General features: G+C 33.3%; 1 protein-coding gene and 3 pseudogenes across 1 annotated transcript; 2 read left to right on the top strand and 2 right to left on the bottom strand.

Annotated features, from left to right (window-relative positions):
• Positions 1-58,266: 58,266 nt before the first annotated feature.
• On the top strand, positions 58,267-80,586 carry LOC120149373 (annotated as a pseudogene).
• Positions 80,587-81,448: 862 nt separating this feature from the next.
• LOC120149372 lies at positions 81,449-82,362 on the top strand (annotated as a pseudogene).
• Positions 82,361-83,484, bottom strand: LOC120149371 (sm-like protein LSM1B). The gene is made up of 3 exons (XM_039162171.1): positions 83,350-83,484; positions 83,174-83,236; positions 82,361-82,934 (listed from the first exon to the last, which is right to left on the bottom strand). The coding sequence occupies exons 1-3, from the start codon at positions 83,482-83,484 to the stop codon at positions 82,857-82,859; spliced, it is 276 nt and encodes a 91-aa protein (XP_039018102.1). The 3' UTR covers positions 82,361-82,856.
• Positions 83,485-92,695: 9,211 nt separating this feature from the next.
• LOC120149346 lies at positions 92,696-96,626 on the bottom strand (annotated as a pseudogene).
• Between the last annotated feature and the right edge of the window lie 47,553 nt (positions 96,627-144,179).

Raw genomic sequence — 144,179 nt, 5'->3', positions numbered from 1 at the left:
CATAAATTCCTTGTTTCTGAATCATCCATTTGAAAAATAAATAAAGGTTAAAACTAGATAATTCAATAACAAAATAAATGGAAATATCAAACTATGGAGGATGTTTGATAATCCTAATGGGCACTTGTTGCTTGATGATGGAAAACCTCCTTGAAACATCTTATGGAAAATTTTCACCAATGGTATCATTGACACACGAAGGATACTGAATTATTTTCATGATTGGAAATGCATTTGGCTTGCCTTTGGAAACCTTTTCAATATACTACATTAATGAAAAATCAAGAATAGGAAGAAAAGAAAGGTTAATGTACGATGAAATTTCTTTCTTCTTTTCTCTTACACATTCTTTTTTCTCACTCTCATCTTCTTTTTTAATCTCTTTTTCTCTCGGAAAGATGTTGGTTTTCTTTCCCCCCTCTTTGTCTTTTTTTGAAACTCTCTCTCACAATTTCTTCAATGGAATTTTCATTTATGTTCCTTTTTTTCTTATCACTTTCTGAATTTCTTTCACCCTCGCTCTTACTTTTCCACTCTTTTTCTTCCATGCAAATGCCATGTCTTTGATTTGTTCATTGGTGTAGTAAGTAGTTTCAAGAACTGCTCTTGAGACTTCTTCACCTTTGTTTTTGGGTACACAACAAACATTCTTATCAATGTCATTATAAATGGTCATGGATTGACTCCGTCCTTCAATATAATACACCACCTTGCTTGCCTCTTTGCCTTTGGATTCTTCCTCGGATGTAAACTCATTTCCATATATGGTTGAACAAGGATTAATTTCAACATCATTGGTGCAAAGTAAAGGAATATCAGACTTACACATTTCCAAAGCGATCTCGTTTCTCAAATCTACGCCAGTTACAACTTTTCTCTCAACTTGTCTCGAATTAACTTGTTCATTCGCCTCTACTTTAATTTATTCTCTAGGTTTACGGTTGGCAACAACTTTAGAAATACCTTTAGGCTTTGTAGCACTTCAATTAGGACATTGGCTAGGTGCGTGTCATTTTCCCAAGCAACTGTAGCATTCTGGATGTAAGTTGCATTTAGTTGGAGTAGTCTTCTCTTTTGACATGTACTTCCTCGATTGAGAAACTACATCATCGCTTTTTAGAATTTGACTCGATTTAGAGATTGAAACCAAATAGTGCTTCACAACATTCTTTTCTCTTGAAATAATTCTCAGTTATTCTCGCAACATTATGGGCAATTCTTGAACCATCTCTCATATTTGTAGATTAGGTACACCCCCATCATTTTGGTTGTCACCTTGCCCTGAAACATGAGAATTGACTCTCGATTGTTGAGACATAGTAAACAAAAAAGTATAAATGCTCACCAACACAAATTCCTCACCAATCACACCAAGGAAAAATCACTCCCACTATTGTTCCTCTCGAGATTGTTTTTACCCTTAATGTCTAGTATTGTCCTTTTTCGCTCTTGCTTTCTTTTAAAGTTCCTGTGGAACTCCCTCGAGGCTTACAAAGAACCTTCTATTCTTCAGCTGAAATAATTATGGTTTGGTTAGAGAATGATGTTAGTAAAGAAAGAAATAGTTACAAGAAAGAAAAAAGGTAAAAATAGCCAATGAAATCGTAAAGAGGCAAATAAAAGAAGAGTATTTATATATTTTTAAGAAGAATAGAGTTCTCTTTCCCTCTTTAAGGGCTTTTATTTTAAGTTTTTGAATTTTTAAAACTAACACAGGAGAGAGAAAGTCACACTCTTATTAATTTGGTTGGATCTGAAGCCAAATGATATGATCCTGGTTGTGATGTCTGAGTTATATAATATTGCCCGATTGTGATTCAGGTAAGAAACCAGAAGTGCTTTACCGGGACTATGAAATTACCCTGGCAATGTTGTAAGAAAGAAATTGAAATATATGAAAATAAAATAAAATCATTGAAAGTGTTGTTGTAATGATTTGTAGGTATTGGAAGAGTGTTGAGTGTTATAGAATAATGAGGATGAAAAGAAAGTGGTGAAGGATGAAGGATGTAGGCGTGATCGAAGGTGATTTTCAAGGAATGGATTGTGACCCTTTAACTATATAGAGTTAGGAACAAACAATATAATGAGGTGGAAACAAAGTGGTAGGGTATAGAACGTGACCCATTAACTTTATGGAGCTAGGAACCAACGTTAAAACAAGATGGAATAGAATAAGGCTTCCACACGGATAAAATATCAATAAAGTTCTAATCAATAACTAAAATGAAAGAAAACTTTTAAATTGTTATGAAAAAAGTTCTACTTACAAATACCATGGAGGTGTCTATTTGTAGTGTTGATAGGAACCATATGAAGGGTTTTATAATTGAATTAAAACAATCATCTAAATGCACTTTAATTCATTTTAATGAGTTGTCCCTCTTCTTATCCTTTGATGGTCGGTCATGTAGACTAAAATTGGATAAATTTAGGCTAAAATTGGATAAATTTAGGCTAAATTTTAAATGTATCTACCCTTATTTTTATCCAAATGAAGAGATGACTCTTGATCTTCCATGGCTTGATTCATATAATTAGAATGAGTGAATGAATGTGGACTTGAATGTATGTAGACAACCTTTCCATCTATATCAGCCTTGTCTCTTCCTTTTCCTTGTTGATTTATACACTTGAATTTGATAAATCATGAAATAAATTATCCTTCATTGTTTTGCATGTTTGGACCGTTGGCGCAGCGGAAACAAAACTCGACGGTCCCACCAGTGATCCAAGTGTGAAAAACTGAAATCGAGAGGAAGGGATGTGAATACTTACAGTGAGTTCCTTGAAAAACAACAATAACAATAGCGATTAATGGTGGTGTCGATCGATTCGAATCGTAAGCCTCCACGAAATCATGTCTCGGCCTCTACTCAGTTTACCCGATTGAGAGCAATATTAGTTTTCCCCAAAATTGTTTTTGAGAGAAAACGACTGAAGATTATGTGTGTGTTAAAAATGGATGCTAGGCCTAACACATCTCTTTTATATCCATTACCCTAACATCTTAGGGTTTTTAGATTTATTTCGAATTAATAATAAAATATTATTTAATTAATTCAATTAAATATACATTAAAGACTTATAATCTAAATTATAATCTTTAACGTTTATTTAAAAGCTTATTTAATTATTCCAAATTATATATATACCAATTAAAAGAGTTGTAATCTAAATTACATTCTTTTAATGCTTACTTACTATATTAGGGATAATTAAAATAATATGTATATCAAAAATACATATTTTAATTCTAGATATATTTTAGTAACATACAACAAATTGTACATTTTTTTTGCTCATTTTTAATCCTAGGGTGTGGCCCTGTAGGTTCTTGTAACATTAGTAGTAATTATTAGAACAATTCTAATATTACATACAATGAGTGACATCTAGCAATATATCATTGTCACCTAAGTTACAAGAAATTATGATTCGACATATCATCTTCGTGATTAACTCTTTTATGTATTACATCTTTTTCGTCCTTTATGTCTAGAATAGGCACAAGTCTTAGAATAGTCACACTTGTATAGCCCATCTATTGTTTCTTGATATCTAGAGTAGACTATAATTAACGAATAATTTATGATATCACATATCAACTTAGTCAAGAATGACCATGCATTTCTAGTCTCACTCAATCAAGTGGCCTGTGATATATTTCCCATTATGTAGGAAGGGCAAATCCTATCTTAACCATATACACCCCACTGCATATATCGAGATATATTCAATAACAGTCTTTATAGTGCAACCAGTTACAGAGCTTGTTTAAGTGTAGCAAAACATATAACAATATATTTTGGGATGCATTGATCTCAAGTCTGAGGATCATACATATAGTTATCACCATGAGCAATGTTATGACTGTTACATAATAATCCAAGACATATGCTCATGATGGATCAATCTAATACATTGTTCTCTAACAATATAATCATGTATCAATTCTAACATCTCTATGTCAATGACAACTCCTTGTCATCAATCAATAACATGTTAGTCTTAAGCGTATTATTATTGTCCAATCCCATAATAATACTTGACTATGGATATTTTAATAATGTTATTATATGGACTTTATTATCTTTTAGTTTATGTTAAACACATACATATAACTGAAAATAATAGTGGCAATGCCTTTATTCAATAAAATGGGTAAATAAATGTATTATTACAATCATCATATGATTGGTCTTTGGGCATACTCTAACAATCTCCCACTAGAACTAAGACCAATCACTCACATATCTAATACCGATTGACTAAGTGCGACGATCATGCCTCTGCTGTGTAAGAGGGTTCGTCAAGGGATCCGCAATGTTGTCATCCGTGTGTACTCTACATATTTGTACATCTCCTCGATCTATGATCTCCCGAATTAGATGAAAGAACCTAATAATATGTTTGGATCGTTGATGAGATATGAGTTCTTTTGCTTGTGCAATGGCTTCATTATTGTCACAACAGAGTTCTACAACATCTGATATAATGGGAATAATCCCTAATTCCAATATGAACTTCTTGATCCAAACAACCTTTTTTGCTGCTTCACTGGCTGCAATATATTCAGCCTCTGTTGTAGAATCAGATATTGTGTATTGTTTCGAGCTTTTCCAGCTCACAACACCTCTATTAAGACAAAACATAAAACCCAATTACGATCGTGAGTCATCCTTGTCAATTTGGAAGCTGGGATCAATATAACCTTTTATACTAAGCTCTTCCTCCCCTTCATAGATAAGAAATTTATCCTTAGTTCTTCTTAAGTTCTTAAAGATATTTTTAACCGCAACCCAATGATTTTCACCAGGTTCGCTTGATACCGACTTGTCATGCTGAAAGCATACGATACATCTGGTCAAGTACATATCATGGCATATATAATAGAACCAATAGCTTAAGCATATAGAATCTTATTCATCCATTCTCTTTCTTGTGGAGTTAAAGGAAACATTTCCTTCGAAAGAGAAATGCCATGTCTCATAGGCAAAAATCCTTTCTTGGATTCTTCTATACTGAACATTTTTCAGTACTTTTTCTATATATGTACTTTGACACATACCTAGAAGTCGTCTTGATCTATCTCTATAGATATTAACTCCTAAGATATACGTTGCCTTACCTAAATCTTTCATAGAAAAACAATTACCTAACCAAGTCTTAACAGACTGTAAAGTAGGTATATCATTTCCTATGATGAGTATGTCGTCTACATACAAGATTAGGAAAGAAACAATGCTCCCACTAGCCTTCTTATAAACACAAGGCTTTTCTTTATTTATTATAAAACCAAACTCTTTGATTGCATTATTGAAACGAAGATTCCAGCTTTGAGAAGCTTGCTTTAGTCCATAAATAGACATTTGTAGCTTACAAACCTTTCCAACATTTCCTGGAATGATAAAACCTTCTGGTTGTGTCATATACACATCTTCTTCAAGTTTTCCATTAAGAAAAGCAGTTTTGACATCCATTTTCTAGATTTATAATCATGGAATGTAACTATTGCTAGCAAGATCCGGATGGACTTAAACATATCTACAGGGGAGAATGTTTTGTCATAGTCTACACCATGAACTTGTCAAAAACCTTTAGCGACTAATCGCCCCTTGTATGTTTGTACATTACCATCCATGTCAATTTTCTTCTTGAAAACCCATTTACACCCTATAGGTTTGACCCCTTCAAGTGGTTCAACCAAAGTCCATACTTGGTTTACTAACATGGAATCCATCTCAGATCTCATGGCTTCAAGCCATTTCTTAGAGTCTGGGCAAGACACTGCCTCTTGATAAGTCTTGGGCTCATCTTGATCCATAAAAAGAACATATCCATGTATCATAACGAGAAATCCAAATCTCTCAGTGCACGACATTCTCTTGTGGATCTGCGGAGTGGTTGTGTTTCTAAATCTGTTGAATGATCCTTAACAACTTGTGAAACATGCTCAACTTCAGGTTCATTGATCTATTGTTCTATAACTTCTCCAAGTTTAATATTTCTACCCTTCTCTTTCTTTGAGAGAAATTCTCTTTCGAGAAAAACTCTTGTTCGAGCAGCAAACACTTTTTTCTCATTAGGGTTGAAGAAATAGTATCCCTTAGTTTCTTTAGGATATCCACCAAATATATACTTATAAAATTTAGGTTCGAGATTTGTAGACATCTGATGTTGTACATAAGCTTCACAACGCTAAATCTTCATAAAAGATATACTAGGACGTTTCCCAGTCCATATCTTGTATGGTGTCTTTTGAACCGATTTAGATGGAACACAATTTAGTGTGAAAACAATTATTTCAAGTGCATGTCCCCAAAAAGAATTCAAAAGATAACTATGACTCATCATCGATCGAACCATATCTAACATTGTTCGATTCCTTATTTTAGAAATTCCATTCCAATGTGGTGTACCAGGTGGTGTAAGTTGTGAGACAATCCCACATTCTTTTAGGAGTTCATCAAACTTTATGCTTAAGTATTCTCCACCTCAATCTGATCTAAGTGCCTTAATACTCTTTCCTAGTTGATTTTTTACTTCATTTTTAAGTTCCTTAAACTTTTCAAGGGCTTCAGATTTATGGCGCATAAGATAAATATACCCATACCGACTGAAGTCATCAGTGAAAGTAATGCAGTAATGGAATCCACCTCTGGCTTGTGTATTCATTGGTCCACATTAACCCCAATAAATCACTTGCTCGCTCACCTTTACTATTAAAAGGATTTGTAGTCATTTTTCCCAACAAGCAAGATTCACATACATCATATTGTTCGAAAACAAATGAATCTAAGAATCCATCTTTATGAAGTTTTGATATGCGTTTCTCACTTATATGGCCTAAACGACAATGCCAAAGATAAGTTTGATTCGAGTCATTTGTTTTTGATCTCTTAGTATTTATGTTATAAATGGTGCTAATGTGATCCAATTCAGCATCATGTTTACAATGGCTATTCCAACCTTTCAAGGGAAGAAACTTTCTAACTTTATACATAAAGATAATTATTTCACATGTTATAATATATATATATATTATATCTATAGTTATTATGATAATAACTTATTCATTAATATGTGATATAAGTTATTATTATATATTATAGTTCACATTCTTATATTATACACATTATATAAGTTTATATACTTGGTTTATTTCCTTATGTTATGTATGTAGGCACATTCGGCTATAACTTGAGAGCTATATTGGAGCTAAATGGAGCATGCAACAAAAAGGAAACTTACATGGGAACGATTAGGAGAGCATAAGGAATAATTGTTGAAAGGTTGTCTGGAGGCCCGTGAGCTTATAGCTGGATTGAGCAGAAGTTTTGAGCTACAAGATGACCTTATTTTAGCTAGGGAGTTGCACCATCATCATCACCACTTAGTACACTTCAAATATGTCCTAAGTCAAAATTTGTGAAATCGTACCTTTTCGTGAATAGTTGCCACCTCAAGAGGTACCTTTTCATAAGGAGATGCCATAATGTTCACCATGCTACAACTTACCTATGGCTAGCTCACCTCCAGCTCATTCACCTCCAAACTAACTCAAACATGAAAGGTTACCTTTCCAAACATTGTGAAATGTCATGAATGATGCCGCCCATGAAGATGCCTTTTCATCTAGAAGTACGTTGGTGAAGAGATTGTAACCATTGGAGGTTTGAATCACCAAGAGACATTACATAGAGCTCCATGCGTATTCGGACATATCACATGCCTAGCACATGAGAGCTTTGGTGCCAAACATGAGGAGGCACATCACCATTCGGCCAAGGAGAGGAAATTGGCACCAAGATGAACAAGCATGCACATTCTGCCAAGGGAGATGTCTCCCCATCCTTTACCGAAACATTAATCCCCTTTATAAAGGGTTAGTCAAACCATCACCAAGCCAAGGGACTTATCCTTTCATCTTGAATCATCATGTACTTCCATAAAGACATGTACTTAACCGAATCCCTATGTAACCATTCAGCCAAGCCCTCTCATTTCCTATAAATTGAGAGGCTTGCCTTCATTTGTAATCATCTCATCTCATATATAAAACATACTCTTGGGAGTTAATTTCTCTTCAAAGTTCTTTGTGAACTTTATCGATTAAGCAAGTATAATTCTTATACTTGTGGCGTCTTACCTTTTATCCTGATTCCAAAATTCCTAGATTGATATCTAGTGGGTTAAAGAAACTATCACCACCCCTCAAGCAAGTTTGTGAAGATCGAGATTGTGCTTCCTAGCATTGTTTCCTCTCTGGCATGCTTGAGACACAACATCACCATCATCACCATTTCATCATCAACACCACAACATCATCCATCAAGACCATCAAATTCCGTAACCATCTCTATTCCTTTTATTTTATTTCATTACTTATATTATTATTTCTTTTATTATTCCATCATTAAATTTATTCCTTTCTTATCTTTGTTGCAGCCCAAGCTTATAATTCAAGGACATCAGTACTTGTTAATCCTAGATCAGGACACAATAAGGCTATCTACTTTCTTCCACCAAAGTGTGTAGTTCGCCTTACATCAAGCAGTAATGAGAGCATAGTTGGATTGACAACAAAAGTGATACAGTTCAACCTAGCCTTACTTGGATGGATGGTGAAGTCAAGGTTGTACCTTTGATTATTTCGATCTAGGAAAGCAACAAGGATACTACACAAACATGAAAACTTAAAAATATGGTTAAATGGAAGTAATGAAATGGAAGGATAAATATGGCAGCGGAATATATATATATAAGTTGGTGATAGGTTTAAAGGAAATGATGAAGTATGGTAATGGAAGTAGAATGAAAGTGATGGAGGTGAATATGAAAAGTAGTATCTCAAAGAAGACTCAAAGAAGAACCAATGTTAAAGAACAAAGACCCATACTTTATATTGCTTCTTTAAGGGGTGGTGATGCAAGCACGTTTTCAACTATAAAGGGAGTACTCTTGAACATCCTTTTAATGCATTTACTTTATAATAACCTTATAATATATACTATTATATTACATATCATGCTAAGGATATTAGTTATGAAGTTAAAGAATAACTTAGTATGAATACATCTTACACATTGTTATTTTAATATGTAAAGCATGTTAGGATAGCTATATAATTATATTATGCATGATTATAACATATACATCAAGGCAGCATACTTATAATGCATTTCATTAGTTCATTTGCATTCATATTAGCTCTTAGGCTTTATACCTTACCTTACACATATTAGGAGATGATATAATTATCTCATGACATTCAAACTTAGCTCACATTACCATAATCAAACATGACAGCAAGGTAATTAGCTCATATTAGCTCAATACCATGGAATTACCTTGTTTTCTTGCACATGTAGGTACATTGGAGCATAATAAACGTTGAGGTAGCTTGGTGAATGATTTGGACGTCATATGCAGCTCACAAACAGCTTACAAAGTACAAGGAAGCTCATAGAACACTAAGGGAAGCTCGATTCAGCTGGAGGAGCTTAAGGCTAGCTAAACTTAGCTAGTTGGACTATCTGGAGCTGAGTTGCCAAAAGTGATGTTAAAGGTAGCTGAATGTAGCTGAACATAATGTTGAGGAGCTCACAAGGACTTAGCTAGGAAGCTTGTTCTCAAACAACCCATGTTTGCTAGCTAGCTCCACAACTCAAGCTAGCTTGAAGGAGGCACATGTACGCCAAGAGAGAGAGCATGACCAGCCATCATTCCATGCACAAGGCTACACCACAAGGCTTCCTAGAACACCCATGTGCCTTGCATATGACCAGCCCCCATGTGCCTTGCATATGGATCATTTAGGCGCCAAGATGAAGAGTTCTCTCCCTATTCGGCCAAGCCATGTGTTTTGCATGTGATCAGCCCCCATGTGCCTTGCATATGGTTCATTTAGGCGCCAAGATGAATGACCATCTATCCATTTGGCCAATCACCATTACTTCTCCCATTTGGCGCCAATTTGAAGGGATACAAGTGTTATTCAGCTAAGGATCATTTCCATCCATCAAGGGCCGAACCATCATCTCTTTTAGCATTTAAATTATGTCTTTATAGGGAGATACATGGGCTGACCGAACCATTATGTCTCTATTCGGCTATGCCCCTCCATTTCCTATAAATAGGAAAGCATTCATCATTTGTAATCAGACCTTTTATTTTAATTGAAGTGAGATTATTCTCTTTCTTAAGTCCTGGTGACTTTTTATCGACTTATCAAGTATTTTATACTTGTGGCGTCAACCCTCTTCTTTCATCTTGATACTTATGGTTCCTAGTTCATATAACTAGTGGGTCAAAGTACTTAACACCACCCCTTGAAGAAACAATATAAAGATTGGGTCTTTGCTCTCTATAGTATTGGTTCTTCTTTGAGCGTTCTTCAAGATACTATCCTTGCAACCATCCTTTTGTTTCATCGCCATAACCATAACCATTTCAATCATCTTCCACTTCATCTCTCATTTATTTAATAGCCTACCTATTAAACCATACGTTTACCACCCTTATCCATTCTGTTTTGAGCCATTCACTTGTGTAGGTTGTTTTGCTTCCTTCCTAGATCCATAATCAAACGAGAAGGTAGAATTACCTTACATCAAGCGGTAATCAGAGCTTTGGTGGAAGAAAGCAACGTGCAACAACAACAAAAAATACAAAAAAGAAGTGCAAGTGAAGTGCAAAGTGAAAGAAATCAAGAAACATCCAGCAAAGAAAATCAAAGCACTCAAAAGAAGAAATTGAAAGCACTTGAAAAGAAGAAAAAGAAAGAAAGAAAAGTTGGAAGCACTCATCAACAATTCTCATCACCAAGCCATTCAAGTAAGCCTTTGATTGTGGTGATAGAAGGTTGTGAAGTGACTTTTGTAGTAACCCTTTTGTTTCTCTTCTTTCTATTTTTAAGCCACCCTTTCAATTATATTTTGCTTTCCATTCCTACTAACCCATTTGCAGCCGACGCCAAACAAGTAAAATTTACTCGATATAGTCTTGAGTAAAAGTTTTCTAGAACTTGAGACAAGAGAATCGAGAGGAAAAAGGCTGGAGCGTGTGTGAGATTAGAAGAGGACAAGTAAAAGCCATTAAAGTCCTAGAGTTCAAATACGAGCGGATTGAGTGACATCAAATTTTCTTGGAGTGACTCGTGAGGCTTTGTGAGAGTATATTATGGTAAGGTCTTTTACACATCTTATTCTTTTCTTATTTCATTAACCATGTCTCCGAGTTCAGGACGATCCCCAGAAAGAGAAAACCCTAACTTGCAGACACAAGCTATTATGCACGAAATGGAAAGATTGTTGAAATTAGAATTGGAGCCTTTGCAAGATCGTATGGATCAATTAGAAGCATCTTTAGGCAACCGGAGAGTAAACCGCCCTAGAATAGAAGAAGACTTAGAAGAGGAAGAGGCTGAAGTAACATCAGTAGCAAGGAGAGATGTTCATCGAAATCAAAATGACAACTTCAGCAACTTCAAAGTGTCTATTCCTCTATTTCAAGGACGAACTGATCCAGAAGCCTATCTTGATTGGGTAATCAAAATTGAACACATTTTTGAATGCCAAAACTATACGGAGCAAAAGAATGTTAGGCTTGTTGCTATGGAATTCGTGGACTATGCCTTAGTTTGGTGGGACCAATTGGTGAGTTCAAGAAGACGAAATGGTGAACACCCCATCACAACATGGGATGAAATGAAGGCCATTTGAGGAAAAGGTTTGTTCCTACTCACTATCACCGAGATCTTTATCATAAATTACAAAATTTGAAACAAGAAGCAAGAACGTTGAAGATTATTTCAAAGAAATGGAAATTGCCATGATCCGGGCCAATATGGATGAAGATAGAGAAGTAACAATGGTAAGATTCTTATTGGCCTAAATCTTGATACTGGTAACCTTGTTGAACTTCAGCATTATGTAGAGATTGAAGAAATGGTGCATGTGGCCATAAAAATTGAAAGACAACTCAAAAGGAAAACCTACACTAGGAGCAGTCCAAAATCGACCACCAAATGGAAGCAAGAACCTATTACTTTCCTAAAGCAAACTCCAGTCCAAACAAAGGATCGTGTAGAGGTACCTAAAACTACACAAGTGGGCGAATATAGCAAGGGTAAAGAAAAGCAAGTCAACACTTTTGAAAGATCAAGAGACATCAAATGTTTCAAGTGTTTTGGAAAAGGACATGTTGCTAGTCAATGTCCCAACCGAAATACCATGATGGTGCTTGACAATGGAGATATTGTATCAGATTCTGATGAGCTGATTTTTGATGAGGAACCTGAAATAATACAAGAAGAAGAAACGAAAGAAAATACAGATCATGGTGAGATGCTTGTTTCAAAGATGTGCCTACAATCACAAACAACCCAAGATGATATTCAGAGAAACAATATCTTTCATACAAGGTGCCATGTCAAGGATAAGGTTTGCACAATGATCATTGATGGAGGAAGTTGCACAAACGTAGCCAGCACTCTTATGGTTGAAAAACTTGGATTGGCAACGTCAAAACATCCTACTCCATATAAACTCCAATGGCTCAATGAAGGAGGTGAGTTAAATGTTACCAAACAGGTTCTAATTCTTTTCTCAGTTGGTAGGTACAAGGACGAGGTGCTTTGTGACATTGTCCCTATGCATGCTAGCCACATCTTACTTGGGAGACCATGGCAGTATGACAAAAGGGCCATTCATGATTGTTTTCACAATCAATACACTTTTAAGCATGATGGACGCAAGGTGACCTTGATGCCTTTAACGCCAAAAGAAGTACAACAAGATCAATTGCATATGCGAAAGAGTGTACAAGCATGGCGCAAAGACAAAACTCCGACGAAAAAAGAAGAGGAACTAAACAAGAAACCAAACTTCTTCATAGAAGTACATGATGGTTCAATGTTGGAAAATGAAGGGTCACCTACGAAAAGTGGTGATTTTTGGGAATTTAAGTCACAACTCTTCGAAAATGATTTTAATCTACAAAAGGTAAGTACCCCTTCATATGAAACCTTTTCTCTCCTCACTTTTAAGGACAAATCACGTGAAAGGTCACTTCCAAAAGGGATATCCCTAGATAAAGATCATTCCTAAAAGATACCTGTTGGTAAATCATATTCCAAAGAAAGGCCTAAAGGGAAATCTTACAAAAGGGTAACTAATGGAAGAACACAAACGTTCAAAGGATACTTTCTTTTACCAAAGAGGCGTGAAGCTATGCAAGGACAGAATGAACTCGATTTGAGGACAAATCGCCCTAAAGAAGAGGGGATGATGCAAGCACGTTTTCAACTATAAAGGGAGTACTCTTGAACATCCTTTTAATGCATTTACTTTATAATAACCTTATAATATATACTATTATATTACATATCATGCTAAGGATATTAGTTATGAAGTTAAAGAATAACTTAGTATGAATACATCTTACACATTGTTATTTTAATAAGTTAAGCATGTTAGGATAGCTATATAATTATATTATGCATGATTATAACATATACATCAAGGCATCATACTTATAATGCATTTCATTAGTTCATTTGCATTCATATTAGCTCTTAGGCTTTATACCTTACCTTACACATATTAGGAGATGATATTATTTAGGTCATGACATTCAAACTTAGCTCACATTACTATAATCAAACATGACAGCAAGGTAATTAGCTCATATTAGCTCAATACCATGGAATTACCTTGTTTCCTTGCACATGTAGGTACATTGGAGCATAATAAACGTTGAGGTAGCTTGGTGAATGATTTGGACGTCATATGCAGCTCACAAACAACTTACAAAGTACAAGGCAGCTTATGGAACACTAAGGGAAGCTCGATTCAGCTGGAGGAGCTTAAGGCTAGCTAAACTTAGCTAGTTGGACTATTTGGAGCTGAGTTGCCAAAAGTGATGTCAAAGGTAGCTGAATGTAGCTAAACATAATGTTGAGAGCTCATAAGGACTTAGCTAGGAAGCTTGTTCTCAAACAGCCCATGTTTGCTAGCTAGCTCCACAACTCAAGCTAGCTTGAAGGAGACACATGCACGCCCAAGAGAGAGAGCATGACCAGCCATCATTCCATGTACAAGGATGCACCACAAGGCTTCCTAGAACACCCATGTGCCTTGCATATGACCAGCCCCCATGTGCCTTGCATGTGGATCATTTAGGCGCCAAGATGAATAGTTTCTCCCTATTCGGCCAAGCCATTTGTTTTGCATGTGATCAGCCCCCATGTACCTTGCATATGGTTCATTTAAGCGCCAAGATGAATGGCCATCTATTCATTCGGCCAATCACCATTACTTCTCCCATTTGGTGCCAATTTAAAGGGATACAAGTGTTATTCGGCCAAGGATCATTTCCCTCCATCAAGGGCCGAACCATCATCTCTTTTAGCATTTAAATTATGTCTTTATAGGGAGATACATGGGCTGGCCGAACCATTATGTCTCTATTCAGCTATGACCCTCCATTTCCTATAAATAGGAAAGCATTCATCATTTGTAATCAGACCTTTTATTTTAATTGAAGTGAGATTATTCTCTTTCTTAAGTCCTGGTGACTTTTTATCGACTTATCAAGTATTTTATACTTGTGGTATCAACCCTCTTTTTTCATCTTGATACTTCTGGTTCCTAGTTCATATAACTAGTGGGTCAAAGTACTTAACACCACCCCTTGAAGAAACAATATAATGATTGGGTCTTTGCTCTCTATAGCATTGGTTCTTCTTTGAGCGTTCTTCAAGATACTATCCTCGCAACAATCCTTTTGTTTCATCGCTATAACCATAACCATTTCAATCATCTTCGCTTCCATCTCTCATTTATTAAATAGCCTACCTATTAAACTATACGTTTACCACCCTTATCCATTCTGTTTTGAGCCATTCACTTGTGCAGGTTGTTTTTCTTCCTTCCTAGATCCACAATCAAACGAGAAGGTAGAATTACCTTACATCAGGTGGTAAACAAGGAATTTGACCCACTATCTATAAAGAGATAGGAACCAAAGTATCAGGGTGAAATAGATATGGGTGACGTCAAAAGCATAAGCTTGATAAGTAGATAAAGTTCACTTAAGAACTAAAGAGAGAAACTCTCACAAATATTTGATTAAACAAAGTGAATTGCCTTTTTTACAAATGAAATGAAAAGATATTTATAGGCCTAAGAGTGCATGGTGTGAATACAAAACATTTAACAAGTGAACCTTCATGTATGAAAGTTCATCCTTAAGTAGATACAATGTAACGCCCCTATACAAGTTCATGGACTAATTAAATAAACGAATGTTCATCCGTTTAAGTGAATACATCTTCATAGCCAAATTCATCCTCTCTTGATTTGAACATGTTGGTTCATTTCCTTGCATGATTTGGAGGAATGTTTCATTGTATGTTCGGCCCCCCTTTGGAATGAATGCACCAAGTGTGAACGTGACTCATAGGCTCCCTTCATGCACTTGGATTTGGTGAATGAGTTTGAAAATAATGCATCCATATCCCTTGAATGTGAACAAGTCCTTTAACTCCTTGTATGATTGTACACGCTATAAATGGATTCATGAAGGTGGAAATGCATCAAGTGTGAACATGGCTCTTAATTTGGCTGTAAATCCCGTACTTATTTCCAGCCTGCACTGTCTTAATTAATCTGGCCATATCATGAGCTCCCAATATTGGATTGATATGATTCAAAGTGCGTTGGAAAGAAAAGAGATAGGGTAGTAAATGTTAAGAAGACTTTATCACCCAAATATGCTTGGAACATGTTCAAAAATGGAGATCTATATGAGTGACGTGAATCTGTCCATTGGATTGCCTTGAATGTACCTTGTACTAAATACAAAATGTATATAAGTTACAATGCTCGAGTTCATGAATAAATAATAAGTAGAAATCTAATTTAACACATGATTCCACGGCTAATATAATAATGCAATTTATATAATAACATAAATAAGGAATGTGCAACATATGCATGAAACAAACTAATTAAAGATGTGACATGCATGAATTTCATATAGAATACAAACATAGGACAATATATGAATATTTAGACATAGTTTAGAATGTAAAAGCATGCTTATAACAAATATAAAGAATAAATGAGTAAATAAGTAATAAAATATGGAAGAACTCCCATATAATCATCTTGGAAGAACTTCAAAGTTGTGAGAATGTTTTGTTTGAACTTGGTGGTCTGTAGGATCACATCATCCCCCCTTCTTTAAGGTGATTTGTCCCCAAATCGATGATTGGTACATAAGGGAACAACTTTGATCTTCGTTTGAATGGAAATTCTTTCATTCTCATCTTGCATCGTTTTCTTTGCTCAAAATGCTTCACATGTTCAAGTCTTTGCTTTTGAATCAACAATCTGAAAAATAGAACAAAGTTAGAAGCAGATAATTTAGAATCAAAGGAAAGGAAAGGATTAAATTCATGAATGAATGAGTTTGGACTCTTAATGGTCTCCATGGTTAGATTCATTGAATCTTCCCTTTTATAAGGTTCATTCGATCTTGAGTATGAGGTGAATGTACTTTGAAGGTTAATGAACATGCTCTTTATAATTTCAAGTGACACATCTTTTGGAATTTCAAAAGAAATGATGCTTGAATCATCTTGAATGTCCCTTGGAATAACCTGCAAATTTAAAGAACAAATAGAAGAAAAAAATTGATCAGTATAAAGCAAAACTTCATTCTCCTCATATTCTTTTCTCTCATGCTCATGTTTTTCAACACATTCATCTTCACTTTCATCTTCAATTACTCTAATGGATTTCTCACGAAAAATCACACTCTCATTTTCAACTCCAAATGTCTTGTTTTTCTCACAATGTTCTTCTTTGATTTGTGCATGTTCAACTCCACCATATGTTTTAACCATAACCTCACTTGGAATCTTTTCATTTTCACTTCCACACGTACTTCCCCCTTTGCTCCCAAATTCAATCTTTTCAACTCCAACGTTTCTCACATCAATTTTCTCATTTTCATTATTATCTCCCTCCACTGTTATTTATTTCTCACGTAAAACTTCTCTTTCAACTTTCTTCATGGCTTTAGTTTTATTCCATTCTTCTATACGTGATTTAATGATAACTTGGCATTCATGGACTTGATTTGGGCACATTGGAACCAACGTGATCTTTCTCCCTTGGTGTTTGAATGAATATTTGTTGGAGAACCCATCATACAATGCTCATTTATCAAACTGCCACGGACGTCCGAGGAGAAGATGGCTTGAATTCATGGAAACAACATCACACAAGACCTCAACTTCATATCTCCCAATTAAAATGACACAAGTACTTGCTCTATGACTTTTAACTTTTCATCTTCATTTAGTCCTTGCAAAACATATGGACTGGGATGTTTGAACATTATAAGCCCCAACTTCTCGACCATGTATGTGCTTGCAAGATTTGCACAACTTCCACTATCAATGGCTACAAGACATACTTTACCATCTTTACCATTTACATGGCAACGAGTATGAAATGCATTCTCTCTTTACTGAATGTTCTCCATTGCTTGGGAAGAAGAAAGATAAAATATCATTGTTAGTTAAAAAATTTGAAATGTGAAAATTAGGACCTTGCCAAATTTCACATAACAAAACCTCACGGTCACTCCAAAAAAATTTGTGATGTCACTCCACTCAAGCACTCGTGTTTCACTCGGGAATATGTCTTTGGATTTTGTAATTCCCCTTCTGATCTCACATACTCGATTAGCCTTTTTCCACTCGTTCCTCTCTTGTAAAGTTCTTAAAATAACTAACTCGAGACCTTTCAAGTGATATGGACGTCGGCTGAAAAGTTCGTTAGTGTAGAGGAAAAAATAGAAAGGTAGAAAGATTAAATAATGAATGGTGGTCCTATAAAAGGAAGAAAAATAAAAAAGATTCACTTACTATGCAAAGATACTCAACACCTTCCTAGAATAACAATCAAAGGTCTTGAAGACTTCCTTAGGATCGGTTGAAATAACGATGTTGCATGTCACCTTTGGCACTTCTTTGCATTTTGATTTCTTTATTTCCTTTCTTTAGTTTTTCTTCACTTGGAATCCTCTGTTGATGTTGGGATTAACTTGCTAATTTTTTTCTTTTGGCACTTCTCTTTTTGATTTTCTTTTTATTGAATGGTAGGATGTTGCTTTTGCTTGTTCTTGTTGCAATCACCTTAGCTCTGATTACCATTTGATATTTTTCAACCTATCCTCACTTGGATGGATGGTGAAGTCAAGGTTGTACCTTTGATTGTTTTGATCTAGGAAAGCAACAAGGATCTTGCACAAACAAGAAAACTCAAAAAAAATGGTTAAATGGAAGTAATGTAATGGAATGATAAATATGGAAGCGGAATATATATATAAGTTGGTGATAGGTTTAAAGGAAATGATGAAGTATGGTAATGGAAGTATAATGAAGGTGATGGAGGTGAATATGAAAAGTAGTATCTCAGAAGACTCAAAGAAGAACCAATGTTAAAGAACAAAGACCCAGACTTTATATTGCTTCTTTAAGGGGTGGTAAACAAGGACTTTGACCCACTATCTATAAAGAGATAGGAACCTGAAGTATCAGGGTGAAATAGATAGGGGTGACGCCACAAGCATCTGATTGATAAGTCGATAAAGTTCACTTAAGAACTAAAGAGAGAAACTCTCACAAATATTTGATTAAACAAAGTGAATTGCCTTTTTACAAATGAAATGGGAAGCTATTTATAGGCCTAAGAGTGCATGGTGTGAATACAAAACAATTAATAAGTGAACCTTCATTTATGAAAGTTCATCCTTAAGTAGATACAATGTACGACCCATATGCAAGTTCATGGACTAATTAAATAAATGAATGTTCATCCATTTAAGTGAATACATATTCACAGCCAAATTATCATCTCTTGATGTGAACATGTTGGTTCATTTCCTTGCATGAATGTGGAGGAATGTTTCATTGTATGTTCTGCCCCCCTTTGGAATGCATGCACCAAGTGTTAACGTGACTCATAGGCTCCCTTCATGCACTTGGATTTGGTGAATGAGTTTGAAAATAATGCATCCATATCCCTTGAATGTGAACAAGTCCTTTAACCTCCTTTTATGATTGTACACGCCATAAATGGATTCATGAAGGTCAAAATGCATCAAGTGTGAACATGGCTCTTTATTTGGCTGTAAATCCCGTACTTATTTCCAGCCTACACTGTCTTGATTAATCTGGGCATATCTTTAGCTCCCAATATCTTATTGATATGATTCAAAGTGCGTTGAAAACATAAGAGATAGGGGATTAAATGTTAAGAAGACTTCATCACCCAAAGATGCTTGGAACATGTTCAAAAATGGCGATCTATATGAGTGACGTGAATCTGTCCATTGGATTTCCTTGAATGTACCTTGTACTAAATACAAAATGTATATAAGTTACAATGCTCAAGTTCATGAATAAATAATAAGTAGGAATCTAATGTAAAACATGAATTCATGGCTAATATAATAATGCAATTTATATGATAACATAAGTAAGGAATGTGTAACTTATGCATGAAACAAACTAATTAAAGATGTGACATGCATGAATTTCATATAGAATGCAAACATAGGACAATATATGAATATTCAAACATAGTTTAGAATGTAAAAGCATGCTTATAATAGATATAAAGCATAAATGAGTAAATAAGTAATAAAATATGGAAGAACTCCAACTTCAAAGTTGTGAGCATGTATTGTTTGAACTTGGTGGTCGGTAGGATCACATCAAAAAGTGTCATTGGCGTGCAAAGAAAAAATAAAAAGAAATTTAAAAAGAAAGAAAGACAAAAAGAAGAAGAATTCAGAAAAGAAGAAAAGAAAAATAAGAAATTCAAAAAGAAAGCAGAGCCAAGGAAAGTGCTCTACCATTGCAAGTACATCAAAGAGGCATATCTACATTGAGAGAAAATAACCTTATTGTTTCTTGAGAAAGGTTACAGTAAGTGTTGTTTCTTGAATTGTAAGTCACCTCTTCCTTTTTCATCCTTTCATTCCTTTCATTTTCCTTGTCTTCAACCATTTCCTTTTTTTAATACCTTAAATCCTTTATTCTACCTTTCCATTTCTTCTATTCCTTTATACCCTAACCTATTTGCAGTCGACGCACACAAGGAAAGAATTAACTTGTTCTAATCTTGAGTAAGTTCTTTAAAGGACTTAGCAAGATAAATTGAGTGGAAAAAGGAAAATTGAGAGAGTGAGATCAGAAGGGGAATTGTTAAAAGCCAAGATATATTCCCAAGAGTAAACACGAGTGTTTAGTGGAGTGATCTTATCATTTCTTTGGAGTGAACTTGAGAGGCTTTGTGAGTGTACTGGTAAGGTTTAATTTAATTTAATTTTGTTTACTAACCATCTCTCAAAGTCCTAGAGAAAGTGCAGGTCAACTAAACTTACAAATGCAAGCTTTGATTGGAGAAATGATGAGAATGTTTCGTGCAGAGTTTGATGCTCTTCATGATAAACTAGACCAACGACAAGATCCACCACAAGCTCGGAACAATAATACTCCTCGGAGGTAACAACCTCTTCCAGAAGATGATGTCCTAGGGAATTATGATGAAGAAGGACTAACAATGTTACAAGGACCTAGGCGTACCAATGTTTATGATAATATGAGGAACATAAAAATCAACATTCCTCAATTCCAAGGGAAAATTGATCCTGAAGCCTATCTTGAATGGGAAAGCAAGGTGGAACATGTTTTAGTTGCCATAACTATTCTGAACTCAAGAAAGTGAGATTCGCAACCATGGAGTTTATCGATTATGCTTTGATATGGTGGGATCAACTTACTATTACTAGGAGGAGGAATGGAGAAAGACCAATCTCAACATGGCTTTAAATGAAAGGTATCATGTGTAAACGTTTCATTCCTACTCATTATCACCAGGACTTGTTTAAGAAATTACAGAACCTTAAACAAGGCCAACGAAGTGTAGAGGATTACTATAAGGAGATAGAAGTGGCAATGATATGAGTCAATATTGAGGAGTAAAGTGAAGCAATCATGGCTAGATTTCTTGTTGGACTCAATCTAGAAATTGCCAACACTTTGGAATTGTATCATTACATAGAGATCGATGAAATGGTGCAAATGGCTATGAAGATAGAAAGGCAATTATGAAGAAGATCTATCTCTCATATTTCCATGCCTACACCTTCAAGATGGAGTCCAAACAATTTAAAAAATTCTACCCCTACTCCTACCAAAGAGAAGGCCGAATCATCTAGTGCTCCACAACTCAACAAGGAAAGTCGAGTAAAAAGACCCCTGAACGATCAAGAGACATTCAATGCTTTAAATGTCTTGGGAGAGGGCATGTTTTTACACAATGTCCTAACTGAAATATCATGTTACTACTTGGAAATGGTGAAATTGAATCTGACCATGAAGAAGAAGAAGCACCACCAACAGAAGTTGAGGAAGAAGCAAAAATTATTGCTCTTGTGGAAGGTGAAACCTTACTGGTTAAAAGAAGTCTGAGTGCTCAAGTGGTAGAGGACAATGCACAACGGGAAAACATCTTTCATACCCGATGCCATGTGAATAAAAAGGTGTGTTTCATGATCATAGACGGTGAAAGTTGTACCAATGTTGAAAGTACCATCATGGTGGAGAAATTGGGATTAAAAACGTTGAAGCATCCAAATACCTACAAACTACAATGGCTTAATGAACGATTAGAACTTAATGTCAACAAACATGTGATGGTTCAATTTTCAATTGGGAAGTACAATGACGAGGTTATGTGCGATGTTGTTCCTATGAATGCTAGCCATTTACTCCTTGTAAGACCATGGAAATATGATAGAATGACCATCCATGATTGTTTTACCAAACTATATTTATTCAACCATGGAGGGAAAAAGATTATCCTTACAACTTAGACGCCTAAACAAGTCCAAATTGATCAAATCAAATGAAACTAAGTGTTGAGGCCATGAGGAAAGGAAAATCGAAGCCAAGCAAGGAGGAAACTAGTACCAAAAGAAGTGCTTATACATCTAAGTGCTTGTTACAGAAATGCTTACTGTCGAGACACAAGATTGATGATGATTTTTCTAACCTTTAGAAGGCAGAAATTTCCTTTGACTTGTAGGATGATCCAAGCAACACAATTCATCAATTTGGGATACTAAAGGACGTGACCTTTCAAGGGCCAAGAGGTGCGAATAATGAGAAGAAAAGGGAGGTGATTCTTCATCCAAGGGATGTGACTTATGAAGACTATAAGGACATCACCATTCCAAGAGTCATTACCTTTCATGAATCCATGCATACAACTATTGAAGAACAAAGGGACATGATTTTTGGAATGCAAAAGGTCACAAACATTCAAAGTAAAATGTCTTCAATAGACATGAGCTTTGAACATACATTTAACACAAAGTATTTCTTAACTTTAACTAAGTTTGATCACAAATTTTATGAAAGATTTCTCTCTTTTCAGGTCAAGAACTTTTAAAGCATTCTTTCAAAGGATATGAACCTTTTCATAAAGGTACTTATTGAATGTAAGGACACTAGGAAAAGAATACCTTTCGATTTGAGGACAAATCAATTAAAAGAAGGGGAGGTTGATGTGATCCAATTCAACATCATGTTTACAATGGCTATTCTAACCTTTCAAGGGAAGAAACTTTCTAACTTTATACATAAAGATAATTATTTCATATGTTATAATATATTTATTTTCATATATATATATATATATATATATTATCTATAGTTATTATGATAATAACTTATTCATTAATATGTGAGATATAAGTTATTATTATATACTATAGTTCACATTCTTATATCATACACATTATATAAGTTTATATACTTAGTTTATTTCCTTATGTTATGTATGTAGGCACATTCGGCTATAACTTAGGAGCTATATTGGAGCTAAATGGAGCATACAACAGCAAGGAAACTTACATGGGGATGATTAGGAGAGTATAAGAAATAATTGGTGAAAAGTTGTCCGGAGGCCCGTGAGCTCATAGCTGGATTGAGCTGAAGTTTTGAGCTAAAAGATGACCTCATTTCAGCTGGGGAGTTGTACCATCATCATCACCACTTAGGACACTTCAAATATGTCCTAAGTCAAAATTTGTGAAATTGTACCTTTTCTCGAATAGTTGCCACCTCAAGAGGTACTTTTTCATAAGGAGCTGTCATAATGTTTACCATGCTTCAACTCACATATGGCCAGTTCACCTCCAGCTCATTCACCTCCAAACTAACTCAAACATGAACGGTTACCTTTCCAAACATTGTGACCTTTCATGAATGATGCTGCCCATGAAGATACTTTTTCATCTAGAAGCACGTTGGTAAAGAGATTGCAACCATTGGAGGCTTGAATCACCAAGAGACATGACATAAAGCTCCATGCCTATTCGGACACATGAGAGCTTTAGCACCAAACATGAGGAGGCACATCACCATTTGGCCAATGAGAGGGAATTGGCACCAAGATGAACAAGCATGCACATTCAGCCAAGGGAGATGTCTCCCCATCCTTTGTCGAAACATCAAGCCCCTTCATAAAAGGTTAGCCGAACCATCACCAACCAAAGGGACTTCTCCTTTCATCATGAATCATCATGTACTTCCATAGAGACATGTACTTAACCGAATCCCTATGTAACCATTCAGCTAAGCCCTCTCATTTCCTATAAATTGAGAGGTTTGCCTTCATTTGTAATCATCTGATCTCATATATAAAACATACTCTTGTGAGTTAATTTCTCTTCAAAGTTCTTTGTGAACTTTATCGATTAAGCAAGTATAATTCCTATACTTGTGGCATCATACCTTCCATCCTGATTCTAAAATTCCTAGATTGATATCTAGTGGGTTGAAGACACTATCACCACCCCTCAAGCAAGTTTGTGAAGATCGGGATTGTGCTTCCTAGCATTGTTTCCTCTTTGGCGTGCTTGAGATACAACATCACCACCATCACCATTTCATCATCAACACCATCAACATCATCCATCAAGACCATCAAATTCCGTAGCCATCTTTATTCCTTTTATTTCATTTCATTATTTATCTTATTATTTATTTTATTATTCCATCATTAGATTTATTCCTTTCTTATTTTGTTGCAGCCCAAGCTTATAATTCAAGGAAATCAGTACTTGTCAATCCTAGATCGGGACACAATAAGGATATCTACTCTCTTTCACCAAAGCGTGTAGTTCACCTTACATCAGGTGTTTTCTTGATCCAAAATATAGAAACCATTAACCAATTGTACCAAACCAAAAAAAAACACTATCGAGATAAAAAGAACAACAATTATTCTTAATAATAATCTCAAAACCAATCTTATCTAAACAGGAAATAGAAATAATGTGCTTAATCAAACTAGGCATAAAATAACAATCCTCTAAATTTAAATCAAGTCCACTAGGCAAAGATAAAACGTATGTCTCTATAGCTAATGCAACAACTCTTGCTCTATTTCCCACTCGTAGGTCTACGTCTCATTTAGCCTTCTCTTTTACAGTCCCTATACAGAAGTACAAATATGAGAACCACAACCGGTATCTAATACCCAAAAAGTATATGTTGACAAATTAACATCAATAACATAAATACCTGAAACAAACATTCTGTTTCTTTTACCTTCTTTACCTCTTCAAGGTAAACAGGACAGTTTCTCTTCCAATCTCCGGTCTTATCGTAATGGAAACATTTTCATTCCTCGTTAACTCCCCCTTTGGGTTTCAATACATTTTCCGTTTTGGTTTGGCCTTATCATTGCCCTTAGGCTTTGCCACTATCTTTTTCTTTCCCTTTTCTTTATCCTTGTGAAACATCAGAATGGGCTTAGGTCCAACATTTTTTACTTTCAGCAGTTGTAACATGCCAAGTAACTATGGAAAAGTCTTGTTAGTTTCATTCATGTTGAAATTAAGGACAAATTGGCTAAATCTAGTTGGAAATGATTGCAGGATAACATTGGTAGCCAATTCATCTTTGAGAGGAAATCCCAACTTTTCCAACGTTTGGATGTAGCCCATCATCTTGATGACATGAGATCCTACAGGAGTTCCCTCTGCCATTTTGCATTGAAATAAAGCTTTAGAGGTCTCATATCTATCTTGACGTGCTTTCTCCTCATATATTTCTTTGAGATTTTGAATCATCTCATGTGCAAGCATGTCCTCACATTGCTTCTGAAGCTCAGGAGTCATGTGGCAAGCATTAGACATCTAACATCTAACATATCATCCATATATTTCTTGAATTTTCTTTGTCAGCTCTTGAAGCATTAGCTTCCGGTTCATCAGGAACAAGTTCCTCAATGACATATTCATTCCTTTCCTGTTTGAGAACAATTCTCAAATTACGAAACCAGTCAAGGAAGTTTATGCCATTAAGTTTATCCTTCTCAAGGAGTGATCGCAATGATAAAGTGTTGTTTGCCATTAAATTTACAACAATGGAAATATTAAAGTAAGTAAATTTACCGAATTAAAATTTATAAATAGGACTTTATTTACAAATTACTCCCACAATTTTATTCAAAATTAAAAACCCTCTCTTTTTAATTTCTGAAAAAATCAACAAAATTTTTCTAGTGGGTGAGAATCCATAATACATCAATTTCCTAAATCATCTTTGTCTTTTCTTTTAGGATAGTGATTATTTAAGTAAGTAACACTTTACTAGTTACATCTCATGTAACTCCTCATTTTGGTGAACAACTTTTGTTCAAGCCATCTCATGTCTTATCCAAATATTTAACCTCTAGGTTTCTAATCCTATAGAATAACCTAGCTAAGTTATTACCAATATCTCAACCAGTGAATATCACTTGCTTATTCTTTGAGTTTAACCAAGATAGATTTATGTGTCAATGCTTTGACAATGCCCACACAAAATCGATTGAAGCCTTAATGAGGGTAAATATTGGGCGGTTAAGTTAACTTAGATTATAAAGAGGGATTTACGTAATTATCTCATCATTGTTCGTTTTAATATTAGGTCCTTAGTGATCTCATCAATATTCATTCTTATTTTATCATTTGATACATTGCATACATAAAAAATATAGCAATAAATAAGATGCAATGGTTATAGCCCAAAATAATGACTAAGGTGGCCCATCCCAAGCTAATGGGAGAACCAAAAAGCCTAAAGCCTAAGATTGCTCTCTAGGTATCTTCTCTCCATTCTTCTGCTCCTTGTGAATCTTCATAGGATTGCAATTTTAAAAGAAACTCATTTTACATACGAGCGAGTAAGATGAGAAGATAAATACAACTGAGTTATAGAAAGGCGCGACTCGTAAATCGTATTTCAAATAAAACCATTGTAAATTGACAAGGGGCTATAACCATGCATGTCAAACATCGTGCAAAACAAACATATCATATATAAATATAGTTGTTACGCCTTTGTTAAAAAAATTTAATATGGACCTTCAATTTGTACTGCTGACGAGGGGTCAAGGGGCGATGCCCCGATTCGAACAATGATATCATGCATATTTGCCAAAAATGATAAACTAGAACATGCATCTCATACATATCGCATCAACCAAGAATTTAACCTGAATTCAGATCGTACAAGTGGCTCTGACACCACTATTGAGACCGTCGGCGTACCCCACGACACAGCGGAAATACAAAACTCGACAATCTCACCAGCGATCCAAGTGCGAAAAATCAAAATCGGGAGGAAGGGATGCAAATACTTATAGCGGGTTCCTTGAAAAACAGCAAGAGTAATAGCGATTAATGGTGGTTTTTTCGATTCGAATCGTAAGCCTCCACGAAATCACGTCTCGACCTCTACTCAGTTCACCCGATTGAGAGCAATATTTTTTTCCCCAAAACTATTTTTGAGAGAAAACGGTTGAAGATTATGTGTGTGTTAAAAATGGCTGATGGACCTAACACATCCCTTTTATATCCATTACCCTAACATCTTAGGGTTTTTAGAGTTATTTCGAATTAACAATAAAATATTATTTAATTAAGTCAATTAAATATACATTAAAGACTTATAATCTAAATTATAATCTTTAATGTTTATTTAAAAACTTATTTAATTATTCTGAATTATATATATATATCAATTAAAAGAGTTGTAATCTAAATTACATTCTTTTAATGCTTACTTACTATATTCGGGATAATTAAAATCATATGCATATCAAATATACATATCTTAACTCTAGATATATTTTAGTAACATACAACAAATTGTACATTTTTTTGCTCATTTTAAATCCTAGGGTATGACCCTGTAGGTTCTTGTAACGTTAGTAGTAATTATTAGAACAATTCTAATATTACATACAATGAGTGACATCTAGCAATATATCATTGTCACCTAAGTTACAAGAAATTATGGTTCAAAATATCATCTTTGTGATTAACTCTTTTATTATTACATCCATTTTTGTCCTTTATATCTAGAATAGGCACAAGTCTTAGAATAGTCACACTTGTATAGTCCATCTATTGTTTCTTGATATCTAGAGTAGACTATAATTAACGAATAATTTATGATATCACATATCAACTTATTTGAGCATGGCCATGCACTTCTAGTCTCACTCAATCAAGTGGCCTGTGATATATTTCCCATTATGTAGGAAGGACAAATCTTATCTTAACCATATACACCCCACTACATATATCGAGATATATTCAATAACAGTCTTTATAGTGCAACCAGTTACAGAGCTTGTTTAAGTGTAGCAAAACATATAACAATATATTTTGGGATGCATTGATCTCAAGTCTGAGGATCATACATATAGTCATCACCATGAGCAATGTTATGACTGTTACATAATAATTCAATACATATGCTCATGATGGGTCAATCCAATACGTTGTTCTCTAACAATATAATCATGTATCAATTCTGACATCTCTATGTCAATGACAACTCCTTGTCATCAATCAATAACACGTTAGTCTTAAGCATATTATTATTATCTATGCCCATAATAATACTTGACTATGCTTCTTTTAATAATGTTATTATATGGACTTTATTTTCTTTCAGTTTATGTTAAACACATACATATAGCTGAAAATAATAGTGGCAATGCCTTTATTCAATAAAATCGTTAAATAAATGTATTATTACAATCATCATATGATTGGTCTTTGGGCATTCTCTAACATTGCACATGAATAGTCTTAAAATGATGATAAATAAACCTTGAATAGACTAATTATGAAGGCTTGAATGCATTGTATCTCTAAGAATATGAATATCCTTGAAAAGATGAAAACAAATCAGCCTTGAATTGCTTTAAATAGGAGCATTAAGATAGCCTTCAATTGTTTGTCTCATAGTCGAAGATGAAAGGTCTCCCATTGGTTCAAACTTTCCTTCCACGTGAATGCACCTAGACACAAAGGTGAACTTTATTCAATCTTTAAATGTAAATATGCATGGAATAATTAAGAGTTATTTTGATTAATACACTAGTTTAATGAATGAACTAGTTTGATCAATGAACTAACTCTATTAATGAACTAAATGCATGAATGAAGTAGTTTATTAAATGAATAGATACATAAATTAACTATTTCCCTAAATGAACTAGACTTAAATGAAATGAATGTTTTAATAATCAACACACTTATTAAATGCAATAAAGTTTTATGAAACTTTAAATTCTCATGCAAATTCGAATTCATGCATAAGTAAAGTAAAGTATTCTTTTTGTTCCTCGTTCCTCAAGTACAATATTAGCATATACTAAGAGGTAAATGCATACACATGATAAGATGTAGTGCATAAATGAGCAAGTAGAGGATGAAATAAGGTAAAACTTCATTTGAATCAGCCTTGGTGAACTTCAATGATCTGTTCAAATCAAAACGAAAGTTGGGCTTGATTTGGATCACTTCATTTAATATCTCAAAAGGTAAAAATTATCAATAATGATATAAAATCATTTAATTAAAGTCATAATATTTTAAATAATAATAATAATATTATGTCCACTTTTAGGTAAATTTTATCTTGCAGATGTTGGATATGGCATCCGTACTAAAATTATTTCTTCATATTGTGGTGTTCGATATCATTTAAAAGAGTTTAGTGGTCATTGTGCATAAAATGCATAGGGACTTTCTAATTTGCGTCATTCATCATTGTAAACCACAGTTGAATGAGTCTTTGGGAATTTTAAAGAAAAGATTTTATGCGTTAGATGCTAAACCATTTTGGGATTTTCAAACACAAATTGGTGTAGTGTTAGCTTGTACTATAATTCATAATCATATGATGGAATTTGATCCTAATGATTTAATTAATGAAGAATTATATAAGGAGCCCGAGTCTAATTTGATAAAATCAATTCTAATGGCTCGAGAAAAGAGAGAAGAAGCTATAGAATGGACTGCTAAGAAAGATGAAATTGCACAAGATATGTAGAGTGATTATATGGCTAGAAAAGGTAATTTATTTCATAACATAGGTTGAGTACTTATTTGATATGTATGTTAAACAGTGAACTTGTAATGTTTTAACTTTGTTGGATGAAATTATTATGTTTTATGATTGTTGGATATTATTATTATGTTTTTAAGTTTGTTGTATATTAAAACTATTATGTTTTATGTTTATTGGGTATTGGAATAATTATGTTTTAAGTTTGTTGGATATTAGAATTGTTATATTTTAAGTTTGTTGAGTTTTGAAAGTGTTATGTTCTAAGTTTGATGCTTATAAAAATTGTTCTAATATTAGAGTTTTGCATTTTTAGTTATTACAAATTGTTATGAAATTTGAATTTTATAATGAAATTGTTAGAATTTTAACTATTTGAGATATGATATTGTTATTGCATTCGTTTAAAATTTTTGTTGCTCATATAATTATTTTTTATATGTTCATTAATGTAGATATGAATAATCTTAAATAAAGCAAAGAAAGATGTAGGTTAAAATAATTTAGAATGACAAAACCAATGGGATTTCTTTTCTTTGAAATTCTTACAGATGACGGACAAAAAGGGAATAAACCATCTAATAATTTTAGATTTGGTATAAATCGAATAGCCCCAATTATTTCTGAAAGATTTCAAGTTCAATTTGGTGAAAAAGTATATGAAAAATCATTTGAGGACCATAAAAATTCTTGGAAAATTATATGTCAAATTCAACGAGACGGTGGGATGACATTATGAAAATGATAACATATGATAGAGATAAATGAAAGTGTAGTTACGATAATTTTTACATACTTTTATTTTAATATATTTTAGCTATATTTTATTTGTTACTCTAATTGTGTATGATACTGATAACTGTCGTTTTTCTATCAAAATAATTACTGACTTCTTAATAAATAAAAAGGAAAAAATAGTATAGATAAGGAGGGTCGATCCACAGGGATTGTGGTGCTTCTGATTTAATAAAACTCTTTCTTGATTTTAGAAGAAGATAGAATTCCAGATGAAGTTGAAATGATATATTAAAATAAAATAAATAATAGAAAAATAATATAATAATAAATATTAAAAGTAAAAAATATAAAAGGGGGATTTTTAAAAGTTGTTTTTAAAATAAAAAATAAGAATTAAATAAAATAAAAATAATTAAATAAACAAATTAAATAGATTGAGATAAAGGGAAACTTATTGTGAAAGCAACCTCAGACTTCAGCTTTGTCTCAAATTCCTCAGATCTTCGAAACAGATTTTTACTTCAAGATTCACGTCAGCTTATAAGGACAATTCTTCGATGTCAACACGGATTGTGTCATTTCAATAACAACTGATTCCGATCTCAGTTTCCTCTTAGCAAACAATTTTGCTAAGTGTGTTCTCGGGAAGTTGAATATGCTTCAATAATCAAATCCTTCTTCAAACGTTAATCATTACAACATCTGGACCAATGTCGAAATCGTTTTGATTTGAAAAGTAAGCTCAGAAAACAGAGAGAAAATCTGAAGCGATTTAAGTACCTTACAATTCTCACGTTTGGATTTGAGCTTTCGCTTTAGACTTCGGCTTGAAAGAAAATTAGCTAAGCATAACCAAATTCATACTTAGCATAATAGAAAAGTATGCGAAAAATAGAGAGAAAGCTAGAGAGAAAAAGAAGATTTTATTCTCAAATGAGAGAGATGTGTTTCTAGGCTCACCCTCAGAGGGTATTTATAGCCTTCAAATTCCTAAAAACAAGCTAAAACATTTTAAATCCAAATTAAAACACTTAAAACTATTTAAACTAAAATACCTAAAAATAATATAATATTCTAAATCCTAATAAAATACTAAAACCTATTTAATTTAAAATACCTAAAATAAAGATAAAATATAAAAATAATATTCTAAAACTTAATTAAAATACTAAAACCTATTTAAAATAAAATAAAATGATAAAATATAATGTTTAAAATGTTATCCTAAACTTGAGTTTAATTCAAATCTGAATTCCAACCAGCTTTGATTCCGAAAATAAAAAATCTCAGAATTATGTCTTTTTTGTGCAATTTCCAGAATCTTACGTCCTGTACAGAAAATGAATTAAAATGAACAAATAAGCCACAAAAATCAATGATTAAGGAGTAATTTAAAAGTAAAATAGTAACTAAATTAAGCACTTATCAAATTCCCCCTCACTTATTCAATGCTTGTCCTCAAGCATTCCTCAATTAACATATCAAAATCATAAGTTGTCATCTTTGATTTTAATTTATTCATTAAACTTCCAATCGAACTAAGTCCATGATATTTGTCAAATTCAAGTTACAATCATGCAAAGATACAACCAAGAAAATTTAAAGTAAGCAAGATATCACAATTAATTGCCAATTTCAATGAAACATGACTGAATACCTCACAAAGATTCACACATATCTTCTCAAAGTGTTTAGGGTAAATGAAATCGCTCAAACCGAAACTAACCAAAATATTACCATAGGCTTGGAATCCAATCAAGTCTCCGCTACGAAAAATGAACATAATGCAATAATCAAGGGGTCTTTAAACAAGGTGTAACGGGGCTTAGGTTAGGGTAGGGAAAGGCCGAAAAGAAAGGTTTAAAATACTGAAACAAGAGATCAAAATAATTAAGAAAATCCATGAATTAACATGAAGCGCAATGAAGAACAAAATAAGGAAAAAGAATAGATGAAAGATAATTTAAGCGATCGATTTTTCCTTCTTTTTTTGTTTTTTTTTTCCGAACAAATGGTCTTTTTTTACTGTTCGAAACAGTGAACAACTTGTTTTTTTTTTGTTTTTTTCATGGAAAAGAATGATACAAGATCTCAAGTCTCGGCAAGGGTGTGAAAAGAGAGAAAAAATAAAAAAAATGTTTCGGGTTTAATTATGAGGTGTAAAATAAATAAAGGGAAACAAGCTCAAATGTGGTTCATTAGTGGATATATGAACGGTAGGCTTTTTGGGAAAAGTGGGTTTATCCTAGGTGCCCCAGTCACATTAAAACATTACGTTCAACATGTAGTCTCGATATGCATTGTGATTACAAGTTCTAGAATATCCTAATTAGTTCGGAACACACAAGTCAAACAATGAGCAAGAAAGAAAATGTATGCTCATTAGGCTCAAATCTCACAAGAAAAGTTTACATGCATTGAGGCAAGTTCCTCTCTATCGACAAAAGCATGAGATATCAATACTCAACAAAAATTCACTAGCTACATCAATCACCAATCATGCAAATTAAATTCGATCAAAAACATGGTCATAATCCAAAAAGAAGCAAGAGTATAAAGCGAAATTCAAGACTAGAAACCAACGACTCCAACATATCAACATCAAAATAACTCAATTTCAAATAATTAAACAAGTCAAGCAAAATTTTGATACATGCTTATCCTTCCCCCTCACTTATTTCGTTTTATCCCAAAACGTATATCAAATTTAAAATCAAAGAGAGTAAAAAGGAATACTCCCCAATCTAGTGGTGACTGCAGCCATGGTCATGTCAAGACGAGCCCGGGAGAAGGTAAGAAATATTTGATCGGAATTCGAATATGTTCAGATAAAGAAAAAAATAAAATAAAAATAAAATAAATGGAATGAAATAAATAAAATGAAACGAAATGGTTGCCTCCCATCAAGCACTTTTGTTTAACGTCGTTAGCTCGACGACCTAATTCAGACTACAGGTTCTAAAAGAAATACTTCTTCCACTTCATACACTTTTTCCAACTAAGAATTTCCTTATGTGAAATTCTATGATTTTTTATTTTCTCTTTGTAGAATTTGACATTCTTATAGGTTATTCTTCGAATCTTTTTTAGCTTTGACATTTTATCCGAGATAACCAGTTAAGTAGAATTTTCTCCTAAAAAGGCATTTTTTTATGTTTTTTGGCATTTGTTTCAGTTTTATCTCAGGTGCCTTCAAAATAGACGATAAAAGTTTAGTTTTAGAGGAAGGTAAAAATAAATCATAATTGATTGCATGAATATTTTCAAACTCTCTTTCTACCTCTTCGTGGCAAAGTTCAGGATCCATGGAAAAACTAGATTCAATATATTCATCAATTGAAGGATCTATAACATCAACATAATTAATTCTTTCAACATGATCAGGGTATTTCATTGTTTTGTAAACATCAAATTCAAAGATCTCACCATAAAATTCTATTGTCAGTATACCATTTTTAACATCGATCTTTGTATGTGTTGTGCTTAGGAAAGGTCGACCTAAGAGTACTTCGGAATAAGTATCCGACCTATCATGTTCCATGTCAATGACATAGAAATCTGCAAGAAAAAATAGTACATCGACCTTCACTAAAACATTTTTTATCATTCCCACTAGATAGATCACGGACCGATCAACCAATTGTATGGTTACTCCCATTTCCTTCAAAGGCTCGTTAGTAATCATTTTATAAATAGATAATGGCATAACGTTGATTGAAGCTCCTAAGTAACACATTGCACATTTAATTTTAAAATCACCTATTTTGCAAGGTATAACGAACATACCTTTATCCTTATTTTTGATGGGAGCTTTCGTTGAAAAATTGCAGACATATTCTCCCAAATTTACCTTTTCGTGTCCCATTAATTTCCTTTTTGTAGTGCAGAGTTCTTTTAAGAATCGAGCATACCTTGGTACCTGTCGAATTACTTCAAAAAGAGGAATGTTGACTTGAACTTTTTGGAACATCTCTAAGATCTCCTTTCCTTTAGTTTTTTATCATGCTTCATCAACCTTGATGGGAATGGTGGTGGCGTGATTTCATGAGAGGAAAGAGAAGGATATGAGTCAGATGTACCTTATATTTATGAAGGTGGCGTGTCCTCTTATTCTTCCACATGTACGACTTTTTCTATTGGAACATCGGGTGAGATAACTTTTCCACTTCTGAGTGTGATGGCACTAACATTCTCTCTCAGATTTAACTCCATTTGAGAAGGTAGTCTTCCTTGTGATTCCAATTTTCACATAGTTTGAGATAGTCGGCTTACTTGGTTATCTAACTCTTGAAGATGTGTCTCGGTTCGACTGTGGAACTTTTCCTGGGATGCAATCAACTTTTCTCGTGAAATTACTAACTTTCCTATGAGTTCCTCCAATGATGAGTTTTGTGTTTGCTGTTGAAGAGGAGGCCTTGGTTGATAAGTTGGTCTTTGATTTGTCACATAGCTAAAGTTTGGGTGGACTCACCATCCTCAATTGTAAGCATTACTGTATGGGTTGTATTGCCTTTGTGGAGGAACTGGAAACTTCCCTATGACATTGATTTCTGCATTGCCTCCTTCTTGTATCAGCGGGCAGTAATCCGTCGGATGGTCTAGCTTTGTGCATATCCCACATGATCTTGTTGCTCCAGATTTTACTGCAATAAGTGAATTAACTTTTTCAGTTAATTTGTCTAACTTATTGTCAAGGGAAAAAGTACTTATCTCGTGAACCTGTCGGCTGGGTTCACTTGAAAGCTGTTGAGAGTTGGCTGCCATGGTTGAAATATTTTCCCTTATTATTGTTGGGGTCATGTTGACTAATGCTCCTCCACTGGCAGCATCCACCATTTTCATTTCCATTGGCAAAAGGCCTTTATAAAAGTATTGAAGTAACGTTTGCTCACTTAATACGTGTTGTGGATAACATGCGCAAAGCTTTTTAAATCGCTCCCAATAGTCATAAAGACTTTCTTCTCTCTTTTGTTGAATGTAAAGAATGCTCCTTCGTAACTCGCTTGCTTTAGCCGCTGGAAATAACCTTTCAAGAAAGATTCGATTCATGCCAGCCCATCAATTAACTGAATTTGGAGGTAAATAAAATAACCAATCTTTAGCCAAGTCAGCTAAAGAGAAAGGGAAAGCTCTCAATTTAATTTGATATTCGGTAACTCCCTGTGGTTTCATGCTTGTGCAAACCACGTGGAATTCCAACAATTGTTTGTATGGATCTTCAGTGGGAAAGCCATGGAAAGTGGGAAGAAGATGAATGAGTCCCACCTTAATTGAAATGGAGTCCCGCCACTAGGAAAATTAATGCATAATGACATCTGAGTGACAGGAGCTGTGGCTAGCTCTCAGATTGTTTGTTCTGCCATCGGAATATTGTATACGTCTGTTCAGAGTCTAGATTTGATTCTGTTTCTAATTTCTTCTCTTCTTCTTCTTATCTTTTTCTTTTTTGTAGAAGCTTTTGTGCGTGGATTCTTCGTGCTCGTGCTTCGATCTCCGGATCTAGATCTACTGATTCACCTGGGTTTCTTCTGGTCAAAAATCAAAAACTAGAAAAATAAATTAGTACTTACCGTTAGTCCCCAGCAACGACGCCAATTTGATAACCGTCGTTTTGCTATCAAAATAATTCTTGACTTCTTAATAAATAAAAAGGAAAAGATAGTATAGAGAAGCAGGGTCAATCGAGAGGGACTGTGGTGTTTCTGGTTTATTAAAACTCTTTCTTGATTTTAGAAGAAGATAGAATTCCAAAATGAAGTTGAAAAGATATATTAAAATAAAATAAATAATAAAAAATGAAAAAATAATATAATAAAAAATATTAATAGTAATAAATATAAAAGGGAGATTTTTAAAAGTTTTTTTAAAATAAAAAATAATAATTAAATAAAAGAAAAATAATTAAATAAACAAATTAAAGAGATTGAGATAAAGGGAAACTGATTGAAAACCAGCCTCAGACTTCAGCTTTGTCTCAAATTCCTCGGATCAACAAAATAGATTTTTACTTCAAGATTCACGTCAGCTTACATGGGCAATTCTTCGCTGCCAACTCGGATTGTGTTGTTTCAATAACAACTTATTCTGATCTCAGTTTCCTCTTAGCAAACAATTTTGCTAAGTGTGTTCTCGGGAAGTTGAATATGCTTCAGTAAGCAAATCCTTCTTCAAACGTTAACCATAACAATATCCAGACCAATGTTGAAATCATTTTGATTTGAAAAGTAAGCTCATAAAACATAGAGAAAATATGAAGCGATTTAAGTACCTTACAATTCTAACGTTTGGAATTGAGCCTTCTCTTTAGTCTTCGGCTTGAAAGAAAATTAGCTAAGCATAACCAAAGTCATACTTAGCATAATAGAAAAGTATGCGAAAAATAGAGAGAAAGCTATAGAGAAAAAGAAGATTTTATTCTCAAATGAGAGAGATGTGTTTCTAGGCTCACCCTTTGAGAGTATTTATAGCCTTCAAATTCCTAAAAACAAGCTAAAACATCTTAAATCCTAATTAAAACACTTAAAACTATTTAAACTAAAATACCTAAAAAGTAATATAATATTCTAAATCCTAATTAAAATACTAAAACCTATTTAAACTAAAATACCTAAAACAAAGATAAAATATAAAAATAATATCCTAAAACATAATTAAAATACTAAAAACTATTTGAACTAAAATTAAAAGATAAAATATAATGTTTAAAATATTTCTAAACTTGAGTTTAATTCAAATCCGAATTCCAGCCAGCTTTGATTCTAAAAGTAAAAAATATACAGAATTGTGTCATTTTTGTGCAATTTCTAGAATCTTACGTCCTGTACAAAAAATGAATTAAAATAAATAAATATGCCACAAAAATCAATGATTAAGGAGTAATTTAAAAGTAAAATATTAACTAAATTAAGCACTTATCATATACCTAATAGACACAACCAAAATATTTATTATTTTTAAACAAAAAATTGATAACTATGATGAGACGGTTATGATTGTCAGTCAATATATGGGAACGAGGAGCTTTGCCAAAACATTTACCGATATAGACTTGTCCAATGATGAATATTTAATGTCAATTAACATTGAATCTAAAGATTTCGAGAAAAGATCAAAAAAAATCAAGTGGATCATCGAAAGGCAAAAAGAAATCATATACAGGAAAGTACTGATGATGATCACATTCAGTTTGTGGGTGAGAAACTTGGTGAGATTTCTAAAGCATTAAAAACTTTACAGAGGATAAGACTCACTTTTTTACAAAAAAGTGATGTCGATGGAGAAAGAAGAATTTGATGACGGATTTCTTTGTAATGTGTTCGATTTTTTAGCAAAAAAATGAGTCTGAGACAAGAACTCTCTTGACTAAGAAAACAAAACAAAGAAAACTTTGGCTTTAAAAGTTTACTCAAGGTTAAAAATATGTAGTTTTAGGGCCTATTTTTATTAAAAATTAGGCACTTAAAGATGAATTAATGTGTTGTAGTACTAACTATGTATTTTGAAAATATGGTTGTATTATAATGGTGTATGGATAATTATGTATTTGGATAATATAATTATTTTTAATATGGTGTAGTCTTAACAATGCACTTGAATAAAATATTATTAGTTTAACATTGTGTACTATTAATTTATATAGTTAAAGAATATATTTTAATATAATTAAATAATATTTTTTTTAACATTGTTTATTATTAATTATTTTTTATCGATCAAGCTAACATATTATAATTGTATTTTAAAATCTTGTTGGATATAATTGTATAGCAATCAATTAACTTAAAAAATAAGGTAATGAAAGAATAAAATCTATAATATATTTTATTTAAAAAACATAATTTGGAAATAATTTTAAGGAGAACTTATCAAACAATGAAAAATATTTTACACAACACCATCCAAACCATGGAAAATGATTTATGGAATTTTTCTAGAAAATGTAATTTATTTTTCATAATTAATTTTTCAAAATATATTTTTAGTCTGTCAAACAGACACTTAAACTGAAAAAACCCCAAATGGCTCGGTGCATCGATATAAAGCCTATTTGGTGGCCAAAAGGGTACTCAGAGATGCCTGGGTGCAGGACGGGCGTAGAATTTTATATTATGAGGGAGAACTTGAACTTATAGGATTTTAGGGGGCAAACTTGAAGTTATAAATTTTTAGGGGGAAAATAGATTTTTAACATAAAATACATAGAAAATTTCTAAAATACATGGTAATTTTAATTTTCTAGGGGGTGACAGCCCCTACCCGTCCTAGCCTAGTTCTATCCTTTATGGGTGTGACTTTAATGAAACCTTCAACCCAATAGTGAAGTTTTTTACACTTAACATTGTGTTAGCTTTGGGATCTAAGAAATGAAAACTAGGGTGGTTATATATTAATATCGCCTTCTTAAATGGTGATTTTCAAGAGGTATTCATGTAACAGCCACCAAACTTCGAGTAGCAGTTATCTGATGAAAGAAAGTTGGTGTATAAGCTTCATAAGCCTTTGTATGGATTACGTTAGGCCCCACAGAACTGGCATGTCAAACTAAAATAATGCATTGTTTGCATAAGTTTTGTGGAGCCTAAAGTTGATATAATGTGAGCACGCCAACACCAAATCCAAAGACCATGCCACAAGGACCAATCACGAAGTCTAAGGCTAAATAGTTCATGTAAGTTTTATCACTGAAGTGCACTCAAGCTTTTAATTCATTTAAAGAACTTTCTTCCTTATATGAAAAGTTTTATAATTGGTTGCATATAGTTTCATAAGCACTAATGCACCTATCCACATCATTACTTAGCTTATCTTATGCTCATTCTATGTTTATGCATTCATAGTTAACTCATTATTATCCTACCATAGGCACAACATCTATTCTTAAGTATTCTTAATGCTTCATTACTTATATTTTTTTTTCATGTCACACATAGGTGTTTTGGAAGCTAATAAAGGTTATTCCAACTCATGGACTAAGAATGCAACCTATGGCAGCTTGTGCTAGCTTAAATACATCAAGGGTAAGCTCATTCAAGGTCAAGGTATAAGGACACTAGCTCGAGAGAAGTTGAAAGAGCTGAATGGGAGCTTAAACTAGTTGGAGAGCAGTTGAGGAGCAAGTAGCTGAGTTGAGAACTTAAGGCAGCTGGAGGTAGCTAGAAGTGTTACTAGGTACTTAGCTAGCTAACTACACTAGCTAGCAACCTATGACTCCACCTTGGCACCAACCATCTTCCATGTGTGCATCCTACATCCTATGGTCATGTGAATCATACAAGCATGTACACTCGACATGATTCAAGTTACGCACCAACCTTCAAGATACATCACTATTTAGACAAGGAATATCCAACCACTCATTTTGGTGCCAATGATGAAGCATTGCAAACCTTTTCGGCCAAGCCATTGTAACCACACATTCAAACTTTCTTAAGGTCAAACCATGTTATCTATTCGGCCTAAAAAGAATCTTTAGGATAATTAAAGTATAGATGAACCATCACTATACTTATTAATCACCTAGGGATGTAATTAAACAACAAAGGGTCATGTAATTTCGTGGGAACTGCCTTAGCCGAACCAACATGTATCTATTGGGCCTTCCCCTTTCATTTATCATATAAAGACAATTCCTTGACTCTTGTAAGCTATCCACTTTTGTATATCAATATATTTGTGAGGTTTTCCTCTTTTCTAAGTTCTTTAAGAACTTTATCGACTTATCAAGCACCTTGTGTGTTTTTGCGTCAACCCCTATCTTTTAATTTGATACTTATGCTTCTTAGTTCGATATAAATAGAGGTGCCAAGTCCTTTGTTTCTCTCCCTTAATAAAATTATAAGGTTTGGTTTTAATGATACATGAATCACAAGGCTCACATCAAAGGAAGATGGACTAAAACTTCCAATGGACTCACACGACCAATCCTTGGAAAAGAAGAACAACAGATCAGCAGACTTACAACTTCTTTTTGAATTGGATTATGATATTATTTAGTCAAAACATCTTCTGGATATCTGATCATATGTCTATTATCTTTCCAAAGGTTCTTGAATTGCAGCAATTATATATCGGGAACTCAAGATATGATAATTTTAGTGAAGACAATGCATGCAGAAATCCCTATACCGGATTTTATAATTAATTATGAATTTTCCTTATTTTCATCTTATGAATAGTTTAAGTTAAGGTTATAAGGGTAATTTGCTTGTAATGACAAAACCCTATCAGCCCTTTCCAAAAGCTCAATCTGTATAATACCCCAAACATCAAGGAAGTGATTATAGTGAAATATTTAAAATTTAGTGGGTTAATTTGAATAAATTGAAAAGTACAAGGCTTTAATTTAGAGATTTTGTTTAAGACTTATTTGTAAGAATGGAAGAATGGAGGGGTATTATGGTCTTTTAGAAGAAAATAAATTTAATAATCATTTTATTTGGGATATTTATTAAGGGTTGAATAGTAGAAAAAGAGAAAGAAAACTGAAAATAACTTGGTTCTCTTCTTCTTCTTCTATCGTCATCGTGCCCTCCATATCCAAAGGTAAGATTCCTTAAATTTTGTTTTTCCTTTCGTTTATGGGTTGATTTTTGAAGCCTTAAGTGATATAGAAGCTTAAGGAAAGCTTAAAAGTGAATGAAATTAAGAGATTAGAGATTTATTAGAGATTTAATAAAATATATTTTTAAGTGATTTGATGAAATACGATCACTTATTGAGTTTAAAGGCATATTTGACTTGTTAAAAAAGTAAATAAGAGATTGGGAGTCTTAAAAGTGATTAAAAACATGTTTGGAATTTGAGTGTGATTCTTAGTTTTAAGTGTTTTTTTGGAGATTTTAGATGTTAAAAGGAGATTTATGGATGTAAGTTAGTTTGGATAAGTGATAATGAGTTTAATGGTATGATTGGAGAAAAGATTAAGAGATTTAGGTGGAATTTGTGTAAAATTTCGAAGTAAAAGAGGTAAAATATGGGTAAGGGTATCGGTATTAGAAGAACAGTACCGATACTATAAGGCTAAATTGGTGGATTAAGATGAACAGTATCGATACCGAGTTAAAGAAGTATCGATACTGAGATGTAGGTTTCAATACCAAGAAGAAGGTATCGATACTGTAATCAAAAATAAAATTCCAGAGTGTTAGAATGATATCGATACCGATGTGGGTATCAATACCATAGAAGAGAAGTATCGATACCATAGGAGGGGTATCGATACTATTCAGCTTAAAATGTTAATTTAGGGTGAACTTTAACAGAATTCGAAATTTATAGTGCTTTTGAGTATTATTACTTTGGAAAAATGTTAGTAATATATATGCTTGTGTATATCGTAATCAAGTTCTTGAGTCAAGCAAACTGAAAGGAAAGGATAAAGTCGTCGAATAATCAGACTACATTTTGGGCATAATAGTGAGGCAACCCATGTGAGTGCATTTATTATGTACTTATATTTTATGATAGTCATAGATGCATTTTGTTTAATGTATATGTTGCAATTACCGTATTGGCACTATGTGTGCAACCCACGAAATTCATAACGAGTTTATGAATTTCAGTATTGACACTATGTGTGCAACCCCAAGTAATTCATAGTGAGTTTATGAATTACCGTATTGGCACTATGTGTGCTACCCCATGTAATTCATAGTGAGTTTATGAATTTCCATATTGTCACTATGTGTGCAACCCACGAAATTCATAATGAGTTTATGAATTTTCATATTGCCACTATGTGTGCAACCCTACGTAATTTATAATGAGTTTATGAATTACCATATTGGCACTATGTATGCAACCCCACGTAATTCATAATGAGTATGAATTATCATATTGGAACTATATGTGCAACCCATGAAATTCATAATGAGTTTATACATTTCCGTATCGGCACTAAGTGTGCATCCCACAAAATTCATAATGAGTTTATGAATTTCCGTAAAGGCACTATGTGTGCAACCCCACATAATTCATAATGAGTTTATGAATTACTGTATTGGCACTGTGTGTGCAACCCACAGAATTCATAATGAGTTTATGAATGACCATGTCAACACTTAGGTGCAAAATTGACAAGTATGTTAGGCATACTAAATATGGTTTTGTAGGCAATGTGAAAGAAACTTGGTTTACCAATCCAATTTTATGATTTATACGAATAAATGGGTATTTTATGATATGTTTATATTTTGATATCACCTCATTATTATTATGCCTCACTAAGTTTATACTTAGCGGGTGATGATTTTCACATGTAGGTAAAAGCCAGAATTAGAAATAAAGAGTACAGAGCAACTCCAAGCATCAAGTAATATATTACAATATCAGTAAGACATCCTATGATGAAATTTTGACTCAGTTTAGTGGCATGTACTTATGAATGTCCTATTAGCTCTATTTAACTATTTTGGAAGTTGGTTTGTAATATATTAACTGAATCGTTTTATGAAAATTTAAATATGGATAATATGAACTAGTATTGCTGATTTGAGTAGATGTGTTTAATATATATAATTGAAGAATGTCTTATAAACTATATTATTAAATTGTTTTATCTAAAGAAACGAAATTTTAAGATTTTCAAGTACCAAAAATGTTTCAAAAGTCATGTGACATATGTGACTCGTGTACGGGAAAGTATATGGGAAATTAGTCTTAAATTTATTGGTATCAGAGTTACAAGTTTAGTCGTTTCTATACATGAAATGAGTATTAATGATGTTAGGAATTTATACATGCTACTAGGATGTCAAAAGTTTATTGATAGTTGTATATATATATATACTGAGAGGATGCTTATTAGGGAGTAAAGTTACTCTTCACAAATGAAAGATGATTTTGATTGTGTTTAGATGTCGGAAACTAAAGATAAAGGAAAGAAAGTTGATAATGTTGAAAAGAAGGTCGAGTTCGAAATAGACCAAAAAAATCGACATGACTTCAGTATCACGCCTAAGAAAGGTAGAAGTTGCTAGGGATCTTCCTCCATTTTGTGGAAGAAATGCCCAGTATTTAACGATGTTTTTGCATTTGAGGAATCCATTAAAAAGTTTGAATGGTTTACAAGAGAAGTTGATTCAGATGAGGATCCATAGGAGATTTCTAAATCTAGTGAGGACTCTGAGATTTCTTCAGGTAAGCTTAAATAATTGAGAAATATTTAAGTTAAGCATTAAATGGTTTAAAGTATTATTGAGTTGAGTAAGAGGAAATGAGTGAGCGGTAAATACGTTGTCCACCAAAAGCTTAAAACAGTTGAGTTATTAGTGGATCAAATGATTATGAGTTTGTATGAGAATAGATGTTAAGTTTTAGGGACTTGATAGAGTTACCTTTTGAAGGTAAAATTGCGAAAGTGGATTGTCTACCTATTCCATGCTTCAATGAATTAATGCTTAGATTGAGATTCATTCTCGAGGACTTGAAAAGTGTAAAGTTCGTAATGATAGGAAAAGGAGTAAATTTTTTTACTAGTGTAATTTTAGCATTTATTGCTATGAAGTTATTGCTACAAAGTTGTCAAGTCTTCTTATTAATGAAATGGATATTTAAACTTTCATAGTTGAGAGGGAAAATGTTTCAACTGCTCGAGAATGCTTTCAATGGATCCGGAAAAGTTACACGTATTACCTCTAGAAGTATATAAAAATTTTTAAAATAAAGGTATTCTATTCAAATTGATCATGAGTGAGATGATAGCGGTAAACCCTATGGGTCATGGAACAAGTGTGAGTTGGACATGTAGTAAATATCCGATAAAGATTCAAAGGGATATGTTCCCAATGAATCTGATGGAATTATCATTTGGCAAGTTTGATATCATATTTGGTATAGATTGGTGTCTCCGCCTTAAGGTTGGGTTGTTTGTCTTAAGAAGCGATAACTTCATAAAGATACGGAGGATTTGGAAATCAGAGTTTTTGGGAGAAAAGCAAAATCATCGCCCAATGTGATATCAGCAATGATTGCGAAAAAAATGATGTCAGAAAGATGAATGGGTTTTCTGGTCAGTGTGACAGATACGTAAGTATTTAAAGTAGGATTTTATGTTATTCCCACAACTAGGGAATTTATAGATATCTTTTCAGATGAATTACTTGGGTTACCTCCAGATCAGGAGATAGAATTCAAGATTGATGGATATCAAGGTATTGAGCATGTTTCTATGGGTTCATATTTAATGGTTTTGATTGAGTTAAGAGAACTAGAGGCTCAATTAAAAGAGTTTATTACTCAAGGCTTCATCAGACTGAGTGTTTCACCTTGGGGGTATTTGTGCTATTGGCTAAAAGAAAGATGAATCTATGTAGTTATGCATAGATTATCGACAGTTAAATGAGGTAACAATAAAAACAAGTACCCTCTTTCGATGATTGATGACATGTTTGATCAACAAAAAGGAAAAACAATGTTCTCTAAGATAGACCTTCGATCAGGATACCACCAATTAATGATTAGGAGGATTTTTCCAAAGACATTTTTTCAGACTTGGTATGGACATTACGAGTTATGGTGGTGCCATTCAGTTTGAATAATGCCCTTGCAACATTTATGGATTCGATGAACCAAGTATTTCAATCTTATCTAGATCAAAATATGATGGTATTTATTGATGATATTTTGGTGTATTTAAAGGCGAGAGAGGAGCATGATGCTCATCTTTGTATTGTTATTTAGATTCTTCAAGAGAATAAGTTATATGTTAAACTATTCAAATGTGAATTATGGTTAGAAGAGGTTACTTTCCTTAGCCCTATAGTCTTCGTAGAAGGCATAAGAGTATATCCCTAAAAGATTCAAGATATAGTGGATTGGAAAACCCCTAAAGAATATTTCTGAATTTAGGAGTTTCTTGGGGCTTGTTGGTTACTATCAAAGGTTCGTGAATAACTTTTCGATGTTAGCTTCACTGTTAACAAAGTTTTTAAGGAAGGATGTATCTTTTGGTTTAAACAGAGTAGTGCCAAGAGAGTTTCGAAATGCTAAAGAGGATTTTAATAGAGGCACCAGTGCTTGTATAGCTTGAGTTGGGTAAGGATTATGTGGTTTTTAGTGATGTATTTTACAATGGCTTGGGATGTGTGCTTATGCAAAAGGGTAAAGTTATGGCCTATGCCTTGATTAAGTTAAAGAATCATATGAAGAATTACCTTAAGCATTATTTCGAGTTTGTAGCAGTCAAGTTTGTTTTAAAGATTTGACGCCATTATTTGTATGGTGAGCGTTGCTATGATTATACAAATAACAAAAGCCTAGAGTATTTTGTTGACTCAAAAAGAGTTGAACTTAAGACCAAGAAGATGGTTAGAGCTTTTAAAGGATTATGACGAGATTAAGGACTTTTGAGGTTAGGACCGATAAATGTTTATACTATCGTGGGAGACTTTGTATTTTTGATGATGAAAATCTAAAGAAAGATATTCTTTTTGGAGCATTAAGTCAGTTGACTATGCTTTCAGGTGGAAATAATATGTACCAAGTTTTAAAGAGTTGGTTTGGTGGCTTGGTTTGAAAAGAGCCATCACAAAAATTGTGGCAAAGTGTCTGACGTACCAATAGAGGAAAACTGAACATCATGTATCTTTTGAATTGTTTCAATTGATCTCGATTCATGAATGGAAAGGGGAAATGAGTCACTGTGGGCTTTGTTACAAGGCTACCTTTGACACCTAGCAAGAAAGACTCAATATGAGTTATTGTTGATAAATTTACCAAGACAGCTCACTTCATTTTGGTACGAACATATTATTCGATGGATAAATATGATGTGTTATGCATATAAGAGATAGTTCGGCTGCAGTGCCAATATCGATCATATCCGAAAGAGATCCAAGATTTACTTCAAGATTTTGAATTTCTTGCATAATCTTTGGGTTCTTGATTTAATTTCAGTACAATCTTTCATCCACAGACGGATGGTCAGTTAGAGTGTACTATTTAGATATTGGAAGATATATTGAGGGCATGTGTGATTGATTTCAAGGGATCATGGGAAAAATAATTGCCTTTAGCAGAAATTGTCTACAACAACAATTATCAATTGAACATCAAGATGGCTCCATACGAAGATTTATATGGGAGAAAATGTCAAACCCCATTAAATTGGTTTGAGTTAAAAGATCGAAATATGGTTGGCCTTGATTTATTGAAAAATGTTGAGGATAAAGTGAAGATAATTCAAGACAATCTCAGGATGACATTTGATCAGCAGAAGTTTTATGCAGACTTGAAGCAAAAGGAGATTGAACTTCAAGAAAATGATAAAGTTGTTCTGAAAGTATAGCATTGGAAGAAAGTATTTCAATTTGGACGCAAAGGAAAAACTAAGTCCAAGAGTTATTATACCTTAAGAGATTTTAAAAGGGTTGGACCAGTAGCTTATCAGTTAGCTTTGCCTCCCGAATGGTCAAGACCCATAATGTTTTTCATGTGACATTTCTTAGGAAGTACCGATCAGATCAATCGTATGTTATTACATCGGAAGAAATAGAGATTCGACTAGATTTGAGTTATGAAGAAGAATAATATGGATCGTGGCTCGAGAAATCAAGACACTGCATATCAAGATGATTCCTCTAGTTAAAGTGCTTTGGCAAAAGCATAAAGTCTTAAAATTCGAGGATGAATTTTCTTAAGGGGGGAGAGAATTGTAATACCCCAAACATCAGGTTAGTGACTATAGTGAAAGAATTTAAAATTTAGTTGGTTAATTTGAATAAATTGAAAAGTGCAAGAATTTCATGTAGAGATTTTGTTTAACACTTATTAGTAAGAATGAAAGAATGGAGGGGCATTATGATCTTTTAGAAGGAAATAAATTTATATTCATTTTATTTGGGATATTTATTAAGGGTTAATAGTAGAAAAAGGGAAAGAAAATTGTAAATAACTTGGTTCTCTTCTTCTTCTTCGTCCCGTCATCCTTGTGCCCTCCATATCCAAAGAAAATATTCCTTCAAGTGGTTTTCCCTTTCGTTTATGGGTTGGTTTTTAAAGCCTTAAGTGATATAGAAGCTAAAGGAAAGCTTAAGAGTGAATAAAACTAGGAGATTAATGATTTATTAGAGATTTAATAAAATGGGTTTTTAAGTGATTTGATGAAATAGTTTCAGTTATTGGAGTTTAAAGGCATATTTGACTTGTTAAAGAAGTAAATAAGAGATTGGGAGTCTTAGAAGTGATTAAAAACATGTTTGGAATTTGAGTGTGATTCTTAGTTTTGAGTGTTCTTTGGAGATTTTGGATGTTAAAGGGAGATTTATGGATGTAAGTTAGTTTGGATAAGTGATAATGAGTTTAATGGTATTGTTGGAGAAAAGAGTAAGGGATTTAGGTGGAATTTTTGTAAAATTTTGAAGTAAAAGAGGTAAAATCTAGTAAGGGTATCGGTACTGAAGAAAAGTACCATACTATAAGGCTAAATTGGTGGATTCGGATGAACAATATCGATACCAAGTTGAACAAGTATCGATACTAAGATATAGGTATCAATACCAAGAGGAAGGTATTGATACCTTAATCAGAAATGAAATTTCAGAGTGCTAAAATGGTATCGATACCGAAGTGGGTATCAGTACCAAAGATGAGAAGTATCGATACCATAGGAGGGGCATCAATACTATTCATCTGAAATGTTAATTTAGGGTGAACTTTAACAAAATTTGAAATTCATAGTGCTTTTGAGTGTTATTACTTTGGATAAATGTTAGTAAGTATACTAACATCATATTTGAACGTGTGATTATGGATGCTTGCGCAGATCGTAATCAAGCTCCAAAGTCAAGCAAACCAAATGGCAAGGATAAAGTAGTCGAATAGTCGGACTAAATTTTGGGCATAATAGTGAGACAACCCAGATGAGTGAATTTATTATGTACTTATATTTAATGATAGTCATAGATGCATTTTGTTTAATGTATATGTTGCAATTATCGTATTGGCACTATGTATGCAACCCACAAAATTCATAATGAGTTTATGAATTTCTATATTAGCACTATGTGTGCAACCCACAAAATTAGTAACGAGTTTAAAAATTTTCGTATTGACAATATGTGTGCAACCCCACGTAATTTATAATTAGTTTATGAATTATTGTGTTGGCATTATGTGTGCAACCCCAGGTAATTCATAATGAGTTTATGAATTTTCATATGACACTATGTGTGCAACCCACGAAATTCATAATGAGTTTATGAATTTCTATATTAGCACTATGTGTGCAACCTTGCATAATTCATAATGAGTTTATGAATTATCGTAATGGCACTATGTGTGAAACCCCACCTAATTCATAATGAGTTTATGAATTACCATATTGGCATTATGTGTGCAACCCATGAAATTCTTAATGAGTTTATGAATTTTCGTATTGGCACTATGTTTGCAACCCACAAAATTCATAATCAGTTTATGAATTTTTGTATTGGCGCTATGTGTACAACCCCACGTAATTCATAATGAGTTTATGAATTACCATATTAGCACTGTGTGTGCAACCCACAAAATTCATAATAAGTTTATGAATGACTGTATCGACACTTAGGTGCAACATTTATGTATCATGCATTCTCATTCAACATATATTGGGCAAATAAAATAAGAATTTAAATAAATATTGATTGATAAGTATGTTGGGCATACTAAATATGGTTTTGTAGGTAATGTGAAAGAAACTTGGTTTACCAAGCCAATTTTATGATTTATACGAGTAAATTGATATTTTATTATATGCTTATGTTTTGATTTCACCTCATTATTATTATGCCTCACTATTATGTACTTAGCGGGTGAAGATTTTCACATGTAGGTAAAAAACAAGAGTATAAGTAAAGAGTACAGAGTAACTCCAAGCATCAATAATGTACTACAATATCAGTAAGATATCCTATGATGATATTTGGACTCAATTTAGTGGCATGTACTTATAAATTTTCTATTAGCTCTTTTAAATATTTTGAAAATGGTTTGTAATAGATTAACTGAATCGTTTTATGCAAATTTTGAATATGGATAATATGAACTAGTATTGATAATTTGAGTAGATGTGTTTAATATATATATATAATTGAAGAATATCTTATAAACTATATTATTAAATTGTTATATCTAAAGAAACGAAATTTTACTAATTTTCAAGTATCGAAAATGTTTTAAAATTCATGTGACATCTGTGACTCGTGTATGGAAATGTATACGGGAAATGGGTGTTACAATCTGGACCGTTCATCACATCCAACAGGTGAGGATCAAGTCATGCTTTCAACCCCTAGTTTCCATTTCCACCATTGGATCAAGAACTACCTTCAAGGTGCATTATTGATTTTTCCCACATCACGTTGATTAGGATAGTATTTTATTATTATTTTATTGTTATTTTATTCATCATTCATGTTCCCACAAGGACTCCTCAAACACTATATAAGGAGGCCCTCCCTCTCTATTGTAAATCATCAACTTTTCTTTTATTTTATACAATACAACAAGAGATCATTTTTTCAGGATTTGATTGCCTTGTTCCTTCAAAGCGTTTTCTTCTTTGGTTCTTCCATGTTCTTGAGAGTGAGAACTTCACAATCTGGTTTGCCTTTTCATTACGATTATAAGGGCTGGTTATAGTCGTATTATCGAGTTTGTCTTTTCATTATAACTATAAGGATTCTATAAGACATAACCCACTATATTATCATCATGTCAACTCTGTCATCAACATCATCTATCATTCACGCCACCTTCCACATCAAATATAGGGTTTGTGTTAACACACAAACCTACTTGGGTAAATTTTCAATTGTGTTTTTCTCACAATCCGACCATCCGATTTCAAATTCGTCTTCACCACCTTTCTCATCTTTTCATCCTCTTTCAAACGAGCCATCATCCCTCAAGATTAGAACATAAATTCCTTGGGTGCCTATTACAAGAGAGATAAGGACATCTTTCTTTTATTACATACTCTATTCTTGTCTTTAATTCTTTATAGTTTTTATTACCCTTATTTTATTGTCTTAATCTCACCTCTTTGTTTATTTTCCAACAACTAAAAGTCTCCCAAAACCCTAATCTTTCTCGCCACCTTCAAGTACCCATTCAAAACCATTCACTTCTTCATCGAGTCTAGAACTTTCTTAGGTTTTTTCTCAACGAGAGCAACATTCACATCACCCGCTACCGCTTCTCAATCAAAGAGTTTTTATTTGTTCTCCAAGCATCAATCGCTAAAGTACCCCAAGGGAGCTAGTTCCCAAAAAATCATCTTTTCAGGTTCTTTCTGCAATCTTTTAATTTAGTTTCGATTCATTCTTGTTAGTTTGTTGTTTTTATTCATCAAAAAATAAAAAACTCAAAAAATGCATAAAATCAAAAGGAGTTTGGAGTTTATTTTTTATAGGATCATACCTTATACAAAGAATGTTCATCAGCCTAAAATTCAGACAAATCGGAGTTCATTCAATCCCTCAATTTGTTCATTCAAGTTTATTCGACAAATTCGTACTGCTCGCACTGTCAGATTTTTACAAAATTTTCCAGAAGGGATTTCGTGCTGAAAATTTCCATATTACAACTAGAATCACTAAGGAGCATCCACAAAATTCAAAATTTTTGGAGATTGTAAACCTCTCAAAAACATTTCTCAAGTTGATCCAGCGTTTTAGTCTTTACTCCGAGTTTGGGATTTTCCATAAATTTTTCTTTGACTCCTTTATCTTCTAAGTTCTTTTGTTTTACCTTTTCTTGTTCATTTACACAATCTATCATATTATTTTCCATGTGTTAGTAGGATTTAAAGAGTTTGCATACTTCTTCTTCCTTGCATTCTTGATCACTTGGAGTCTATATTTCCTTGGCCTCTTATAACTCCTAAGTTTTCTTATCTTCTTTTGTTAGTGATAAAACTCTGATACGAACATCGAAAAACTCTTGGAGAGAGAAAAAAATTAAAGATTACAAGATCGGCTTTCTTACCTCTCGTTGTGTAGCTTCCATTGAGTGACTTGTGAGGTTTCTTGTTTTCTTTGATTTTATTTACATGTTGTTTTGATTGTTGTGATTTTCAAGTTGTTGACCCAAATATACTGAAATCAAGCATTCCACAATTTTATGGCATGGAAGACCCACACAACTACTATGAGTGGGAAACCGAGATGGAATTCATATTTCACTACTATAATTGCTCCGAATGAGACAAATTGTTCGTAGCTATACATGGACTCTGAAACAAGGCAATAGTTTGGAGTTACTCAGTTCTATAAGGAATCGATTTTTTCGAAACCTGAGATGAGCTCAAATTTGAGATGCAAGAACGATTTATTCCATATTCCTACACTGAGGAAATCCTACAAAAATTTCAAAGATTACAACAAGGTAAAAGATCTGTAAAGGATTATTATAAAGAGATAGAGTCTTTAATTCGACGATTGAGAATTCCAAACAAAGATTACCACTATTACTAATTCGTTGAAGGTCTCAATCGAGACATTCATGATGAACTTGTTGAACAAGACTTCGAAGATCTTTAAGGTATACTACAGAAGGCCATCACAATTGAAAAACAATGGAAAATTGTCTCAAAATCACTTGTCAAGGTACTTCACCTACTTCCACTTCATCTTATACTCCACTTCTTATCATAGATAATGAATTCTACGATGATAATGATGAATACGATGGTAGTAGCCTTGTAATAGAAGGTGTCGATATTCAATTATTTCGTCATACACCATTGGAACCAGAAGATGAACTTGAAAGTCATAAGATGAAAATTTGTGATGAGGTTGGGAAAACTGAAAAAATAAAAAATAATGAAATAGAGGCAAAAAAAGAGGTCGCAGCCCATAAAAGCCAAGAACAGACCCACGAGATGTGAGTGATCCTATTTGTGAGGAAAAAAACTGTGACTCAAAACATAGATGTAAGCAAAAAAGTATTGAGAGTGAAAATTCTTCACAAAAAGCCTTGCATCCTTGTTCGCTTTCAAGAATCGATTGTTTCAATTTCTAACATTAACAAGGACTTGCCTTTTTTTTATTTATCTCTTACAGTATTTTTAAGGAATGATATGTGATCTACCTGATGGATTATTATCAAAAATAGGGAAACAACACCAAATTGATCTAATTCAAAATTCTATCATACCCCATCGAACAAACAATCTTGAAGGAACCAAATAGTTAGTTTCACTGAGAAAAGGCTACATCTATGAAAGCTTTAGTCATCATACCATCCCAGTGATTAATCACAATTTTCAATAATCCAAAGGTAAGTATGTTTTTACTTATTTTAAAGATATTATAACATACTTGTTCTCTTTTGTTCAGGTTAAGGCACTTGAAGTTCTCATCGATGACAATAAAGAAAAGGTAAAAGCAATTCAAGAGTGGCCCACACTATCTTCTGTCACTACGGTAAGATCTTTCCATGGTGTAGCAAGATTCTACCACCGCTTTTTCAAGGATTCTTCCACTATTTCTACACCTTTGACGAAAATAATAAAGAAGTCGATTGAGTTTAAATGTGAACCACAACAACAAGATACATTCGAACTACCCAAAGGTAAGTTAAGTTCTATAGTAATTCTCCCACTTCTTAATTTTTCTAACACTTTCACACTAGAATATGATGATTCAACGATAGGCATAGGTGCAATACTCATGTAGGAAAAACAAACTATCACTAACTTTAGCGAGAAGTTAAAAACTACAAAATTGAATTATTCTTCCTATGACAAAGAATTTTTGGCATTAGTTCGTGCATTCAAAGTGTGGAAACTATATCGTCTTCCTAAATAGTTTGTCATACACCCACACCACGATTCATTAAAGTGGTTAAAAGATCAAGGAGACTTTATGGATTACTATCACGAACCCCTTGACATGGTTTTTACACACTCTTTCTCACCACACACGAGTGAAACCATGAAGGAAACATATGTTGATTTTCTCACCAAAAAAGATAATGGTGGTCGGTGCCTTATTGATTTTCGATTGAAACATCGGATTTCAAGAATTGTGTTCAAAAGTGTATTTCAAGACAACAAGGATTTGATTCCTACAAGAAGAAATCTCTACTCAAACGCATAAAAACACATCGCATAGACCCATGTAAGTTTTTTTCTAGTTTTCCTTCCCTCACACCTAATTCTCTTTCTCTTGAATTTTTAGATTCGTGGATGAATCCTTTCGAGGAGTGGGGAATGATACATATACTAGATTCTTATAACAATCACTACACACGCTTGTTTGGAATAATGTTCATACTCGAACCTATTAGAAGAACAAAGTCTTGAAGATTTAAAGCATATCTACTCGGTAAGTATAATGTGAATGAATCTTTTAAAGATCCTAATATTTCTCCCTTTGATGTTTTAGATTTGAGGTCGAAACCTTTTGAAGAGAGGTAGGATGATACATGCATCACAAGGCTCACATTAAAGGAAGATGGACTAAAACTTCCAATGGACTTACATGACCAAGCCTTGGAAAAGAATAATAGCAGATCAACAGACTTGAGAATGCTTTTTGAATGGGATCCTGATGTTATTTAGTCGACATGTCTTCTGAATATCTAAAATTTTATCTCTTATATTTCCAATGGTTCTTGAATTGCACAAATTCGATATCGAGAATTCAAGATATGACCATTTTTGTGAAGGCATGGAATGCAGAAATCCCTATACAAGATTATACGGGATTTTATAATTAATTACAAATTGTCCTTATTTTCATCTTAGAAATAGTTTAAGTTAAATGTTACAAGGGTAATTAACTTGTAATGATAAAACCCTAGAAACCCCCATCTTATTCTCCAAGCCTCCACCTTCTAGAAGATCAATCTAGACCTTTCATCATATCCAACAGCTGAGGATCAAGTCATTCATTCAAACTCCTAGTTTTCATATCCACCATCAGGTCAAGCACTACCTTCAAAGGCCCAGATTGATGTTGCCCACATCACATGGATTAGGATAGTTTTTTTATTATTTTATTGTTATTTTTTCATCATTCACATTCCCACAAGGATTCCTCAAACACTATATAAAGAGGTCATCCCCCTCATTGTAAATCATCAACTTTTCTATTTTATACAATAAATCGAGAGATCATTTTTATAATAGTTGATTGCCTTATGCCTTCAAATCATCTTCTTCTTTAGTTCTTTTGAGTTGTTGAGAGAGAGATCTTCATACTCCGGTTTACCTTTTCATTGTGATTAAGAGGGATGGTTAGAGTCGTGTTATCGAGTTTTCCTTCTCATTGTGAAAATGAGGGTTTAATTGGACATATCCAACTATATCATCATCATACCAACTCCATCATCAACATAATCCATCATTCATGCCACCTTCCGCATCAAATCTAGGGTTTACGTTAGCACACAAACCTACCGGGGTAAATTTTCAATTACGTTTTTCTTACAATTCGACCATCCAATTTCAAATCCGTCTTCACCACCATTCTCATATTTTTATCCTATTTCAAATGAACCATCATCCCTCAAGATTAGAACATACACATCTTGGGCTCCTATTACAGGGGATATATGAACATCTTTATTTTATTACATACTTTATTATTGTCTTTAATTCTTTTTAGTTTTTATTTCGCTTATTTTTATTGTCTTAATCTCACCTCTTTGTTTATTTTCCAAAAAGTCTCCCAAAACCCTAATTTTTTTCGCCACCTTCAAGTACCCATTCAAAGTCATCGAGTCTAGAACTTTCCTAGGTTTGTTCCCTTGAGGAGAGTAACATTCACATCACCCGTTTTTGCTTCACTATTAGTTAGGCTCTTTATTGCCTACGTTCTTCCTTACTTTCTTAAGATACTATCATAGCCGATCCATTGTTTCTTAACCACCATCACACCTAAAACAACCCATTTTATTGCATACTCTATCATCTTTTTAGCCCACCCTTATCACCATTACATTAACTACCAAGAGATTCTTGTGTGCCTATCTTACTGTATGTACTTACTCATTCACAAGACCTACAATGGAGGCAGGAGTACCTTACATCATGATACATCTTTTTTTGTAAGGAATCAATAAGGTGCTTTCATATACATGTTGGTTTATGTAAATGACATAGTGGTGATTGTAGAATCAAATGTCGCAATTGAAGAAGTTGTGAGACTATTGAGCACAGGTTTCTCGTTAAAAGACCTAGGTGAGCTTTGTTACTTCTTAGTTATTGAGGTTCATAGGGTTGATGACTCACTTGTTCTCTTTCAGCGTAAGTTTGTGCTCGAATTATTAATGAAGACTAAGATGGAAAGTGCAAACTCAGCTTCGACTCCATGGTTCTGTTCAAGTTTTCATAAAATGATGGTGAACAGCTTCAGGATTCTCGTGAATATCGTAGCTTAGTGGAAGTTTTTCTTTATGTTTGTCAAATAAGTCCATATATGGTCTTCAGTGTGAACAAGGTGGCACAATATATGCATGCTCCTCAGAGTGGCCACATGATGACTGTAAAGAGGATTCTTAGGTACCTTGCAAGAACCTTGGACTATAGTATTATTGTCTCTCCTACTTCAAAAGTGGTGAAGTTGACAACATTTTTTTATGTTGATTAGGGTTCTAAACTGAATTATAGAAGGTCAGTGTCAGGTCACTGTGTTTCTTTCAGTGGTAACTTTGTTTCATGGATATTAAAGACGTAGAGGTCGATGTTAAGGTCCACCATGGAAGTTGAGTATACGAGTGTGGAGATATTGCAACTGAGGTGGTCTGGTCAAGTGCTCTACTTTGAGACATGGGTGTTGAGCAGTGTGTTCCTGTGATATGGTGTAACATTAGTGGTACAATGTCCATGACTTCCAACCCAATGTATCATGCTAAGGCTAAGCATGTGGAGCTGGAAATGTGTTTCGTTCGGGAAAAGGTCACACCCAAGCAAGTGAACGTCAATTATGTTCCTACAAGCCATCAAATTGCAGATGGTTTCGCTAAACCCTTGTCGAGACCTACATCTGAAATGTTTCAAGTGAAGGTCTGTGTTGAGGCTTTTCAGGGGAGACAAAGAGTAAGGAGAATATTGGAGATGTATACGTGTGGTCGTTAGTACACTTCCTTGTAGCTGAGTTATTAGGGTAGTTAGTTTGTTGTTACAAGTTGTTATATTCAAGGCTATATAACTCTATACTCTTTGTTTACTAAGTAAGCAATGAAAATCATGTTATTGAAGTTTATCTACCTAGATAGTTAACACATTATGTTGACTCAAGAGTAAGTGTCGGTAAACCATTATGTTATATATGTGTGTGTGTGTGTCAAAGACATGAAGGATCAATTTTTTCAAGTTTTTTTCTAGTATTTAGTGGTTAATATATGCATCGATAATTATTAGATTGAACTATAGAACTACTCAAAGCTATACATATTCATTGTTGTTATTTTTTGAATTTGATTTATTTGATTTAAAGTTTAAATGATCTTTACATATTTTTTACCTACATCACGGACGCTAGTTTGCGAAGAAACTAATGCGTTAGCATGTGCATAACCATCTTCGTGTTCTCAGCCCAACAGAAAGGAAGATAACCAGGCTACAGTTTGGTACCAATGAGAGTAAAGAGAATTCTCTGTCCGATATTAGAACATGCTCAGATTATCGAAGGAAATCGTGAGGTAACTGGAGAGCAATGCATTATATAAGCAAAAGCAATGCCTCATCGATCAGGGACTTGATGCATATGCATATTTGGTTGCTTAGGTATATAGAGACACATATATATTTGTTTTAGATTGACATGTTAATATGAGGGCAACACTGAAATCTGTTGTTAGCTAAAGAATAAGGCCTATATAACCTTGATAGCAGTGCTCTAGCATTGTAATATAAACAATGTTTTTTTCTTGTTAAAATTTAAAAGTTTGAACTTACTACACATTAGATGGAAATAAAAAATTAGTCATTATTTCTTTCTCGATAATAAGCACAATGATAATTTGAAACCTAAAATAGTATATTTATAACACAACTAACATAATTTATTCATATTATCTAAAAATTTTAATTTGACATATTTATATAAGTAAAACATTGTACTTTATTCAAAAATTATAAAATATAATTTTCTGATAATAAAATTAACTTAATAAAACTAAAAAAAATCAAGAAATGCAATAAAATATGTATGATTGTTTACTAAAAACATATTTCGAAAATTGTTTTCAAAAAACTAACCAAACAATGGAAAAATATTTACATTGGAGCATCCAAACAATAGAAAATGTTTTATATTTCTAGAAATCTAATTAATTTTCCAAAAAACGTTTTCCAAAAAATATTTTTGAAAAAACAAAAAACCCTAATACAAAAATAATTATGTTGACCATAAATATGAATTAAATTAATTAAATTTATTTTACATACATCAAATATTATAAAATATAAAAAATATTTTTCAACAAATGATTTACATGAAATAAATAAAATCTTTTTAATTTTTCTGAATTACTTTTTACTTCATCTGATTTGAACATAATAAAATTTATTAGAATTAAGATCGACTAAAAATCAAAACTAATCTAAACTAGTTACGATTTAAATCGAAAACTAAAGATGAAACTTAGCACTTAACATAGAAGGGACCAAGATAAAACTATAGAATCTTGGTGGGATTAAATCTAAAAAAATGTTTCAAATGGATTAAATTAAATAATTATTCTAATATAACTAAATTCAAAATTAATGACATATGGTGTAATTAACCCTTTGTTAGATACGTTGGCTTGTAATAACCATGTTCAAAATATAAGTGAAGCTTCGTTATATACTTAAAGCTGACACCTCCATTAATAACTAAAACCAAACGTCGAGGTTGCAATAACCACTGGAATCGTTAGTATTAGAATCCGATGCAACTCAAAGCCGTCGGCACAGCCAACCAAATGAAACAAGCCCTCATCAATAATCCCCACGATCCATAGCCATTACCATTGCAAAGAGCTGCAGCAGTAATAATCATGTTGATTTAGAGCTTTCTTCATCGTTTGTCCCTCTAGTTCCACCAATGTCCTTTGTGATCGTCACTGTTAGTACCCGTGTTTTGATTCTCCTCACTCTTTCTCTTATTTCCACCCTTTTTTACTCTGAACAAAATGGTGTTCCCCTCCTCAAGTTTAAGAAATCATTGAAGAATGACGATTCAAAGTTGAAGAATTGGATCCCAAACTCGTCACCTTATCGGAGAAAGTGGGTTTTTGTCATGTGCAAAGCTTAAACAATTATCGGTCTCTATTTAACGAATATTGGTATCTCGGGCTCGATCGAAGTCGAAGCTTTGTCTCAACTTTGAAGATTGAAAACCATTCGTCTGGTGAAGAACACCTTCATTGGACTACTCCTTGAGTTTAATAAACTCATGGATTTAAAGGCTATTTACTTATTGAACAATCAATATTTCGGTGAGATACTATTGAAAGGTTAGTTAGGAGGTTAGTTATTTTGTTAGTATGATTAAAGAGATGAGTTTCTTAAAACGATATTATTTGCTTGTTAAATCTTCGATCTTATGGATTTATTGCTGCTAATTTGGTTGTGTTATGCCTATTTTCATGTAGGATCTTACTTTCTAGAATTAGCAGTAAAACGGCGCATTCTACATTTTTTTTATTATTTGGTCACGACAGGAGACATATGCACAATGCTAGGCATGACACGGTCTAACGTGGTAGTTTCTAGAAGGTCCAGTCAGCAGCGGTTTTCTAGAAGATCTAATCAACACCTTTTAGAAGGTGGCGGGCAGAGATACTTTCATAGTAAATTCACCATTTTCAAAATTGATTAAGTTTCAACCATTGGCTAGAAACGATCACCCCAAAATGATGGGTGTGTTGGGACCATCGGCGCACCCCACGGCGCAGCGGAAACAAAACTCGACAGTCTCACCAACAATCTAAGTACGTAAAACCGAAATCGGGAAGAAGGTATGCGAATACTTACAGCGGGTTCCTTGAAAAACAGCAAGAACAGCAACGAGAAGTGGTGATCACGAACTATTCGAATCAAAAGCCTCCACAAAAACACGTCTCGACCTCTACTTAGTTCACCAGATTGAGAGCAAAGTTTTCTTTTTCCCAAAATCTGTTTTGAGGAAACGACTGAAGTGAAAAATCAGCTGCTAGACCTTGCCTCCTTTTAAATATATCAATTAGCCTAACATCTTAGGTTTTTAAAGTTATTTCAAATTAATAAATAAAATATTATTTAATTAATTCAAATTAAATATACATTAAAGACTTATAATCTAAATTACAATCTTTAATGTTTATTTAAAAACTTATTTAATTATTCTGAAATATATATATCAATTAAAAGAGTTGTAATCTAAATTACATTCTTTTAATGCTTACTTACTATATTCGGGATAATTAAAATCATATTTATATCAAATATACATATCATAACTATAGATATATTTTAGTAACATACAACAAATTGTACATATTTGCTCATTTCAATCCTAGGGTGTGACCCTGTAGGTTCTTGTAACGTTAGTAGTAATTATTAGAACAATTCTAATATTACATACAATGAGTGACATCTAGCAATATATCATTGTTACCTAAGTTACAAGAAATTATGATTCGACATATCATCTTTGTGATTAACTCTTTTATGCATTACATCTTTTTGTCCTTTATATCTAGAATAGGCACAAGTCTTAGAATAGTCACACTTGTATAGTCCATCTATTGTTTCTTGATATCTATAGTAAACTATAATTAACGAATATTTTGTGATATCACATATCAACTTATTCGAGCATGGCCATGCATTTCTAGTCTCACTCAATCAAGTGGCCTGTGATATATTTGCTATTATGTAGGAAGGACAAATCCTATCTTAGCCATATACACCCCACTACATATATCGAGATATATTCAATAATAGTCTTTATAGTTTAACCAGTTACGGAGTATGTTTAACTGTATCAAAACATACAACAATATATGTTGGAATGATATTGATCTCAAGTCTGAGGATCATACATGTAGTCATCACCATGAGCAATGTTATGACCGTTACATAATAATCCAAGACATATATTCATGATGGGTTAATCCAATATACTGTTCTCTAACAATATAATCATGTATCAATTCTGACATCTCTATGTCAATGACAACTCATTGTCATCAATCAATAACATGTTAGTCTTAATCGTATTATTATTGTCCATGCCCATAATAATACTTGACTATGGATCTTTTAATAATGTTATTAGATGGACTTTATTATCTTTCAGTTTATGTTAAACACAGACATATAACTGAAAATAATATTGGCAATGCCTTTATTCAATAAAATCGGTAAATACATGTATTATTACAATCATCATATGATTGGTCTTTGGGCATACTCTAACAGGGTGCATTATCATCTACCTCACAACTGAGAATAAGAAAATTAGTTGGGGGAAAAACATGTCTACCTTCACTCAACATCTTCAATCCTCACTTCATGCGAACGTGGGATCAGTTTACCAATTGTAAAATAAATGTTGTAGGTTTTGCATCTCTCACACCAAGCTTCATAAACACTTATTTAGGCATTAAATCCACACTAGCTCCAAGATCACAAATAGCACTAACCACATAATTTTCACCTATTGAGCAAGGAATAATAAAACTTCTAGGATTCTTCCTCTAAGGTGGCAAGCTATTCAGCACAACTAAGCATTCAGTTGCTATGGAAATTTTTTTAGGCTCTTTAACCTTCCTTTTCTTGGTGACTATCCTTGAGAAAAGTTGCATATGTAGGCATTTTATCAATGGCTTCCAATAGTGGGATGTTGATGTGCAATTGATTCAGAATATCATCAAATTTCTTGAATTGGATGTCTTAATTTTTTCTTTAATCTCTAAGGAATGATGGTGGGGATCTAATTTCATTTTCTACTGGAGGGGGTTTATCTTTTGATGTGGAGATATTTTGTCTGTCATCAATAGGTTTTCTTACCAAACCCACATCCTTTTCTCCATCGAAAGTGAGTCTTCTCGCAACTCATATTCATTATGCATAGTTTCAGGGCTGAGATCATCAAGTTTCTTCCCTACAAACTTATCTTCTTTGTTAATCTAGGTACAACTCCTTAAAGTGAGTGTACTAAACTATTTCTTGTTTGGGGCTGTAGTGACTTTAGCACTTGGTAAACTGCCTTGAGGTAGAACATGTAAAGCTTAAGCGATTTGGCCCACTTATGTTTCCAAAGCTCTTAAAAAAGAAATATGGCTTTTTAGCAGTGCTCTTTGACTCTTAATAGATGCTACATGGTCATAGAATGGGGCCCTCATGGTCGTCACAAAGTCTTGGAAAGTAGTTTCTAAATAATTGGAGTTTGATGAAGTTGTTAAAACCTTTTGTTATTTTCCACAGTAAATTTTGTTGCAAACCTAAGCGTTTAGTCATATTATTTTGTTGATTCAAGCTACTGGCATTGTTGGCTCCTTGATTTCCCCAAGAAAAATTAGGGTGTTGACACCATCATGGTTTGTAAGTGTTTGAATAGGGGTTTTTATTGCCCCTATTAAAGTTCCTCACTTAGCTTGTAGACTCTTGGTTTTCATGGCACGTGCCCACGTGATGACTTCCATTGCAAAATAAATAATAAGAGCTTGCAACCTTCACTTCCTTCACTTTACTAGGACGTTGAATATTTTTCAACATGTTTATAATAGCTAATGATAGAGCTGAGAGAGAATCCTTCGCATCAAGATCAAATGTCCCTAGAGTAGTCATCTTCGTTTCTAGTCTCAGAGAAGGGAATTGATAGTACTTGTTTGATATCCTATCAAGGATAGCAAATGCTTCTTCAAGTGACTTATCTAGTAAAGTTCCATTTGTTAATGCATCGAGCGTCATTTTTGTTGGAGCATTTACACTATTATAGAACATGACAATTTGTGTCCAATCATGAAATCTATGGTATGTTCCCTTGCGTGGGAGTCCCTTGTATCTATCCTACACTCATACATTGACTCTTCTTAAGCTTGACAAAAGGAATCAATGTCATTCTTGAGTTGGGTGTTCATATTGGGTGGATTATACCACAGTAGAAAACTGTTGCATAGATTTGTTTATGATTCCATTGAGCTATAAGGTACTCTACTAAGCCACGCATTTTCTCGATCTAAAATGAGTATGAAAATAAATTCAATTTTAGCACATCCTTATGCACACCTTGTTGTCGAAAGGAGTCATACACCTCCAAAAATGCATAAATATGTTGTCTTGCATCCTCATGAGGTGCTGTCTAATAGAGTCCAACATCTTTTCTCTATCTCTTATCTCATAAAATACATTATGCCTTGAATGTAAGTTTCCTTTGCTTTATATAGTGGGGGCTCCTAATATTTTGTGCTATTAATTCCTTGTGTGACCTAGGGAAAATATTCCCTTCACGTGTGAGGCACAACTGGCATGAGGGTTCACGTGCAAGGCAAAAATAAATATTGTTTTGTCATTTTCTTCTACTAAAATTATGTCCAAAATGTTGCAGCAAATCTTCATCCCCAACTGATAAGTGCTTAATTTAGTTAATATTTTACTTTTAAATTACTCTATAATCATTGATTTTTATGGCTTATTTGTTCATTTTAATTCATTTTCTGTACAAAACGTAAGATTATGGAAATTGCACAAAAAAGACACAATTCTGTAGATTTTTTATTTTCGGAATCAAAGATGGCTGGAATTCGGATTTGGATTAAACTCAAATTTAGGATAATATTTTAAACATTATATTTTATCTTTGTATTTAAGTTTAAATAGGTTTTTAATATTTTAATTAAGTTTTAGAATATTATTTTTATATTTTATCTTTATCTTTGTATTTTAGTTTAAATAGGTTTTAGTATTTTAATTAGGATTTAGAATATTATTTTATTTTTTTAGGTATTTTAGTTTAAATAGTTTTAAGTGTTTTAATTAGGATTTAAGATGTTTTAGCTTGTTTTTAGGATTTTGAAGGCTATAAATACCCTCTAAGGGTGACCCTAGAAACATATCTCTCTCATTTGAGAATAAAATCTTCTTTTTCTCTCTAGCTTTCTCTCTATTTTTTGCATACTTTTCTATTATGCTAAGTATGACTTTGGTTATGCTTAGCTAATTTTCTTTCAAGCCGAAGACTAAAGCGAAGGCTCAATTCCAAACGTGAGAATTGTAAGGTACTTAAATCGCTTCGGATTTTCTCTCTGTTTTCTGAAGCTTACTTTTCAAATAAAAAATATTTCGACATTGGTCCGGATATTATTATGGTTAATGTTTGAAGAAGGATTTGCTTATTGAAGCATATTCAACTTCCCGAGAACACACTTAGCAAAATTATTTGCTAAGAGGAAACTGAGATCGGAATCAGTTGTTGTTGAAATGACACAATCTGATTTGGCAGCGAAGAATTGTTCTTGTAAGCTTACGTGAATCTTGAAGTAAAAATTTGTTTCGGTGATCCGAGGAATTTGAGGCAAAGTTGAAGTCTGAGGCTGCTTTCACAATAAGTTTCTCTTTATCTTAATCTCTTTAATTTGTTTATTTAATTATTTTTTTCTTTTATTTAATTCTTATTTTTTATTTTAACCAAACCTTAAAAATAATCCCCCTTTTATATTTATTACTATTAATATTTATTATTATATTATTTTTCTTTTTTTATTTTATTTTAATATATCTTTTCAACTTCATCTAGAATTCTATCTTTTTCTAAAATCAAGAAAGAGTTTTATTAAATCAGAAACACCACAGTCCCTGTGGATCGACCCTGCTTCTCTATATACATTTTTATTTTTATTTATTAAGAAGCCAGGAATTATTTTGATAGCAAAACGACGGTTATCAAATTGGCGCCGTTGCCTGGGACTAACGGCAAGTATTGATTTATTTTTCTAGTTTTTGATTTATGACCAGAAGTAACCCAGGTGAATTAGTAGATCTAGATCCAGAGATCGAAGCACGAGCACGAAGAATCCACACACAAACGCTTCGAGAAAAGATAAAAAGACAAGAAGAACAAGAGCAAAGTTCAGAAGCAGAATCAATTCTAGAGACACACTCTGAAGCAGACGCATACGACATCCCGATGGTAGAAGAAGAACAAATGATCCGAGAGCCAGCCGCAGCTCCTGTCACTCAGAAGCCATTATGCATTAATTTTCCTAGTGGTGGGACTCCATTTCAATTAAAGACAGGACTCATTCATCTTCTTCCCACTTTCCACGGCTTTCCCACTGAAGATCCGTACAAACACTTGTTTGAATTCCACATGGTTTACACTAGCATGAAACCACGGGAGTTACCGAGGATCAAATTAAATTGAGAGCTTTCTCTTTCTCTTTATCTGACTTGGCTAAAGATTGGTTATTTTATTTACCTCCAAATTCAGTTAATTCATGGGCTGACATGAATCGAATTTTTCTTGACAGGTTCTTTCTAGCGGCTAAAGCAAGCGACTTGCGAAGGAGCATTCTTTCCATTCAGCAAAAGAGTGATAAAAGTCTTTATGACTATTGGGATCGATTTAAAAAGCTTTGCGCACGTTGTCCGCAACATAGATTAAGTGAGCAAATGTTACTTCAATACTTTTATAAAGGTCTTTTATCAATGGATATGAAAATGTTGGATGCCGCCAGCGGAGGAGCATTAGTTAACATGACCCCAACAACAACAAGGGAATTGATTTCAACCATGGCAGCGAACTCTCAACAGTTTTCGAGTGAACCCAACCAACGGGTTCACGAGATAAGTACATTTTCCCTTGAAAATAAGTTAGATAAATTACTGAAGTAGTTAATTCACTTGTTGCAGGAAAATCTGGAGCAACAAGAGCATGTGGGATATGCACAAAGCTGGACCATCTGACAAATTGCTGCCCGCTAATACAAGAAGGAGGCAATGCAGAAATCAATGCAGTAGGGAACTTTCCAGGTCCTCCACAAAGACAATACAACCCATACAACAATACTTACAATCCAGGATGGAGAGACTACCCAAACTTCAGCTATGCGGCAAATCAGAGACCAACTTATCAACAAAGGCCTCCTCCTCAACAACAAACGCAAAACTCGTCATTGGAGGAACTCATAGGAAAGTTAGCAATTTCACAAGAAAATTTCATTGCATCCCAAGAAAAATTCCAAAACTGAACTTAAACACATCTTCAAGAGTTAGATAATCAAGTAAGCCGACTAGCTCAAACTATGGGGAAATTGGAATCACAAGGAAAACTACCTTCTCAAACGGAGTTAAATCCGAGAGAGAATATTAGTGCCATCACACTCAGAAGTGGAAAAGTTATCTCACCCAAAGTTCCAGCAGAAAAAGACGCACACAGGAAGAACAAGAGGAAACGCCACCTCCAGAAATATAAGGTACGTCTGACTCACATCCTTCTCTTTCTTCTCATGAAATCACGCCACCACCCTTCCCATCAAGGTTGATGAAGCGTGATAAAAGAGATAAAGAAAAGGAGATCTTAGAGGTTTTCCAAAAAGTTCAAGTCAACATACCTCTTCTTGAAGTAATTTGACAAGTACCAAGGTATGCTCGATTTTTAAGCGAACTATGCATTACAAAGAGGAAATTAATGGGACACGAAAAAGTAAATTTTGGATAACATGTTTCTGCAATTTTTCAACGAAAACTCCCACCAAAGATGAAGAATCAAGGTATGTTCGCTATACCTTGCAAAATAGGTAATTTCAAAATTAAACGTGCAATGTGTGACTTAGGAGCTTCAATTAATGTTATGCCATTTATATATATAAAATGATTACTAACGAGCATTTGAAGGAAACAGGAATAAACATATAGTTGGTTAATCGATCTGTGATCTATCCAGTGGGAGTAATGGAAAACGTCTTGGTAAAGATCGATGTATTATTCTTTCCTGCAGATTTCTATGCCATTGACATGGAACATGATAGGTCGGATTCTTATTCCGAGGTACTCTTAGGCCAACCCTTCCTAATCACATCACATACAAAGATCGATGTTAGAAGTGGTATACTAACAATGGAATTTGATGGTGAGATCGTTGAATTTTATGTTTACAAAGCAATGAAATGCCCTGATCATGTTGAAAGAATTAATTTTGTTGATATTATAGATCCTTTAATTGATGAATATATTGAATCTAATTTTTCTTATGATCTTTTTAAGGATCCTGAACTTTGCCATGAAGATGAAGAAAGGGAGTTTAAAAATATTAATTCAATCAATTCTGATTTATCTTTATATTCCTCTAAACTAAATTTTACCTTCTATTTTGCAGGCACCTGAGGTAGAATTGAAGCAATTACCAGAGCATTTGAAATATGACTTTTTGGGTGAAAATGAAACTTTACCAGTGATCATCTCAAGTAAATTATCCAAATGAGAAGAAGAAGCTTTGGTAGCGATATTGCGCTCTCACAAAGAAGCCATAGGATGGATCATTGCTGACAATAAAGGATTAAGTACCTTGACTTGCATGCATAAGATCAAAGTCAAAGAAGGAGCAAAGTCATCACGTGAAGGACAACGTCGATTAAATCCACTGATGATGGAAGTAGTAAAGAAAGAAATTCATAAACTCCTTGACGCTGATGTAATCTATCCAATTTCGGATAGTAATTGGGTAAGTCCGATTCATTTGGTTCCCAAGAAAATGGGAGTCACAATGGTCGAAAATCAAGAAGGGGAATTAGTGCCAACAAGAGTTCAAAATGGATGGCAAGTTTGTATTGATTACAGGAAGTTGAACTCTCTTACTCGAAAAGATAATTTTCCTCTTCCTTTTATAGATCAAATGATTGAAAGATTAGCTGGGAAAACTCATTATTGTTATCTTGATGGTTTTTCAGGTTTTTTCCAAATCCCAGTGGTGCTAGAGGATCAAGAAAAAATAACTTTTACTTGTCCCTTCGGTACATTTGCATATAGACGAATGCCCTTTGGTCTTTGTAACGCACCAGCCACCTTCCAAAGATGCATGCTAAGTATATTTTTCGACTATGTGGAGAAGGGCATCGAAGTCTTTATGGATGACTTCAAGGTTTATGGTAACTCTTTTAATGAATGTCTTGATAATTTAACTAATGTGCTTAAAAGATGCTTAGAATATAACCTTGTTTTGAATTATGAAAAATGTCATTTTATGGTTGATAAAGGGTTAATTTTAGGTCATATTGTTTCCTCAAAAGGGATTGCGGTTGATAAAGCTAAAACAGATGTTATACGCTCACTTCCTTACCCCACAACTAAGAGGGAAATTCGTTCTTTTCTTGGCCATGCAGGATTTTTTCGTAGGTTTATTAAGAACTTTTCGAAGATAGCATAACCTTTATGCAATCTACTTCAAAAGGATCAAGACTTTGACTTTAATTAAAAGTGCAAAGAGTCTTTCGATTCTTTAAAGGAAAAGCATATTTCAGCTCCAATTGTTCAGCCGCCAGAACCACCACTTAGAGAAGAATTTCCTGAAGAAAAACTGATGGTGGCGCAAAGCAAAACTCCATGGTTTGCAGACATGGTTAATTATTTGGCCACAGGTAAGTTACCATTAGATTTGACGAGAGCTGAAATCAATTGAATTAAGCGAGAATCACGATACTATATTTGGGACGATCCTTATCTATGGAAGCACTGCTCGGTCAGGTAATTCGACGATGTATTGTCGAAAGTGAGGTAAACTCAATTTTACAATTTTGTCATTCTTACTCTTGCGGTGGTCATTTTGGGCCAAAACGTACAGCTCATAAAATTCTTGAATGTGGTTTCTATTAGCCTAACATCTTTCGGGATTCTTATCTATTTTGTAAAACTTGTGAAATATGTCAACGTACAGGTAATTTAAGCCGTAGGAATGAAATGCCGCTTAATTCTATACAAGTTTGTGAAATTTTTGATGTTTGGGGAATCGACTATATGGGTCCTTTTACTTTGTCATTTGGAAATACTTATATTATTTTAGTTGTGGATTATGTTTCTAAATGGGTGGAAGCTAAAGCAACTCGGAATAATGATGCTAAAACTACAGTTAATTTTTTGAAAAATATTTTTTCCAGGTTTGGCACGCCACAGGCTATAATAAGTGACAGAGGAACACATTTCGTCAACCGAGTAATCGAGTCGCTAATGAAGAAATTTGGAGTAACTCAAAGAATTGCTACCTCTTACCATCCACAAATAAATGGACAGGCAGAAGTATCAAATCGAAAAATCAAAACAATTCTTGAAAAATTGTTAAACCGGACCGAAAGGATTGGAGCTTAAAATTAACCGATGCACTTTGGGCATATCGAACTGCTTATAAAGGTCCCATTGGGATGTCACCATACCGGCTTGTTTTCGGTAAACCATGCCATTTACAGGTCGATTTAGAACATCGGCCTTATTGGACCGTTAAATAATGTAACATGGACATGGATGCAATTGGTGAAGCTCGGAAATTACACATTCAAGAACTTGAGGAAATCCGAAGAAATGCCTATGATAATGTTTGGATATTTAAAGAAAAAACAAAAGAATTTCACGATAAAAAACTCAAATCAAAATGGCTCGGACCGTTTACAGTTACTCAAGTATTTCCTCACGGTGCTGTTGAAATTGAAGATAACTCAGGAGTACGATTTAAAGTTAATGGTCAAGGATTGAAGCCATATTATGAAAATGCTCTGGTTGGTCTAATTGAAGAAATCAATTTAGAGGAACCCACGCTTTGAAAAATCAGGTCGTCGAGCTAACGACGTTAAACAAAAGCGCTTGATATGAGGTAACCCATTTCGTTATATTTTTGTTTTTTTTATTTTCATTTTATTTTTTTAGCGAACTTTATTTAATTCTATTTATTTTATTTTGATTAATTTTATTTTTTTCCTGAACAGATCTGAATTTTGATCGAATATTTAACGAAAAAAAATAATGCAAAAAAATGACTTGGTTCGAACTGTGCAGAAAAATTCGAACAAAACAGTGTAGAAAAAACTGATTTGGTTCGAATAGTGCAGAAAAATACACAGCAGATTCAAACAATGCAATGCAAAAAAAAACAGTGCAGAAAAAAAACATATTTGGTTCAAACTGTGCAGAACAGTTCGAACAGAATAGTGCATCATCGGACAATCTACTCTACAACAGCTTGGCTCGACGTGGCCGTTATCGCCACTAGATTGGGGAGTATTTTTTCCTCTTTGTTTTTAAATTTGATATATGTTTTGGGATAAAACGAATAAGTGAGGGGGGGATAAGCATGTATCAAAGTTTTCTTGACTTGTTTAATCGTTTGAAATTGAGTTATTCTGATGTTGATATATTGTAATCGTTGGTTGCTAATCTTGAATTTTGCTTTATACTCTTGCTTCCTTTTGGATTATGACCATGTTTTATTATCGAATTTAATTTGCATGATTTGTGATTGATAGAGCTAGTGAATTTTTTGTTGAGTATTGATATTTCATGCTTTTGTCTATAGAGATGAACTTGACTCAATGCATATAAACATTTCTTGTGAGATTTGAGCCTAACGAGCATACATTTTCTTTCTTGCTCATTGTTTGACTTGTGTGTGCCGAACTAATTAGGATATTCTAGAACTTGTAATCATAATGCATATTGAGACTACATATTGAACGTAATGTTATAATGTGATAGGGGTACCTAGGATAAACCCACTTTTCCCAAAAAACCTACCCATTTATATATCCACTAGTGAACCACATTTGAGCATATTTCCCTTTCTTTATTTTTACACCTCATAATTAAACCCGAAGCCTTTTTTTCCTCTCTTTTCACACCCTTACCGAGACTTGAGATCTTGTATCATTGTTGTTCCAAAAAAAAATTCAATGTTTCAAAAAAAACAAGTTGTTCACTATATCGAACAGCAAAAGAAATGACCCTTTGTTCGGAAAAAAAAGGAAGGAAAAAAATCGATCGCATCAATTGTCTTTCATCTATTCTTTTTCCTTGTTTTGTTCTTCACTGCGCTTCATGTTAATTCTTGGATTGTTCTTAATTATTTTGATCTCTTGTTTTGGTATTTTAAATCTTTCTTTTCGGCCTTTTCCTACCCTAACCTAAGCCCCGTTACACCTTGTTTAAAGCCCCCTTGATTATTGCATTATGTTCATTTTTCGTGGTGGAGACTTGAATGGATTCCAAGCCTATGGTAATATTTTGATTAGTTATGGTTTGAGCGGTTCCATTAACCCCAAACACTTTGAGCGGATATGTGTGAATCTTTGTAAGGTATTGAGTCATGTTTCATTGAAGTTGGCAATTAATTGAGATATCTTGTCTACTTTAAAATGGACTTAATTCGATTGGAAGTTTGAGGAATAAATTGAAATTGAAGATGACAACTTATGATTTTGATATATTAATTGAAGAATGCTTAAGGATAACCATTGAATAAGTGAGGGGGAATTTGATAAGTACTTAATTTAGTTAATATTTTACTTTTAAATTACTCTTTAATCATTGATTTTTGTGGTTTATTTGTTCATTTTAATTCATTTTCTGTACAGGACGTAAGATTTTGAAAATTGCACAAAAAGGACACAATTCTGCAGATTTTTTATTTTCAGAATCAAAGCTGGCTGGAATTCGGATTTGGATTAAACTCAAATTTAGGATAATATTTTATCTTTGTATTTAATTATGTTTTAGGATATTATTTTTATATTTTATCTTTATCTTTGTATTTTAGTTTAAATAGGTTTTAGTATTTTAATTAGGATTTAGAATATTATATTATTTTTTAGGTATTTTAGTTTAAATAGTTTTAAGTGTTTTAATTAGGATTTATGATGTTTTAACTTGTTTTTAGGATTTTGAAGGCTATAAATACCCTCTAAGGGTGACCCTAGAAACATATCTCTCTCATTTGAGAATAAAATCTTCTTTTTCTCTATAGCTTTCTCTCTATTTTTCGCATACTTTTCTATTATGCTAAGTATGACTTTGGTTATGCTTAGCTAATTTTCTTTCAAGCCGAAGACTAAAGCGAAGGCTCAATTCCAAACGTGAGAATTGTAAGGTACTTAAATCGCTTCGGATTTTCTCTCTGTTTTCTGAAGCTTACTTTTCAAATCAAAACTATTTCGACATTGGTCCAGATATTGTTATGGTTAATGTTTGAAGAAGGATTTGCGTATTGAAGCATATTCAACTTCCCGAGAACACATTTAGCAAAATTGTTTGCTAAGAGGACACTGAGATCGGAATCAGTTGTTGTTGAAACGACACAATCCGAGTTGGGAGCGAAGAATTGTTCATGTAAGCTTACGTGAATCTCGAAGTAAAAATTTGTTTCGATGATCCGAGGAATTTGAGGCGAAGCTGAAGTCTGAGGCTGCTTTCAAAATAAGTTTCTCTTTATCTTAATCTCTTTAATTTGTTTATTTAATTATTTTTTCTTTTATTTAATTCTTATTTTTTATTTTAACAACAACTTTAAAACAAATCCCCCTTTTATATTTATTACTATTAATATTTATTATTATTATATTATTTTTTTATTTTAATATATCTTTTCAACTTCATCTGGGATTCTATCTTTTTCTAAAATCAAGAAAGAGTTTTATTAAATCAGAAACACCACAGTCCCTGTGGATCGACCCTGCTTCTCTATACTACATTTTCATTTTTATTTATTAAGAAGCCATGAATTATTTTGATAGCAAAACGACGGTTATCACCAACAATTTTCCTTAACCTTCACAACACAACACCAGAACACTACCCTTTTCTCATAGAAACACCATTTTATCAATAAATTAAGCTCAATAAGCAAACTCCACCACATGTATGAATTATGCAACTATACGCAACTAAATGGACTTGAAATCAAACAATGACAAAAGGTAAAAAGGCATGAAATATGCCCTTTTTACGGGCTTAACAGTTATTTTCTTCATATACAGAATGATCTAACATGTTGAAGGTCACACTCACATTGTAGTATCCAGGTAGATCTAACTTGTATGCATTATCATGTACCTTCCCCATCACTTAAAAAATACTATATGCTCTTGGTAGTAACTTATATTTCTTTTGATTGGGAACATTTCCTTCTTGAAATGAACCTAGACCCAATCTCTGGATTCAAAAGTGATTCTCTTTCTTTCTTTGTTGGCTTATTCCTCATATTGGCGGGTTCTCCTTTCAATGTTTCTCTCGGACTTGTTGATGTAGTTTCTTCACAACTTCTACCTTATCCTTACCATCTTTGTTCACAACTTGTTCATTGGGAAAAGATATGAGGTCCAAAGGACTTAAGAGGTTAAAACCATATACCACTTTTCAAATGGTGAGTATTTTGTTACATAATGGATAGATCAGTTGTAGGGAAACTCCACATGTGGCAAGTATTCCTCCCATGTCTTGATATTCTTTTGGTGATAGACCTCAATAGAGTATATAGAACTCAGTTCTCACCTTATGTTTTGTTTTTTATTTATAGATGGCAAGTAGTAGAGAATAATAACTTGGTACCTATCTTGCTCCAGAGATTCCTCCATAAGTGACTTAGAAACTCGATATCACGATATGAAATAACAGTCCTTGGAATTCCATGAAGTCTCTTCACCTTCTTAAAGAATAAGTTGGTCACATGTATTGCATCATCTGTCTTATGTCAAGGTATGAAATGGACTATCTTGGAAAATCTATCAACCACCACAAAGATTGAGTATCTCCCAGTCTTGGATCTTAGAAGTCCTAACACAAAATCCATTGAGATATTAACCCATTGTTTTCTAGGAATAGGAAGATGCATGTACAATCTATGGGGGCATAACTTATTATTTTACCTTTTTGCAAATGATACATCTCTCAAACACCTTTTCAACGTCTATTTTCATTTTTGGCCAAAAGAGGTTCCTTTAACGTGCTCAATGTTTTGTTTATCACAAAGTGTCTCATGAGTCATCCTTCATGTGTTTCCTTAACCAAAACTTCTCGAATGGAGCGTTGAGGAATGCAAAGTCTTCATTCCTTAAAAAGGTAGCCATCAGGCTTATAATACTTCTCATGTGCACCTATTTCATATAACCTATACATTTCTCAAAAATCAAGATCAATAGCATAATGGTATTTGATGAATAAAAAACCAATTAGTTTAGAATTCAAATAGTTAAGAAGTATGTTTCTCCTTGATAAAGCATTAACCACAATGTTTTATTTGCCTTTCTTGTAGTTGATGACATAAGGAAAGGATTCAAGATACTCTACCCATTTATCATTGCAACAACCTAATCTGATACAACATAAAGTCGACCGATTAGAATGTCACATGGGACTACCAGAATGATTAACTCAAAAATTTTCTTTAAGAACCTTTGTAAATAATCAATTTAAAACTATTCAAAGTAAAGTAAATCAAACATAACTAAATAGAGTTTATATTAGGGAGATCCCAAAATAAGTATATAAAAATAGTACAATCGAGTATTTAAAATAGTGTTATGACTCAAGTACATGAAGCTTTATAAATAATACATTCCCTCTAAGAATAAGACTCAAGATGTACTTTGCTGCTCGGATTGTCTGGAACATCTATTGTGTGATAGGCTCCTCGAGTTCTCCTCATAAAGACCTATGCACAGAACTAGATTCCTAACACTGAGCTCACTAGCCCAGTGTCACACTAGCAACCAAATCATACAAAAAGTGTTCATTAAATTCTCATGCTATAGAGTGCAATAAAGAAATTGAGTATACTAGTATACTTCTCACTACTCTATGGTAGACATCATGGTGTGGTCGAAGGGTTACATATCTCAGAACACACACCCCTCTAGTCTACCTAAGGTGAGGTTCAAAATCTCTACATCAGACACAACACAAGACAAACCCACCCCTCGCGAGTGTTCAGGCCTCGCGCCCTATTTAGTATCAAAGTGCCTCGCACACTTGCTTAAGGATATCTGAGCATTTTATACTTTGAAACTATTTCATTAATTAGAGTGACTCGGGTGTCCTGAGCGTTTTCCCAAGAATCATTCAAGACTAGTTTTATATTATCCTAATGATATTATTTCTAGCTATGATTTAATATTATCAATGGTTCACACTTGTAGTTTTATTTACTGGTGTTTTACTATTATTGGGTCTATTCTTCTAATCCCTTGGGTTTCTAGCCCAAAATTTTATGATGGTATTGATACACGCCATTGGGTATCAATACTATAGGTTTATATAAAACTGAGAAGGGTGGGTAGTATCAATACTATTAGACAGTTCGATACTCTTGAGCTAGGTATCGATATTTTCCATGAGTATCGATACCAAAATAGCCTACTGGAATCTACTAAGTTTACCCAGTATCGATACTACCCCATGAGTATCAAACATTGACCAACAATATCGATACTCTTTAGACGAGTATCGAAACTTCTCTTCCCAAACCCTTTTGTTCTTAAGTTGGCTGACGGACAATATTTGTACTGCTATTCCAATACTGATATTTGACCCTAGAAATGCCTTATTTGGGTATGATAAAGACTCCCAAAACCATCCCAAAGGACCTATTGAGGTTCCCAAACATTCTTAATGTCTTACGTATAAAGAAGAGATCATGATAAATCTTTAAACATGCTAAAAACACCAATTACATGAATCTACCATGAATGTTCATTTATGTTTTTCAACACAAAACCTCTTATATAGATGCATTCTAATGACTCAGAAATGGTATGAAAGAGTTTTTAATGTGTTACCTTAGTTTCCTAGCTACTATAAACTCCCTCAACTCAACTAGGGGTAATTGTTTGTTCCCTTTAGCTTTGGAGCTTTCTCTCACCACTTTCACTAATCAAGGTCAAGGTAAATAAGTTACTAACTCATTTAGAGACTCAAAAAGATTGGTAATATGATTCTAACCCTATAAAAACAAATTAAGATCACTAAGGAAACCCAAAACCTACCTTAAATCCCCACTTAGGTATTCCCATGGCCAAAAATCATAATAGGAAGCTTGGATGAAAGCTTGTAAGGTTGGGATTTTGTTTCTTACCTTATAAATTCTGAAATGTGATTAGAAATATACAAGTCTCCACATTTTCACAAATGTTGGAAGAGAATGAGCTATGAGAATGGAGAAGATGGAGTAGGGGACAATGAAAGCTAGAAATAAGGGGAAAAGATAGTGGGTAACCGGATTACATCAATCTCATTAAAATCAATAAGCCTTTAGAAAACTTGAGGAATAAGCTATTATTTTGGTCCTCCAATCTTGGTCAAAGTCTAAGAATACCCTTCTTAGTCTAGTTGGGCTCAAGCCCAACTCATGGGAAGCTCAAACTAACCACAAACATTTTAAATGGGTCTCATAAAATACTCTTAAGTCCTTATTGGGATACCCAAAACTACTAACCCGAGATATAGGGTGTTACAACTCTCCCCTCCTCAAAAGAAATTTCGTCCTCAAAATTTACTTGGATAGAACCTATACGGGGTACTGAAACTGCATATCCTCATTGGGTTCCCACGTTGCTTCTTCTACACCATGATTCCTCCATAGAATCTTTACTAGGGGAATCTTCTTGCTCTGTAGTTCTTTCACATTCCTTTCTAGAATCTTTATCGGTTCCTCCTAGTAAGTCATGTCCTATCTCACCTCGATTTGTTCTAATGGTATGATAAGGAAAGAGTTTGAACAGTACCTCTTAAGTATGGACACATGGAACACGTTGTGGATACGATCCAATTCCGGGAGTAAGGTTAATCGATAAGTTACATGTCCTACCCTCTCGAGTACCTCATATAGCCCTATGATACATAGGGTCAACTTTTCTTTGAGTCCAAACTAGAGTACTTTCTTCCATGGAGACACCTTGAGGAATGCTTTATCTCCCATAGCAAACTTGATATCCTTACATTTCAAGTCTGCATACAAAATTTGTATATCAAAAGCTTCCTTCAATCGATTTTAAATCAATCAAACCTTTTATCTAGTTTCTCTGATAAAATATGGGGCCACTATCTTTCTGTCACTAAGTTCTATCCAACAAATTAGAGTTCTACACTTGCATAAAGCCTCATACAGAGCCATTTGGATACTATACTAGTAGCTATTGTTATACAAAAACTCTATTAGCGAAAAATGGTCCTCCCAACTACCCTCAAGGTCTATGATGGTTCACCTAAGCATGTCCTTTAGAATCTGAATGACGCACTCAAACTGACCATCTGTTTGGGGGTGGAACGTGGTGCTAAAGTTAAGTTTGGTGCCTAAGGTTCATGGAGAGCTTCCAAAATCCAGAAGTGAAATGAGAATCTCTCTCTGAAATGATCGATTTTTGCACCTCATGCAACCTCACAAACTCGCGGACGTAACGATAGTGGACTTGTCTAGTCATTGGCAACCCTGTCACAAAGTCCATATTCACTTTGTCCCACTTCCACTACGGTATCTGAATCAGTTGGAGCAACCCTAAAAAAACTTGGTATTCCACTTTAACCTACTGACATACTAAGTACCTAGCGACAAACTCAAACACTTCCCTCTTCATGTTCAAAGTTCTTGGTACATCTTATTACTACCCAGATTAAATGAGAGTGGACTAAATTGTGCTTCATATGGGATCTTGCTACAAAATGTTTCCATGCGGGTACATGCAATTGACCTCTAAAGAAGAGTACGTCCCCATCGCACAACTCAAAACTCGAGGCCTCGCCTTGGTGAACTTGCTCCATGTGAGCCCTTGGGAAAATTTAAGAACTCTACAACCTCTTAACCTCGCTCACTAACTCGGTTTCCACTCGTAACTCGGCCAATAACCCACCATCACTAGATAAACTCAAGTGTGCTAACAAATCCCTCAACTTTAACATCGACTTCCTGTTTAAAGCATCAGTGATAACATTTATCTTCCCTTTTGTAGTAGTCAATCACACAGCCTTAATCCTTTAGAACTCAACCCATCTATGTTGCCTCAAATTCAACTATTATTTCGTAAGCATGTAGTTAAGGCTCTCACTATGTGCCTAAGGGCGACTGTCAAATCTCAGAAGAAAGTTGACTCGTCGATCCTCATATCCCCCAAGATCTCAAAAATAAATCAGGGACGAACTTATTACCGATATTTCCTACTAGAGAATCTTTACTCTCATCACTACTATCATGGTACAAAGCGACCCTATTGTTCATGATTAAACTCTGAAATTTCGACAAGAACGAGGAGTTATTATCACTATTCCATACGTGAACATATTATTAACTCCCTCGAGGCATGTATACTTATACACTCTTACCGACTTTAACCCACGAAATTAACATAAACTAAAAGATTTAAATTGGAAACCAAGGATGAGCCCGAGATTTTAGCATATTGGACCAAGATAAAATTATAAAATTTTGGTAGGATCAAAACTAAAAAAATATTATTTTAAATTACTTAAATTAAATAATTATTTTAATAGAACCAAATTCAAAATTAAGGACATAAGATGTAATCAACCCTTTGTTAGATACCTAACCGCTTGTAATAACCTTGTCCGAAATATAAGTGAAGTTTCTTTATACACTTAAAGCCGACACCGCCATTAGTAGCTAAAAACCAGGCATCGCCGTTGTAACCACCACCAGAATCTCTATTTTTAGCATCCAACACAACTCAAAGCCACTGGCACAGCCAACAAAATGAAACAAACCCTCATCACAAAACCCCACAATTCATCGACAGGAGCAGCAACAACAATAATCATTTCGAATTGGAGCTTCCTTTCGTCGTTTCTCCCTTCGGTTCCACCAATGTCCACTGCTATTAGCTCCCGTGTTTTGCTTCTTCTCACTCTTGCTCTTCTTTCCACCCTTTGTTACTCTAAACAGATGTTGTTCCCCTCCTCCTCAATTTCAAGAGATCGTTGAAGAATGACGATTCGAAGTTGAAAAATTGGATCCCAAACTCGTCACCTTGTCAAGGTGAAACCATCATTGGTCTCCATTTGACGAATCTCGGTCCTTAGGTTCGATAGATGTCGAAGTTTTAGCCAACTTCGTAGCTTGAGAACCATCAGTCTGGCGAAGAACGTCTTCACCGGACCAATCCCTCAGTTTTATAAACTCGGGGATTTAAAGGCTATTTACTCATTGAACAATCAGTTTTCGGGCGAGATAAAGCATACGTATTTCGGATCGATGGGAAAATTGAATAAGGCGTGGCTGAATGAAAACAAGTTTACCAGGAATATCCTAAACTCATTGATGCAACTACCCCACCTGGTGGAATTGCATTTAGAAGGGAATCAGTTTTCCGGAAAAAATCCGGAGTTGAAATACCCGGATGTGCTTAAATCACTTGATTTAAAGGGTAATCAACTGTAAGGGAACATCCTGGAAAGTATGTCCAAATTCATATTCGAAGGGAACGTTAGGCTTTGCGGGGAACAACTTAAGAAACGCTGCGATCACCATCCCCTTTCAGATAAATCTACTTCACCTTCCACTCCCACCGTAATCGTCATCTTCGTAACTCTTGTCATCGTCTTCTTTTTTGTGATGGTCAGTGTTGCTTCGACCACAAAAGAAATAGACGGTGATTTGGAACCTAAGTACTTCTAGGAAAACTTTAAGGAATACCCACGTTGATGTCGTGTCCAGCTCGATTCGACGGTCCAGTCGGAAGAATAGTTTGAGATTAAAGATTAAATCACATAAAGTGAACAAGAATAAAATGGATGATTTGATAATGGTGAAGGATGAAAAGGGTGCTTTTGGGTTTGAAGATTTGATAAAGGCGGATGCGGAAGTGCTCGGAAACAGCCGGTTGGGCTTGGCATATAAGGATGTGCTTGACAACGGATTGGTCTTGGTGGTGAAAAGGATGAGGGACATGGATAACTTAGAAAAAGATAAATTCGAAGTTGAAATAAAATGATTCGGAGAATTCAAGTTGATTCCATTAGCATTTCATTTTAGGACAGAGGAGAAGCTTATTATTTCAGAACATATGCCTTGTAGTAGCTTGTTATTCGCCTTTCTTGGTACGTTCATCTTCATCTTTGATTCATTTCAACTCTTCTTTTTTATATATACTTTTTTTTGAGTTAATAATTGCATTTAACGTTTTAAAATTATAGTTTGGATTTAGCATATAGCATGTTAAAATAGGTATATCAAATTTTAAAATTTTGTGTACATACTAGATTCAAAGCTACAATAGATATTTATACATATTTAAAATTTGATCATGTGTCTTAAATACGCTTAATGCCTAAGTTGAAGACCATCCTAATAAAATTACTTGATTAATACAATATAATTGGTGAAGATCACTTGATCTGCCCAATTTAACTCAAATTTAGAGAACTTCTATACGATCTATTTTAGGATTAAAATTCATACTTAATTTGAAACAAAAATATATAGGATTCTTATTTTTGTTAGTTAAACTAGGGGTCTATCGAAGAAATATAAAGAGAAGAGTATTATAGCAATTATCCTTAAATATATAAAGATCAATTAAGATTAAATATTTTTCATTATCAGATCTTATCCTAAAAAAATATAAACTCAAACTCGAATTTACAACGTCAATAAAATAAATCTAACGTGATAAACATATCTAGTTGAATCAAATGCTCATCCCTGCTAATGATATTATAACAGTCGATGAACAAATTATGTTCGATTAAAATATAAACATTACATATTAAATTTGAGTATAACAGGACCAAAAATGATAATTTAACCAAAAAAAATTGAAATTTGGAACTAATTTAAAATTTGTGCAAATGGTTTGAGGACATGGAATGCAAATAACCCCTTTTTCATGCAGGTGATCGAGGATTGATCCATGGAAGATTAAATTGGCAAAACCGTTTGAAGATCATCAAGGGAATCGCCGATAGACTTGGTTACATCCACGCTCAGTTAGCAACTTATGTTGTTCCCCATGCAAACCTCAAATCCTGTAATGTTTTTCTGACCGAAACATACGATCCACTGTTAAGCGATTACGGCTTCCACCAATTCGTAAACTCCGACAATGTTGTTCGAGGATTATTCGCTTACCGATCCCCAGAATGTCTCCAAAACCAACAATACGTCTCTCCCAAATCCCATGTTTATTGTCTCGGCATTGTCATCCTCGAGACTATGACTGGCAAGTATCCTTCGCATTATTTAAACAACGGCGACGGTGGGATCGAGGTCGTGCAATGGGCACAATCATCGATATCAGAGAACTATAACGAAAAGCTAATTGACCCCGATATGTTATCAAGCGGTCCGGCCTCAATCGATCAGATGATCAAAATCATCAAAATTGGAGTTGCTTGCACTAAGAGTAACTCTGATCAACGATTAAACTTGAATGTTGTTATTAATAAAATTGAAGAGGTTAATTAATGTCGAAGCTGAGCAAATTGTCAAATACTATATACATATATATAGTATTCTTTAAAAAAAAGTGATTTTTTTAAATTAATTGAGTTAAAATTTTCTAAACAAATCTATTTAAGTTTAAAAACTGAACAGAATGAGAAATCGTTGCTGACATGAAAGAACAACTTTTATGTGTGTAACTATAGACATTAATCAAAGGGTTCGAACTAGAAATAACGAGACAAGTTTTTAGTTAATTGAATATGTTTCGATACTATTGTAATAATGTATGATCTCGACCAGATCATTAGAATAATATTTTTTAATCTGAATTAAACTCAAAAAATTAATTAAAATTTTTACTCTAATATTTAATATAATATCTAATTTTTCACATAATTATTTTTCAAAATAAAAATAATAATAAAATAGAATGTTAATTAACCAATTTAATGAAATAAAATTTAAAATAAATTTAATTTAATATCATAATTTTTTATATCTTGTATACTAATTTTTTAATATATTTGTTCATCAAAATCTAATCAATAAGATATAAATACATAAAGGGTATTTTTCATAGTTATCCTGAGGCAGGGCTGATCTCTTAAGAAAAAAAATTGACTTCATTCAACTACTCTCAAGAAGGGGAAAAAATCCTGATTTTGCCAGAAATTCGAATTTATCAGATCAAATTAAGATCACAATTTTACTTCAGGTGTATTAAGGTTTTCATACAATATTAAGCTTTTTTATTAATTGAATGTTTTCGGGTATTGATTTTACATATTTTTTAATAATTAATTATTGCTATAATTCTAATTTTTTTTGGATATCGATTAGAAATTTTCCGACCATCGTGGGTTGTCCGCTATACAAGCATGCTATGTTTGAAGCTTTTGATGTCCCGGCCATGTATATAATAGCTATTCAAGCAGTCTTACCGCTCTATGCCGGCGACCGAACCACCAGTAAATCGAATGTTAAAACCTTTTATCCTTATAAAAGACTTAAACTAACTAAAATCGAATGTTAAAACCTTTATCCTTATAAAAGACGTAAACTAACTAATGTTATCGCATCCGATGCAAGGGCTACGATGGACTCCGGTGAAAGAGTCACCCATGTGGTCTCCATCTACGAGGGCTACACACGCTGCCTCACGCCATCCATAGGCTTGAAGCAAGGACCTAATTGACTACCTCACCAAGATCCTAGCTCAGGTGGGATACGTTTTCATGACATCGGCAAAATGAGGAATCGTTCAAGACATAAAAGAATGGCTTTCATATGTAGTAGTCGAGAAAAAGCTCGGAGCTCAACAGGCAATACGAATTGCCAGACAGGCGGGAATGGAAAGGGTTGGTCCCCATTAGATTTTGGTGAAGTCAATCAGGAGTGTAGCATTGATGTGAGAAGAGAGATGTTCGGGAATGCCGTGCTTACCAGGGGCACTACTTTAATGTCTGGTTTGGCTGATAGGTTAGCCAAAGCGACAAGCTTGTCGGCTCATCCAGAAAGAGAGTTTTTCACCGCTAGATAGGAAGTATAGTGGATTGGTGGGTCTATTTTGGCTTCTCTAAGAACCTTTGAACATGTAATTTCTTACTCAAAAATACATCCGGGATCGATCAAGGCTCGGATATTCTTATGAATATGTGAACCTATAAGAGATTGATTTTGTTGCGGATAAGGATCACTAAGGAAGAGTACATGGAATCTAGTTCATCTATTGTTCACACGGAATCTGGTTTTCTTTGTCCACGTCCTGTTAACAATGCAAACGAAATTTATATCTAACGATCATGAAACATAACTTGTGCATCTAACGATCACAAAACGCAACTAAACAGATTACAAATATAATCAAAAGTGATTGTGCCAAAACAAAATGCAGCACGAAAGCAACAAACCAGCAATTTTGAACGGTTTTCTACTCGAATGAAATGTAAGAATCAAGAAAGGAAGTAGAGAGAACATAAGAGTCGATATCGAGAATAAGCAGAACACTTCTAAAACCCTAAAACTCGTAGTGCACATTGAGGAAACTATCTTACTTGCATGAAAGCAACAAACCAGCAATTTTGAACTTCCTCGCCCCAAGCTTTTAGCAGATATTGTAAGGTCTTCAGAATGCTCGAGAACCTCTACTCCCTCTTTTGGCTTCTTCCTCCTCAAATAACAGAGGTAATGTGAGAACTTTCATGCTATCCCACCCTCGTCTCAAATTTTGGGTTATAGTCGCACTAATATTTGCGAACATAGCATGAAACTCCAACAAACAGGCGGATATATTAATCGAAATCAAGGAACTCCATTCTTTTTCTCATGGAACCCTTCAGATATGTTGCTTCCCTTTCTGCTTTCTGAGCCTGGAAAAGGGTAAAGAGACGAGTTATTCGTATTGTGAAAGTAAATATTAATGAAATCAATCAAGCCTCAGTTAACGGTACAGGAAGCTATGTGCATCTTCCTCGAATTCTTTTATTGATCCTTGGAATAGCAAATCAGTACAGCTTTCTTTGCCAAATCTAGATAGGTTCAGTCTTATAGATATGGGAGACACACGCATGAACACAGGATGAAATAAGAATTATGATAAGTCTTTTACCCTTTTTATCTCGGCTGCCGACACTGCAGTCATATGAGGCGGAAGCTCCTCCTTTTCCGAGTCCTGCGTAGCAAGTACCATTTCATAAGAAGAAATAACATCATCAAACAAAAAAATCCACATTCATCCAAAAGAAAAAAGGGTGATGGCGAAAAGGATTCTGTATAACAGCATACCAGCACTCCTATTAAGACGACATTCTCCCCACGGATTGCATAGAGACCTAAGGGGATATCACAGTACAAATTGCCAACAACAACTCGCTCACAAGCTCCTTCTAGAACAACATTGCTGTGAACGCGGGACAACATCAGATTAATGAATATAATTCAGAACAAAAGAGACCAAGAAGGAAGAAACGAACTCAAGCAAGGAACAAGATCGGGACAAAATACCAAATTGATCAAAAGAACGTAGCTTTCCGGCCATCTCTCAGTAAGACAAATGAGTTTCTCTGCAAAATAAATGAAAGTCCTTAGGCATGTTCCACAATCGTTAAAGACCTAAATCACAAGACAATTCTTTTAGTCATATCATTACGATATAAAAGAACAACATCCAGCACACAAAATGAGTATGAAGGAGACACAGTATGCAACAAGATTAGATGCATGGTTTATGCTAGTAAAGTCTCTCCTGGAGAAAACATTGATCATCATGATTCAACTACACAAATCTATTCAGCACCGACTCCAGATTGTAACAAGGCGTCGAAGATTGTAACTACACAATTCTTTTAGCCATGAAAATCATGGACAATTTAGAGCTACGATATAAAAGGATAACATCTAGCACACAAATGAGAATGCAGGAGACACCATATTCAACAGGACTAGATGCATAGTTTATGCTAGTAAACTCTCTCTTCGAGACATCATCTGCAATAGGTCATCATTATTCAGCTACACAAATCTATTCAGCACAAACTCCTTGGTTTTAAAAGGCGCATTGAGGTGCAAAGTGTCCCTGGATCCTATGCGCGAGACACAAGGCGAAGGCGCGCGTCTTTTGTAGGTGAAGCGCAGTAATATCCTAATATTCAGTTTAGTTCTCATGACTGTCATTTTTGTTTATTTCACTGATCCAGAGGTAGTATTTATTCCCTAAGAAATCTAATAGGGAATCACTAGTTATAGTTCCATGTCTTCCTTCTAGTCCCACACACTGGGTTATTAATCGAGTAGGTTCTAGCTGCTCTTTCTCTAATGTTATTTCAACCTCCTAAAGATATTAGGTATTATCAGAAAGCTAATAAATTTAATAGTTCTTAGCATCAAATGATTCGACAAACCGAATGCTTTAATCTTTCCTTGTAGGCTCTTTAAGAATCTCTTGGCTTAATCAAACTATGGACAGGTGGCAAAGGCCGTAGACAGGTGGCAGACTCTGCACCTACCTTTGCCTCCACCTCACAGCTGAACAAAAGAATGAGGGACGCTTATAAACATCCAATTTTCATTCAAAGTGTGAAGCGGTGATTCAGTGAATCTTACTGCTGCAAAGGCTAGGTGTCAGACCTTAGATATGCCTTTGACTCCACAAAACCATAAATAGTTGTCACGTTCAAGTTAGAACAATTTATCTACTACAAAACTGAACAAAAGAACGAGGGACAGTAAAGCGCCAAAGAGGTGCGCCTTGCGCCTCTTTAAAAGGCTACCAAATCGCGCACCTATACGAGCCTTTGGTTTATCACCCCACTTAAAACCATAAATAGTTGTCACGTTGAAGTTGGAACAATTTATCCACTACAAAACTGAACAAAAGAATGAGGGACAGTAAAGCGCTAAAAGAGGTGCGCCTTGCGTCTCTTCAAAAGGCTACAAAAGCGCGCACCTATATGAGCCTTTGATTTCTCGCCTCGCTTCTTACTCTGGAGGCGTTTTTCTATTCGCCCACGTGCACCTGGCTCATTAGGCGTGCCTTTTAAAACTAAGACAAACTCCGGATTACAACAAGGCGTCGAAGATTGTAACTTTAATTCGATGTTTCAAATATGAAAATCCATGATGTCAAATCAGAAAGCTTGTAACTTTAAACATAAAGTAAGTCTCTTGTATATCCTCAAACTCTTGCCCACAAAACCAATCAAGAATCCTATATAGATTTAAAAATGCATCTTTTAATCTAATTTTTCCAATGTTCCAAGCTAAATAACAAACAAACTGGACAATGAAGAACATATAACTTGACAAAAGGAAAGAACCCAACATAATATACAAACAGGAATCAACTGAATCAAACAGTATAATTCAAGAAATTAAAAAGAACCCAAATTAATGCAAAACTGGGGGGACCCCAGAAAACAAGAGAATTCAAAAGATTGCAAAAATAAAAGGAAATCCAATTGCATTGGCTTATTTGCTGCATATATAACAGAGGGAGAACAAGAGAGATTACTGTCAAGGTAGGTGGAAGGAGAAGTGGAGAGAAAGATATCATCAGGGCCAGCCCAAGACATTGAAAATCAGTCTTCTTTGAATACTTATGAATCCCCAATTATAAACAAATGGCATTGGCATCCAAATAAAACCCTTAAGTTTTAAAATCACCCAAAAAAATGAAACAAAAAAGGAAACAAATTCAAAAAAAAAAATCAATTTGTTTTCTCCCAATAAGACTACACCCAGAAGAGATCACCAGCAAAGCTATAAAAAACCTAGATTTATTGACCAAATTAGAGGGAGCTTTTATGAGGAGGAGGAGGAGAGAGAATGATAGTTATGTTTAGGTTTAAAGCATGGAGCTTTAGTGGATCAATCTTTCACCATTTTTTTCTGTAGTAGTCTTTAATTTAATTACTTATTTTATGAATTATTTAAACTGATAAACAGAGTGCAAACAAAGTTAAACTTAGCTCATTTTGACTTTATGAAAGCTAAATAAAATAAAATATCAATGACAGTTTTTCGATGAAAAATTGGGTGTTATTGATTATGATTATTTTGCTTGAATTATTGGCTTTGGAATTTTGGGTTAATTCAATTGTTGGTTTTTATAATGATCAAATCTTTTAATCAGTCCATGTACTAGACGAAAATTGTAGATTTAATTATTAGTTATTGGATACATTACGAATTCCATCACATAATTTTCTTCTCACTCTTATTTAGTTATTAAACTTTAAAAAATTAATTTATTCATTAAATTTTTTATTTGTTCTTATGTTAATCACTCGAATTTTAAATCATAAATTAAATAGTGTCACTCATTAAATTACATGTGTTAAATCATAAATGAAATGGTGATATGGTAACTACACTTCATTTTCCCTTCTTTTTTATTTTCTTATTTTCTATTCTTCCTCAAACGATAAAAATTTTACAGTTTTATTCTTGTGTCATGTCGGTGTTGTAATTACTATTTTTCGGTATCTTCTCTGACCACTCAAGTTATCGATGAACTCGTTTCATTGTCTCTTAACATTCTATATGATTAAAGTTTACCTAAATCACTTTAAAAATCAACCTTAAATCCAAAACTCGTAAAACCCCAAACCACTCTAATATATTATCATTTATCAAACAAGCGTGGAATCAAGATATACAATACCATTTCTCATTCTCCGCCTATCCACCATTGAAACTTAGAAGAAAATGTTTCACCATTGAGAAATCAAAGGGAATTTGAAACTAAGGGTTTTTTCACACACAAAAATAAGAAATTTTTGGGTGCATTTCATAATTTGAAACTAGGAGTTTTTTCACACAAAAATAAGAAATCAAAGGGAATTTGAAACTAGGGGTTGCAAAAATGTTTCATCATAATTATTTGTTAATGGCACAATGATTAAAATAGGAGTAAATCGTATATTTGATAAATAAATTAAAAAAAATTGAATTTTAGTGACCAAAATAAAATAAAAAGAAAGTTAAGTGGTAAAATTTATAATTTACCTTTAACTATTTATAATCTTATATTGTGCAACAAAAATTAGTTGGATGGTGTGGTTTCTCTTTAACATGCACTCGTATGCAATGGCATACTTTATACACACACCCCCACATCATTCAATCACATTCAAATACATACATGAATATGATCATTACATCCATAAACCTATGAGATTCACTTCATGGTTTGCATGGAAACGAAGTTCAGCTACAACACTTTATATTCTAAACTTCATCGTTCTACCTTGAATCTTGTCCAATCGTAATGGGGACAGAATTAGAATACCACTTCACAATAATCATACAAATCAAAGACAAAAATGAAAAACGGGGGTGGATGCTAGGTCACCTCCCACTCATGACAAAACACTTATATTTCCAAAACAATATATGCAATGCAAATAACAGACTGAAGTCAAATATTTATAATTAAATCAATGAAAATAACATAAATTTTATATTTTTTTATTGATAATATAATTTCATACTTCTAAATTTTTAATATAATTTTTTAAATTTGTTGTTGAATTAAATTTACATCTGTTATTTACTATAGTAATGAACTTACATTCGGAATCTGTTTTTACCCATTTACTTCACTCATCTGCCTTTCCATCTCCATTAGCGATCTTGGCTGTACGGCTGCTCTCCAAGGATTTCTTGCTCGGACTAGGGTTTTGTGGATATAACTTCTTCTGCAGAATAGTTCTCAATATCTGAAACACAACATTTTAATGAATTATTTAGTCATGAATTTTTAAATAAGTAACATTTCATTTACACGCTTATTTAATTATCGTCCAATTCAATAGGAACCAATTTGTAAACTTTTCGCACCATACGCATTAGAGATAAGTCAACTTTTAGTCCTTCAATTTAACAACTTTTCCAACTTGCTTTTTTTTTTTCTTGTGTACATTAATATCAATAAATAGATTTTTAGTTATTTTGATGATGTGATATCCATAGTACTAAATTGCGGCCGCAACGCAGCGTAACGCCTGCATCGTAACGTTTTTGATCGTAACATTTTTTAAGGTTACTGCGGCGCAACGCGATAAGAAAACCGCATCACGATTGTTGTAGTCAAAAATCGTTACATAACACCGCAACGTCGCAAGAAAATTTAAATTATCTGAAATATAAAATAACATAGATGAATTATTCTAAATTAATTCTTAAAATTGAATTATAAATATATATCATTAATAATATCGTAATAGTTATGTTTAAAATTAGTTACTTAAATTTGAATTAATTAAATTATTTATTAACATTATTTTAAAATTAAATTAATTTAAATTTAAATTAAATTTTTCTCATATCCAATTAATTTTAAATTAATTTTTTTATATTAACATTAAGTTTCATAATTATATGTTTATTTATTATTATATTGGGAAATAATATATAGACGATGAAATAAACAACATTATAATGATTTACATTCTACTGGTACGTTATAAAACGTTTAAATTTAAATTGTGATATTTTGTTTAGATATTTATTATGCTATTTTTTATGTAGGATATTTTCTAAATCCACAATTTCTATACGGAGACAATTCCACAAGTGAAGTGATTTGTGAAACTATGAATGGAGTTAGAAATGTCATATAGAGGATAGAAACCAACTTGAATGATCAAATTCTTGCAATGAACCAGATATGTATTTTATATACTTATTGTTTTGAAAAAACTCATAAATTATCATGTTTAAACTACTAATTCATTTACTTTTTAGTTGTCGTTATATCGAGACAAAATAGATTCTTTTGGAACACCATTAGCTCATGCTGCAATTTTGAAGACTAACCCTAGTAAACAAAAAGAAATTATCCTCTATAGTTTTGTAGATAATAAAGATATTTGTATAAATACTTTATGAATTATATCTTAATATTTATGATTTTTGTAGCTGAATGGTGGATTAATTATGGAAATTGTGCACCGCAACTTCAACGCATCGCTGTCAAAGTTTTGAGTCAAACAACTTCATCTTCAAATTGTGAGCGTAATTGGAGTACTTTTAGTTTGATCCATACAAAGAAGAGAAATAGACTCAAGCATAAAATGCTTCAAAAATTGGTTTATGTCCATTATAATATGAGGTTGAAGCTGAGACACATGCAAAGAAAAAGTGCACAAGAATTAGAAATGGGTTTTAATCCGATTAATCTTGAAAATATTTTTGAAGAAGATTACCTACTAAATGCATGGATTGAATAAATAGAGAATGCTACACTTGATAGTGAACAAAATTTCTCATGGTTGCCTGAGGAGTTACTTAATGAAACTAATGAAGAAACTCAAGGTGAAGATATGAAGAATTCATCTACTTCATCTAATGAAAAAAATGTTCATTTATCGCGTCAAGTTATGATGATGATGTTGACGACGACGACGACGATGATAGTGGTTGTGATGATCATGATTGTGATAATGAAGGTACATACCAACCAGAATATGGAGACATTTATTCTACTTCTTTTCATAGGGATCATGGTACGTTCAGATATCCTTACGATGATAATCCAGGTTTGTATAGAACAAATGCATCACAAAATAGAAGAGATGATAATGATAGAACTCATAGGAGGATGAGAGAACACTTTTATGATTCATTTACAGGTTCATCATTATATAGTTTAGCTACAAAAGATAATTAAATTAGTGAATCATCTCATGATTATCATTCTTATCAACCAAATTCATGTTATCCACCTTACCTTAAACAAAATCCAAGTTATGGATTTTTTGGTCATCATTTATCATACAACATGTTTCCTACCAATGATGCATCTTATGATGTACATAATGTGATGTCTTCTTCGCATGGAATAGGAAGAAATCAAAACCAAGACAATGACGAAGATGTAAATGTTTTAGATCCGTCACGTTATTCATTTTGGTGGTGAACTGTAAGATATAAATTTTGTAGTTATGTATTTTTTTTCTTTATAAGTTATGTAAAATGAACATTTTTATTTTACAATATAAAAAATTTGATATGATTTTAGTGATATTATTTATATGTTATTCATTAACATTATAATTGTTATTACCCGTCATCCAGTATGATAGTACTTCTATGGTTTACATTTGTTTTTAATAAATTTTTATCTAAAATTAAATTTTTATTTTCAAAATAAAATATTAAAAGAGTATATTAATATTAGTATATTAAAAGATAACTGTAAAATGTATAAATATAATATTTTAGATGTATTGTGATTTTTAGGAAGAAATCACACTCGTGACAGCCGCAACACGTTACGTAACGTCCGCACCATCCGCAACCGCAACACCGCAACCGCAACAAAATCCGCAACCGCAATTTGATACTATGGTGATACCCTAAAATTGTGATAAAAAATTGAAGTTGGGTGACTAAAAGTTGATTTACTCATTTATATTACTATCAAGTACCTTCTCCATTGGTGACTCTGGTATCGGATCCCTTAATTTTGGGGCTGAAGACGATGAGAATCCACTTTTGCAACAAACATCTTCTTTAGAAGAAACGATAACGATTTTTTGCCAATGTCTTTCCTTTTGCTATGAACTAAAACGGCGTTATCGTGTTTTTCGTTCGACTCATCGGAGCATGCACTGCAACGATCCCTTCTATCTTCGATTTCGTTGCTGGGGTCAGCTCCATGTTGTATATAACTCCCTAACGTTCCAATCCGCTAGCAATCCATGAGGCCGGTCCCGAAGTTCTTCATTGAAAGGCTGGTGGATGTGACCTAAACGAAGACCGAAGACGAGATATTTTGAGATTAGTCGAACCGACTGTTTGTACATTGTTTAATGAAAAATAGATCGAAGAGGTAACACACCGTTGGTCGGAACGGGGTTGGATTTCTTAGTGGTGAGCTTGTTTTGCACCCAGTTGAATATCTGGAATCAAACAGATTGACGTGCATTAAAGATACGTCTTAAAATAAACAAAAGTAACCATTCTGGTAGTAATTTCTCAGTTCTCACATTCATTTGGTGAAATAATAAATGGTAAAATCAAATTTGGGATTGGGGGATTATGTGTGTGTGTGTGTGTATATATATATATATAAAGTAGTGGCTAGTTGCTAAATGGTTCAAGTTCCAAACTCTGATATTGCCACCTTATCTTCAAACTAACATGTTTCAGAGATCAAGGGCATGCATAAAAGGAAACATTTGTTTCTACCAATGCTTTGGAGACAACCCATGCCGATAAGCAGTCTAGTATATAATCTAAATGATAACCGTATTACGAAGAGGATTAGGAAGTTGAGTTTGGAAGAAATCGTGTCTGGTTGGGTTTGTCATGCAAAAGTGTTGCACTTCATTTGCCTAGCAAATCCCCGAATTGTCGATCATACGTGAATGATCCCATGCATTCTAAACACACAACGCATCAGCTTTCATATAAACAACCGTAGGCCTAGGGACCCGTCCCTCTTTTGTTTTTATTAAACTTCAATTATTCGGTTTGAAGATTATGTAGTACTAGTATGAAAAGATATAAACATCTTGTACTAATATTAATTATCATTTACAATACAGAATATAATACAACTAAATTAGAATCTAACTCAATTAGAGTTGCATTAATTAAACTTAAGGAGGCCATAGGGGTGGATTTCGCACCTAATTAGACGAGATTAAGTACATGTTTACATTTAAATATGTATAAATTTGGATATAATTAATATTATTGGACAAGGTTTAAGCACAAAATATCCGTCTGATTTATGTTTTGGTCAACTAAATGAAAAGATCTCTTGCTGGCTCCATATATGGTCACGTGAAGTTATCCCTGTTGATCACGTGGAGTACACGCCCATGCCATCATCGGCTCTGCCAAGTGAGCCGGCCCGGACACTGATATTCTCGGTCCACTGCAGCACCAGTTGTTCCGACCAACACGTGTCTCTAAGTGCTTGGTCTTTCATCAATCAATTGTTGTCTGTCAACGTGCTTAACCAGAGTCGAATACCCTTTGTTTAATGGGATAATTTCATTTTAATCCTTATAAAAGTTTAATTATTTAATTTAGTCCTTTTAGCTACTTAATCTCATTGTGAGGGAATAAAGTGCTTATAAGATAGTTCATTAAAACTGTGAACATAAAGTTTGATGCTATATATAAGTGAGTAAAATTTGATTCAACTCGGAAAAAAAATAAATATTTATTTAAATTTTGAATCCTTTAAGTTAATAAAGTCAATACAAATTTCGAGTTTGAGTTAGAATTTAAAAAGTTCAAGTCAACCAAATAATTATGAATGTAGCTAAGTAATTTGATCCTTAGTCTCCTTATTCATTGAATTCTTCCTTTATTTTAAATTTATTTTTGACCAAATTTAAACCACATACTTCTAGGCTACTATAAAGAAAATCTCTTTAAGAAATTCTCTAATAAAGTGTCAAAATTTGTGACGAAAGATCGTGATAGTTACCAAATATCGCTAGTAGCCTACATTTCCAAATACGACAACTTGTAATAACACGTGATCAATGAGAGATTTGAGACATAAACAAACATGTCTTTTCCTTTCTGCAGACGATATACACAAATATGAATACAAATACGAAAATAAATACAAATACAAATACAAATATAAATACGAATATAAATGCAAAGATGATGTACTTTGGGGAACTGCTTTCTATTGCCCGCTTTGTCCACAACAGCACAGTGTGCAACATTCAAGGCAACCGATGAATGCCAAAGCAGTGAATATCTGTGTCAATAAAATGGCACACTGATTACTCATATTCGAACAGCAATGAATGCAGCACATGCAGCAGCAGTGATTACACATCCGCCCGCAGCAATCCGATGTCGCCTTCATGAAAGCTTCCGCTGCGTCGGGCAGTTTTTGTTCTTCCGCTCCCGGACGGATGTTCTCGGTTGTTGCGATCACATCACCGAAGTCGACCGAGAGGCTTTGAAGCAATACCCTTTTGGCAGATCCGGATGCCTACATTCGGAATCCCAAACTTTCATGAGCGAAAGAAAACCCTGGCATGATTTGGTTATCGAGGCAGAAGCATATATACCTTTAGATCTCCAGAAGAGTTGTTCGCTTTGTCTTGTTTATTTTTCTCGAGTAGGACCATTCGAGTATACTCAGAAATATTGCAGATCTCTATGCTCAATTGTGTAACCTGCCATTAACAAAACACAGCTTTTACGGATACGAAACATGACGAGATTGATCATTCCATTAAATCTAAGTTGTTGTAACCTTTTGTTCAAGCTATTTATTCTCCGAGAACCATGCCTGAGCAGTGAATAGATCAACCTGCTGTCTTCCTAACACCTGTAGGAACAAAGCAAATTATGGCAATGAGTTGGACTTTTCACGCTGAAAAACCGAGCTAAAATGAATCAGCCTATTAGTAGGTACCTTACTCTGTCAAGAGGTATATCCTTAGCCCCGACTACCTTCAGGTCCATTACGAAGTTACTCAAATCTCCTAATAAACCATTTGCTTCAAGGGTGTCGGGAAAACTTCCTCGGTATCTCCCGCATATTGTCAACGGGCTTTCAAAGGAAAGGTCGGGAATGCTTGAAGAGTACACCTATAAATGGATGGAAACATGAATGACTCACGATATACATCACTGTAAGGTGTTTGTTACGATATTCATGAGATTTCAATTGATTCTCGATGCATTACTACAGCGAACATGCATCAAAATACGACTTTATTTAAACGTACCTCTATTTGTTCATTATCATTGAATGCACCAACGGTTCTATCGACAAGAATGGTAGACAAAGCTTTACTAAATAATTTTTGCATCTGAACCTCAATTAAACCTGACAAGAAATCAGGAAGGTAAAAAAATCCAGCAATGCATGCATCAAAGTTTCATCATATACCGCAAATATTTGGGTTGAGATGTTGACATAAAGTCGAAGTACATACAGACCTATATCACAAGAGGCATTGAAATCTCCCCAGCAAATCGTGGCAAGCATGCGCAGGAAATAGTGATTCTGCAAGCATAGCTTATATTACCAGACACGGATTTAGAGCAATCAATTAATGTAGGAGGATCAAACGATGAAATCAATACCTATGCCGAAAGTGTGTATGCGTGGCGACAATGATCCATTGTTTTTCAAACGCTTTTTCATCCAGTCACAAATGTTTCTCTCATCTTCGACAGCCCCATCATGATGAGAAAAATCATAGGAATCGAACCAACAGTGTTTGATAGCATCTCGTATGCCTGGCAGATAACCAAAAACACGAGAAATTTCAGATCGGAAGTTCAACCAAAAATGAAGAAATGAGTACGCACCTTTCCAGTGCAAGTGACATGTTTTTACAGCCACCCATAGTAGATTTCATGTTCATCTAAGTAGTGGCCCTTTCAATCGCTTCCTCGGAAGCCAACTCCATGGCTGTTGAAAATAGAGAAGTTTCACCACTGAAAGCTATAATGTTAAATGAATCTTCGGGACCGAGTTTAGACGGGGCAGAAGATATTGCAGTCTTGGTAGCCTCGAGTGCCTTCCCTTGCATGCTGTCGCTTATATCAACAACAAACACAACTGCCTTTTTGAACACCTATCGAATTCGATGAAAGGAGGGTTGGTACCAAAACGAATAACCAAATCAAAATAACATAACAGGCTGAACAAATGCTAGACCAACCTTCCTACTCTTCTGACTTCAAGGTAATAGATAAACACAAAACATATCCCTTTGGTCTCAATCATATAAACACGGAGATTGCAAAAGAACGGCTCCGAATATGTTACCAGAAGAGACCTATAAGAACATGCGGACAACGTACAAATATAAGTATCCCGATCATGGAGAATCGAGGTATTTCTCACAAAAGACCAATGAAGCTATAGTTTGATTAAAACTTAGGCAAGGTTATGACATGGTCATGCTTACACTGTAAGAGAAACTGAAGTCGGTATTCGACCAAGTGAGAACTTCTGCATCATACAAGAAGGAAAACTTCTCAGCCTGGAGTTTTGTTTCCTGCGAAATTCGGGGATTGAGAAAGGACAACACCATTCATTGAAAGTGACCAAGATTAAAACACAAGAACAATGATTCTTAGTAAAAAAATGAACCTTCAACTGATGACTAGTCGCCCTGCACAAGATTCCAGATGCAATATCAGAGTTAACATTCAACTGTATCTTTTCTTTTTTCGAAATCTTCTTCACGACCGGTGTAACGTATTCGGGAAAACTAAAGGGCACGATTAAAGAAAATTCCCCCTCGTTGTATGACAATTTCTGAGACCAACGAAGCTTAATTCCGATATTAGTACCTCCATCAACCTGGAAATACAAAACAAAACCATTCATTAGCAGCAGCGGGCTTAAACTACATCGATTAAAAGCATTTGTTGGCAACAATGGACTTAAACAACATCGATTTAAAGCATTCATTAACAACAATGGACTTAAACAACATCGATATAAAGCATTCATTGGCAACAATGAACTTAAACAACATCAATTTATAGCATTCATTGACAACAATGGACTTAAACTACATCGATTTAAAGCATTCATTGGCAACAATGACTTAAACTACATCGATTTAAAGCATCATAACTTCGAGATATCGTCGCACCTGCTGTATTGTTAAAGTAAATATGTGTGGCTGCAAAAAGCCTCCATCTTGTGGTCTTGCTAGCTTCCGAATAACCTTACTTTCTTCTACTCCGATCAGCTCGGTAGAATACGATTTCCGGGGAAGATCAACCTCCACACCTAGAATTGAACCCTGTTAGCCAAATGAAATATTATTACCCTGAAACCATTGACGAATACAATTCAAGTTATTCAAACACAAAATCAAGTAAAACCAATTTCATCTCTAATGCCATCAACACTTGAGCTGAATGGAAAGGAAATCAAAACGATCTTTTAAACAACTACCATTTGAATATAAGGGAAATAAGATCCTAGGTGACAGGGTTCGAATCATATATGCAATATTCTATCTGAATTAGTCCGTCCATGAAAGTCAAACCAATTTCCATTTGTGAGCAAATGTCATGGAACAAACCTTGCTTCCCATGGGGACAGCAATCTGGCTATCACAAGAACGGCTACCCAAAACGCAATGGACCCTCCATCGACCCGAAACTTGAACAAAAGCAATATCCCATAGCAATCAACTTCGAGATCGACTCCGTTCATCTGAAGAGGAATAAAAGCAGGCGTATCGCACCTGCCGTGCACGTGAGGATGGTAGCTCGGCATATCCGGGTTGTCAACAATCCTCGGGACAGATATAACCGCGTACACCATCGGAGCCGAGGGCAAGTACCAATCGGATAAAGCCTGAATAGGCGACGGCAGTGGCTTCGGCGCCGCCGTCGCTGCTCTGTCTTCACCGGAGTGTACCCGTTTAGCTAGATTTAGATCCTCTTCCACCGCCTTTGCAAAGTCTTCCGCCATTCTCAACACCAAAATTAGACACAAAACAAAACAAAAAATTGAATTTGGAGGAAATGGGTTTACTTCAAAGATGGAATCTCTTCGGTTTTTTGGCAGCTGATTCGTTTAGCTGTATCATTGAGCTTCTCTCTGTTAATTAACAGCGAAGCAGTGAAATTTGTCACGTTAAATAATAGATTAATGGCTTCTGCACTTTGAAAAAAAGAAGATGAGTGTACGTGGCGGGATACGATTGGTTGAAAAATTATTTGCATTCATGTGTGGTGATGGTGGATTAGCCAAGGATTTTACGATGGTGGAGATGACAAGAGATCATTTAAGATAATGTCAATGGAGTTATTAATCGACAAAAGTCTTGAGTATACTTGCAAAGAAAATAGACTGAATATCAGAAAAGTGATAAAAAATATTTCTTAAATTATTATCTTGAAAATACTATTGCGGGTTGGGCACAAAGGAAAGTTGAATCCGAGATTTATTAGACCTCATAAAATTAAAGAAAGAAGAAGAAAAAAAAGTTGGATCAATGACTTATCACCTAGAATTGCATCTGGAAATGGATAAGATCCATAATGTTTTTTATGTGCCGGTGCTCAGGAAGTATCAATCATATCCTTCCCATATTATCACCCTAGAAGGAATATATATTCGACCAGATTTGACTTATGAAAAAGAACTAGTACTTATTAAAGTTTGACAAAGAAATAAAAAAGTGAGAAAACATCATCATTATTTATTTATATTAGGTATGTATTGAAAATTTGATGACAAATTTTTTTAATGGTAATAATTGTAATACCCAAAATTTTGGTTAGTGATCAAAATATAAATTTTGAAAGTTTGATGGTCAAACTAAAAAATTAGGAAAAGTTTAAGGACATAAATGGTAATTTTTCCAAAAAGATTTTTTATTCAATAAATGGATAGTTTACTCTTAAGAGTGAGATTTTATTGAAATTAGATTCTTGATCCGGAAATTGTGTTAAAAACTAGAAAATGTTAAAGTTCGGTAAAAATTTGGTAAATTGGATTGAATATAAATTTTGAGAAAATTTAAAGGATGATAAATTAACCTTAGAAATATTATTTCCACATTTTAAAATGATAGAAAATAATATGGAGCATTGAATTTGAGAATTTATTTCCATGTTCAATTTGGACCATTAGATGAAAAATGGCAAGATTGAAATTTTTGGAAAATGGCATGAGCAAAGTTGTAAAGGGTAAAATATTTTGTTCATCTTTGACTTCGGAAGATGATAAGGTTTATGTGGCTTGGTATTAAGGTAAATATCAAGTTTCATTCAGGGTAAAATGAACATTTCTCATTAAATGAATATTTTATTCATTTAAGCTTAAATAAAAGATAAATTAACATGAAATTAACCAAAGTTTCATGAAACAAAGCCAATTTTCAGCCAACATTTCGTGCTCATTCATATCAAGGTAAGATAAATTTTATTTTTCATTTTTGAGCAATTTTCTTTGGATTTTGGATCACGTCGTGAAATACAAAATTGTTCTATTCGAAAAACGCTATCATTTGGTACCGTTATTGCTTGCTAATTTGGTTTGTGTTCAAAGATACCAAATTATAAGGTTAATGTTCACATTAGGGTTTATGGAATTGATGAAGAATTTTGATGTTTTTGAGGTTGTAGAATCATTTCCAAGCATGATTGATGATTAAAATCACTTGTATATGGTTATATGAACCTATAAAATTTCGGCCAAACCCTGGCATTTGGGGAGAAATGTGTTTGGATGAAATTAAGTTAGGGTTTTGATTATAGATATTTTATAAGGTTGAATCGAAGTTGATTTCATGCTTGAATCGAATCAAAATCGAGTAAAATCATGAAAACCCTAATCTTGAACATACAAAGCATTCGACCTTGACTATATAGGATCAAAAAAATTATGGAAAAATTATATAGGGGCTGGAAATAATGTAGGAAGTATTTTTCAAGCCTTAGAAAAATTTTGGAGACCATTTTGTATTTTTTAAAAAGTTGGGGGACCAAAAAACAATTTGGAAAAGTTGTGAACTGTTGTGTAAGTGTTCAATAGTTGATGTACTATACTGGAAATTAATGTTTGAGTGTTGAAATTGAAGTTATGATGTGAAATTGGATTATTTTGGAAAGCTTGTAAAAGTTGAAGTTTAAATCACAAATATGGAAATGTTAGGAGCTTAAGTTGAAATGTTATGTTAAGTTGGGATAAAAAGGAACTTGAGTGGTCAATTAGAAGTATTAAGGTCAACATTTATGTTGTGACATGGAAATTGTATCGAATAAGCATAAAAAAATTTGTTAGGAATTTATTTTCCAAAATATGCCTATGTTAGTAAGATTCTAACATTTGGTTTGAATTTGTATATGTTTGCTAATGATGTTCATAGCGATTGAGTGCTTGAAATCAAGATCAGACAATATTATACCTAAGGAAAAGCTTAAGGATGGAATGTGAAATCCTAAGGGAAGCTTGCAAATTAAGGACATCAGGTGAGTGCAAATTTAATTTGTACTTATGTTATCGAACAAACATTGGCTTGCGATGAGCCAGTGACGGAGTTACTATGGTAATAAGTGACTCCAAAAATGTTCTGTGATTTGTGATGCATGCATATATGTGCATTTGGTTAGCTAATAGAATTAGTAAACAAGTTGAAAATGCAAATTGGTGAAATATGCTTAGAATTTAGTTCTGGATAGTAAGTTTAGAAAATCACCATAAATTCTAAAACAATGATTAGAGGATGATGTTTATACCTTGGATTCTTATATCAATATAATTTTGTTTAATACAAACGAAAACTGATTTCAAGGTATTTAAAAAAAGATATGAATTTTTAACCGACGATAGGTTAGAAAACGGGGCAACAGATTCTGCTCAAAACAGATTCTGTCAGTCAACTTTGAAAATTCACCATAAATTGTAAAAATAGAACTAGGAGGAGTGCTTTATATGGATAGATTCGTATTTGAGTATAGTTTCCATTGATATAAATGGAATAATTTATAAATGTGTATATTAATACAAAATAATATTTCTTTAAAGGTAGTATAAACTGCCAAAATATGAAATTATGACCAATTTTTAGGATTTATCCAAATTAGAAGCAAATGATCAAGTAAAATATTAGTGAGGCTTATATTTTGACTTGTATATAATGTAAAAATGAGTGCAATGCATGCATAACATTATACATGGATGTTCTATACATCATCGGATAGGACTTGCGACGAGTCTACCTTAATTATGTTGGCATGATATTTATGTCATTCATCATATATTTGACATATTCTAAATATGTCAAAGGTTGAATATAGAATGCATTGATCATTGTTTATTACATATGATGTTATCACTAATACATATGATGTTTATCATAAATGTTGTTTTGAGTATGAACTGTCCAAAGGTTAAATGGTATTGATATACTTTGCCATGGATGGATCAAATAAAAATAGACTATATGCCCAAGTATGTTATTGAGGGTCTGTGGTATTAATGGCATGCCATAAAGTCTAGCAGCTACATATTAGGTAGCATTAGAGTGTCTAGCGAAGGCACATAGTGCAGGCCTCAGAGTATCTAGCGAAGGCACATGGTACAAAACACTACGATGTATAAGATGGGTAAATCTAACCTCAGCACTACGATGCATTATTAGGTGAGCAAGGCCCGACCTCAGCACTATAGTGCAATATTTGACTCCTATACAGGGTCCTCATATGGTTATACTTTGGGCTATGTTTTATTAGTTAACAAATGATAAACATGTGAATAAGCTGATGAGATTATGGAATAAATGGAAAGTATATTGGTAAGAAATTTTATATATGGTTTATATCATGTTAATATATATAGTAACATGGTTGGGATATAGGTAAAATGATCATCATGCACTGAATATTGTCACTCATTACATTTATATGTTGTATTCCCTAAACTATAATTACCTCACTAAGTGTATACTTAGCATGTGATGATTTTCATGCGTAGGAAAAAGAAAGAAAAGGAGTAAGGAGCCGAGCTTGGCATCAATCACCAAGGAAATATTTACATGTAACAATGATGACATCCTATTGTATTCTAAAAGTGTTAGCTGGCATGTATACGAGAATGAAATGTCTACAATTTCTGAATATGGTTAGTATTAAATATAATTAATAGTATGAATAAATATTATGATATTAAACTATGCTTAAAAAATTAATTTGGGTTTTAAATCAAACGTGTTAGACATTCTTATTTATTTTATGAAACAGAACAAAACCGTTTATCACTGATTGAAACTGGTTTTGAATTGGTAACCAAAAAATTATATTACGATTTTTCTCAGAATAATTATTTTATAATAATTGTTCAAGTTATGAAAATGGTGGTGTTTGAATAAAACAAAATTTTACTCAGTTCAATTTAAGAAATGTTTTGAATTTCTGATGTGACATCTGTAACTCGTATTGATTCGGGTATGCGCTTATGGGCGTTACATGTTCAAAGCTTCTTCTCTCATCCTGAAATCACAACACTCAAAAGAAAAATTTTAAAGTGAAAAGAAAAAAGAAAACAAGAAACCTACAAGTCACTCCAAGGAAGTAACACAACGAGAGGCAAGAAAGTCGATCTTGTACTCCTTAAAACTTTCTTCTCCAAAAAGCTTTCCAATGTTTGTATCAGAGTTCAATCTTTAGAAAAGGAAGAAATGTTACTTTAGGGTTCTAAGAGGCCAAATAAAATTATGACTCCAAGCGAACAAGAATGCAAGGAAGAAGAAGTATGCAAACTCTTTAATACTACTAAAACAAGGAAGAGAATGTGTTAGATGATGTATAGAAAAAAAGGTAAAACAAAAGAAACTAAAGCAATAAGAGTTAGAGAAAAGTTTGAAAAACTAAACCCAAAAAACCCTGATTGGCTGGATCAACTTAAGCAATGTCTTTGAGGGGGTTACCGATCTCCAAAAATTGTAAAATTTTTTTTGACGTCATACAATGAGTGTATTTTGGATCTGGAAAGTTTCAGTATCAAATTCTTCCTGGAAAATTATGAAAATATTCGACAAGAACCTATTCTCAAATCTACAGAACAATCTTGAACGATGGGCCAGAGGGATTAAATGAAGTCTGATTTGTCTGAAATTTGAATTGGAGATTGCTCTTAGTATAAGGCAAGTACCTGTAAAACATTTGTCCCAAATTCCTTCATTTTCATTTTTTTCTTTTTTCTTTTTGATGAAAAACAACAAATTAACAAGAAGGAATAGAAACTAAAATGAAATAAATTTAAAAGAGCCTGAAAATGATGAACTTGTCTCAACTACTCCGTTGGGGGTACTTTGAAAAAGTATGCTTGCAAGAACAATCACTTGATTCTCTCCAAGAATCATCCCAAATATGATACCAATTGATAGAGAAGTGGTAGCAAATGATGATCGTTTCTCTTCGTCGAGGAATTAAACCTAGAAAGCTCTAGGCTTGATCAAAGAACGAGAGGTTGAATGAAGGATGTGGGCGGTAGTAAGGTAATTGGATTAGAGCTTTTATTTGCTGAGATTAAGACAAAGAGAATATGTTAAGACAATAGAAGTAAGGATAATAGAATTCTAATGAAATAAGGACAAAAGGAAAACAAGGTAATGAAATAAACTAAAGATAAATAATGTAATAAACTTATCTTCCTTTTAATGGGAGGCAAGGGGCTGTTATCGATGGATTTAGACAAATGAAAACTCGTTAGAAAGATAATGAGATAAGGATTACAGCGAAGAAGACAGATTGGAATTCTAACAGTCAGATCTTCGTAAATAGATATTTGAAAATTTACCCCCGTAGGTATGTGCTTAACGCAAACCTTAGGATTTGGTAATGTTGGTGGCGTGATGATGGAGGAAAAAGATAATGATTTATGGAGATGGAATATAGATGTATATATCCTATTAAACCCTCGGAGTCACAATTAAAAGGTAAACTCGGTAATACAACTCTTACAGCCCTTCTAATTGTAATGAGAAGGTAAACCAGGGTGAGAAGATTTTTCTCTCAAGAACTTAGAAGTACTTAAAGGAAAAGATTCCTTGAAGGCATAAGGTAATCATCTCTTGAAAAAATATACTCATGTTGTATTATTATTCAAAGAAAAGATTATGTAAAATAATGAATGAGGAGTCTCCTTTATATAGGCAAGAAGGGGTCCTTGTAATATCCTAAGTATTTAATAAAATAATAATAAAAATCATGTCCTAATATAAGTAGAATGGACGGCATGAATGCTGGCTGTTGATGCAGTGCTTAATCCAATAATTATGATAAAATCAAGGCTTTAGAGAATAAGGAAGGGCCGACAATGTAGGTTAAGGTGGAAATGATGGGCTTTCCTAGGGTTCTGTCATTACAAATAATTACCATATTTGGGCCTGATCCTAATAACATAAAGAATACAACTTAAATAACTAAAATCTACTAGTAAAAGTGATCCATGATTTATATTCTAGCAGTGGATACTTTATACAAAGGTTTTAGTAATTTAAGGGGGCTTGAAATTAATTTCAAGGCCATCTTCATGAATCTTGCAATTTGGTCCTGAGTTATCTTCTACTTGGGTTATGGAGGCCTTAGTAGCATTAGGAGAAAGGATGAATGAGTTTCCCTCCTTAAAATTCTTCTGTCTCTATGTGGGCTTGGATTCCTTTGTTGATGAAAGCCTGGATTGCAGTTTGGAGATTGTTTTTCTAAGAGTTTGACCGTTTTCTTATAATTGGGCTAGGTGGAAGAGTTAGCCCATCATCTTTGGAAAAGTGGCATTTGGTGTATGTATCAGTGAATATAGATACTCTCACCTTGGGTATCGATACTCCCATCTCATGGTATCGATACCCCTAGTATTGGTACCAAAATTGTATTATATGTTTGAGAAAATAGTTTAGTACTTATACTCTTACCTAGAGTATCTATACTAGTCTCTATTTTATCGGTACTTGTTTGAGTCGATACCAAAATTGCCTACTAAAATATGAAATAATTTACTAGTATCGATACTAAGCGTTAAGTATTGATACTCCTTGAAAAATATCGATACCTCAAGAACGGGTATCGATACTCCCTTACAAATTCTACTAGATTTTTACCCTTTTTTACGATCAGTATCAGTACTATTCATACAATACAGGTACCCATAACCTAGAAACCCTATTTTTCTCATGGATAACTCCCCAAACCACTCCTAAGACCCTCCCAAGGTGTCTAAAAGTTTTTTTTAAAGCTTATATGGGTTTAAAGTATCATAAAAGGTCAATCATTTATGTATGAACAACATCAATATACCCAAATTCATGCCAAAGACCAATTACACCCAAATGCTCCATATATAATATTAAATATTATGTATGCGAGTTAAGTGTGTGTTACCTTAGCACTAGCTAATGGAAAGTGCTCACAATATCACCCAAGCACCAACTTCTCCTTGTTGTTACCCTTTTAGCTTTCACCAAATTCTTTCACTAGCCAAAACAATTAAAAAAAGATTACTAACTTACTTAAAGACTTTGAATGAGTTGAAATATGATTCTAAACCCTTAGGGATGAATTTGTAACATCTTAAGGTCCCAAAACTCGAAAACCTTTTTTAAACCCTACCTTGGGTACTATCACCAACCCGCAAGATTAAGGGCTTAAAATGGAGCTCTAGATGGGGAGATGATGGTTCTTACCTCTTCAAGTTCAACCTAGATTGGAAGAACAACAAAGTTCACACCTTTGGGTTTCTTACAAAGGAAAGATAAAGAGAAAAGGAGAAGAGAAAAAGAGAAGAGAAAAAGAGAAGAGAAAAAGATAAGAGAAAGAAGAATGAGACAAGGAAGCATATTTCCCCTTCCACGTGACCTCATCCCCATTTAATACAATTCAACATCAATTTCAAAAATTGGAATAATCACTCTTTTGGTCCTCCATTATTTCACATAATTCCAATTATCCTTTGATGAAATACATTCCAACTTATAAAAGGTTAATACCCCAAAATACATGTTAGTAGTTCGGGTAATTATCATCCGGGCTTAAGGTATCATGACAAGTTTCATTAAAATAGTTGGTTAAGAATGGCTTAGTTGTGAGCTTGTAGTTCATTAAAATTTTTGAACTACAATGTGTTTTAACTACAGTGAGAAAGTTTCAAAACTCTTAAACTCATTGTAGTTGAAAGTTTCAGAACTTTGATGAAAGTTTAGAACTCTTACTTAAAAATATGATTATTGAAGAAAATTGGGCCGTTGAAACTGTTTTAGTGGGCAAATTTTCAAAACTTTTGAAACTCATATTCATGAATATTACTCATGTATGAACATTGTCAAATAGTAATATAATAGTGTTTTTCATATTTTAAAAGCTTTAAACACATTAAACATATTTTAATTAACTCAAAAATATTTCATATATATAAATCAATTTAGAAAACATATTTTTCAGGATAATTTGTGTTTGGCTCGATCCATCAATTGAAACCTTCAAGAAGGGGTGTATTGACTTTTAAAAATCTTTGGTGTGGAAGCAATAAAAGATAGGAATTAGATAAAAGATTTATAGTGGTTCGACTTTCTTAACAAAAGACTACATCCTCTACCTTAGCTCCTCTACCTTAACTCCACACTAAGGATTTCAACAAATTTACTAGCTAATTTGTTATTTCTTTTTCTAGGACAAAGAGTAACCTTTACAACTCTAGTTTTTATTAGGCTCAACTAAAACCTCTTCCCTTTTACAAAGGATGTTTGGTAAACAAGAATACCTCACAAGTTAGGTGTTTACAAAGATTTAAGTTCACAAGAATAAAAAAAAAGGATATGTAAGCTCTATACACTTATGTACAAGAGAAAATGAAGGAAATAAGAATGAAAACTTTTTTCTCTTAATCTCTAAGTGTGGATAGGTGTAGTAACCTTCTTTAAGGGTCTCTTTGTTGTTTTTATCAGTTGGAATGTGTTTCTAACCATTTATGACATTGGTGATGAGTTATAAATGTTGAAAGCTTTAAAAACATACAATTAAGGTCACATGCAAATGAAGTTTTGAAACTTTTGGGAAGTTTTGAAACTCTTAGACTCACTGTAATTGAACATTTTGAAACTTCGATGAAAGTTTCAAAACTCTTACTTAAAAATATGGTCATTGAAGAAAATCGGGCCGTTGAAACTTTATCAAAAATTTCGAAACACACTATTCATGAATAATACCTGTATATGAACACTGTCATGAACAATGCCAAATTGTGATTGAATAGTGTTTTTCATATTTTAAAAGCTTTAAACACACTTTAAACATATTTTAATTAACTTAAAACATTATATATATATATAACAATTTATAAAACATATTTTTCAAGTTATTTTGGTCTTTGAATTATTTTTGAAATATTTGATTAAGTCCAAAAATCAATTTTACAAATATTTGTTATATCAAAATATAAGTCCAACAATGTCCCATTTTTGATATAAAAAAACTTCTTTGAATTTTTTTTAACAATCTCCTCTTTTAGAAAAAAATATTTAAGCTCCCACTAATTCTTTAAGAAATAAAAAAAATTCACTTTCTTTCCCCTTTTTGTTATATAAAAAATAATTCAAACTTTATTAGTAAAAATGACAAGAGAGAGTAAGATAAAACAAAAATAAAGATTTCAACTATATAAATCATCTGAGAGAGAAAATCTTCCTTAATAAGACATTCTATGGATTGTTTTGCACAAATGATACATGCACTACACGCCACAACTTTAAGGAAGATGGGCTAACTCTTCCACCTGGCCCAATTACAAGAAACCAAGATAAACTTTTAAAGGACAAGTTCCAGACTTTAGTCTAAGCTTTCATAAGCAAAGAATTCCAAGCCCACATAGAGACGAAAATCTTCAAGGAAAGAAACCCATTCATTATTCCTCCCATAGCCACTTGGATCTCTATAATACAAGTTGAAGATGATTCAGGGTTAAATTGCAAGATTCAAGAACAACAGAGCAATATACTTGTGACTGCTTTTTGAATAAGATCATGATGTTATTTGGTTGACAGGTCTTCCAAAGTTACGACCGACTATCTCTTATCTTTCCAACTGTTATTGATTCCCATCAAGTTGATATCGATAACTCAATATGCACTCATTGTAGCGAAGATAATGCATGTGAAATGCCTATACATGATTAATATGGGATTTTGTAAATATTATGAATTTTTAATATTTTTATTGATTATTTGTAATGTAATTTAATATAGGATTATTAATTATCATTTAGAATTAGATTTATTATTTTATTAGGAATTAAGATAGAGTTAAAACAATTATCTTTAGTTTATTGTTATTAGTATAGCTTTTGTATATTATTTTATTATATTGTTATGTTACAACAATGATTCCTCACCTATATAAAGAAGGCTCCTCCTACCATTGTAAACACATATTTTCTTTGAATAATAATACAACGTGAGTATGTTTTTGCAAGAACTGATTTCCTTGTGCCTTCGAAGCTTCTTTTCCTTTGAGTTCATTTCAAGTTCTTAAGAGAGATCATCACACTTCGATTTGCCTTTTCATTGGGATTAGGAGGGTTGATTAGAGCCATATTATCAAGTTTGCCTTTTCATTGTGAATAAGAGGGTTTGATAGGACATTTATCCAACTATTTCCATCATATCATCATCATCATCAAGTTCATGCCACCTTCACCATATCTATAAGCTTGTGACAACACATACATACCAGGGGAAATTTTCAAATTCAATTTTCTCTTTATCCGTTAGTTATTTTCCAATTCCTTTTTCATATTCATAATCCTTATATTATCACCTATCTAACTCCTATCTTTTTGTTTCATTCCGTGTCAGGATCAATTTCCAGTAAACCGTAATCTATCCAAAACCCTATTATCACCGTCCACATCTCTCGTTCATCCTCTTGTTATTTGATCGAGTCTAGAGCTTTCTAGGTTTGATTATTCAATGATGAGAAATGTTCATTCACTTTTTTTTCTCTATCAACAAAAACTTTTACACTTGAAAAAGATATTGAATTTCAACATAGATGAGAAAACATGTTAACAACACATGAAATTCAATTAAACAAGACTTGTTATACTTTATGTAATAATTTGAAATGACACATTGAATATCATAAGCATAAAGTATTACACAATATCATACATTTAATATGTATATCAATTGTTAATAAGAACATATGCATAAACATTTAACTATATGCATTTTCATATTAAAGATATAAAAACTAAGCATACACATGCAAACATGCAAAAAGTAAAAAAAATGAATTTCATCAAAATTTGAAAGTTCAAACAATTAAAATCAATTGATGAACATTCAAACTAATTGCTATATAATCATGCAATAGAAAAATATATTTCACAAATCACAATTTTCATAATTTAGATTTGCATTCATGCAAATCTATTAAAATTTTATTTTCTATAACTCCCCCTTACTTAGACTTCCCAAAAAAACTTTCCAAGATAAAACTCATGGGGAAAAATTGATATCAATTGATATTTGAAAAAAATATGATATCAATTTTAGGTATGGAGGATGTCAAAGAAGGCATATGCAAGTTAAGAAAAAATATTTAAAAATGTAACATTTAAATGATACCAATTAAAAGAGATTTTAAAATCATTATCATATTTGGTACCATAAATTTAATGTGAATATACTTTTGAAAAATATTCAATAAATCATGGATATCACTTGTCGAAAGAGAAATAATTTTCAACAAAGCAAATTTAGGCCAAGATCATTTAAAAATCATAAAAATATTACTTGACCAAAAAATAATATTATGATGAACTAAATAATGATAAAAACTTTGAACTTTAAAACATGTCCATCACAACACATTTTCAAATTACATGAGATAACAAACAACATATAATCATTCATGCTTAATATGAATCAATAGGCAACCAACATACAGCATCAATAAACTTTAAGTTTAGAGGTTACCTATCTTTTCTTTGTGTGATTAGAACATCCAAAATCTTTAGCTTTATCACCATTGCTCCAACACACCTACAAGAGACATTTTCTTTGTTTTTGATACCTAAATTGCTTTGGGTCCTTGAGGGTTAGTACCAATGTCTCTATTTCTTAAGGGAACTCATACTTGTCTAATTTTAAAATGTTATTTTTTATATGAAAAGTATGTACATTGCGATAATTATAATGACAATGTGAGCATTTTTTCATTATTAAGCTAGATGAATAATTTAAAAAGATTTCTTTTTCTTTTGTTAACCATTTAAGCTTAATTCATTTGAAATCTCTAAATCATTTTTCAAAATTTCATTTTGATTTTCAGAATCCTTTTCTCCTTTCAAAAGAAAATCATTTTCAACTTAAAAATTTAAAATCAATTTCTTATATTTAGAGTTCATGGTCTCAAACTCCAAAAATAATATGCATCTTATAACTCATTAAAAGAATATAAATCAAATTCACTAGAGTTAGAAGTTACATTGGACTCTTCAAGAGTTATTAAGCACACTACCTTTGGATTTGAGAGGAGCTTTGAACTTTATAGTTCTTCTTTCTTGCCACCATGAAGTTCATCAAGCTTATCTCATAACTCCTTAGCATTAGAATATGAAGAAACACCTTCATATACATCGGGACCAAGTGCACAAAATAAAATATGCATGGCCATGGCGTTTTGTTGGTATTTCTTCTGTTCTTGGTCACTCTACTCCTTCATCTTCTTTGTTAGAGAAGAATAACCATTCATGATCATATCCCATGAGCTAATATTAATGGATTCAATGAATAACTTCATTAAATTCATTCAATGACCATAGTTAGCACCATTGAAGTATGAAGGCTTATTGATCAATTGAGAGTCCTCCATCGATTAATTGAAAATAACCAAGAAAGGGTGAATAACCTTTAAAAATCTTTGGCATGGAAGCAATAAAAGATAAGAAATAGACACAACATTTATAGTGGTTCGACTTTCTCAACCAAAGTCTACATCTACTACCTTAACTCCACACTAAGGATTTCAATAAATTCACTAATTTGTTCTCTTTTTTTTCTTGGACAAAGAGTAACCTTTACAACTATAGTTTTGCTTAGACACTAAGGATGTTTGGTAAACAGGAATACCTCACAAGGTAGGTCTTTACAAAGATTTAATCTCACAAGAATAAAAATAAAGGATATGCAATCAAGCTTTATACATTTATGTACAAGAGAAAAGTGAAGGAAATAAGAATAAAAACTCTTTTTCTTGATCTCTTATCTTGTATAGGTGTAGTAACCTTTTTCAAGTGTCCCTTTGTTGGTTTTATCTATTGAAATGTGTTTATAATCGTTTATAACTTTTGGAGATGAGTTATAACTCTTGGAAACTTTAAAAACATACAATTAAGGTCACCTGCACATGAAGTTTTGAAACTTTTGGGATGTTTTGAAACTCTTAAACTCACTGTAATTGAAAGTTTCAAAACTTATGTGAAAATAAGATCGTTGAAGAAAATTGGGTTGTTAGAACTCTTTCAGGGAGCAAATTTTAGAAACTTTATCAAAAGTTTCAGAACTCACTATTCATGAACAATACATGTATATGAACACTTTCATGAATAATGCCAAATAGTGGTTGGATAGCGTTTTCATAGTTTAAAAGCTTTAAACATTTTAAACACTTCAAACATATTTTAATTAACTAAAAACATTTCATATATATAAAAAAAATTAGAAACCATATTTTTCAAGTTATTTTGGAGTTTGAATTATTTTTGAAATATTTGATTAAGTTTAAGTAAGTGCAAAAGCATTTTGCCTTTATTTGTTATATAAAAATATAGGTTCAACAATCTCTCATTTTTAATATAACAAAACCTTTGAAATATTATTTTTGTTAAAGCTCCCCCTATCAACAAAACATTTATTGAAAAAGAGAAAATAATTGAGAATATTTTAAGCTCCCATTTTTTTCTTTGAGAAATTGAATTTTAAGCTCCCATTGTTATATAAAAAAATAAACCCTAAAGTCCCCCTTAATACAAGTATTCCATGAAACGTTTTGGTACAAAAACACTTAATACACTTAAAATATATTGAATTTCAATAAGATAAGAGAGAAAACACATTTGTAGCATATGAAATTCAATAAATCCAAGACTGTTATACTTGATACAATATTAATAAATAATCACAAAAATTGCAAATGCATAAAGCAATACATAATTCCATGCATTTAGTATAGATATTGTTGAGTTAATCGATCGATGGAATCGGCCAAGAGGGGGGTGAATTGGCAATAAAAATTTTGGTGGAAAATTGAAAGTAATTGCACAGCGATTTACAGTGGTTCAACTTTATCAACCAAAGTCTACGTCCACTACCTTAGCTATCCACACTAAGGATTTTCCTATAAATTCACTAATTTGTTCTTTCTTTTGAGGCCAAAGAGATAACCTTACAACTCTCTCAAGAATATACCCCAATTCTTGAGAACACTCTTTTCTTAAAGAGAAGATTACAAATTTGCAAACTTACAAGAAAAACCTCACAAGGCAAATATGTTTGCACAATTCTAGAACAAAGAAAGAACACTCAAGAATAAATATAATTGAGCACAATAAGTGTTCTTGAAAGAAAAATGAATATTGAATGAAAAATAGGCTTGAAATGCTCAAACTTGAGGTTTGATGCTTTCTCTTTGATTCTCTCTTGATTCTAGTTGCTTGTTGTTTCTTCTTTTTGATCAATGGCTTCTAAGCTTGTTTAAATACACCTTCAAATGATTCTAAACGTTGGGGATGATTAGTGGAGTCAATATATCCGTTATTGTGTGAAAACAATTAATAAAACTGGTTGGGAGCATCGATGCATGACCATAGTGCATCGGTGCATCAGTGTAAAATTAAAATATTTTGACCGTTGGAACACTTAGTGCATCGGTGAACCAAGTGTGCATCGATGCATAAAATACATTCGATGTTTGAAAATAGCCTGAGTGCATTGGTGCATTGCTTTGCATCGATGCATGAAATGCATTCGATGTTTTAATAAAACCCAAGTGCATCGATGCATAGAGAGTGCATCGATGCATGAAATGCATTCGATGTTCAATTTATTCAATGGTGCATCAATGCATGGATTTATGCATTCGTGCATGCCTTTGAAAAAATGATTTAAGGCTTGATTTTGGTTCAAAATACTTTGTGAAAATTGTTTCAAAAATAGTTTAAGTACAAATCACAATTGTACACATTTAGTAAGGATTAAAATTGATCTTGAAAGACTTGGAGTAATAATTTGATATCCGGTTAATTAATTCGAATATACCTTAGAAATCATTTGTAAAATCTTAAAATTCATTTAACTTAATTTGTTATATCGAAATATCAAAAAGTTTTCAACAATCTCCCCATTTTGATATAACAAAACACTTGAGTAATTTTAAGATTTTCTTTGAAAAACTATTTTGAAAATCAAGTTTAAAATTACTCCCCTTACTATAACATTTATCCCCCTTTAAAACATTTACAATTCTCCCCCTTTTTGTTAAATCAAAAAGACTCTAAAATAACTTTACACAAGGTTTGAAAACTAGAAATTTATATTTAGAAACTAAAAGATTAAGCTGCTCAGATCAAAGATCAAAGAGAGATTAACCATTAGTTTCATAATCAATTCATATAAATGTGAAATGGCATAATTGGTCATAATGCAACTAATATGTAAATGATGTAAGAATTAAACCAAACCAAATAAGTTTAAACAACCAATCATTCAACTCCAAAAATAACAAATGTTTAATCAATCCAAGTTTTAAGTTTAATCCCAAATACAATCAAACTAAAATAAGTCTATTCATCCATGGAAGGATCGGGAGGCGGAGGAGAAAATCGGGCTGCATCTCAAGAGAGAGAGCATCCATGCGTGCAAGCATCTCCTTTGAAACTCCATCTGACGAGCTTCCAAAGTGTCTAAGTGTTGATTTACTTCTTAGTGAGTAGAAGTCAAGTGGGATTCGATGGAAGCATACCGTAAATCAAATGTCTCCAAAAATGAACAAAAATATGGAGGTATTTGATCTTCTTGTGGAGGTTCCGTGCAGGCTCGTCATCGGGTACGTGATCATCGATGTCTTGCATAAGCTGTTGAAATTCAGGATCATCGTCAGAATCCGGAGTTGGAAGAGGAGGAGGAGCACGAGAGGAGCTAGGAACAGTTCGTGAGGAACTAGCTCCCCGAGTTTGCTTTCCGGGTCTAAAAACCCATTGACCGGTTACCTCGTCTTGTTTCCAATCCACTTTATTTAAGGATGTGAGATTGATTTGATTTTGGAGTGGGATAGTATTGTCGAGAGAGAAGTCTAGACCAAGTTTTATAAAGAGGTTACTAAGAAGACATCCATAAATCAATGTTTCAACATGTTTTGAAGGAACAATGTTTATGATGTCCACTAGTTGACTGAATATAATGTGGGGCAGATTTATTTTGATTTTATTTTTAATACAATAAATCCACCATAAATCCCTAGCACGAAGTGTGGAGTACCTACCTTTGGATGGTCTAAACCACCAAGAGATCATTAAATGGAGAAAACGATCGTGATGAGATCGTAGAGTACTAATACTGGAGTTTAGAACATAGGGATATTCCACATTTTCACTCTCATTATATATACCACTATCATCTAACCCAAATCGGAAAGCTATAGTCTCGAGGTCAATATTAATATATTGGCCTAAAAGATAGGATCTAATGGATATAGTTCCACATTGAGTTTCATTTTGAATACACACCGCATTGGAATAGAAAATACGGACCAATTGTTGATAGACGATAGGTTTAAGCTAAAACAATTTATCAAACTTCCAAGCTTTAAGAATCAGAAGGTATTCGAAGTCATTATCAACCATGGATTGAAGCGAAGGAATACGCTCTTCACGGATTCTATACGTTTGGACAGAATTTCTGTACCTAGAGTACAATTCATCTCTACGACGCTCAGGCATGTTAAAGCAAGATCCTAATAGGCTATTAGGAGGTTGAGGAATGGGATTAGGAGGTTAGTTTGAACGAGAATGACTTGACAAAGTTCTAGGGTATTTAGGGTTTGACATGATTAAAGGAAATCGGAATAAGGAATATCACCTACAATTTGAAACACATGTACGCACAATCAATCCCAAAACTCAAAGGAGTCCTCAATAATTCAAGGTTCTCTAAACCATATCCTAATGGGCATGTTTTGAAAACTATTTAAAAATAATATTTGATAATCATAATATAGTTTTCATGAAAACAAAACAATTAAATAAAAAATATTACTAATTTTCGAAATCATAATTTTTTTTTAAATTTCGAAATTCAAAGAAAAATCTTGAAAATTTGTTTATTTTTGACGAAATTGGTAGTAAAATCTAGTTTAGAACCAACAAACAATCAATGCCCAATATAATGTTCATCATAGAACTAATCAAAACTAGTTCTAAAATTAAAAATCAATAAAATAGAGGTTTTTGAAATATTACCTTGAAAATTCGGATTGAGAGGGAGGAGTTGTTTTGCACGATTTAATGATGTAAACAGGTTTTAAAGATGAATAGCAATAAACCGATGATTGTTTATTTTTGACGAAATTGGTAGTAAAATCTAGTTTAGAACCAACAAACATCAATGCCCAATATAATGTCATCATAGAACTAATCAAACTAGTTCTAAAATTAAAAATCAATAAAATAGAGGTTTTTGAAATATTACCTTGAAAATTCGGATTGAGAGGGATGAGGAGTTGTTTTGCACGATTTAATGATGTAAACAGGTTTTAAAGATGAATAGCATGAATAAACCGATGATTTTTCGATGATTTTGAGCAAGAGGAGAATTTAGAGAGAGAGAGAGGGATGAAAGGTGGGAGAGTTTTTAGTTTTAGGGTTTGAGAAAATAAAGAAAATGAGGCATTTTAACCAAAAACCCGATGGATGCATCGATGCATGACCCTGTCCATCGATGCACATTCAAGGCGTGCATCAACATGATGAATCGATGCACATTCAAAGGGATGCATCGTTGCACTGTTAAGTGTATCGATGCATGAAGCACAGAAATGTCAAAAATCCATTTTAAACACTTAAAATGCTAAATTAATTGGCTCTAATGGTAATGGCAACTCATATATCAAAAATTAATTATGTTCAATCAATCAAATTAATCTTTAAATTTTATTTGAACATAAAATTAATTTTCTCCAAAGAATATAAACTCCCCCTAACTAATAGCAAAGAATGCAATCAAAAATTTATTATTATAAGCATTTTTCATTTATTCTTAAAAGTGCTAAAATTATTTTAAACACCAAGTGAAGATAGGTTGGTCAAACCTAATTCTCTCCTAAGTGTCCAAATCTTCCTTGTCTAAAGGCTTTGTAAAGATATCCGCCAATTGATGCAAAGTATCAACAAATTCTAGAACTACATCTTCTTTAGTGACATGGTCTCTAATGAAGTGATGTCTTATTTCAATGTGCTTAGTTCTAGAGTGTTGGATGGGATTTTTAGTGAGACAAATAGCACTAGTATTGTCACACTTGATAGGAATAGTACCTACTCAATTCCTTAATCAAAAAGTTGTTGTTTCATCCATAAAACTTGTGCACAATAACTACCGGCTGAAATGTATTTCCGCTTCAGTGGTAGATAATGCAACACAATTTTGTTTCTCTGAAAACCAGGAAATCAACATATTTCCAAGGAATTGGCAAGTACCGGAGGTGCTTTTCCTATCTAATTTGCATCCTCCATAATCCGCATAAGAAAAGGTATGCAAGCTAAAGCTAAAGTCTCTAGGATACCAAAGTCCTAAACTAGGAGTGTCCTTAAGGTATTTAAAGATTCTCTTAACAGTTAGTAAATGTGATTCCTTAGGGAATGATTGAAATTTAGCAGATAAGCAAACACTAAACATAATGCCCGGTCTACTTACAGTTAGATACAATAATGATCCAATCATTGACCTATATAATTTAACATCTACACATTTACCTACTTCATCTAAGTCAAGCTTTGTTGAAGAGCTAATTGGAGTGTCATGAGGCTTGCCATTTTCCAGTCCAAATTTCCTGAGCATATCTTTGACATACTTAGCTTGATTGATGAAGATGCCATCTTTTCTTTGCTTGATTTGGAGTCCCAAGAAATATGAGAGCTCCCCCATCATGCTCATTCGAATTCGCTTTGCATTCTTGGCAAAGAACATCATTAGTAGAACCAAATATTATATCATCAACATAAATTTGAACTACTAATAAATCTTTACCTTTATGCTTTAAAAACAATATAGTGTCAACATTCCCTTTTGAAAAACCTTTTTCAATTAAAAAGTTTGACAATCTTTCATACCAAGCTCTAGGAGCTTGTTTTAAACCATAAAGTGCTTTTGTCAATTTAAGAACATGATCCAAAAATTTTGAATCTTCAAAACCTGGAGGTTGTTCCACATACACTTATTCTTTTATAAAACCATTTAAAAATGCACTTTTAACATCCATTTGATATAATTTAAATTCATGAAAACATGCAAATGCTAATAACATTCTAATTGCTTCCATCCTAGCTACGGGAGCGTATTTTTCATCATAGTCTATGCCCTCTTCTTGAGTATACCGTTGAGCAACAAGTCTAGCCTTGTTTCTCACTATATTACCACTCTCATCAAGCTTATTCCTAAATACCCATCTAGTACCTACAGTAGATTTATTACTAGGCCTTTCAAGTAATGTCCATACTTTACTTCTCTCAAATTGATTTAACTCTTCTTGCATAGCCATAATCTAATGTTCATCTTTTAATGTTTCTTTGATGTTCTTAGGCTCTATGCATGAAATAAATGCAACATAATTACAAATATTTCTAAGAGAAGATCGAGTAGTTACCCCTTTGGATGGATCACCTATAATTTCACCATCCTTGACATAGTTGTACTCTCTTGGGTAAGAAAACTTCCCTTTTTTCAACGGTTGGATTCTCTAAAGGATCATGAGTTTCCTCATCTTTCGTTTCCTCCTTTGAGGATGATGATTCTCCAACGTCATGTCTAACGTCATTTGCTTGTACAATACCTACATCATCATTAACACAAGAATCCTTCCTCGGAAGGGGATTATCATCGAAACAACATGTATAGACTCTTCTACAATTAAAGTTCTTTTATTAAATACACGATAAGCTTTAGAATTTAAGGAATAACCCAGAAAAATTCCTTCATCACTTTTAGCATCAAATTTGCCAAGGTTTTCTTTACCATTGTTTAAAACAAAACATTTACATCCAAAAGGATGAAAATAGCTAATGTTAGGCTTTTTATTTTTGAAAATTTTATATGGAGTTTTCTTTAAAATTGGCCGAATCATTACTCGATTTACAACATAACAAGCGGTATTTGTGGCTTCCATCCAAAAATATTTTGGCAAATTATTTTCACAAAGCATGGTTCTAGCCATTTCTTCTAAAGTTCAAATTTTCCTCTCAACAACTCCATTTTGTTGAGGGGTTCTAGGTGCTGAAAATTTTTGGCTAATACCATTAGAATTACAAAACTCATTAAATCCAAGATTTTCAAATTCAGTGCCATGATCACTTCTAACACTAGTGATAGAGTAACCTTTTTCGTTTTGGATTACTTTTGAAAATGTGATAAAATTTTCTAATGCTTCATCTTTAGTACTTAAGAATAAAACCCAAGTATAACTAGAATAGTCATATAACAAGACAAATGCATATTGTTTTCCACCCAAGATAGTAGTCCTAGTTGGCCCAAAAAGATCTATATGGATCAATTGTAATACTCTACTAGTTGATACGTTATTAATGGATTTAAAAGAAATTCTCTTTTGTTTTCCTTTAGCACAAGCATCCCAGATTTTATCATTATCAAATTTAATCTTAGGCAACCCTCTTACTAAGTTTCCTTGAATTAGCCATTGCAAAACACTCATACTAGCATGTCCTAGTCTCCTATGCCATAACCAACTATCATGTTCATTCTTAGCAACTAGACACAAATTAGTCATATCAATAGAATCTAAATGAACCATGTATATGTTTCCTATTCTATGACCAACAAGCTTAATCCGATTAGATGCAATGTCAATGACTTTACAACCATTAATTTCAAACATGACATTGAATCCCTTATCGCATAATTGACTAATACTCAATAGATTATGCTTTAATCTATTCACTATAACACATTTTAATTTGTATGGAAGAGGTATTACCTATAGTACCAATACCTTCAAGTGACCTTTTGAATTATCACCAAAAGTCACTTCTCCTCCATTTTTGGCATTAAGCTCTATGAACCGGCTTTTGTCTCCGGTCATGTGTCTCGAGCATCCACTATCAAGGTACCATGAATTTGGATTTATTTCCCGTGCCTTGTAGCAATGCTCATTTTCCTACAAACATAGATTAATTTCTAATTTTTGGTACCCAAATTCTTTTTGGTCCATATTCATTAGTTTCTAAAATCCTTGTCCCCTTTGATATCCATTTATGAAGGACATATTTATCATAAGTAGTAATGAATTCTTTAGGAACCCATATACTACTAACAATTTTACCATTCAAGGTTCGTTGAGGACTTCTATGATTGTAGCTTATAAAACTTTTCTTAACAAAGTTGGATTTTGAATTCTCATATTTTTCAAAACTTTTTGTTCCAACCTTATTAAAAGAAGTTTTAAGATCATCAATCTTCTTTTGATGATCATCATGAACTTTTGAAAGTAAGTTATGCAAATCAATAATTTTCTTTTCAAAATCATTAATTTTGATTTGTAATTCTTTGATCTTACTTTCAAGCTCATTGTTGGTCTTGGATATAAGACTATTTAATTTTTCAATTTTGAAATATCATTTTTGTATTTTGAAAATAGAGTCTTATAATCCGAAGACAACCCATTATAATCCTCTAATAACTCATCATAAGATAATTCATCCAAATCAAATGAGTTTGAGGTTACCTTAGAATCTTCCCCGATAGCCATCAAGCACAAGTTTGCAACTTCTTTTTCCTCTTCATCGGAACCTTCTTCATCACTCCATGTAGCTACATGAGCCTTGTGCTTCTTTTTGGATTTACCATTTTTCTTCAATTGTGGGCAATCATATTTGACATGCCCCGGCTTTTTGCATTCAAAGCAAATGATCGGGTCTTTCTCCTTCGACTCAGTTTTGAAGCCTTCATGACGTTTGAATTTTCTTCCTCGGTTGGGCATCATCAAATTTCTGAATCATTTGGGAAATAATGCCATTTCCTCGTCATCATCATCGTCATTCGAATCACTCTCATCTTTTATGGATTTGAGAGCAACTCCAATGTTTTCTTCTTCTCTTTTTCCTTTGGTTTTCTCGTCAATCTTATCGAGGTCCACTTCATCTTCAAGCATCATTTCATGAGTGAGAAGGGAACCAATTAGCTCTTCAAGAGTTAAGGACGTTAGGTCCTTAGACTCGATGCGTCTTTTTTGATTGCCACGATTTTGGATGAGAGTAGACTAACTTCCTCACAAGCTTTTCATTTGAAATGATCTCTCCATATGATTTGAGACCATTGACAATTGTTGAAAATCTATCCGTCATAGCTTTGATATCTTCATTTGATTTGATCCTGAAATTTTCATAGCTATGCGTTAGAATGCTAATTTTAGATTTTTTTACGTCATCGGTACCTTCATGAGTGACTTGAACCTTGTCCCATATTTCTTTGGCGGTTGTACAAGATGAAACTCTTCCGTATTCATCTGGTCCAAGAGCACAAAATATGATATGGATGGCTTCGGAGTTGAGCTGGAACATTCTTGTCTCTCTTTCACTCCACAACCTTGGATGAGTGAGAAGTTTGATGTATCATTCTTCTATGGCATTCCATGCTCCCATGTCACTTGCTTGAATTAAGTATATCATCCTATTTTTCCAATAGGCATAGTTAGCTCCATTGAAGAAAGGAGGCTTGTTGACGGGCATCGAATCGAGACCGGAGTCGTAATTTGAAGCGGAGGCCATTGATGACTTGATAATCGATGTAACTCTTCCTGAATTGACTCAAAAGGTGATTAAACCTTCAAATGAGTGAGGCTCTGATACCAATTGCTGATTTAATCGATAGAAGGAATCGGCCAAGAGGGGGTGAATTGGCAATAAAAATTTTGGTGGAAAATTGAAAGTAATTGCACAACGATTTACAGTGGTTCGACTTTATCAACCAAAGTCTACGTCCACTACCTTAGCTATCCACACTAAGGATTTTCCAACAAATTCACTAATTTGTTCTTTCTTTTGAGGCCAAAGAGATAACCTTACAACTCCCTCAAGAATATACCCCAATTCTTGAGAACACTCTTTTCTCAAAGAGAAGATTACAAATTTGCAAACTTATAAGAAAAACCTCACAAGGAAAATATGTTTGCACAATTCTAGAACAAAGAAAGAACACTCAAGAATAAATACAATTGAGCACAATAAGTTTTCTTGAAAGCAAAATGAATATTGAATGAAAAATAGGCTTGAAATGCTCAAACTTGAGGTTCGATGCTTTCTCTTTGATTCTCTCTTGATTCTAGTTGCTTGCTGTTTCTTCTTTTTGATCAATGGCTTCTAAGCATGTTTAAATGCACCTTCAAATGATTCTAAACGTTGGGGATGATTAGTGGAGTCAATAGAGCCGTTATTATGTGAAAACAATTAATAAACTGGTTGGGAGCGTCGGTGCATCGATGCATGACCATAGTGCATCGGTGAATCAGTATAAAATTCAAATATTTTGACCGTTGGAACACTTAGTGCATCGGTGCACCAAGTGTGCATCGATGCATAAAATACATTTGATGTTTGAAAATAGCCTGAGTGCATCGGTGCATTGCTTGTGCATCGATGCATGAAATGCATTCGATGTTTTAATAAAACCCAAGTGCATCGATGCATAGAGAGTGCATCGATGCATGAAATGCATTCGATGTTCAATTTATTCAGTGGTGCATCGATGCATGCCTTTGAAAAATTGATTTAAGGCTTGATTTTGGTTCAAAATACTTTGTGAAAATTGTTTCAAAAATAGTTTAAGTACAAATCACAATTTTACACATTTAGTAAGGATTAAAATTGATCTTGAAAGACTTGGAGTAATAATTTGATATCCGATTAATTAATTCGAATATACCTTAGAAAATCATTTGTAAAATCTTAAAATTCATTTAATTTAATTTGCTATATCGAAATATCAAAAAGTTTTCAACATATATCAATTGTTAGAGAGATATCATTTACAAGCAAGAACATGTGCTTGAACATCGAAGATGATACCAATTGAAAATGATTTTAAAACATTATCAAACTTGGTATCATAAGCTTGAATAAATTCCAAATGCTAAAAATATTCAATAAATTAAGGTTGTCACTTATTTAGGTTATAGTTTCCAATAAAAGCATAAATTAAAGTCAAAGTATTTTAAAAGAATCATTTAAAAATGAAAACATAACTTGACCCAAAATATTATGATGAAGTAAAAATTGACAGAAACATTTAACTTTAAAATATGTCCATCATAACACATTTTCAAAATACATGAGATAACAAACAAAATGGAATCATTCATGCTCAATACTCATGCATGCATAAAAAAAATAAGCAACTAATATACCAAAATAATAATCATTAAGTTTAAAGGTTATCCATCTTTCCTTTGTGTGATTAGAGCATCCAAAATTTTTACATGTATCACCATTACTCCAACAAACCTACAAGAGACATTTACTTTGTTTTTGGTACCTAAATTTCTTTGGATCCTTGAATGTTAGTTTCAATGCCCCTAATTACCTTAGGAACCCATTCTTGTATATTTTTAAAGATTTTTTAATAAGTATGTTTGACTATGAAAATGATAAGTGATTTGATGAATTTTAGAAATATTCTTTTCTTTTGTTAAGCATTCGAGCTTAACTTTTAAGACAAGATTTTCTTTTTCTAAATCTTTAATTTTTATTTTTTAAATCTGAAAATCATTTTCCAAAACTTTATTTTGTTTTTCAAAATCCACTTTGGTTTAATTCACTAGAGTTTTCTTCAATGGCCATGAGTCATAGATTTGTTACTTTATCTTCAGCGTTGGAGTTGTCCTCATCACTCTAAGCAGCTGAAAATGCCTTCTTCTTGCTTGATTCTTTCTTCTATAGACGGGGACAATCATACTTGACATATATCGTTCTTGGCATTCAAGAAGTAGGGGTGTTCAAAATCGGTTAGCCGAAATATTTGGGTACCAAAATGTCGACTTATGCCCCAAATTTTTTCATTAAATTATATTATTTTTAAAAAATATATATATAAATTTTTTAAAACTTAAAGGTTTATAATATATGGTCCACACATAAAGTTTAAAACATCAAATTACATAACTTAAAGAAAATTTATTTAAACTTAAAATAAAAAATATAATTAAATTTAAATTGTTTTGAAGTTAAAATAAATATTTTAAAAAATAATTTAGATTGTTAATGTGAAATAATTTAAGAAATAAAAAATTTAGAATGTTATAATGGAAAAATTTAAGAAATTCAGAATTTAGAGTATTAGAGTGAAATAATTTGAGAATTATGAATAAAAGTTAATATAAAATATGAAATAATAATAATAATAATAATAATAATAATAATAATAATAATAATATAATAATAATAATAATAATAATAAACAACTAGGTACTGGGTCGACGGGTACCCAGTTAAGTAACATTTTGTCACCCGAGCTCAACCTGAAAACCCAAAAAAGTAATGGGTTGGGTACTCGACCCAAAAAATCGAGTATTTTTTTTAAATACTCGATATTTTTTAACCGGTTCGAAAGGTCGACGAGTTGGGTCAAACGAAATGGGTATTTTTGAGCACCCCTACAAATCACACTAGGGGACCATTCTTTTTACTCGATTCATGTTTCATTTCTTTTTCTTTGAAAGTCATGAATCTTGTGAATCTTTTGAAGAGCTTGATCATCTCTTCTTTTTCATCCATTTCTTTACTTAAAGTGCTCTCACCTTGAGTAGAGGATTTCAAAGCAACACATTTTTCTTTATTTTCTTATTTCTTATTTATTCTTGTTCTTCCTCTTTTACCATTAACTCTTGAGTAAGAAGGAAGCCATTTCGATTATCAAGAGTGAGCCATTTTAAGTTCTTCCCTTCGATAATCGTCATCTTCTTCGATTACTAAAAATGTAGAAGAAAGTAGATTATCTTCCTAATAAACTTCTCTTTAGGGGAGATTTCTCCATAACCCTTGAGACCATTTACAATCACATAAAATCTATCCATCATATCTTTGATGTCTTCATCTGGTTTCATATTAAAGTATTCATTGCTATGGTTGAGAAGACTGATTTTTGTTTCTCTCACTTAATCGGTTCCTTTATGAGTGACTTGGAGTTTGTCCCGAATCTCCTTAGCTTTTAAACATGATGAGACTCTTCCATATTCATATGGCCTAATACACAAAATAGAATGTGCATAGCCTTGGCATTTTGTTGGAACTTTTTATTTTCTTCTTCACTCCAATCTCCCATCTGATTTGTTGGAGTATAGTGATTCTTCATGATAGAGTTTCAAGTTCCTATATCGTTTGCTTGAATGAAGATCATCATCTTATTCTTCCAATAGCCATAATTTTCTCTATTGAAATAAGATGGCTTGTTGACCAATTGATAATCATCGATGTAGTAAGTGTCAGAGGAAACATCTATTTTTTCGGTTGAGTCAAAAAAAGACAGAGCACTTCTAGGATCTTCACAAGGTTGTTAGACTATCGATTGTGAACCATTCCAATACCAATTGTTAGGCTCAATCAATCAATCAAAAATTGCCAAGAGGGTTGAATTGGCCTTTAAGAATCTTTAGTACGAAATCAATAAAAAATAGAAAAATTGGTACAATGATTTATAGTAGTTTGATTTCTCAACCAAGTCTACATCCACTATCTTAGCTCCACATTAAGGATTATTAAAAGATTCAAAAAAAAATTCTTACCTTTCAAGGATAAGGTGTAACCTTTACAACTCTCTAGCTTTTCAAAGGCTAAACTAGAACCCCTCCTCTTTTTACGAGGTTTGATTTGGTAAACAAGAATACCACTCTAGGTAAGTGTTCACAATAATTAAGGTCATCAAAAATGAATTAAAAAGATATACAATAAGATGAATACACTTATATAAAAGAGAAAATGAATGAAATAGGAATGAAAACTCTCTTATCTTGATCTCTAATCTTGGATTGGTGTAGTAACCTTCTTCAAGTGTCATTTTGTTGTTTTTATTAGTTGGAATGTGTTTCTAATCGTTTATAACTGTTAGGGATGAGTTATAGCCGTTGGAAGCTTTTAAACATGCAATTAAGGCTACATGCATATGAAGTTTTGAAACTTTTAAGAAAGTTTTGAAACTCTTAAACTTACTATAATTGAAAGTTTCAAAACTTTAATGAACGTTTTGAAAGTCTTACTTAAAAATATGACTGTTGACACTCTTACTTAAAAATATGACTGTTCAAACTTTTTCCAAAAGTTTTGAAACTCATTATTCACGAACAATACCCGTGTACAAACAATGACACGAATAGTGCAAAATAGTGAGTTAATAGTTTTTTTTTCACATTTTAAAAGCTTTAAACACATTTTAAACACTTTAAACATATTTTAATTACTCATAAATATTTCATATATGTAAAACAATTTAGAATACATATTTTTCAAAAATATCTTGGACTTTGAATTATATTTGAAATATTTGATTATGTTAAATTAAGTGCAAAAACATTTTGTCTTTCTTTGTTATATCAAAATATAGGTTCAACACATGTAAACAAGTTGAAGTGTTGTTTTCCTCTCAAAGTAATAAAATTGATATTTCATTTTGTGTAGCTTGTATAATAGGTAAAAGTCATAAAATACCATTAATTAATTCAACAATCGTGTATGAGAAACTTTTTCAACTTGAGATGTAGGTCAACCTACTTTTGATTGTGGATCTAGGAATGAAGCAAACAACCTGCAGTGTAAGTGAATGGTTACAAAGAGAATGAATTGGTAGGTTGATGTAAGGTGATGAAGGTGGACTGAATGAAAATAGGGTTGGTTTAGTGTTTTGGCCACGGGGTAAGGTTAATGAAAGAAATGAATGGAAATGGTGTTGATAGTATCTTGAAAAAGACTAAAGAAGAACCTATACTAAGGAGTATATACCCAGTGTTAATATTTTCTGACAAGGGTAGTAGATTAGTAGTTTAACCCACTATCTATGAAAGAGATAGGAGCCAAAAGTATCAATGGAAAGGAAGGGGTCGACGCCACAAGTATGGAATACTTGATAAGTCAATAAAGTCATAAAGGACTAAGGAAATGTGATGAACTCTCACTTGTATTCAATAAAGAAAAAGATGATTGTTCTTACAATTGATTTACCTAAGTTTTTATAGGAAATTGAAGGGTTTGACCAAATGGAAACATGATGATTTGACAACCCTTTCTTTCTCTTCACATAACTTTTTAATTACAACAGCATATGAATGGTGGTGATGTTTTAGTTTGAATAAGGAGTCATTGTGCTTGGCCAAATGGTGATAACACCTTTCATTTTGGTGCCTAAGTGAATGAAAAGGAAGCATTTGGTTGAATGGTGCATACCTCTTCATGTTAGCACCTAAATGAGTGCACATGATGTACACATGCTTGATGAATGCACAAAACCACCCTCTTTGCTTACACATGACTTCCCACACCTAAGATTGATGGTATGCTTGACCATAATACTTACTAGGTGTCCATGGTGCTCACTTGATGTCAAGTAGGTAGCTAGGTGAGTGTGATCTAGGATAACTCAAGCTAGCTAGATGGTGACACTTTCAGCTACTCAGTTTTATGTCAGCTACTCTTTAGCTCCATCAAGCTATTATTCAGCTCCCTCAGCTAACTTTGACATAGGATCCTTATGCTTGAACTAAGTTCTGCTGATTGTTTCCACTTTGAGCTATCAATGAGATGCCATGCTTGTTAATTAGCTATGCCAAGCTGGCAAGTGATGCCTTCTTAATTTGTTCATCTATGAATGAAAAGAAAACAAGGAAATAAGTAATGTGTGAGCTAGGATCAACCCATTAGCTTGCTGACGCTTATGTAAGTGATGCAAATGAGCTATTGTATGCTAGGAATAAATGCAAAAACTATCATAATCAGCTCATATGCTAAGTATGAATATGCATGAGCTAAGGAATGGTATAAACTTATAATATAATCATGTATTGAGATAGGAATGAAGGTAAAATATAACAACTGCATAGTATAAGATAAGTATATGAATGTGGGGTTATGCTATATTTCAACTTGTAACATATTGTATAAATTATCATTAAGGGCTGGTAACTTATTAAAGAAGTCAAAAGAATTAATACATTTGTGTGAAAGGACTTCCCTAAATTGTCTAGCCATAAACGAATGATAGGTCCTTATGGAAATATCTCTGGATCAAGTGTAGGCGTGCTTGTATCATCCTCTATTCTTTTATGTGATTTATCCTCAAATCATTTCTATCTTCAAATGGAGAGAGATCAGAAACATTGAATGAAGCACTTACACCTCCAAACTCTCTATGCAAATCTAACTTGTAAGCACTGTCATTTATCTTCTCCACAATCTGAACTTGATCATCTCCTCTCAGTAGAAGCTTGGATTTAATTTGATTGGGAAACTGTTTCTTCCTAAAGTGAACCCAAACCCAATCTCCAACTTCAAAAGTAATATGTCTTCTTCCTTTGTTGGCTTGTTGTTCATATTGATGATTTCTATTCTCAATGTTATCCCGGACTTATTGATGAAGTTTCTTCATGAACTCAACCTTCTTTTTTCCATCTCTATTCACTATTTGATTACAAGCTAAAGAAAGTAAGTCTAATGGAGTTAGAGTATTGAAACCATACACTAACTCAAATGGTGAGAGTTTTATGGCCGATTGAATGAATCAATTATATGCAAACTCCATGTGTGGCATACATTCTTCCTAAGTCTTGATATTCTTCTTGATGATAGACCTCAATAGTATTGATAAGACATGATTCACCACTTCAGTTTGCCCATCTGTTTGAGGATGACATGTTTTAGAGAAAAACAACTTTGTTCACAACTTGCTCCAAAGTGTCCTCCAAAAGTGGCTTAAGAACTTGACAAGTTGATCCGACATAATTATTCGAGGAAGTCATTGCAATCTCACCACCTCTTTGAAGAATAAGTTTGCAATATGAATGGCACCATCGGTCTTGTGGCATGAAATGAGCCATTTTTTAGAATCTATCAACCACCACAAAGATGGAGTCTTTTCTAGTTTTGGTTCTCTATAGGCCTATCACAAATTCCATGGAAATATCAACCCAAGGCATGGTTGAAATGGGAAGAAGAATGTACAATCCATGAGGCATGACTTTTGATTTTACTCTTTTGCACACAATGCACCTTTCACATACCCTTTCAATGTCTCTTTTCATCTTTGGCCAAAAGAGGTGTTCTTTCAAGATACTTAGTGTCTTTTCAACTCCAAAATGGCCCAAGAGTCTTCATTCGTGTACTTCCTTGGTTAAAACTTCTTGAATGGATCCTTGTGGTATGCAAAGTCTTCATTTTTCACAAAGAAATCCATCTTTCCTATATTACTTATCACAAGTAAATGTTTCACACAATTGATACCTTTCTCCAAAATTAATGTCAGTAGTATAATGTTATTTTATGAAGGAGAAACCAAGAGGTTTAGAATTCAAAGTGTTGAGAAAAACATACTTCCTTGATAAGGCCTCGATAACAATACCGTATTTTCATTTCTTGTAGTGGATAACATAGGGAAATAATTCAAGAAACTCAACCCACTTCATGCCTCCTGTTTGCAACATGAATGGCACCATCGGTCTTGTGGCATGAAATGAGCCATTTGTTAGAATCTATGAACCACCAAAAAGATGAAGTCTTTTCCAATTCTAGTTCCCTATAGTCTCATCACAAAAATCCATGGAAATATCAACCCAAGGCATGGTTTGAATGGGCAATAAGTGGTGGAATTATGATGCTTTATCTAGAATTATTCACAAACTGCTTTCATTATTTTGTTGTTCAGATTCAAAGCATTGTCAATAATAATTTTCTCTGGCAAACCATATCAAAAAATGATCTTCTTTTTCAAGAATTTACAGATTGTGGCCTGGGTAATGGTCGCATAAGAAGCTGCCTCTACCCATTTGGTAAAATAGTCTATCGCTACCAAAATGAAGCGATGACCATTTGAAGCTTTGGGAAAAATTTGTCCAATAATGTCTATGCCACACTTAGAAAATGGCCAAGTAGATGTAATTACGTGCAATGGATGAGAGGAGTGTGCTTCCTATCTCCATAGATTTTACATTTGTGACACTTTCGAGCATAATTAATGCAGTTTGTTTCCATAGTTGACCAGTAGTATCCAAATCTCATAATTTGTCTAACCATTGTATGTCCATTAGCATGAATACCACATATTCCTTCATGTACTTCTTTAAGAATTGATTTAGCTTCTTTGGCATCTACACATCTCAATAGGACTTGATCTAGGCTCTTTTTGTACAAGACTTCCCCATCAAGTACATACCCCGATGACATTCTTCGAATGGTTCTCTTATCTTTTTTAGTTGCTTGTTTGAGGTAACTTTGATATTTGATATATTGCAAAATATCATAATACCAAGGTTTCTTTTCTTCTTCTTCTTCAATTTTAAGACTATGAGTTGGATATTCATAAGTGTTCATTTTAATAGGCATCATATTTGCATGTTTATATACCTTAAATGCAGCTGCCAAAGTTGCCAAGGCATCTGCCATTTGATTTTGTTCTCTAGGGATGTAATCAAAAGTCACTTCTTCAAATTCTTTGATGAGTTTTAGAACCAATTTCTGATATTTCACAAGTTTGAAATCTTTTGTTTCCCATTCTCATTTGATTTGGTAAATTACTAGAGCTGAATCCCCATAAACCCTAATCATTTTTACTTTAGTTGAATGGCTGCTTTAAGACCCAAAATACATGCCTCATATTCAACCATATTATTTCTGTAATCAAAATTATGTCGACCAATAAACGGATAATGCTCTCTATCCGGTGAAACTAATATTACCCTAATTCCATGTCCCAAAGCATTTGAACCACCATCAAAAGTCAACTTCCAATGTCCATCATTAGACACACTTGCTTCCCCTATTGAAATTGTCATCAAATCTTCGTCGGGAAAATCAAAATCTATTGGTTCATATTCTTGATAAGTTCTACTCGTAATAAATTCAGCTATTTCACTTCCTTTACCTGCTTTTCGACTGACATATTGATGTAAAATTTTGACAACAAGATTTGCCAATGAGCTAATCTTCCAGATAATGCTAGAACATTCATTAAATATTTCAAAGGATCAAATTTGGATATGAGCCATGTAGTGTAATACAACATGTACTGTCTAAGCCTTCGAGTGTTCCATACCAATGCACAATACAATTTCTCAATCAACGAATATCTGGTTTCACATTCAGTAAATTTCTTACTAAGATAATAAATAACTCTTTATTTCTTCTCAGTTTAATCATGTTGTCCTAATACATATCCCATTGAATTATCCCGAACCGACAAATAAAGAATTAAAGGTTTATCTAGGATAGGTGGTACTAATATTGGAGTACTCGATAGATACTTCTTAATTGTATCAAAGGCTTCTTGGCATTCTTGATTCTATGTCCCAGTATCATTCTTTCTAAGGAGGCAAAAAATATGATCACATCTCTCAGTTAGTTACGAAATGAATCGAGCTATATAATTAAGCCTTCCTAAAAATCCTCGAACTTCCTTTTGTGTTTATGGGTGACAAATCCTGAATAACTTTGACTTTATTTGGGTCTATTTCAATTCCTTTTTGGCTTACCACAAATACCAAAAGTTTACCAGAGGTTACCCAAAATGTACATTTATTTGGTTTGAGCTTTAACTGACATTCCCTTAATCTATGGAAAAGATTTCTCAAATTCCCAACATTCTCTTCTTCGGATTTGGCTTTGACAATCATATCATCGACATAGACTTCTATCTCTTTACGCATCAAGTCATGAAATAAGGTTACCATAGCCCTTTGATAAGTTGTTCCTGCATTCTTAAATACAAATGGCATTACTTTATAACAAAATGTTCCCCATAAGGTGATGAACGTTGTTTTCTCCATATCCTCAGGGTACATTCTGGTTTGATTATAGCTAGAGAAACCATCCATAAATGAGAATAGAGAATTCTTAGTAGTATTGTTCACTAATGTGTCTATGTGTGGCAAAGGAAAATTATCCTTTAGAATGGCTCTATTAAGATCTCGGTAATCAACACACATGTAGAATTTTCCATTCTTCTTTGTTATAGGGATAATATTTTCTACCCATTCAGGGTATTTGGTTACCTTAAGAAATCCAACATCAAATTGCTTTTTTACTTCTTCCTTGATCTTAAGCAGAATTTCAGGTTTCATTCTTCTCATCTTTTGTTGCACATGTTTATATTATGATCTTATTGGTAACTTATGTACTACCAATTCTGTATCCAGTCCTGGCATGTCTTCATATGACCAACCAAATACATCCTTGTATTCTTGCAGTAATTCAATCCAATCCCGTCGTCCTTTATCAGATAAAGTGGTACCAATCTTCACCTCATTCTTTTCCATATTGGATCCTAAATTTAAGATCGCAATAGGTTCTTTATGAGGTAGAATTTGATTATCCTCTTTTTTCACCATTCTTAACAATTCATAGGGTAAATCACATTCTTCACCATACCCTTCAACTTCCTCAGGACACATAGGCTGCTCAAAATCAATTTCCGGTCCAGCATCATTAGCATCTATGTCATGGATATTTGAGTTCCTGAAAGAAAAATAAACAAGAGTATATACATATAATCATGAAAATACTTTTAAAAATGATTGCCATTTAGAACTAATGCATCTTTTATTGAAAAAAGAAAACATATAGTTTAACCCTTTACACGAAATCAAACTATTACCCCAGGGTATAGACAATAATGAAAGTTTTGGTGTATTACTTTGAAAAAGACTTGAAAACTACATGTAATTCTTCTGCAGTCCAATTATTTAACTCAAAATCTGATGATGCGGGTAAATGCCCATAGCTTCATTTGCTGTATATTCATCATTTGATATGACATTGATACTCATTTGTTTCAAAGCATCTTCAACAACCAGCTTTTTACTTTGCTGATCTTCTTAGAAAATACGCCCTCCTGACACAAAAGTATCATCTAATGGTGGAAAGTTCATTGATTCCCATATGAGATCTTCTCCAGCTAACTTTGCATTTTCAATTCTTGATTATTTCTAATGTTCCTCTGTCTCTTTTTTATTGTTGGATGCTATCCTAAACCAAATCAAGCTTTCTTGGAAATAGTAAAAACTTGATTCACTGGTCCTTACAAATAGCATCCTAATCTTTTTCCAATTTTGGTCCCTTTCCCTAGGGTCAACTTGAGTCCCATTTTCGTGCAATTAAGTTACAAATGTTGCGTTGACAAACTCCAAGTATCTGAAGGAGCATTCAATAGCTTCTTTATCCAATTCGACATATGGAGCAGTGGTAGAGAGTGAAGTGATAATGTCCTACTCAACATTAAGACATATCAGCCTACCATCTATTACATATTTTATCTTTTGGTTGAACGTAGATGGAATTGCCCATGTCTGATGAATCCAGGGTCTTCCCAACAAACAATTGTTAGTGGGTATAATATCCATTATAAGGAACTCTATCTCATATGTAGTTGGACCAATAGTTAAGGGAATATCAATTTTTCCAAATACCTCCGTCTTGGTTCCATCAAAAGCTCGGACAATACTCTGACTACTTCTCTTGAGTGTGCTATCAATTGGTATTTTCTTTAGAGTTACTAATTGATGTGATCCTGTCTAGCACCAAATTTTTGCATGACATACTTACATCATTAAAGATCAATCTAAGGGAGTTCTTCCTTACTTTATATTATATTTACTCATTTATATACTATATATATTATTATGAGCATACATTTGCATCTTAAACTATGCTTGAATAATCATATGTTATCATTCACTTGCATACTATATGATTTTCACGCATAACATATGTTTTCACATCTTTATTTAGCTTTATATTATGTTTAGATATGTTTTAGATTCAATTATTATATTTGCATATCATTTACATATCATGGCAGTGTGTATTCATTCATTCATTAACTCAAGTCATGTTATTCTAGCACATGTTATGTTTACATTAGCTCACTAGCTTTAAATCCATGTTTCTTCATCTCATTTGCATGTATGCATCTCTTTTCTAGCTCTTACATGTTTTCATACAACTCATGAACATTCAATACCTTTTATCTAGCTTATATACATGTTATCTTAGCTTATAGATGATCATTTATAGCTCATATCACTCAAACACCTCACGAAAGCATGCATTTTACCTTAAATGAGCTCACACAATGCTTACTTGGTTTGTTTGTTGATTCTATAGGTAAAACACAAAGCAAGGCATATTATGGTAGCTTGGTTAGGTAAATGGACAAGCATAGTAGCTCACACTAGCTCATGAACGTTATGGAAGCTCATTTCATCACTTAAGGAGCTTCAACTTAGCTGGAGGAGCTAGCATATAACTGAACTTAGATGAAGGAGAGCTTTGGACCAAATTGTTGAAAAGTGGACTAAAGGTAGCTGGGAGAGTAGCTGAGGAGCTGAGAAGACCAAAGCTAACTAGCTTGAGTTCATCAAGGTATAACTCACCTAGTTAGCTACTAATACACTAACCTAGCTTACCTTGAAGCTAGTTCATCTCTGGGCTGCCCATGAACTTCAAGACATCATCCTATGGTTGCAACCTCACCAAAGCCTTGCAAGAAGACCCATGTGTGTTCAAGTAGGCTTCCATGTGCATCATTCAAGCATGTGCACTCCATGTGACATCAAATTGGCACCAAAACACCAAGGGATGCTTCCTATTCGGCCAAAGACTCTTTCCTCTTCATTTTAGCGCCCAAATAACTTCCAAATGCATTCAAAACATCCTTAGGGCCGAACCAACACATAACCATTCGGCCAAGAGCATTTATCTTCATTAAAATTATGTATTTTCATTAAAAATCATGTGTTTTCAAAGGGGTTTCAACCTTAGCCGAACCATCATGTGTCTATTTGGCCTAAACACTTTGAAAACTATAAATAGGCTATTGTATTTCCAATGTAAACATCAACCCTTTGATAAAATTAAACTCTTTGTGAGATTATTCTCTCTTCAAGTTCTTTTTAGAACTATATCGATTAAGCAAGCTTAATTCTTAAGTTTGTGGCTTCATCCCTTTCATTGATACTTCTGGTTCCTAGTTTCTATAACTAGTGGGTCAAAGTCCTTTCATACCATCCCTTATAAAACTTATAAAAAACGGGTCTTTGTTCCTTTATAGCATTGGTTCCTTCTTAGTCTTATAAGATACTATCTATTCATTACCACATTCCATCATCACTTTCACGCCAACTCCATCAACATTCCATTACTATTTCCATCACCATTATCCATATCCCTTCACATCCATATAATCATCATTCATCATCAACAAGGCATTCGTCCATTACCACCATTGGAGGCCGAATCTATCATCACTTGAAGGATCATTCTACAATACTTCCGCAGCCCTTCTTTGATAACTATTCTATCCATTTCCTTTCTTAATTATTCATTTACTTAACCAATTATTCTTCTTTTGTGAAAATTACTTTTCAATTCAAGGTGTAGCATTTGGTGTCTCTCATAGATCGGGAAACAACAAGGTTGCCAACTTCTCCATTATTGAAGAAGCATGGTTAGCCTTACATCACTAATGGCATTACATTCAAAGTTGAGCCATTATCCACTAACACTCGAGATAAAATACGTCATTTTCACTTAATTGTAATATGTAGAGCTTTAGGGCTCCATTCATTTCAGAGGGAATTTCATCTTCGGAAAAAGAAAGGAAATTATCAGCCTGTATATTTGCAATTAGCCTATCTAATTTGTTAACAGAAAATTCCTTTGGTACAAAAGTTTGATTCAACACTTTTAGTAAAGCATTACGATGTGGTTCAGAGCTTAATAGAAGTGCTAAAACTGATATCCAAACTAGCAATTTATGCAACTGTTCAACAATGATGTATTCACTATGCTTGAGAAACTTCAAAAATTATACAGCTTCGTTTTCAGTTACAGGTTCATTGATGACATTTTCATCTTCTTTTAACTGTAGCTCTACCTTTTTTTCCTTTATCAACTGGACCTTGTTTCTCTGATTCCTTAGAATAACATCTCCCACTGCGGGTAAAATATCCAATTTCATCAACCTCTTTATTTTCTCCCATTGTTTCCTTCATTTGGCATTCATAATTCCATGGAACCTGCTTGTCATCTTTATAAGAAAATGGAGATGGTTAAGTAATAACCAACTTTGGAGCTTTCTTATCTGGTACTTGAGTCCTTGGCGTGATAATTAGGGGATGACTAGATTTATAAAACTCCTTAGATGATCCCTCAGATGCGCGAATATCCATTTCTCCTTAAGATATTTCCTTGAAAAAATTCATCTCCTTTTCATTCATCAGTTTTTGTACCAAAGCTCAAAACTCTGAACATTGATGTATAACATGTTCATCATAACCATGATAATGACATATGTCTCCATAATTTAATTTCTTTGCTGACAAATAGGATTTTAAAAAACCAGTTTTGATCATTTGAGTCCATATCCATAACATAGGTGATTTCACTTCACTAACTTGCTTTATCACATGTTTTTCTTTTTCCACAATAAATGTATTGATCCTTGTTCCTGTATGATTTCACAATGGATTTTTAGCCACATTTGTTTTCTCTTTATCACCAAAATTTATGATATTCTTTGTTCTCAGACTTTGAACAATTCTTTTGAATGCGATGCAATTTTCGATGGAATGCCCATGAGTTGTTGCATGATATTCGCACTGCAATTTATCATTGTACCACTTAGGATAGGGAGGTTGTATGGGTGATACATGATAAGGTGATATTATATGTTTGTCATATAATATCTATATAACTCTTTGTAGGTTATTGGAATCGGGTCAAACTGAAATTTCTCTCTTTCCACCCTTGGTTCCCTTGTTTCTTGCTTGGTGAAGTTTGGTGTAGAAGATCCAATATCCTAAGGTCGAGACACTGTGATATTATTGGACTAATATTTTCTTGCATCATTTACCTCACTTTCTTTCTTTTTTATAAATGGCTTCTAGCTAGATTCACCACTTTCAAGTTTTCCACTCTTAATCGCCATTTCAATCATCTCACCTGTTGTAAATATGTCAGCAAAGCTTTTGAAAAAAATTCCCCATGAGGTGAGTAAATAAAGGAGCTTTCAAAGTGTTTACAAAGAGCACATTTGTTTCCTCTTCTTCCATGGGTGGATGTACTTGTATAGTTATGTCCCTCTATCTCTGGGCATATTGCCTGAAACTTTCATTGAATTTATTTTCCATGTTCTGTAATACCATTCGATTACACCTTATATCCTTTACATGCTTATATTGTTCCAAAAAGGATTTAGCCAAATCTTTCCAAGATTTAATATGAGCTCTACTTAATTGGTTATACCATTGGATGGCCGAACCAGTTAAGCTTTCTTGGAAATAATGGATCACTAGCTGATCAATCCCTATATTACCTGTCATTTTTCTGCAAAACATTGTGATATGGGTAGAAGGACATTTCATACTGTCAAATTTTTCAAAATCTGGGATTTTGAACTTATGTGGTAATACCAAATCAGGTACCAAACTTAATTCCTTGGCTTCAATTCCATACACATTAGAGCCTTCCTTTATTTCCCTAACTTCTTCTATCAGTTGTTCCAATTATTTGTTTGACTATTTCTTTGCTTCTTGATCCAAATCTGGAACATTCTCAACTTGTTGTTGGTTTATAGAAGCACTAGGTAAATTTATGTTTATCCTCCCTGTTTGAGTAAATACCTCGGACTGGACTTTATCGTGAAAGGTTGCATGATTTGGGGGGTATAAAGGTTCCTCAGTTACTTTTGTTTTTAGGTAATTTTCCCTTGGTGTAATGCCTGGAGGAAACAAATGATCTTCAGTGAAATTACCAATAGTTGGGGTACTTGTTTGATCCATGCTTTTCCTTTGTAACATACTTGTGAATTTTTCCATCATCTCCTTCTGGGATTTCATCAACTGTTCATGCATTTATTCTTGAATTTTCTTTAAATTTCTTTCATCTCTAGCTGATTCCTTTCAATTTGAGCGACCTTATGGTCTATTGCCCTTTTTCTGTTATTATATGGATGCTTAGGGGGTCCAGTATTCTTTGAAAAAAGAAGAATTCTTTTTAATGAATATGGATGAAAAATATAATATCAAAATGTTTATGCTCAACATGTAAAGGCAAGGTGTTGATATCAAGATGATTTCTTTAGAACAACTTTTATATTAAAACAAAGTCTTAGTACAAAGCTTTTAGAATATAGTACAAACTACATATACATATGGGCAGCTTCTCCTAACTATTGTATGTGTTTAAGTAACTCAAAGACCTTATGAGCTTCTTCGATTTTTTGTTCCAATTCCTCACTCAAAGTGTTAGCTTCGTATGCTAAGTCCACTAAATATTGTGCCACTCCCCGAGCTTGCTCTAGATACTTTGTAATAAGGTCATCTCTTTGTTTGACCCTCCATTGAGCATGTTCCCAACGCCTCATTTTCTTTAGAAAGAATTTTGGTCTGGTGTTTGCTTTGTTTGAGTTCATCTTTACCTTCTTTAGCTTCTCTTTTTAGACCTGCCAACTCTTGTTTTCTTGATCCTTCGGCAATCTGAGTCTTTACCACCTATTGATAGGTTGACTGGAGATCGTTGAAGTCTATCCTGAGCTATTTTTCAACCTTGTTAACTTGATCTGATCTTCCTTTATGGATATCTATCTCAATTTCTTTGTGGTAGACCTTTTCTTCCAGATCTTGCAGAGTCTTTCTCCACTGCTTTCTTTCAATCTCGAAATCTTGTTTTGCCAGTTCCAATGGAGATGGTATAATTCTTAAATGTTCTTTGATGGGTTGAACATTTTTTAAATTAACCACTGGGATATTGTCGTTGACATGGTTGATTCTCCATTGTTTGTATTCGGGTAAGAGCTTTTGACTGAAAGTAAATAAATTTACTCGATGAATCCATTTCCATGCCTCAATAACCTTTCTGATCTTTTCCTTGTATTGATTGCTTCTGAATGCAAATTCTGATTCAGATAAACTAGATGTCGCGGGAATAAACTGGCTTTATCTATATTGTCTGGAGACCATCAAATGTGCATATCCTACAGAACCCCATATGCCAGGCAAGGGAACCCAATCGTACTCTCCACACTTATATGTTGTGTTTAAAGAAGTATTCCATGAAGCTCGTCATAATATGTCTTTATCTTCAAGGTTTCAAAAGATATTCATCCATTTTCCTTCGTCATATCCTCCGGCCATTTGCGAGAAAGGAAATATTGTAAAGGTGAGAAGCCTTCTAGAAATAATCATCTAAGAGCTCTTTCTTCATGTTAAAAATTGTTCAGAATCCATACCAATAATAAGGGTGCATAGCCGATAAAAAGACCCTCTCCTTCGTGTCCGCAGGAATTCAAAGAACGATATTTTTCAGCTAATATGACAGTAACTGGACCTACATTCTTGTTAAATTTCTCAAACAGGTCTACAGTTGATATATCCACATGCCCCATAATCTTCGGGAAAATGATTAATCCATAAATTCCTAAAGCCAGCATATCAATTTGCTTTCTTTTGTCTGGATGGAAGTAGATTACTTCTTTCAAGGCAGTCCAATTAATGCATTCACTATCACCCTTTTTCTTGATATGTCTTGTAGTCCATTCTTCACTCATCCCGCTCAATAAGAGCACTTTCTTCTTGAAAGGAGCAGTGTTAGGTTACTTGATATATACCCTATCTTCATATATTCTTAGACAGCGGATAAGAGCTTGATATTCTTCTATAGTGGGTATCAAATCTACCTTGCCAAAGGTGAAGCAACTGTAAGCAGGGTTCCAAAACTGTGATAGGGCTCTAAACAGATATCAGTTAATAGGAAGGTCCAAAAGATAAGCAATATCACCACATAACTGATGAAACAACTGCTTGTCTACTACTTCCCACTTTTCCCAGATTTCATTCAATTCACCTAGGTTATTTTGGCTAACGTTGATATGTGTGTATTTGACCAAATCTGACATATTTCCAGGTGATAGACTATTTATTTGACAACTTGAGACTGCTCAGACCATCTTAAAACAATTACATTGTCTTCTACTTCATATTGGACTCTTTGTTCCATATTTCCAACTCTCTATATGAAATAAGTCATGAATAAACACCATGATATGAAAATGCAAAATGCAGAAATGAAAATAAAGCATTAAAAATAATTAAACCCTAATTTCATGCAATCTAGTTTCACGCTTTATTTAAAACAACAAACTTAACCGCATGATTTCTAGTTTGCATGCATTTATTCAGAAAATAAAAAGACTCGACATGCTTTTCCTTGTGTGTTAACTTTACAAGACATATTTGGGTTAGGTTTCGCCTGAACGTAAGTTCTAAGTTTTACTATATGCTAGGCTTTGGCTATAGGGTAAAAGGGTCAACGAATTATCCTTTGTTGGTGTCTCCTTGGACTACCAAGCCCTCAATCCTAGTCCATTACAGACTTTTGGATTAAGTTCAATTCGAAGGAACACACTTCCTTAAGTCCATACGGAGTGAAAACCACACGAGGAACATAAGGTGTGAGCTCAAAGAATGGTCCCCTATCCCATACAGAGGTGAAAACCACACGAGGGAATAGTTTCTCATTCACTTAAACATGATAAGAGCGGGGTTTTAGCTAATGTCATGAATGCAGTGCACAGTGGGTGAGGAAAAGCATAACAAAAAATAAAATAATACACAACCTATTATTTTATTCTAATGACCCAAAATTAAACCTTTTTACACGAAGAAATACAAAAGTTAGTAAAATAATAAAAAATAATTAAAACAAAAGAGCAAAACAAATTTATTATTTACTGCAAAGATGAATAATTAATAAATTGGTGGTTGGACTCTTATTTTTTTTTAAAAATCCCCAGTAACGTCGCCAAGCTGCCGAGACGTTTCTCTTCCTTGGCAACAGAGAGTGCAAATAGTACACCTCAGACTGTGTAACTAGTCTTGAATAAAGTAAGTGTTCATCTTCTATGAATCATATAAAACACCAAATTGTAGAGTCGCCACCAATCTTTTATATGGTGAGATTGGTCACCAAAATGTCATATTATTTTAATAAATATTCCTATGAATAATATTAAAATATTACAACTAGGGTCTGCTTACCAGAAAAATGGGTTCGGGAGTCGGTTACGTATGGAAAAGAATTAGCATTCCCACAACGCCCAAAATTGGTACTGATATTTATTAATTAAATGTCTTTGCAGTAAATGAAAAATTTGTTCTTTAATTTATAAATAAATTAATATAAATACTAAATACATAATATAAATATTATTAATACTATAATATTTAATATTAAAACTATATAAATTAAATTATCATAATATGTATAATTATACTAATATTATAATGAGTCTTAAAATAATAATTAATGATGTAAACATATAATATAAAATTAATTAACATAATTATAATGTACTAATAATGTAATTTATCCTAATTTATTATACATGTCAAAATATAAGTTATTAAATACACTAAGGATTAAACATGGTATTTATCCTAAAACATCTATATACATGATAATGACCATAATATAAATAAATAAAATTTACGAATAAAATTAAAATGCATGAAACATGTTTTTAATGACTAAATTACAAAGTAACAAAATTACAGGGACATCGAGTTAATTTCCCACACCTCAAATTGTACATAGGACCCTCCCCGAAACGACACCGTTTGGGGAGGGATATAAAAAGGTTGAATTAGGCCTAAAACCCCCAAAGCTTCTCATTTCTCTTCTCTGCTTCTCGCTCTTTAGGGAGAGAAGCCCTCGCTTCTCTCTAGAATTCCCTCACCAGAGGGAATTCGTCCTCGGCCGGCCACCATGCGCCGTCACCGATAGCCACCACCGGCCACCACCCACGGTGGCCAGATTTTGCCCAAACATACTAGAATAAAGCCTGAGTTGTCCTAAAGCTGAACCCGGTGGCTGTTTTTACTAAAAAAACCTTAAATATCAGTAGATCTAAAATTTTATACCTTCAATGTTGTCTTCTCCGGTGACACTTGGGCTTTCTGACAACGGTAAGGCTCCTATGTCTCTTTATTCTCTAATTTTTATGTGGATTTGTTGCTGCCTTGGTTTGCTTGTTCTCTGTTGTTGTGGTGGGTATTGGTTGTTTCTCTCTGTTGTTCTTTCTCTTCTTCATAGGTTCACCCTATTTATAGGGTTCTTTAATTCCCCATTTAGACCGGTTAAACGAATGAACCCCGGTCAGTCACCGGAGCTACGATGGTAACTCACCCTAGGGGAGATGAGCTGTGCGATAGAGAGGCTGGGTGCATTAAATGCACCCAGATCTTGCAGATCCAACGAAGACGTGGCTACTACTAATTAGTAAGTTTGTCGGCAGGGCATCATCATCTCTACGGCGGCGTCAGAATAGCCCTAGGGTTACAATGAGTACCATAAGGTTTATGTTGGTCGCCTGTGAACCGTTGGATTGGCTTCTGGATCGGATGGTTGGGATCTATGTGGCGTTGGAACCTTGTATGGAAACCCTAACTAAACGTGGGTTCATCTCTGGGCTTGTTGGGCTGCTAGGTCCAAGTCTGATTCTTCACCGATCCTGTTGGGCTGCTTGGATTGGATCTAAGTTGCTTGTATCATAGCCTTGGGTTGTAATCAGGTTTTGGTTAGTATTTCATTTGGGCCTTCGGGTTTGTAATTTGGGACTTAAAACTATAACCATTAAGAATAATAATAATAATATAAATAAAATAATATTTATTATATTTATTATGTATATATAATAATAATATATATGTAAACATCACTCGGAAGAAAACCATTGTCGACACTTAACTTAAATATTCCTCAATTATTTAAGCTTACCTGTAGAATCCTTAGAGTCATCAATATATTTAATAATCTCCTCTGGATCCTCATCCAATTCAATTTCTCTTGTAAACCATTTAAACTTTTTAATGGATTCTTTAATTCGTAACTTCATTAAACGCTGGGGCATTTCTTCCATAGAATGAAGGAAAATCCCTTACAACTCTTACTCTTCTAAGGCGTGATACTGAAGTCATGTTAGATCTTTTTGGGTCGATTTCAATCTTGACCTTGATTTCAACATTATCAACTTTCTTATCTTTATCCTTAGTTCCCGACATCTAACACAACACACATGATAGCAACTTAAGTTAGTGAAGAGTGACATTAATCGTATCACAATGACATCATATCAGTAACTTTGACATCCTAGTGGCATGCACATATTTTTTACATAAAATAAACTCATTTTCGGCCGAGAATCGGCTAAACCTATAGCTTTGATACCAATAAATGTAACAAATATTTCCCGTATACATCCCCGTACATGAGCCAAATATGTCACATGACTTTTAAAACATTTTCGTACTTGAAAACCAGTAAAATTTTGTTTCTTTAAGTAAATGGTTTAATAATATATTTTATAAAACGTTATTCAACTGCATATATATAAAATAACATTTTAAATCCATCAAACATTAATTTCAGTTCAAACGTAATATAATACTACAGCCAAATATCAAGTATCTTATCACAGCATCACAAAATACCTAAGTACATGGCAACTAGTAATATCAAAATAAATATCTAGAGATGTCATATTGTTATTGATGAGCAACCCTTGACAAATGATATCAGTTGCACTCCTTACTCTGACCGTACACATTACCTATGCGTGAAAATCATCACAGCTAATTATTCACTTATTGAGGCATAGTATAATAAATGAGGCATATTAAAACATAAGTATTTCATAAAAGATCAAAATACGAGTTTAATCGTATAAAATATATTAACGCATGAAAATGACTTGATTGGCAAATTTTCCATCAAATAACCTATGAAACAACATTTTGTATGTCTTGCATACTTATAAATTAGCATATTCCAATATATCAATTCACATCCCAATGTATGACAAAAAAGAATGCAAGGTACACAATAACCTAATACTAACCATTTTCAAAATAGTAATCTCGTACGACAACTGTCCTTGCACACAAAGTACCATTGTACACAAAGTACTACTCCAAGTACACAAAGTACTCTTACGAAAATGCAATAATTCATTTTCTAAAATCGATAGATATCCATCTCACACCAAGTACTCCAATTACATACATAGTGTTACAGTACACAAAGTACTGATACGAAAGGGTAACTCACAAACTCATTATGAATACCATGGATGCACACATAGTGTCGAAAGTACACAAAGTATTGATACGAAAATGCAACATATGCATTAAAGAAAATGCACCTATGACTCTCAATGCATGTACATTAGGCCTCTAAATCAAATTTGCAGATTAAACATTTATTCTGAAATATCAATAGCTGTTAAAATAATGTAAAATTTTATTCATCTATTTCAGGGCTGCTCATACCCTTAAATTATTCGTAAAATCATTTTCATAAACCTTATGAAAATATTTCAAAATATGGTAAAACATGCTTTTATAAAAACATTCAAGGTTGACTCATCGCAAGTCGTCCTCATATGATATAACTACATAATAAATGCACTCACCTGGTACGTCTCACTATTATGCCTTACTATCGAAATCCAATTATTCTTGAACTTTTTTCTTGCCTTTCGATTTGCTCGTATCACGAATTTGATCACAATATGCACAAGCATCCATAATCACACATGCAATTATAAAGTACAATGTTAGTATCCTTACTAATATTTATACAAAATAATAATAATCAAAAGTACTATTATTTTTGAATTCATTTAAAATAATCTTAATTTTTTACTTTTAATTCATAATGGACCCTTATCATAAATTCTCCAAATTCAAACCCAATTATTTCCAGCATTTAATTTTCAGCCCATTACCTCAACAATGTCATATTTACCATTTAATACACTAACATTCTTAGTGTTTACCATTTAACACTCAAACTTTGTCGACTTTCCAAAATAGCTAAATTTCACATTCTAACTTCAGTTTCAGCCCTCAAACAGTAATTTCCAGCATATTACAACCATTATTGAACAATTATACATTAAACCATAATTTTTTCATAATTTTTGATTTGGTCCCCCAATTTCACAAAATCATAGATTGGTCTAAAAAAGTGTCTAAGGCTTGTAGAACCTTCCAAATATCATTTATAAGCCATTTGAATTTTTTGTAATATTTTTTCCCATCATCTTCCTCAAGGCCACTTGATTCAAGCATGAAAGAAACCTATATTCAACACTTCAAGACCTCTAGAATCAAACCCCTAACTTAATTTCATCAAAATTCATCTTTCCCCTAAAGCTAGGGTTTAGCCGAAATCAACATAGGCTTATATAGCCATGTACGTGTGATTTTAATCAACAATCATTCTTGTATATGATTCTAAAACCTCAAAAACATCAAAATACATCATCAATTTTGCAAACCATAATGTGAACATAAACCCTAAAATTTGGTATCTTTGAATACAAGCAAGATTAGCATGCAATATTGGTACCAAGTGATAGTATTTTTCATGTATAACAATTTTCTATTCACGGCATAATCCAAAATCCAAAGGAAATTTCTCAAAAATGAAAATAATTTTTTTCTTGCCTTATTCATGTGCAGCACGAAATGGAGCTAAAAATGGCCTAAGTTTCATGAAATGTTCATGTAATTTCATGGCAATTAAACCTTTATTTAAGCTTAAATGAATAAAATATTCATTTAATGAAAATGTCCATTTTAACATTAATGAAACTTGATAATTATCATCCAACCAAGCCACATTAACCTTATCATATTTCAAAAGTCAAAGATGAACAAATTATTTTACCCTTTTCCAATTTTATCAAGCAATTTTCCAAAAATTGCAAACTTACCACTTTAATCCAACAGTCCAAATTAAACATGGAAATAAATCTTCAAATCCAATGGTCCAAAATATTTTACATCATTATAACATGATGAAATAATATTTTAAGCCTAATTTATCACCCTTCAATTTTCCTGAATTTTCTATTCTATCCGATTTACGGATTTCTATTTGGACTTTAACAATTTCTTTTTTTCAGAATAAATTATGGATCAAGAATTTGATTTCAATAAAACCCCACTCTCAAGAGTAAACTATCTATTTATGGCATAAAATTATTTTTGGGAAAATTATAACTTAGGTCCTTAAACTTTTACCACTTTTATACTTTGGCCACTAAACTTTTATAACTTAC

This window comes from Hibiscus syriacus, unplaced genomic scaffold (genome assembly GCF_006381635.1).
Source record: "Hibiscus syriacus cultivar Baekdansim isolate YM2019G1 unplaced genomic scaffold, ASM638163v2 tig00111002_pilon, whole genome shotgun sequence".
NCBI classification, from domain to species: Eukaryota; Viridiplantae; Streptophyta; class Magnoliopsida; order Malvales; family Malvaceae; genus Hibiscus; species Hibiscus syriacus.
Note: the sequence above shows the minus strand (reverse complement) of the source record. Positions and strands in the feature narration are given on the sequence as shown.

Coding starts and splice junctions, on each gene's coding strand:
- LOC120149371 (XM_039162171.1), bottom strand. CDS start 83,484: ATGTTGTCCCGCGTTCACAGCAATGTTGTTCTAGAAGGAGCTTGTGAG. Junction 83,237..83,349: donor TCGTCTTAATAGGAGTGCTG/GTATGCTGTTAT, acceptor CTTGCTACGCAG/GACTCGGAAAAGGAGGAGCT. Junction 82,935..83,173: donor CGGCAGCCGAGATAAAAAGG/GTAAAAGACTTA, acceptor ACCCTTTTCCAG/GCTCAGAAAGCAGAAAGGGA.